This window comes from Gobio gobio, assembly GCF_949357685.1.
Source record: "Gobio gobio genome assembly, chromosome: 8".
NCBI classification, from domain to species: Eukaryota; Metazoa; Chordata; class Actinopteri; order Cypriniformes; family Gobionidae; genus Gobio; species Gobio gobio.
Genome location: NC_137114.1, coordinates 39,324,706 through 39,468,884, shown reverse-complemented (window position 1 = coordinate 39,468,884; position 144,179 = coordinate 39,324,706). Strand labels below are relative to the sequence as shown.

At 38.4% G+C, this 144,179-nt stretch overlaps 2 protein-coding genes across 3 annotated transcripts; both read right to left on the bottom strand.

Moving 5' to 3' along the window:
* Nucleotides 1-58,527: 58,527 nt before the first annotated feature.
* traf4a (tnf receptor-associated factor 4a) lies at nucleotides 58,528-112,607 on the bottom strand. Its single transcript, XM_079823576.1, has 7 exons — nucleotides 112,091-112,607; nucleotides 74,576-74,627; nucleotides 68,812-68,916; nucleotides 67,313-67,474; nucleotides 64,259-64,420; nucleotides 62,250-62,405; nucleotides 58,528-60,864 (listed from the first exon to the last, which is right to left on the bottom strand). Exons 1-7 carry the CDS (start codon nucleotides 112,231-112,233, stop codon nucleotides 60,232-60,234), a joined length of 1,413 nt encoding a protein of 470 aa, XP_079679702.1. The 5' UTR covers nucleotides 112,234-112,607; the 3' UTR covers nucleotides 58,528-60,231.
* Nucleotides 112,608-113,990: 1,383 nt separating this feature from the next.
* On the bottom strand, nucleotides 113,991-138,108 carry nek8 (NIMA-related kinase 8). Of its 2 annotated transcripts, none has more exons than XM_079823946.1 (15): nucleotides 138,007-138,108; nucleotides 135,350-135,555; nucleotides 133,873-134,105; nucleotides 133,651-133,782; nucleotides 130,660-130,868; nucleotides 129,626-129,693; nucleotides 129,245-129,432; nucleotides 129,007-129,154; nucleotides 125,908-125,984; nucleotides 124,076-124,193; nucleotides 123,746-123,896; nucleotides 117,262-117,425; nucleotides 117,018-117,170; nucleotides 115,179-115,337; nucleotides 113,991-115,015 (listed from the first exon to the last, which is right to left on the bottom strand). In XM_079823946.1, the coding sequence occupies exons 1-15, from the start codon at nucleotides 138,051-138,053 to the stop codon at nucleotides 114,987-114,989; spliced, it is 2,082 nt and encodes a 693-aa protein (XP_079680072.1). In that variant the 5' UTR covers nucleotides 138,054-138,108; the 3' UTR covers nucleotides 113,991-114,986. The 2 variants fall into 2 exon arrangements, with proteins under 2 accessions (XP_079680072.1, XP_079680071.1); XM_079823945.1 differs by having other exon boundaries at nucleotides 114,861-115,051; nucleotides 138,007-138,061.
* Nucleotides 138,109-144,179: the final 6,071 nt, after the last annotated feature.

Genomic DNA, 144,179 nt, shown 5'->3' with positions numbered 1-144,179 from the left:
TGTATTAAAAATCATTTCAAACCTATGGATCATTTTAGCCTCAGGTGTGCTATTTTTACTCTGCAAAGTTAAAGTTTTTTTTACTTTCTTTACTATTTGTTGATTCTCAAGGACAGCCAAAAGAAATTTACACCAATATTTAATTCATGGAAAAAGTTTGACAGTAGGGGTGTGACGAGACACTTAGCTCACGAGACGAGACAAGATTTTTGCACAGTATTTTTAAGAAATCCACAATGACAAACTTCATGAAAAATACAATAGTCTGCAGGTGCATTTTGAAATGCTTTCACTAATCATCTTGTAATGAATGTCAATGCAGTTCTACTTTCTGAGCATTAATTATCAAATGCATTGAAAGACAACAATATACAAGCACTGTAACAAACAAACTCAACTGACTGGCTTCTCTCCGGTATGATTTCACTCTCTTCAAAGTCAAAGGGCCCTATTTTAACGATCTGAAACGCAAGTGTCAAAGCGCGAAGCGCAAGTAACTTTGTGGGCGGGTCTCGGCGCTGTTGCTATTTTCCCGGCGGGATAAATGGCTCTTGCGCCCGGCGCAAATCTAAAATGGGTTGGTCTGAAGTAGCTTCATTATTCATAGGTGTGGTTTGGGTGTAACGTGAATAAACCAATCCGAGCGTCATCCAACATTCCCTTTAAAAGCAGGTGCGCAAGTTCCATTATGGATTGCTATTATTATGGCGTATTTACCAGGCGCATGCCAGGAGCGGTTCACAGCCGAGGAGACTGCTTGTAAGAGCAGTGAAAGACAGAGAAGTTGTGTTGTATGGGGATGGGAGAAACCCACCCAAAATAGCGTCGGTTAAACAGGCGTGGGAGGAAATAGCCACAATTGTTTCATCAGCTGGCATCCCCAGGACGTCGCACCAGTGCCGCAAGCGCTACAATGACATCAGAAGACGGGGAAAGTCCAAGCTTGCCAGCATCAATCAGGCACGCCGTGTAACGGGAGGTGGATCTGCCTCTACTCAGGACCTGACGCCAGCAGAGGACATCGCTGCGTCCACCCTCACCGATTTTTTTTCCTGGTTCTTGACGGACAAACCAATTTGTTAGATGTCCTTATATACATATATGTCTTGCCAGAAGTTGCCACTATTGGGCAAACAGGTCTTATCCTTAATTATTAGACTACAATTAGCCTGAATCATTTGTAAGCTAGATTTATGCCTATTTTTTCACATCTTCGTGGCACACCACAATGATTTCCGTCATCTCATGTGTTAATATTTTTTAGTGTAACAATTTATGATTTGCAAAAATAACTGTTGCATCTGTGTAGATTACATGAGCAAAGTGTATGCGCGTTGTGCACGCTATACATTATGGTCAAGCATGCGCCCTTAAAATAGCATAATGAACAACGCGCAACGCGCCACTGACTTTAGACTAGGTTTTTTCTGGTCAGTGGCGCAATTGTTTAATGGAACAGCAAAATAGCACCAGGGATTGTTTGCGCCGGAACACGCCTCCTTTTTTGCGCTGAACCGCCCATGTAGCGCAAGTTCATTCACTAGTTTAGCGACGTGCTTCTGTGGAGGGAAAAGCGCGCTTTGCGCGGGTGCAAAATAGGAATGACACATGCGTCGGTGTACAAAGTCAATTGCGCTGGGTGCAAGATAGGGCCCAAAGTCTCTTCAGACCTTAAAGGGTTAGTTCACCCCAAAATGAAAATTAGCCCATGATTTACTCACCCTCAAGTCATCCTAGGTGTATATGACATTCTTCTTTAAGACGAACACAATTGGAGTTATATTAAAAACGTCCTGGCTCTTCCAAGCTTTGTAATGGCAGTGACTGTTTTTGAACAGTGCATCCATAAAAGTGCATCCATAAGTTGAATACAGTTGAATGCATGTTGAATACAGAAGGTGATTCGCCGGGAGCTAGATGATTTATTTTATAAAGTTTTAGATATCGATTCCCTTCTGAAGACCTTTATTAACCCCTCAGAGCCGTGTGGAGCAGTTATAGGATGGATAGACGCACTTTTATTGAGCAACACTCACTGCCATTATAAAGCTTGGAAGAGCCAGGGCATTTTTAATATAACTCTGATTTTATTCGTCTTAAAGAAGAATGTCATGCTAATAAATGACTTGACGATATAGTTAACGCCACATCAGCTACATAAATTCATCAACTAACCATTCAGGAACATCTTGCATTCTACATGTTGTCACTTCTTCTTGAGTCTCTCCATCATTGTCCGACTCCGGTTTGAACATAAAAGGCTGAACAGTTTCATTGCCTATCTGCATGAGGTAATCAGAGCTGCTAACTAGAGTTCTTGAAGCTCCGCGCTGTGTGCAGAAGCTCATTTGCATTTAAAGGGACACACAAAAACATCAGGTTTTTGCTCACTCTTATAAAGTGAACATTTTAACATGCCATTAAAATGATCTGTGGGGTATTTTGAGCTAAAACTTCACATACACACTCTGGGGACATCAGAGACTTGTTGTAAAAAGGGGTAATCAACCACCCCTTTAAGTTTCAAGGTTCTTTTAATTAATCTGTGTTCCTCTGTCACACAAAAAAGTACACTTTAGTACTTTTGTGTGTGTACTAAATGTATATTTTTTCAGACACTAAATTGCATGTTAATTGCAATTAAATAAAAATTTATTCTAGTTTATGTTAAATGCACTTTAAAGTGCTTTTTTGGCCGACTTAATACGAATAATATATTTAACTTCAGAATCATTTCTTAATCTCAACAAATTCTCAAACTGTACTCAGATACCAAATTCTGCAATTAAATGCCATTTTCTCAATATAAACTCAAGCATTACTCAAATACTGCCACAACAACCTGACATGCTATTCACTTTCTTAACGCTACTCGAAATGTCAACAATTGTCTTGTTTTGTGTCTAGTTTTATTTCTCATAAGGAATTTTAGGAGAAACATCTAAAATAAAGTTGATATTATATGTGAGAACATTAAGTCTCCTGAGATATTAAAGAGCAATACTTTATTTCGATGGTCCACTGTAGACATTCTACCAACTATAAGTAGCTTTGCAACTACATGTCAACAGACTTATATCTGATAACACTTTATTTTGATGGTTCCCCCAACAGACATTATACTGACTAAGTAACTTTGCAACTACATGTCAAATTATCTACTACTTACCAAAACCCTGATACCTAACCCTAACCTAACAGTCTACTAATACTCTAATGAGAGTTAGTTGACATGTACTTGCAAAGGTACTTATAGTTAGTAGAATGTCTAAAGTGGACCATCGAAATAAAGTGTAACCTAAAATTGTCTTCTGGTAGAGGTGAACTGAGCTGACTGCATGATAGCGATTTGTCATCCAGTGTTCTTCTGTGGAAATTAGTAGCTAATAGTGATTGATCAGGGCCATTTCTGATTGCAGGTTTGTGTGTGTGTGTGTGTGTGTGTTGAAAAGGTTTGTTGTGATGTCCTTTGAGGGGAATAAAAGAGAGTGTGTTGGATTAGGAAGCTGTAGACTGGAAATTGATTTGAACTTTATGTCACAACACAGTGAGGACAGACACACATTATGTGCCTCAAGCTTTTATATGTCGAAATAACTGCAAATAAAGGTGTTGAATGGAATAAAAGTATCCAGGAAATAAGATGTTAAGTGGCGGTGCAACAAAATAGATCATGGTGTAGACGTTGAGTGACATAGTCTAGCCTCGTGCTTCATTCATTTGCATTCAAACGCAGGAGAACACACAAAAAAGTTTTGTGTTCCTCAACTTTGCTGAACCTACGAATTTGAATAGTGAAACAACATTTCTGTCATGACAACCCGGTAATGTTAGGTATTCTGAAATGGAGGACCCAGATGCTGAGTGAACGAGGACAACTTATTGATAGGACAGTTTAACAAGGCACAAGAAGGCAGTGGAGGAGTGACAGTCCAAATAGAAGGGCCAACAGGGAACAAGGACAGGACAGATGAGGGTGACTGCTGGAACCAGCTCCAGGATACAGCAGGTCGAAGAACCGCTGAGGACTTAACCAGGGCAGGTAGATGGTAGTGGTGAAGACAGGGCAGGGCGCAATGAAGCAGAGATCAGGTACTTGCTGCTCACAGACTCAGAACCAGTCTGGCTGCCAGGCAGAAGAAACCAGCAGGAACCAACACGAGACAACACTCAAGATAACGAAAGTAAACAAAACACAAATTAAAAACTAGGACACCAGAAAACAAATGAGAAACTAAATATAACTAGCTTCTGGCAGACGGCCTTTGCAAGTCGACTTGCGCTAAAAGAGTAACCCCTGACGCAATGTATTATGTAGGATGTAGGAGTAGCGTAAGCTTTGACGCCTCTCACGGTTCAAACAAATATGGCTTGGCAACTCTTTAAATATTCTTGTTTTAGACTTCTAATTCGTGACCGGTGTTTTGTTTTGCTCCATCCTCTGCGCTTCTGCGTTCGTCAATATGTCGTGCGTCAGGTCAAGGGTTTCCGCCGTAAATCCATACGTACGGCCGTCTGTTGGAAGCTAGACATTTGAGTTTATAAAGTTTTAAATATGGATTTTTTTCTCACAAATCCATCGCTTCGCTTCAGAAGGCCTTTATTAACCCCCCCCCCCGGAGTCGTATGGATATCTTTTATGATGGATAGAGGCACTTCACCCCTGAACAGCAAGCTAAATACGCATACTCTTTTACTCTAATCATTTGTAAGTGTGAATGTGAATTGAGTGAGTCTAGGTGCTCATCAGTTATGAGGTGAGCCAGCTGTGTTACCTCATAGGCTACTGAAACTCTCGGACACATGATGCATGCAATCATGGAAACTGGAAAACACAATAGTTAATTTATGGCAATGGTGACAAGGTCCAACAGGCAGCAGGTGTGCTGTGTAACATGCAGCCAGCAATTTTCCATTTATGAGTCTCTCTGCCTATATTTCATAACCAAGCGCTGAAGGTAAAGGGGCCTAGACTGATGTTGACTGAAGGGAGGAGGTCCCTCCTACACACACATGTTGAATCTATAAGGTTATTTTGGAATGATATATTGCAGTGGTTTTAATGTTAATTCGCAGGCTTTACAAAGTCACTGAAATGCGATCCGTTTGATGCCTAAAGAATAAATGACCATCCGGAAATATCATTGTGCATGTCCATGAGCCTCACGTTGCAGTTTTCTCTAAATTAAGAGCTGTCGCCTGAAAGGGCTAACCTGTTGAATTTCAAGTAAATGATTCATATAAGCCAAGTCCCCATTGGGACTTAACCGTGTCCGCAATACAGTAATGAAAACACAAGTTGTGTGTGGTTGTAGAGTTGTGTTTCACGCGTCGTGACAATGAAACAAAATCTAGACCGTTTAATCAGCCAGAACATTTTCACCATGGCACTGAATCACATGCAGAGAAGAGGCCAGCTATATCAGCACTGCTGCAGCTGTGTGTCCACGTGTGTGTGTGTGAGTGTGTGTGTGTGTGTCCCACTGAGTGGCTAGACAGCAAATCCCGCACTTGTCTGGGCTGTAAGTACTCTTTAATCCAATGCTACAAGTGGGAACATGATACAATAGACAGAAAAGTTTAATAAAAGTCCTACTTATAGGAGGGAAAAACCCTCAAATGATATATCTTAATATCTTGTTCGTTCTCCTAGTCCGAAATTATATTAAATGAGAGAAAAGTCTTCTGCTTAGATGTGTCTCCTGAGAAAAAGGTAAATCTCAAATGAGCCTCCTCTAGAGTTTCAGTAGAGGTCTTATTAATGTCTCAAACTGTGCTGTCCTGTATGAAAGAAAAATCTCAAATGAGAAAATTAGTTTCTTTGTAATTTCACATATAAGCTTCCTGATTGATTTAATAGCATTTCAATGTCTAAAACGTACAAACATGGACATGTTGACAGCATTTTAAACATTCAGCATTATATACATTCACTACAATTAAAAACTTTTGATTTTTTAATGTTTCTGAAAGAAGTCTGCTCATCAAAGCTGCATTTATTTAATCAAAAATACAACACTTATTTGAATATATTTTGAAATAGAATTTATTCCGGTGATGCAAAGCTGAATTTTCAGCATCATTACCAGTCAGTGTCACATGATCCTCCAGAAATCATTCTAATTTGCTGATTTAGAAAAAAAACATTTCTGATTATCAATGTTGAAAACTTTATTTTTTTTCAGGATTCTTAGTAAATAGACAGTTCAAATGAACAACATTTATTTGAAACAGAAATCTTGTGTAACAAAGATAACTATTATCTTGTGTAATTATATATCTGTCACTTTTGATTAAATTAATGCATCCTTGCTAAATAAATTTATTTCGGTGGCATATACCACAGCAATCCATTATGTTTAAATTACAAATATATTTGTTTAGTAACATTCTACTATTATATTTTAAACTATTTTGTTCTTGTCATTGTCATGCGTTTACACTGCAAGTCTTAATGTACAGATCCGATCTTTTGACCATATCCGATTTTTTGACCCGTGTGTTTACATTCACTGTAGACACGACTGGTATCCAAAATCTGTTCACATTTATTCCCGCCCAAAATGATTGTCGAAGATCGCTTAACTATTGTCATGTGTGAGCAGGGATGAAGCTGAGTGTGAATCCAAATGCAGCATGAATGATTTAATAACAAACAACTTACAGTAAATCCAAGAACGAGGGTATAAAAACAGGCAGGAGTGCAACGACAGGAACACCTATACAGGAACAACAACCAACAAACAACAACTGAACCACTGGGGTATATATACACAAAGAAACAAGGTTAACAAGATAACAAGAGGGAGTGGCTAAATGAGAGACACATGGGGAAACTAATCAACATGAAAAACTACAAAGAACTACAAAACATGACACAAGACAGGAAATAACAAAAGTCCTCACAAGACAGGGAAACACAGGCTTCGATCCCGACAACTATGCACATGGCAGACCCTCTGGTTTTGAATGGCCGTGCTATTAAATTATTTTATATAATTCATGTCGGGTGGCCATGATTATTTGCCACCATGGACAAGATAAGAGCGGTCATGGATGTTTCGCAGTGCAAAATCTGACCAAACGCATATAGACCGGAAAATTACAGTAATTTTCCTTTCTAGATCTAGAATTCTGAAGTGAAATAAAGTAGCTTTAGATATGAATTCGAATGAATTAATGAGAGAGAGAGAGAGAGAGAGAGAGAGAGAGAGAGAGAGAGAGAGAGAGAGAGAGAGAGAGAGAGAGAGAAAACATGTAGCCTAGTGAAGCTTGTTTGTTTAATTACAGCGAAGTTATCACCTCATTGCTGAGAAATGTAATGTAGCTTTCAGTGAAGCGGTTTCATTTAAAAAAACTCACTGGGCAGAGATAAAAAGCTGTGAGCGAGCGCATATGCATATGCTTCATAATACAACAAAAGCTATCTTTGTGGGCAAACGTGTCGCTTGGAATTCAAAGGTGAATCGGATAATCGTGTTTAGATGTAGGTTGGATGTTCAGATCTCGGATATATATCTGATTTAAAACCATATTTGTAAGTGGCTCAGATCAGACGCAAAAAAAAAATCGGATCTTGTGCAGATTTTTGTGTTTACACGTGTGCAAATTCCGAGCTGTGTCAGATGTGAATGAAAAATATAATTCTTTTGTCTGTGGAGGGGATTTGTTGGGGGTCCCCCTCGGTAGAAATCAGAAATCGCGTTCTGGGGCACTGCGGGACGATCGAAAAGGGCACTTTCACGATTACAAGCCTTCGAAACGAGTTGAATATGACACACAAAAATTAGGTACATGTGATAGATACATGGAAAGGCTTTGAACAAATGTATTTAATGTCACTGATTAAATAAAACGGAATCAGTAATCATCTCTAAAGCTGTTCATATGTTAAATGTTGTCAGTATGTGCTCTAGAACCATGCTTTACATATGAACACATCTATAATATATCTCATTTGTGTCTATTTTATTTCTCTGAAAAGTCAAATTTGAAACTATCTTGTTATGGGAGTAGTAATGAGATCTTTAGTCAGTAAAGCATTCTGGGTAATACTTAATCCACAAAGTAAGAGTGAATCCAAAAGTAAAATAGTTTATCTTTTGAAAATGTCCAGGGACACGTGCTCTTCTCGTCTCTTCTGCCAGTGACTCACTCATCCTAATAATGTTGCTTGACATTCTGGTTTCTCTAAGTCTATAAATACCACCTCAGCTGTGACATCATCGTCGTGACAGGGCACATCCACCGCAACCAACAGGCCAAAAGCTGCAGTCCATTTCGAAGCTGCGCCTAAGGTGAATGCTAACATGGTTAATGAGGGGATCAGAGATGGCAGCAGTGGCCCATGTGCTCCGCACGCCCCAAAGACGGGTGCAAAGGACACCAGTAGCCTGCGCGCTTGCACATGAGGTGTTAGAGCGACAGCCCAGACCCTCCGCATGCTCTTCCAGTGTTTAATTGGGTGAATTGTAACTGGCTTATCTCTCTGTAGCAGAGAGCTCATTACCAGCATGCTGCAGTTGCTAGCATTCGCCTCAGCGCCGTGACAGGCAGAGTGCCACCTCCGCCCACTAGACTGACCCTTATGTAAATTAATTAACTCCTGAAGTAATTATGAATGCTTCTGCACACTCTGCCACGATGCAACACATCAGCAGCAGCAGCGGATTGGCTGTGTGCGTGTGTTTAGTGAGGCCTGTTTTCTGGCTGACACGAAGGATAAAGCTAGTCGAAGTCACTGGTTAAATGAGCTTAGCGTATGGTCGTCAGTCAGATCAGTGGCTGTAATGAGCTTGTCTAAGACGTGGCATGCTGTCTGTGGAGGTGCTAAACCATGCATTACTTAAGTCTTTACATGATTTTCTAATACATTTATGACCCAGAAATGTCTTTCCTTAAAACATGAGTCATATGGTTTCTTTAATATTGGCGCTATAGAATTAAATTCATGAAGAAAATGCATGAATATTCATTTCTTTCTATGCATCATCAAACAGCTGTTATTTATACCACATCCCAAGTCATTGATTGTGGTGGAAATGATGGTGATGGAAATGACATTTTTAACATCTTTGGGGTCAAATGAACAACTTTGTCTTGCTAAGGCTTATTTCATAGCTAGATGTTTAAGTATCCTAAATAAACCAAATTAAATAATATTTTCGCACTTTTTGCACAATTTGACAAATTACAGCTTGGTATTTTTTTATTATTTTTTATTCTTTTATTCTTTCACATCTCATATTTCATCTTAAGCTCTTCATTGAAAATGCTGTCTCCTTGGTAACACAATTTACTTTTCATAAAACTTTATTAGTGGGACAATAGTTGGTTGTGTTGGAAACTATTTCAGAACTTTGTTTGAAGTGTTTGAAGTTGTACCATCCAGATTGGATGATTGAAGTTGTACCACCACAAATCAATTATCTCAACAGCTTTAAAACTACTGATATACAATTTGATTATATTAAAGGTTTCAACCCTAAATGATGCCATAGTATTATTTACTAAGACACCATTTTTTAAATCGTTTTCTTAAGTCTGTTCATTTGTTCAGTAGTTACACCACTTGACATTTTGGGGGTTTAAGATACACAAAGCACAAAATACCATGTACTATTTAAATGTACTAAAAATTAACTCAAACTAAATTATAGAATATGTTTATTTATGTCAGGATTACAACTTCCTGTTTTCTATTTCAGAACTTGCACAAAAATGTACACTACTGGTGTACTGGTTTTTTTTTTTGGAAAGAAAATAATTACTTTTTAGTAGTAGGATGCATCAAATTGATCAAAAGTGTTTTTTCAAATAAATGCTGTTCTTTTGAACTTTCTATTCTTTAACTAATCCTGAAAAAATTGCATCATGGTTTGCACATAAAATAAAAAAGCAGCACAATCTTTTCAATATTGATGATAAGAGTTTCTTGAGCAGCAAATCTGTATATTAGAATGATTTCTGAAGGATCATGTTACACTGAAGACTGAAGTAATGATGCTGAAAATTCAGCTTTTAAAATATATTCAAATAGGAAACGCTTATTTTAAATTGTAATAAAATTTCACATCTTAGTTTTTACTGTATCTGATCAAATAAACGGGTCATTGACAAATAATTAAAAAAAAGTTTTCAAAACTGACGTATTGCATATTGTTGAGTCATGAATAATGTGTTTTAACAAGTTTCAGATGTTAAATAACATTTCAATGTTTTTAAATTCATTTTTGACTGTTTTTATGTCAGGCGGCACAACCAAATAGTTGTATGTATACAGTAGTTGTACCACCTGACATGGAAAGTGTACCACAATACTTGAAATTAGCAGTTTTTACTAGTATTTGAGAGAGATATACAAACCTGTTCCTCAGGATGATGCATTATAATGTTTACTGTTATTATCAATTCATAATAAAAGAGCCATGTTTGAAAAGTTGTACCACCCTGACATAAAAAAAAAATGTATTCAACATCTTTAAAACTACTGATATTTATAACATTTGTTTATATTAGGGCTGACAAAAGATTAATTGCGATTAATCGCATCCAAAATAAAAGTTTGTGTTTACATAATATATGTGTGTGTACTCTGTTAATTATTATTTATATATAAATACACACACAAGCATGTATATATTTAAGAAAAAAATATTATTTTTATATATAAAACATTTATATATATATATATATTATATATTATATAAATGTATATACAGTATATACATGCAAATATTTCTTAAATATATACATGAATGTGTGTGTATTTATATATAAATAATAATTAACAGAGTACACACACATATATATTATGCAAACACAAACTTTTATTTTGGATGCGATTAATCGCGATTAATCTTTTGACAGCCCTAGTTTATATTAAAGGTTTCAAACCTAAATGATGCCTTTGTATTTTTTATTTATTTTTATTATTATTAAGACACCATTTTAAACCATTTCACAATTTTCTTAAGTCTGTTCATTTGTTCAGTACGGTTACAACACCTGACATTTTTGGGGTTTAAGATAACAAAGCACAAAATAACATGTATTATTTGAATGTACAAAAAATGTATTCAAACTAGGTTTTATAGAATATGTTTATGTCATGAATTTATCAAATTATTTGATTTGAAAGGAAATAATGCACTTGGACACAAAAATATGCATGTCATGTCATTGACCCATGCAGCTTTGGTGAGCATAAGCAAAAAAAAATGTTTTAATGGTTTATATTTATTTCAATCTTTCTATTTATTATAGTTAAAATATAAAATCACATTTATTATAAAAATCATATTTATTATAATGGTAATACAATGGCTATTTAAGTCTGGCACAAAAGGTAGCATAAAAGGCATTTGAAAAAGTATTGCAAAAAAAATACGAGTGCATGATAAAATGTTTTAATATGACCTTCATACTGCAAAAAAAAAAATCTCTATGAAAGTGCCTGTTGTTAAGAAACAACCAGTTACATACAATTGTCCATAATTGACTTATGTGCTGGATGCTAGATAGTGTAATGAACAACCATTCCATTGATGTCACTCACTCTGTTACTCTCCATTTGTCATTTAACCCTCTGTCTGTCAGTTCACCATTCAGATTCTACTCTGGCAATTTTGTGATCTAGGATTACAACTTCCTGCCCTATTCATATCCTGCTAGTGGAGCGGAAAGAGTCTCCTGGCCCCCAAACCTGCTGCAGGTTTACAGCCGAGCGGGACAGTTTCCCTGTCAGCAGCAGATGCAGAGTCCTGAGCTATCGCTAACAGCACCTGTCTTTGCTGAGCTACACAAGTGCCTGTGATCTACAGACCACCATGAGCTGGGAAACCGCACTGATCTCTGAGATTTCACTGACTCAGTGTCATTCCATTACACCAAAGCAAGTCCATCCAATCTGATCTTCAGAGAGGAGAAGGATTGCTTAAGCTTCGTCTTACTTAGGCACTTCTTACTGACATGGGTAATAAAGCTTCAAAAGTTGTCCACTCAGCTTTCCTGTGTATTCACAGTGGCCCCCACAGTTCTCTGAAGTGCAGGATGTGTGCCGCGGCGAATGAGTGTTTATTAGATTCTCTCCACGTTAAAGCGCACTTCATCAATCACTCACTTCCTGTGCTCAGTTTCTGCAGCCCCACCGGACCTCGAGAGACTTCCTGAATGGTCCTGATTGCAGGAAGGCGCATTAACTTCACTCAGCACATACAGATGTAATGTGAGGATATACTCAGATGTGTATCTGATAATTCATATTGGAATACGAAACAATACTTCATATTGTCTCAAACAAGTTCGCCCCTGTGGGTAGAAACTGTAACTACACTGTTATGGGGGAACAAGGCATCTTTCTCCATTGTTGGCCAGACTGTAAAACCGAACAGTGAAATTAACAAAATGTGGACCAAAAATATATATATATATATATCATGGCCATGAATTAAGCGCACAATATGTAATTTTCGCAGCTAGAGGTCGCTTATTCAAAACTAAGGCGTAGCTTGATCAATCTGACGGGACTCGGGCAGAAATCATATTCATGGATGAACTAATGTATTAAAGATTCATTAACGTTACAGTAGTATGAAGCAGGGTGGGGCTGGTAAAACCTTAGACTGTAAAAAAAGATGGAAGACGCGCCTTCACTTAGGCCTGTAATGATAACAAATTTTGCTGGACAATAAATTGGCCAAGAAATTATTGCGATAAACGATAATATTGTCGTTCTGAGACCATTTTCATCTAAAATAATGATAATGGCATAATAATGCAGGTACACCTTTTCAAAGATAAATAAACTTTTATTTCTAAAGACTATTTAACACTGAAAACGGAAAGCATTTTAAATATCCACAATAAATGAACAACCAAAACAAAAAAAGGACTCTCAGTCTGTTAACAAAAAAATGCACTTGAATAAACAGCTGGGAAACTGCAGCGGATAATTGTGTTTTAGGTAGTGCTGGGAATTGATTAAAAAAAATTAACTACGAACATGATGCGGATCTCACGCGCTGTCCCGCGCATCTCATTTCCTCACAACTCTAAGTTAATTTAAGATGTTATTTAATTAATTTAATACTCCTAATATGAGAATACTCAAAATTATCAGTGTTGTTGTTTGTTCATGAGCAAAAGAGAACTCGATGTGAGCAGGAGACTGACGTGAGTCTGTCTGTGTGTCGTGTGTGGGTGTGTGTGTGTGTGTGTGTCAGAGTGTCCCTCGATTAGCTGACATGAGACGCAGCCACACAGACAGGACATTGACATACAGCGCATTCTCTTGTTAGAAGCATTTACATGTATAAGAGCGTGATCATATAATGTAACGTTCTGCAAAAATTGATATAAAAACGGACGCTGGAAATTATAGCTCTTTTTTTAAAATTGTGCGATTAATTTATTTATTGACTATCGCGACAGGCCTACCTTCACTTTCTTCCGTTGACGTAAGTGAAGCTGCCAGTGTTCAAATATGCCGCTGACATCTTGGGTCTCGAGTCTGTGCAGTAGTGAGCGCGAAGTTGAGCGGCGATATCAAGGTCCCGCCCACACTCTTGCCTAATCAACAACTTTTTGTGAAATAAACAGTTATGAAAGTGTATAGATTAAAGTTCTACTTCGCTCAAAGAAGCTGTCAATCTCAGCTGTCAATCATAACGTCACACTCCCATTTTTATAGCATCAAATAACATACTAAAACTTAAAACTTATTTAAAGAACGAACACTTGAACTAACATCAGCATGATTTAAAAAGCCTAAAATGACAGAAACCACCTTTGGAAAAAAACTATTTGAAATGTAATTTGATTGTTTAGTTTGTCTATGTCCCATTAGAATACATGGAGAAGGCGGGGTTTATGACCTATCCTGCTTCCAGTCACCTGGGGGCGATCGAGACGTGTCATTGATAGGCGCCGCACGGACACGGTCCGTGTCCTGGTAAAAATTGCTTATTACTCTGGATTTAAACATCTTGGAAACATTGGGGATAATGCAAGTACACAAGTCAACAACATACATAACATTGTTATAGTGTTTTTTTTGGACATTTTAATCCAAAAATCATACATATTGTGCCTTTACGAATTCATTCCCATTTTCCATGAATTAAGAATGTGTCATCTCATTTTAGTAAATGATGGCCATGAGTTACTAATTTATCTACTCGTTTTAGTTAAATCTTGGCCACGAATTAAGAATTTGTTCCCACAATTTATTAATCTGTTCCCTTGTTTTGTAAATCATGGCCATTTAAACTAACTTATTCCTTGTTTTTATTTAACTAAAATACGGGGAACAAATTATTACAACATGGCTGCAATTTAGTAAAGCGAGGGAACTAATTAGTAAAACATGCTGACGAAAAGAAAATTTTAAGTGTTACTACAAACTAAAACGTTTTAGGGTTTACAGTGCATTAAAAATGCTAACAGACATGTATTATGGACCTCCTTGGTCTCAAATGACAATAACGATCATGTGTCTTCACCTCCATTCTAATGGGCCATTATAACGTTTATAGGATTAAAGGGTGATCAAGTTCACTTTCTCTCTGAGTGGACAAAGACTATAGGGAACATACAAACACACACACACAATATACACACTCACACACACACACTATGACTCACTTGTCAGCTCATGATAACTCTCCTACCTCACATCCACCTTCACTTTGTTATTTGCACTACCGACTGTTTATCACAGTAACAACTGTTTACATATGCATCTTACACTGCCATATCTTAACTGGATTATGCTCATTTGCACTGCTGACTGTATTTATAGTACCAATGTTTACATTTGCATTTTTGCACTGTACTTCTAAAAATGTAATATGCAACCACTTTCCACTGCACTTTACACTTTTTTTTCCGGATAGCTCTGTCCATAATTTATTGCACTACCCTAATCCACTGCTATTCCTCATATTAGCCTAACATATTATTGTATACCTCTATCTGTAAAATTCTGATTATAGTAATAGCCATCTGTATATTGTATTCATAGTACATATTCACCTGTAAATTCTTTTTATAGTAATAGCCATCTGTATATTTATTCACTGTACATATTCACCTGTAAATTCAGTTCTGTTTATAGTAATAACGTCTCTCTATTTATACATATTTATACATATTCAGTACATATCCATGTCCTGCACTTACGCATCCATTGTATATCCTGCACTTGCTGCTATTGCACTTCTGGTTAGACCTAAACTGCATTTCGTTGCCTTGTACTTGTACTTGTGTAATGACAATAAAGTTGAATCTAATCTAATATTAAGGCGCACAGATTTTCTGCCTAGTAATGAGTGAGTAACATGCAACATTCACACTCCAGCCTCACTGACCCTGAGGGGCGTCTGAACAGTTGAGATCACAATGCTTAAACTCAAATCAGTTTCAAGCACGCAAACCTATCTCTCGCTGCATTTCTAACTTGTATTTTCAACGAGGGAGGTTCTCAACCTTCAGAAAATGTTGATCATCAGGAGGTCATCAGATTTATTTTACATTTATTTTTATACGGTCTGCACTTTTTGCTAAAATTTTATTTTCTTAAATTAAATATTACATAAGCAACAAAATTAAATAGACATCAATTAAGAAGTAACAGGGTTGAAAGAAATCAGAGTTCATTTGGATCATGAAACACTGAAGACTGGACTAAGGGGTCGTTAACACAGAAAATTTATGGAAAAACTTGTTCTATTAAACACAGGCAAGATGGACATGTTTGACCATTGTGCTCGCGTCTTTTGCAGTGTCTTACGCATGACAGCATTCTAAAATCATGCCGCTCAAAAAGTTAAAACTTGCACTTTTTTTCCCCATTCCACTTGACCTGCATCAATACAAATATTAAAGCCAAAAAATATGTATCAATGCAACTTTCATGAAGTAAAATCACTAAAAGCCTTCCTTCCAGTGGAAAAAATTAGCCCTGACCGTGAACAGCAAGTCTTTATGAGTGAGTCAGTCAGTAGAGGACACTTTTATATTGAAATGACTGAAACTTGTGAACACGGGAACAAGAAGCAACTGACAAATGCTTTGACTAGCGCTGTCAGTGTCGGGGCACGGAAAAACCCTTTTACTGGTCAAAGGACAAGATATCGCAACGGACATTCAGGTTTTTTATTATGAACATAGGGCTGACCTGAAGGAAAATGCTAAATCTGAATGCAGGTAATGCACTTGGTCACTCAATATCTCTCTCTCACACAATACTCTTCTACATAATACAGTAAGCTTCAATAAACAATATCAATGAGAACAAACGTGTTTACGTTGCTAAGGGTTTTTTGCAGTGAAATACATAACCATTGGGTGAAACGGTCATAGCCATGTTTTATCGTGAAAATAACCTTACTTTGACATGTACCACCTACCTAAGCATTGTTACAGACCATGTACACCCTTTCATAGAAACGGTATTTCCTGGTGGCTGTGGCCTCTTGTCAGCAGGATAATGTGCCCTGCCACAAAGCAAAAACGGTTCAGGAATAGTTTGAGGAGCACAACGAGTTTGAGGTGTTGACATGGCCTCCAATTTCCCCAGATCTCAATCCAATCGAGGATATGTGGGATGTGCTAAATAAACAAGCCCCACCTCGCAACTTACAGGACTTAAAGGATCTGCTGCTAACATCTTGGTGCCAGATACCACAGCACACCTTCATGGTTCTAGTGGAGTCTATGCCTCGACAGGTCAGGGGTGTTTTAGCAGCAAGACGCCTTGGGGGACCAACACAATATTAGGAAGGTGGTCATAATGTTATGCCTGATTGGTGTATATGTATATACATGAATATATCCACCACTAAAATCCCTTTTAGAAACAGTTTATAGTGCAGAGCCCTGAAAGTCTAAGCCTTAATCAATTATCTATGGCAGAAAGTTTTGCAAGCAGACTATGAGTTTTTGCCAAGTGCTGTTGGCGCAGACCTGAAGGATCTGACTGAATGCACTGGCCCGACTGGCAGCAAAGGCCACCTCCTTGAGCACATACCAAATGCTCATGAGGCAGAGAGCCAAGGGCCAAGAGAGCCAAGAGACGGATAGAGCGTCTCATCACATCATCAATGCATAGATCCCTAGACTATATGGATTAAAATGCAAAGCAACCATTTTATTTTTTTTAAATTCCCCCCCGCCATAGGAAAATACAGCACTGATAAGAATTATCAACACTGGAGAGCAATATCTGTGCAGTTCCATCTCTAAATGCAACTCCTCTCCCCCCATGCAGTCTCTCTCACAGCACTCTAATTCATCAGCATTGTCTCTGGAGCACAGCCAAGTCCTTCGGGTAATGCTGTTGCAAGCTTCACTACACATCATTTTTTATCTGTATTTTAGTTTTTCAGAAGAAGCACGGGGAAAGAAAGAAAAATAATGTGTGGAAAATTGCTATACATGGGGGAGGGAGGGGGTTTAGTGCTGAGATTGCAGTTGACATGAATGTTTCCAATAGGCTCTGGGATGTATGGCCATTATTAAGAGTAATAAATGATGTAGTTTTTGGTGGATTGCAGATTTATTTTAGAGAAATTGGCCTGAAGCTTGAAAAACAGAACTGCCAAAAAATGGGTGTTTGGTATATTGAAGTCAATGCCTTTGGGGGCTTTAATGTTTCTGTATTTTATTCATGAAGCAGTTCAAAGACAAATCTTCATCTCACCCCCAGCACTTATCGAGTGCGCTACACAACTGATTGATGAATGCTTGACTAAATACAGCAGATGTCAGAAACTGCAGTAGAAAAACAACACTGTACGGTGTGAATATCATTTCTACTACTGTTATTCAAATGTACATGGCTTTACATGAAGTGGTGTGATGGAGAGATTCACTATCATCAATTAATCTTCTACATGTAGGCTATTCATTCTGAGTGCAAGATAAATCTCAAAGCATTCAAATGCTGAGTCATAGACTTGCAGGGTGTGAAGATGCATGTAAATGTGAGGAGAGGACAGAAACGTTCAAACGGGTAGGCCTTCATTAAACCGGGTGGGCAAATAGTATAATCGAATCGAAAACCAAATTATCAGAAGAAAAAAAAAACGCATTACAAGTTCAAAGTTAAAAACAGAAAATAAGAAAAAAACGACACGAATGAATGAATTTATATATGGCCAGACACTTGCACATGTCACTATATTAATAACATTTGACCAAAATCAAGCAGAAATTGAGTTTTTGACCAGCAAATTTCGGAGAATGTCAGAGATGTGTTGTCCGTCATTACGTTTTCATCAACTCACAGGATATAAAGTTTACTGTAGCTGTGCAGGTTTTTTTCTGACATTTGGCCAAAATCTCATGTTACTAAAGATGAAGTGCTTTACATTTAGGGGGGGGGGGGGGGGGGGGGGTTATATCCCTTTAAGAGAGTATTGGCTATGACTTTGACAAATGCTACACTAAAGACACTCTTCTCTGCTCCTCAAACACATAAAGCATTAATTTCTCTATATAGTGTAAAGAAAGCTCTGTACTTAAACAAACAGTTCTTTATTAACCTTAATATTGTAAATGAGCAGGGATCACTTTACGTGTGGCACTTCATTCACGATAGAGGCGTTTGGAGTTATGAGCTTTGACTGACAGTTTGAAGAGCCAATGGGGTTACGAGGTTTAGACACAAGCTCTTTGTAATACTTTTCATTGGTTAAATATTTCAAAACCCACAGAAAGACGTAACGGGTGACCAATAGTAATGATTTATGAAATAAATAAAAATGATTTTGGAGATACAAGGTGCACGGCAGTGATGATATGAATTATTGTTTAGAATGAATTCTAAACTATAACTATACACTATAAAGGATAATATAATATAATAATAGTATAAATGTTTGTACTTACCTTTGCATGTCCTTCTGGAATACTCTGAGACAACAGGGCTTCTGGTTTAATCACTGGGGTATGTTATGGGAATTGCGCAGTTTCATGGCTTGGTTTCTTGCAGCAGTACATATCCAAATTTATATCCAAATTCGGCTCAAAATAGAGTAAATTAAAGTATATCGACTGATTGATATTTGCTTCACAATTTTCAAATTCAACTCCACATTCCACAAATGAGCACATCTTACCATTACAGCCTGGGCGGGACTAACCAACCCGATCTCACGGCAATTCGTACATATTTTACGAGGTGGCTAATTCGTACGAATTTGTACGACCTCACTCGTACGAATGTGTACGATTTTTGCTAATTCGTACATATTTGACGAGTTGACAAATTCGTATGAATTCTTACGAATGACCTACCTCAAACCCCGCCCCTAAACCTACCCGTCACTGGGGTTTAGACAAAACGTACAAATTCGTACGAGTGAGGTCGTACAAATTCGTACGAATTAGCCACCTCGTAAAATATGTACGAATTGGTCGTGAGATAGCGTTGGACTAACAGAAACTGACGAATCAAACTTTTCATTTTGAGAAGCGAGTGAAATGCACTAATAGGAGGAAGAAGGGAAACTACAAAACCACCTTCATTTAACCATGAAAAACTGCATTTGATCATTCTTTTAACGAAATAAATAAAGTTATAGGGCCCTATTTTAACGATCTGAAACGCAAGTGTCAAAGCGCGAAGCGCAAGTAACTTTGTGGGCGGGTCTCGGCGCTGTTGCTATTTTCCCGGCGGGATAAATGGCTCTTGCGCCCGGCGCAAATCTAAAATGGGTTGGTCTGAAGTAGCTTCATTATTCATAGGTGTGGTTTGGGCGTAACGTGAATAAACCAATCCGAGCGTCATCCAACATTCCCTTTAAAAGCAGGTGCGCAAGTTCCATTATGGATTGCTATTATTATGGCGTATTTACCAGGCGCACGCCAGGAGCGGTTCACAGCCGAGGAGACTGATGTGCTTGTAAGAGCAGTGAAAGACAGAGAAGTGAAGTTGTAATGTTGTACATTATGGTAAAGGTGATTTCACAGTCTTTTTTTTTTCAGTCTTTCAGTTTTTCAGTCGATTTTTTTTCCTGGTTCTTGACGGACAAACCAATTTATCAGATGTCCTTATATACATATATGTCTTGCCACTATTGGGCAAACAGGTCTTATCCTTAATTATTACAATTAGCCTGAATCATTTGTAAGCTAGATTTATGCCTATTTTTTCACATCTTCGTGGCACACCACAATGATTTCCGTCATCTCATGTGTTAATATTTTTTTAGTGTAACAATTTATGATTTGCAAAAATAACTGTTGCATCTGTGTAGATTACATGAGCAAAGTGTATGCGCGTTGTGCACGCTATACATTATGGTCAAGCATGCGCCCTTAAAATAGCATAATGAACAACGCGCAACGCGCCACTGACTTTAGACTAGGTTTTTTCTGGTCAGTGGCGCAATTGTTTAATGGAACAGCAAAATAGCACCAGGGATTGTTTGCGCCGGAACACGCCTCCTTTTTTGCGCTGAACCGCCCAGGGAGCGCAAGTTCATTCACTAGTTTAGCGACGTGCTTCTGTGGAGGGAAAAGCGTGCTTTGCGCGGGTGCAAAATAGGAATGACACATGCGTCGGTGTACAAAGTCAATTGCGCTGGGTGCAAGATAGGGCCCATAGTGTAATAAGACATTATCACTTATTAAATTAAATGATTTCATACATCTTTCTGGAAAATGACCCACTATTTATTGGGTAGCCACAATTCAAAGTGGGTGGGCCCAGGCTTCGCCACTGATATAAATATGCCGGTAAATGTCCAGCCTCTCTTCAGCATCAATCAGTTCACCACAGTGGCTCATTTCACTTTCAATAAGTAGATTTACTCATCAGTTGACTAGAGAGGGACAGGTAAATCTCCAACTGTCACTTACTGTCCATCATCCCATTTCTCTGTCATTTCCTTCTATTTGGGAGTCGGACACACACATACATATACACTTAAATGTACTGAGAACAGTGTTTTGATGGCCTGAAAACTCGAACATTTGAAAACGGGATTCAAAGTGCACATTCTGAAAATTATACCATTATTGTCTCCGTATAAACTACAAGAACGCAAGAATTTGAGAAAACGGTGACGTCATTGCACTTGCATATGTGACCCTGGACCACAAAACCAGCCATAAGGGTATTTTTTTTTAATTGAGATTTATACATCATCTGAAAGTTGAATAAATAAGCTTTCCATTGATGCATGTTTTTGGCTGAGACACAAGTATTTACAAATCTGAAATCTGAGGGTGCAAAAAAACTAAATATTGAGAAAATCTCAAAAGTCCAAATGAAGTCCTTAGCAATGCATATTACTACTAGTAATACATTTTTGATATACACCGATCAGGCATAACAATATGACCAGTGACAGGTAAAGTGAATAACACTGATTATCTCTTCATCACGGCACCTGTTAGTGGGTGAGATATATTAGGCAGCAAGTGAAATTTTTTTCTTCAAAGTTAATGTGTTAGAAGCAGGAAAAAATGTAGCCTGGCTCCGCCCTCCTACGTACTTCCGCTCAATTTTCATTTTCCTACAGTACTACGTCTGGGACTGCTGTATATGCTTAGGTTTTCTCCCGAACAGGTTGTTGAGTTGTAGTTCAGTAATGGCGGCGGAGAAAGATGCGAGTGTGTGGCACCGCTGACGAATGTCCAGAAGTTAAAGCCGGAGTGTGGCGAGGTGGACGAGCGAGCGAGATCGGTGTGCGTGATTGAGAATGAGACACACCAGTCTCGAGTCCTCTCATGAGGGAGCACGGAGGCATATAAGGACGAGCGACACTGGTGAAGGACGAGAGAGGACCAGGCCTGGATTTTAAGTTGTGTTTTGTTTACGTTTTGTTATGTATGTGCGCAGCAGTTGTCCGTAAGGGGCTGCCGCTTGTACTTTCATTTTGTGTTTATTATTTGATTAAAAGTTGTTCAACGTTTGCCGGTCCCGCCTCCTTCTTCCCTGAACAAACAAACTCCTGTTACACGGAGCAAGAACAATCACGGCTGAGTTTTGTTGGTGGCCATGATGTTGTGGTCCAGGTAAAGTATTTTTCAGCTCGCTCCGTTACTGAAGCCGTCCGTCTCCCACCACCCGCGAAAACCCCCCAGGCTGAATTACCGACTGCTTTTGACAAACACCAAGGTCGTGTGGTAATGTAATTGCTCTCCGAATCAATCAAGTTTTCAAGAATATATAATTAAAAAATTCACTGTTTATATCCTTTTTAGACCCCTGCAGAGCACCGTGCGGTTGCGTGAGCTGTAATTTGGATGCATTTCTAGACTTGTATTTCTTTAAATGCTGGCAAGTGTTTACAAGAGCAAAATATTTCATCACCGCTCAAAAAATAAAAGAAAAGCATGTAAACATGTGAATTGGGCTGATATTTACGGCAGCATTTATTCTTATCATACCAAGCATATGATATTTTATTTACAGTATGTTATGGACCACGAGAGCAGCGCGTTCTGATCATAGACTGGTTCCGATCACAAAACTCTCCTCTCCACCGTGAATAAATCACAATCCGAATGCACAAGGTTTTATCACTGACACTGAGGTGGTGTGCACAGTTAATGTGAGAATCAAAGGCGAACGGCGCACGACATACGTCACGACCAAACGTTAGCGATTGGTTATGGCAGATCCAGAGTGACTCTTGGCAGTTCCAATAGTTTTAAACTTCAACTGAGTTCCCGCCATCAAGAAAGTAAATGCTTGTCAATGGAGAATGGCCAGACTCTATGTACAAATGAAATGTACGAGAGTCTGGTAAGACCAGGCTAGGAAAAATGGGCATGTGTAAGGATTTGAGCAAGTTTGACAAGGGCAAATTGTGACGCTATTTTGCTCTTGGTTGCGTTGGTCATTATGGAAATGATCCAGCTGCATCTGAGTTCTTTAATTTGAGCGTCGTCAGTAGATCACACACAGAAGTTTCCACTCCCATCTCGCTTTTTTGGAATTGCGCTCTCACGCCAACTTGCTCTGTTTAGTAAATCTGGCCCTAAATGTCCACTCTCTAGGTGTGTTTTTGTAAAGTGAGGGACTCGATAATGTCAGATAGCACATCGTTAAAACAACATTCGCAATATTAACGTAGACGATATATCTCACACACCCCTATTGTTTGGCACCTCGAACACACAACAATGCAGAAGCAATTTCACTTGTGTAATTTCAGACACAATGTGTAATGGTAACACTCACAGAGAGGGTAGTCCACTGCGGTGGAGACCATATCGAGAGTGGACTGAGCTACTTCCGTCACTCTGCGGGCAACTAGTGTCCGGGGTTCCATACAGGCCACTGCAAGGGAGAGAATGTATTGTCTCAGCTCAGCAAAACAGTCAACATCCCACACTGAGGCCATTCAAAAGTGTTTTGGAAAATGCAACACTCAGTCAACTGAACTCAATAACCCTGTGAGAATATTCTTTTGACAAGGCAAAATATTCTCTGCAGACTGCACAATGCATAAGATAAGTAAGCACACAGAGAAAACAAAAACAATAGCATAATTTTGTATTTATCCCATATTTAAAAAAGTCTCATTGTATGTACCACACAGCTATGCTGCAAACACTTTGGCAATTTAAATGTGCAGTTTTTTCCCCATGTAAATAAATCACACTCAATTGAATTCAAATTAAAATTGATTAAAAGGTACACTATGTAACTGCTATCTTTTCCATTTTTAGTACATCGTTGTCGTGTAAACGTACCCTTAGGCCATGTGTCCACCAAAGCATTTTAGCCAGCTGAAAACGCTAGGCACTCTGCTGAAAACGCCTAGCTGTGGGCGCTTGCGAGCAGAGTTTTTTTTTCAGTTGAGACTCTTTGCTTGCTATGTCTGGAATATCCGCGGCACTGTTACTAGTATCTCATTTCAGATAGTTGTTTTTTGTATTGCTTCTATATAAAAGTGCAGATACAGTGCTCTGGGTCTTGTTTTAAATAATTGTGTTCAGTTATTATAGCTTGTTGTCATCTGTTGACATTGCACAAGCAAAATGTGGCGGGTTGTCGGTATTGTATTTTCCCGACCCTCCTCCACTGTGATTGGTCGGCTGGGCAAAAAGTGACAGTGATGAGCGCTGCTTTTTATTCAAAGTTGAACATTCTTCAACTCTCGGCAACTGGTAAAAACCGCAGCACTGCAAAAAATGCTTTTCTTACTTAGTATTTTTGTCTTGTTTTCAGTCCAAATATCTAAAAAATCTTACATTAAGAAGCATTTACTAGACAAGCAAAAGTTTAATAACTTTAGAAAATAACTCAAAATTAAGAATAAGCTAAATAATCTGCCAATGGGGTGAGCAAAATAATCTTAATTCAAACAGAAAACAAGATTATTTTGCTTATTTTAAGCAAAAACTCTCTTAATTTTGAGTTATTTTCCCCCAAAACAAGAAAAAAACTTTTGCTTGTCTAGTAAATGCTTCTTAAAGGTCCCATGGCATGAAATTTTCATTTTATGAGGTTTTTCAACATTAATATGAGTTCCCCTAGCCTGAATATTGTCCCCAAGTGGATAGAAATGTTGATCGGTGTAAACCCGAGTTCTGGCTGTCTTTCTCTGCCTTTGAGAAAATGACAGGCCAGACGAGCCAATCCTGAAGTCTCCTGGTTTGACGTCCAAGCAGGAACGGTTACCTCCCTTTCCTCCGCCCAGAGAATCTGGCACGCCCATGCAAACGCTCGAGAGATCATTCCTTGTGAACGAGTGAATGCTGGCAGTTTCTCAGTGTTTGGATGTACAAATGAAAACAGAAGTCTTTTTTCAGTTCCTTCTGATCTGTGATCAGTAATTTCTGATGTGTAGCTAATTATTTATTATTCGTGCACACAATGCGGCTTCTCTCTCTCCAGACAGAACGGTGTTTTCGTGTTTTCTATCTTGTGAGTCAGTGTTTTTGTACGTCCTCGTCACGTCTATCGGTTCTAAAATGTGCATACAGTCATGAGTTTCTGCTCAACATCGGCCTCACACACGCCGAAGCTCGGGCTGCACTGGCCGTTGGCCTTCAACATCCCCGACCCCCAGTACTGCATCTGGCCCACAGCGGAGGCACCAAACGCGGCGTGAGATTAAGCAGAAGGGGGGTAAGCGTGAGCATATTCGGGCTAGCCAGCCTAGCCCCACAATAAACTGGATTACATTTGATTACTGCTGTTGTGTCTTTGTTTGCGCTGTGTAACTTACTCAACGCGCGTCACTGACGCTTTTATTTTATTTTAAAAATAATGCTATTATCAACACTTACTTTTAACTCGTTCATCTCGACAGCTGTAATGGTACTTTGCATGTGTTACAAAGTTGGTAATAATGATGAAGACGGACTCGGTGTGACTGGGACTCGTGTTTATTCAGAACTCTCAGATACAAACACAATAAACTTGCGCTGACTGACAGCACTCTCATAACTCAGTAGGTACTATAAATAACTTTGTTAGCGATCGCTGAGCTCCGTCTCTGGTACGTTAGTGATGTCCGGTTCGCGAACGATCTTTCTTTTGAACCTGTTCTTTTTAGTGAACCGAATCAGTTCACCAAATCGGACTGAATCGTTCTAAACGGTTCGCGTCTCCAGTCAGCGCTGATCCATAATTTACTAAAGTTACTAACTTTCTGACATGAGTGACAGTCCCTCCGACAAGAAATAGACTAATAACCTGAAGTATATGCTGTAACTAAAACAGTTCAGACATGCTGAGAACTGATGTGAAGTGAACTCAGGTCCATCTGTCTCTCTGGCAGCAGCTCGTGCCTGCTCGTGCCTCGTAGACCAAGTTAAACCACGCCCCCTCCGCTCATTTAAAATACAAAGATGTCAGCCAATCACAACAGTGGGCGTTTTTACTGAAGTCTCACAGCAGACACGCCTCTTGAAGCAGGGCATTCAGCCACAGGGCAAACAGCAGTATTGAAAAAATGCCTTTTATTTCTAAATTATGACATTTTATGATGTAAAAGTCATACTAACAATATAAGTACACCTCAGGAAACATTATAAAATAATAGAAAAATGCCATGCCATGGGACCTTTAAAGGGTTAGTTCACCCAAAAATGAAAATTCTGTCATTAATTACTCACCCTTATGTCGTTCGACACCCGTAAGACCTCCGTTCATATTCGGAACACAAATGAAGATATTTTTGTTGAAAGCTGATGGCTGAGAAAGGCTTCAGATAGGCCTCCATTGGCATTCAGTACACTTATACTCCCAAGACCGATAAAAGGCACTTAAAACGTCGTTACAAAGTCCATCTCACCACAGTGACTCTACAATAATCTTACGATGCGACGACAATAGTTTTTGTCCGCAAAAAAAAAATCAAAATAACACCTTTATCCAGCTTGTTATTGCCTTCCGTGTGTGCCTCCACGACGCATGCGCGAGAATATGACGTAGTGCGGGGGTTCGGGAATCCATGAAATGCACACTTAAGCCCCATTTTGAGAACTACGCCGAGACCTAAAGCACGATCAATGTAGAATCCAACAGCTTAGACACGCGCGTCTTCCTCTGATTGTAAACAAATCGCTTCTGGGTCATCTGTCCGAACGCCGGATCTGCGTCATATTCTCGCGCATGCGTCGTGGAGGCACACACGGAAGGCAGTAACAAGTTGGATAAAGGTGTTATTTTGATTTTTTTTTGCGCACAAAAACTAGTCGTCGCATCGTAAGATTATTGTAGAGTCACTGTGGTGAGATGGACTTTGTAACGACGTTTTAAGTGCCTTTTATCGGTCTTGGGAGTATAAGTGTACTGAATGCCAATGGAGGCCTATCTGAAGCCTTTCTCAGCCATCAGCTTTCAACAAAAATATCTTCATTTGTGTTCCGAATATGAACGGAGGTCTTACGAGTCTCGAACGACATGAGGGTGAGTAATTAATGACAGAATTTTCATTTTTGGGTGAACCAACCCTTTAATGTAAGATTTTTTAGATATTTGGACTGAAAATAAGACATAAATACTAAGTAAGAAAAGCATTTTTTGCAGTGAGAGCGCTCAGTGCTTGAGTGTGAAATAGACACTCAGTGCCTCGTTACGCTCATGGCGTTCTAAAAACGTGGCGCTCCCATTGAAAACAATTGGATATGCCAGTCAGCTGCGTGAAAAAACGCTTTGGTGGACACACAGCCTTAGTGTGCTCCATGTCAACCTTTCTCACTCGTTGTGATAACTAACCCAATCCCACACCATACATGTGTCAAAGTTGCCGGAGCAACTTTTCTCTATTTACTATCTATCAGCCTATATATACACACACACACACACACACACACACACAATGTTGGACCATGTTAGGTCTAAATGTAGTGGTTTAATATGTCAAATGTTTGTAAAGTCATTAAACCTACACCCATGAACCTTTTATGCTTAAAGCTTTACCTGATTGGATTATGTTTTTATTTTTCATTTTTAACTGCTGCCACAATCTTTTTTTGCCTTTTGGATACAATGAAAATTAAACTTAATTAAACTAATTAAGAATTAAACTTGTGTATTGACCCGGAATTATGCAAACGTCTTTTGTTGGGTCCTGTTGCCATGGTGAATCATAATTTCGGAGCTCCATTGATCATGGCTTTCATAGTTGGAGTGCATGTGCTTAACTCGGAGTCAGTCTACTCAGAGTTGATTGAACTACCTCAATTCAGCTGTTCTGAAACCCAAAACTCACAGTTTCCCATCCCAGGGTAAGTCAACTCTGAGTTCAAGTTTAAACTCAGAGTTGGTTGAACCTCCTTATTGAAACGGACCCCAGGCCTGGATTTTATGTTGTGTTTTATTTTCGTTTTGTTATGTGTATGCGTGGCAGTCGTCTGTGAGACTTTCAGTTTATTTGTTTATTTATTAAAGTCTTTTTGAATGTTCGCCGGTTCCCGCCTCCTTCTTCCCATAACAACGAACCTCATTTCGGTTTTCTTTACAATAGCACACTTACTATTTTAGTCATAAGATCAATTGTTGCCTTAATATTTTAAAAAGAGGGTCCCTTTGAAAGAGAATCATCATATTTGGGGGTCCTTGGCAATAGTTTGAAAACCACTGCAACAGGGTAGCCTACTATTCTTCAGAGATACACCCCCACATCCATTCCAGCTGGGTTAGGAAGTTCGTAGCAGACCTAATAAGTTAATCAGAACTTAGAAATTTAGCCAGACAATAAGGCTTTATTTATTTCTAATAAAGAGATAGCCTTTTTTAAGTTTGTGTGTATGTGTGCCCCTTCTCTAAGGCAAAGGCAGGGTGCATGTGCCCCCCAGGAAGAGTGTCCTTGCTGGGGGTGAGGGGTCAGCGGCAGCCAGCTGGATGGAAGGCCTTTCATTGATGGAGCACTTTGTCCATCTGCAGGCTGAAATCAATCTGCCTGCATGCTGGCGAACAGCAGATCAGGTTACGTCACACTCTCCTGCCCTGTGGCTCCCAACACCTTCTGCTTATTGTGAGAGCTCTGTGGGTGGCGAGAACTACTGGAACTGGGTCGAATCTGTAAACAGTTCTGTTTGAGCAGACAAACTTTATTGGCCCGGAAGAAGAGGACGGTATTGTGGAGCTCGTGTGCTCAAGGCCTGCTGTTGGATGGGCCTATTTGTCTCTGGGGTCATGTAAATATGTCACCTTCGACCCCTCCGAGAGGAATATGGGTAATGGCTGATTAAAGGGAGAGGTTTGTCACCTCTACCACCCTTATTCTCAAATCATTCAATTTCTACATAGAGCAAACCAAACTACAACCTCAGCAGCTCATTACAAGCCCAGACCCCCCTTTCCATCAAGCTGAAATTTACACCCCCTCAGGGCCATTAGAGTCTTATGGTGCCATTTCTCACTGGTCCTTGACATATCACTTATTGGGTGCATCAAGTATCTCACAGATAAGATCAGCTGACACAGGTCATGTAAGCAGAGATGCAATGAACGGCAATCAGGCACATTTCTTTTGTTTCACTCTTTTCTTGCTTTGAAACGTGATATCAGAAGAGTTGTGCTTCGTTTGTGTTCCTCTGTCAAATGTACACTCACATTCAAACATTTTTTTTTATTTTTTTTAAAGAAGTTAATACTTTTATTTTGCAAAAACAATTGATCAAAAGTGACAGTAAAGACATTTATAAATGTTACAAAAGATTTCCATTTCGAAAAAATGCTGTTCTTTTTAACTTTTCATAAAGCAGCACAACTGTTCATGCTTGTTCGGCAGAAAAACAAGCCGCATTTACTGCAACCACTTTCTTTTATAATCAGATTATACGGGTTGTGTCACATAATATTAGGCATAAAACAAACTCATTACAGCTTTTTTATGTACATTGCTTTTTTTTGTTGCTTAATGTACAGTAAATGGGCTTGAACATTTTAGAAATTATCCGTTTATTGGATCTTCTTATTTACCCAGTAGAAAATGCTTATGATTATCAAGACCGAGAGCTTGTGTTTATTTATTTATAAAATAAAGATATTAATTCTCCAGTTGCTAAAGCCAGTGGTGTCATGCACTCCACTGGCTTGAGGAGGAGGAGGGGGGTTGGTTGGGTTTCACTATAAAACTATTACTTCTTATAATGTTAATAGTTTTTATAGTGAAATAGTTTTTAATAGGGATCATTTATAATACAACTTTACTTAAGCTTTCACTGCAATAATTACTGTAATCATCATCTTATTCGATAGCCTACTTATGAATTATTATATACATTATTAATGCACTGTCACTATTCTACAATAGCCTACTCGATTACTATCGATTCAGTCCTCCAAGTGTCGAACGCCGAGATAAGGTGCAGTTTGCCTTGCGGTGTAAGTGCTTAAATGCTTTAACATTTTAAAAAGCATTTAAGCACTTACACCGCAAGGCAAACTACACCTTATCTCAGGGTTTGACAGTGCATTTTGTGAATCAGAAGCTGTTCTTTGAAATTCAGGTCGTTCGGTAAAAGTCAATTTAACAGAAGGCAAAAAATGTATATTTCGTAAAATTTTGGATGGATTCCTCCAACCACCCGAACGTGAAAACTAGATGGTTCTGCACGAATCACCTAGGCCATGTGACAAACTTTAGCTTCAAAACGAAGAAATTCATCAAAAGTCACCATTTTGTACCTACGCAATGTGTAGACTAGGCTTTTGGATAAAAACACGTCCTTCCATATATATGTGAAAGGATTATTGCCGCTTCCATAGACAATAGACATCAATGTAGCCTATATTTTACAGGCGCCAGCCAAACAGCAGATTTGAATTTAGCAGTTGATAACGTGACTCATTGAATGTTCTAATCACACAGGTGTGATCGTGCGCTTTCAATGGTTAATTATCAAATGTGACATTTTCTTTTGGAAGCTGCATTAAAATCCATCTGGCTCAAAATCCTCAGTTTGAATGGGCATAACGCCTCTGGCTAAAGCAGCTATTATTCCAAATTCAGTGTTATCCTCCCTCAGGAATATTCCAAACTCTTGATTTTTTCTTTCTTTCACTGTACATGATTGCAAAAATAAAACATCATATGCTACTTGCCATTTTTACACTTGAACAGTATTTGTGAGAATTTTGTGTGTGGGTGAAAGACTTTCCCAAGCAAATTTCGCAACAAGTTCAAGTTGGTCACACGACTTTGCCAAAGCTGCTTTCTTTGAAAGAAAGTGACGTCTGAGCTGAGCTCATACATCGACAATAGAATTTAGCTGTGAATGCAAATTAACCATAAATATTACAATAAATATTGAATCATTTTCATTTGCATTGCAAAGGTTAAGAAGGAACAGTAATAAAAAAAAGGACAGCTCGTTGTTAGCAATTTGTTTAATATTGTTGTTCTGCAAGCACAGTGACCTTTCTGATCCCAGTATATTGCTATGTGGGGGTGGTCATTAAATATCAAAAAGAAGATCGTAAAATCTGCAAGTCCTTACACATAGTAAGGTGATCCCCATTACTGCACACCATCATATCGTTTACAGTGGATTTCTCTCCAACAACACATAACGGCAGTAAAACAACTTAGTAAAATTGGTCATGCTAGCTTATTTTTCAGTGAGCTCCACTGTCAATGGTAGCCAGTCTAAACACACTTACGCCCATGCATTTAAACTCTATAGTGAAAAGGCCATATAAGTTTCACAGTGGAAAAGAAAATGTCCCTTTTTAAACTGGGTGGAGGGGTGATGTATAGAGCAACGTCGTCCATATAATGTTATGTAAACAGGTGATCTGCACATAATATCTATATGAAACAATAATTTATTTTGCTACTTTTCAAATGCATTTTATATATAGATGCAATTGTTAACCTTGCCTAAGAGGGTAAAAGTGAAATAGTGATTAGCCATTTTAATTATATACATATATAAAATTATAAATTATTACATATATAAATTTGTACAAAAATCTATCCATCTACCTACCTACTGTCTGTCTGTGGTAAAATAAATTAAGAGGTTTTTTTTTTATGGTCCATGAAAAGTAATGAAATTATAAATTATAAATATTACAATCAAAAAAATTACTTTAATACTCTGATAACGGGCATATTTAACCGAATTCTTAAAACTGAGTCTTAAAACTTCAAATAATGGCTTTTAACATAAATAGTCTCTCTGCATATTATTCATGCATTTCATATGTTGCTGGATTTTATGGATGTTAACATATGCATGACTCCTTCCTTGTGTCAGTACATCATATATGATCAAAGCGTATTCCCTCTGAGTCTTCCGGAGGTGGGGAACTATAGAAAACAGGATACAGGGCTTAGATGTATAGCAGAAGGAAACAGCTTGAAAAAAAAAAAAAATCCTTCACTCACAGGTGAGTGTCTTTCCGCTTTTTCTCTAAATGATTGTTTTTGTCAATGGCAGTAATTGCAGGAGTTTGGCATGAGCAGGCTGCTGGTATAATTACACGCTTCATGAGCAGATGACGTCCATCACTTTTGTATCCTCATCATTTTGTCTCTGCGTTCCGGCCACCCCCTGCCTTCATTAAAGATGGCACCCGGATTGTTTTGCACTTCACTCAAGAGTGAGAGTCCTGGCAGCATTCACCGTGCTGTTCACTCCCACTGTGTCACCTACAGTAGACTGGGTTCTGTGCTGCACTGATTACATCATGAAACACGACACCGCTTATTACACAGAGAGAGGTGAAGGAGAAAAATGTTCCCACAGGGCCTGCGTGACCCTCAGCCCACATACAGGTGTTGTGGTGTCTGTCTGTCTGTCTGTCTGTCTTATTTTCCTTTCCATCAGCACCATAGACTGTCAAAATATATGGACGTAGTGTCCGTGACGTCACCCATAGGATTCTGATGAGCAGTTTTGAAGCGCAAAGTATGGAAGAGATGGCTGTTGCCATCTTGGCAGCGCGTCACTCGCGGATAACAGAAAATTGGGCAAAAAGGCGGGACGTGGTTGGAGCTGAAGTGACGCGATGACTAACGGACAGCAGATAAATGGCTATCCACCTGTCACTCAAAGTGGTCATGCCCTTAATTATGCAGAACTTTAATGCTTTATATAATGTAAACGAATGAGTTATAAAAAAATTCACCCCCCTCACAGTTGTCATGAAGGGCAAAATTAGCCGTATAGACCAAAACCACAATTTGTACTAGGCTGTAAACATGTTTTAATCTGCTGTAAAGTTGGGCATTTTAACATGGGGCTCAATGAGATTCTGCTCCCTTCTGGAGCCTGTCCCTAGTGGCCAGTCGATGAATTGCAGTTTATGTCACTTCCGTATTGGCTTCAAGAGAAACTGCGGGAGGTTGCCGCTTGATCAGCACATATTCCCCTTGCAGTGATCTATCTATCTATCTATCTATCTATCTATCTGTCTGTCTGTCTGTCTGTCTGTCTGTCTATCTATCTATCTAATTTTTCTGTCTATCCATGTAAACATTGTTCTGCAAGTTGTAGCATAAAAACTGATACATTAAAACTTCCTCATTTGGGAATGGGACTATCCAACCAGTAGTAGATGAGGTCTGCTCAGAAAAAAACTGGTTTGAAAACATTATTTTTGTAATTCTGTTTTGCTGACACTAGGGGCACAGAAATTACACACATCCCCTTTAAAGAATCCGGGTTACACAAAGTTTTACATTTGAATCTCTAGTGGGAGTAACAAAGGTGTAGAGTTACTGAGATCCCAAACCTCTTCTGTTGAGTTTTGAGTTAACCCATAGGTTCCTATTACTGTCATCCTGTTACTGTTATAATATACTGTATACATTGCTATGGACAAGTGTCCTGAGATTGAGATTGTTAGAACTGTATCATATGCAACACATTTGTGCTAGTTTTCAGCTTTATTGTTACATTAATATTTCTTTGCTTACATTCTTTAAGACTAAATGGTCTGATGCTTAGGGGGTCCTCACACCACTTCCGAGAGGGCTGCAAGATTATTCAAATAATTTTATTTTAACTAATATAAAACTTTAATTCATATATAAAAAAAACATAAAAATACAGATGTACCGCATGTAGACTAATATATGATAAAATAAAATGTATTTTATACACGCTATTTTATGTATTTGAAGAACACGAAATTTTTCAAAAACTTCTTGAATCATAAAAAAGTAATTATGTTTAATTATTAAATCAAAAACAAGAAGTTGTAATGATTACAGCAGAAGTATCAGAATAAATAACTTTTTTTAATTAAATATTGTATTGAACAAAGGGGGGAGTCTAGGACTCAAAAAGGAGAACCACTGTATTAAGACATTTAGTTTTTGCTTGCGCACATTTTGAGAGAGTCCCAGTGCTGTGACACTTGAAACAAGATACTCCCTTTTAGCAGTTGGAATTCCCATTATTGCAAATTATCGTCTCGGCCAGTCTGTTGACCAACTTCACTGTCTACAACTACTGTCTGTCACCAGTAAACCTTTGCCCTTTCCTTCCACTCAAAACATTCAATTTACTCTTTGTTTGCACAGAAAACAATGAAAAGCCCCATATGACACAAAAAGGGTTGGTGGGGCATAACTGGGCATGGACGTTTGTGTCAGCGCAGGGGATAATGTGCTCCATGTGTTGAAATCCGACACTGTGCATTGAGGCACAGCAGTATGGAGAGGCACACTGGTGATGGAGGGCTTCCTCCTGAGACAAAACGTGGCGTAAACCCCTCTCCTCCACCCTAGCTTACTTAACTGCAACCCGCCTCCCTCCAAAAATCGCTATAACTGGACCTGAGAAGCACTAAAGGCCAGTAATTTAGAGCTGCCTGTCGGAGTTGAGCCAAGGAGCAGGCAGCTTAGTATAGCACGATGGTATTCCCCTTCATCGTGGCATTCCCAGTTGCCTCTTAAATTTGCTCATCCTGAGAGATGGCTGAAAGTTCAGGATGGCTCCACAATGTAATTTACTCTCCCCTTGTGGGTTTTTCTTCTTCACATTCCGACTATTTCCTCTTTGCCCCACTGAGCATTCAGTAACCTCCTCTGTTTTGGTTTTGCTGACTCAAAGCAGAGACAAATATGAGCCCAGTTGCTGGCACGGAGAATATGTGTGAGCTATAAGAAGAATGTGTGTCATACCAATGCAGAAATACTTTTTAACTTTTCATCATTTCTTCTCTACATGGAAATCTTGGCCAAGTTTTTCATATCAATGATTACAGTTCCTCACATGATAGCATTATGTCTGTGCAGCAAGGCAAACTAACTGTAATCATAGCTCCCAAAGCAAAAGGAGGAGGTTTCAACTCAAGACAATAGTGTGGGCTTGGCCGTCCTTGGATTTCTTGCAGATCCAACTAATTCGTCTGAAACACGTGGATGGGTTTTAATTAGAAACAGACAGACTGGATCTGTTCCCAAAACTCAGTCAGAATTGGTTTACAAAGTTGTGAACAATTAGCAGGCATGTGCGCCTGCCTGAAAGTAAATGTTTGAGCTTTGTCAAATATTAGAGAAATGGTTTACTTTCTTTCCATGTTTGATATGAAAACTGTATTTATATTGGTTTCAGGTTGCTCTGAAAAAACATTATTTTCAAGATAAGTTTACATTTAATGACTCTAACAATGTCACATGGTGAAACCATGAAGCAAAATGTAAACACATATTTTCCTTTAAAACTTGAATACATGTGCATGTACACATCTATTTAATTATTTCAAAACATAATATATTTTTTAGGGTAAAAACATGGTCGCACCATATGACATCAGAAAAAATATGTATAAGCAGTTTTGTGAAAACTTTTGTTTTAAGAAATAAATAATAATAAAATGTTATGCCAAACTATTTAGTAAAGTTTTATTTTCAGTAACAACATTCTTTTAGTGAGTTATGCAGCCCTTGCTTTCCTTATGCAGCCTTATGGAAGCCTGTTGTTGCCACATAAGGAGAACAATTTACATAAAAGTGAAAATTGTGACATACCAAGTCATAATTATAATGGTTAAAATTGACAAAGTCGAAATAAGACTTATGAAAAAGTCATAATTATGAAAAAAAAATTGAATGCCATAATTATGTCAGTGTCATAAATATAACTTAGGCCCCGATCACACAGAACGCGTTTTTCAGGTTCGAAAACGCGAGGCGCACCGCACTGCCTTTTTTGGTTGATGTTTTTTCATTTAGAAAATAGCAGTGCACTGTGGTTTTTTTAATGTTGCAAGGAAACCCCCGAATCAGCTGTCCTGTCAGTCTAATCAAGGTAACAGTTGCCACAACGGAAGACCTCTCTATTCATTCGATTGGACAAAAAAAAAAAAAACGCGACTTTTCCGCTCCGAGTTGATTTTTGTTAAACTTCATGCGCTCAGAGCGCTCCTTCTAAAATGCAAGGCGCAGCAGGCGGTTAAAACACGAGGAGCAGCGCGCATAACGCTCTCTGCCAACAGAAATCTATTCAAAAGAGTCGCCTCTCGCTGCAAAAACGCGTTCTGTGTGATCGGGGCCTTAGTATGTCATAATTTTGACATTTTATGTCATAATTATGATTCACCAAAGCAAAGTTGTCGTTTTTTTACGTAGTGGAAATAGGCTTCAATACAGAACAATTGTATAACCTGTCTAAAAATAAAAGATTGTAGGAACTGACTAAGACTATGGGCCCTATTTTAACGATCTATGTGCATGGTCTAAAGCACACGGCGCAAGTGCACTTAGGGCGTGTCTGTTTACTATATTCTATATTCCCTAGTTTAACTATGGGGAAAATGGTCGGCGCGCCCGGCGCATGGTCTAAAAGGGTTGTGCCTATTCTCTTAATGAGTCATGGGTGTGTTTTGGGCTTAATGTGCAATAAACCAATCAGAGTCTCATCTCCCATTCCCTTTAAAAGCCAGTTTCACTCGCGCCATGGCATTTTTTCATTTTTAAAAATGTTTGTGTGCTGCTGTGTGTGTAATAAGCAGAGTGTACGCGCGTTGTGGACCCACCTATAGGCGCATATTACTAAATCGCTCTCAAAAAAAAAATATTTTGCCATTGACTTTAGACCAGGTTGTTGTTGGTCAATGGTGCAGTTTATTTCAGTTGCCTCAAAATAGCAACGCGCCAACAATGCGCCTGAACACACCTCATTTGCAGACCAGCACGCCCATGGGCGCGAGTGCATTTGCTATTTAAACAATGTGGCACTGGACGAGAAAATTATACCTGCGTCTGGCTGAAATTAGCAAAAAACACTTGCGTCGTGTCTGATAGGGCCCTATAGTTCTCTGTGGACATTCCCAGCCCTTTCAAAAGTGACATTACCATATCAAACGGCATAACCTGAAATATGTTTCACACACTCATTTCAAGCCTCATGAGGGATTTGGGTTATTGCATGGAAACAGCACGCGTGTCACAGGCAGCCCTGCATGTGCAAGCATATGTGAGGCAAGGAAACAGACAGAGGGAAGGGCAGATGGATAGGAGCTCTGGCGCCTGGCTCCGCTATGTGGCCACAACTCCAGATGTACTCCGTCTTTGGATCTACCGATCCCACCCACACAAAAACACACACACAGACAATGGTCCCAAAACAGAGGCTGGCCTGCTAACTCAATCCACAAACGCCACCCAGCCTCCACGTGACTCGTGCACACGAGCAGCTCATTCAGATGACTGAATTTACAACAGCAGAGTCTCATAAAACCATCAGACCCTCCAAGAATGAGCTGATATATGACAGCATATTGGTTCAAACGCTGATGACCTGCCTTGATAAGACCTTCCCTATTACTGAATATGACACGCTGCCTGCAGATTGGATTAATTGGAGGTCTGCCTTTATAACTTTAATTCTGCTGCCTAATTATAGGCCAACGTTTCTGATTTAGGTGTAATTATAAATGTGGGGAATCCCATTTCCATCTCCCCGTCCCCCCATTCATTGTTGTCACAGGCAACGGATTAATGCAATTAAAATCTATTGTTTCAAATTTTTCCCCCATTCAATTACTCATGCCCAACTGGCAGCTTCTGTCTGGTAGCCCTAGGCATGTGTGTGGGTGACATTTAGATACACTGTCATGTCACATTAGACCAAGATTACTGTTTATTAATTCATTACAATATGAATGCTTGTTTACCGATTGTCAATTTTAGTTCCTGGAAGGTTTCTTTTCCATTGAGTGATCCGCATAGACCACGGTTTACGTTTGATTCGAGACGTGCTGCATAGTTGTGGGTGCTTTATCTCAACATCATGTAATCTTAGTTGTCGTTGTCTCTGAGCGAGAGAGCGGCCAGGGGGCTAAAATGACAGCCAGACAAATGCAGTCAGTGTTGGTTTATTTTGACGCTACAATGCTGTCTGCTATCATCCGTCTGCACAGTGACACAATGAAATAGCTGTACACTTCAACGTCGTCTACGTGGATTGACAACATATGGCACTGAAACAGGGGAGGGCCGAGGTTAATGCAAAATATAACCATGTAAGGATTGTTCTCATTAGATTCTCATTACTGCATGACATGATAGTCGTCTTATCCTATAACACAATGATCATTTAAAAAATGTATAGCAAATACTACAAGTACAATGATCATATGATATATACTATATTTAAATAATATATACAAACTGTAATATATCATTATATATATATATATATAGAAGTGTTTGGTGGTCTCCCTCAAGAAATACGGTAAAAGTTGTGCTACGATTAAGAAAAATGGCAAACGGGATGTTGGGGGTCAGCCAACAAAAGGCCTTGTAAAACGCATTGTTCTTCATCAGCATGGCTGTCTAACCACAGCAGCCCAGACGACAGCACAAGAGTCTGTCAACAAGCAATACATAGCAGCCAGAGAAAGAGTCATGTGACATCAAACACTAACCCAAAGGAGACTATTATTCATGCTCGGTTTTTTAAATGAGGAAGGGTTTGTCTGTCATGTGGCTCCAGTTCAATAAAATATGTAAACAGAGCCAATATTCCTCACTTGTAACCATGCGGTTTACTCACCCCTTTACTTAAGTTTGAAGTATAACTTTTAACAAGCAATAACTACATTTAGATTTTAATAAAACAGCATTAATTGTGCTGAAGCTGAATGTCCCAATAAATATTTCATGCCAGTTTTATTGTATTTAATATAGGCCTACTGTATATCCAAGTTAAAATATGATTAATAACAACTAAAATCCTGTAATATGAACAGTAGGGCCTCAGAAAGATTTAATATGACAAGATATGGAGCTGAAACATATTAACTCTTTATATTCAGAGTTGCAAGCTCTGTATAACTGAAGACTTAGAACTAGTCTGTCAGAAAGGGCCAAACTTGGCAAAAACAAACAAACAGATATTTAAATACATGACTTTCTGCAGTAAAAGAGCTGCTGTATTCCAAAAGTGTCCTAGACTCTTGTAGGTTTCCTACTGGAAAAGTAATTCAGCTAATAAGCTGAAGAGTCTGAGTGTATTCGTTTTAAACCTATGGGGCAAACCCTTTGCCAATAAATGTCAGCTTTGTGGAATGGCTTAGACCCAGCAACAAAACATTGATTGTTTCCAATTGGCAGGATTCCTTTCCCTCAGACAGGGAGCCGGCCAATCAGAAGCAAGCTTGATGGAAAAGAGTCTCCTCACCCTGGCAACCGCTTCTCTCTACCTTTCCCTGTTGGCAGGTTCTCTCACAGGCAGACAGTCATAACAGCACGTGCTCTCAACTGTGACTCGTCATTTCTTTAACATGAGGCGGTAACTGGTTTCTCTGCCTCTGAAAGAAAAGATTTTCCATGGATTTTTCAGGCAAAGTAAAACCATGCTAATTTGTTGAGTAGGACATTATCTAACTTTATGAGCCCAATCTCCACATGTATTCAATTCAGAATGTATGCAGGCTAACAGCAGGTATAGATTACCTGTGCAGTTGCCTCTGTTTTAACTGCATTGTTCCTTAACCTTTCTTTTATTTAGGGGTGAATTCAGGTTGATTGGGACACTTTTTCCAATTCATCTCAATAGCAAAAAGTGTCCCAATCTCCCTGAATTCCCCTATTTATTTATCTGGATTTGTATAGTTTTTTTTACATAGTAGCATTCACTTTTTATTGTTTTATAAAAAATATTACTATATTTTACGGACCTTATTTTTTTTTCCACAGACAATCATTTGACAACAGAGAGAGGTGCTGAATATTCCCACACAGACATCTGGGTTAAAAACCGTCAGTGCTGTAATAAACATACAGAAAATACAGTGCAAGCTCAGCAGTTTCACCCATTTCAATCCCTAAACTCAGAGAATGTGTTGACTGTCATGTTAAAACTACTCTCCGATATGTTGTGTGAGCGGCGTGGAGAGGTCAGCTGTGAAGTGTTCATGCATAATCTTCCACTGACCATCTGCTGCAGATTTTCCACTCTCACTGTTTGCTTTGCCTCCTTTTAATAACCAAATCTGTGAGCTTTTATGAGAGAACAGACAAATGGCATTCATACAAACCCCCAGGTGCCAACACCACCCCCACCCAATATAGATTATATTATATTATATTATATTTATTATATTATACTATATTATATTGGTACTTAAAAATGATGTTTCTGGGCGTTTTTTTGGATGTTAAAATACTTTCTTTCTCAGCTTAATATGCAGAGACAAATTAAAGTAAGCTACTTCCATTTTAGAGACAGTTCATAGATGTGTGATTTGAATAACCCAACCAGCTTTGGCTAAACCAATGGCATGATTTTGATGAAACCTGTTTGAAACCTTTTTTTTTTCAAGATAATTTGAACAAATCATTGTTGTGATGACAAAAAATGTAATAGGAAAATATATTGCTAATATTTATTGTAAAATATTTATATTTTAGTTATTTATTTTACCATATATTAATATTTTAAAAAAATTTAAATTCAAAATATTGTCTAAAACATATTTAAAAAATATAATATTTTTATCTGAAGATTTAAACAAAATATACTGTTTGGAAAATATATTTCTTTCAACCATGTTGTTTACAATTACAAGAGATATTTAAAGTATGTATCTTTACGTTAATGTCGCAGAAATGACACTTCACAATTAAATAGATATTTCTACAATAAAACAAAGTAAAGAGTTTTCAAGTGTCTAAAGAAATACCTGAAAACGTTCCCAACATCTGCACAAGCATCAAAAAAAAAGTTTTACGGATATCCCTCATCTGACGGCTTGAGAGGGCAAATCTCTTTTGTTGGCAGGGAGGAAAGGTGCTATAAAAGAGAGATCTAATGGAGATGTTTGGGTTATGATGAAAGTGTGTGTAATAGGATTAGCACAGCTTAGCAGTCGAGCTATGATGTGGTTACAACAGCGAATCACAGTCCTGGAGTGAGCGCTTCAGAGCTTGACCTTTGACCTTGACAAATTATGATGGTCGAATCTGACTGAGCAAGATGAAATGGGGAGAAAATAAGTAACACTTTAAAACAAAAATGATCATCAGCGACACCTGACCCGACTTCAGAATCTTGACGGCAGCATTTATGAAGTCATTGGTGGAATTTAGACAGACAAATGAGAAACTGTTTCATTAATCCTGCTTGATCTAATTTAGTCAATAACAGCATCATCTCTTCTGAGACTGAAAATAAATAAACTCCTACTCCAACAGTTTTCTCAATACTGTACGCGGCTATTTCCCTGAGAAATGTCACATTATGAAAGTAACACATGTTGAAAATATTTACACGAACGTCACACATGGTAGGCAGCTACAGATAAAGCTTTCTATCGGTCCAGAGCTAAAATGTGCGGATCTTTTTCTGAAGTTTTCCATCCTCTCAAGTTTGCATGTCCTTTCCTGTCGGGCTAGATTAAAAGCCTCTCATTCACATCAACAGTGCACTCGAAATCTAAATTCCCACGATTAACTTCCAGGACATTCCACTATAAGAAGTTTAATGTCAAATGGAATACTGTAGTATGAGGGTTATGGCCTGGAAACTGCAGTTTCGACAACATTCCGAGGTGTAAACACTGTAAATAACAACTAGTTGTTTGAGTAGGTACTACATTTAAATTTGAACTTCGCAACCGTTAAAAAATTATGTTCTATATAGTATGAATAAAATACAGACATATTATATCTACCATGTTGTTATCGTCACGTGACCTACCAGCATCAGTTGCGCTGCTTCAGTTCCATTCATAAATCCTCTCCTGTGGCTTCATGGGATAGTAAAGTGTCCATCGAATCCGCACTTCAGACTCTCGCCGGAAGTAGTAGGTCATCCGGGGACTTATTATAATATATTTAAACATACTATATTGGTGTACTGTTTTCGCAAACTAGTATTCAATTTCGGACGCAGCGCTGGAGATCTACCTACCTGCAAAGTTCAGATCCAACCCTGATCCAACAGACCTGTCTGTAATTACCAAGTACTCCTGAAGATCTTATCAGCTGGTTCAGTTGTTCGAGGGTTGGAGCAAAACGTTGCAGGAAGTATCGATTATACCATGCACGAGTATAATGGATCTGTGCAGTCCGTCTGAAAGTGACAGCGTCCAAATTTGTCATTATTAAAGGGTTAGTTCACCCAAAAATGATAATTCTGTCATTAATAACTCACCCTCATGTCTTTCGCCACCTGTAAGACCTCTGTTCATCTTCGGAACACAAATGAAGATATTTTAGTTGAAATCCGATGGCTCAGAAAGGCCTCCATTGGCACAATGCACTTTACACTCTCAAGACCCATAAAGACGTCGTTGCAAAGTCCATCTCACTACAGTGGTTCTACAATAACTTTATGAGGCGACGAAAATAGTTTTTGTGCGCCAAAAAAAAACCGAAATAACGACTTCAATAGTGATGACCGATTTCAAAACAATGCATCATGAAGCTTCGAAGCGTTATGAATCAGCGAGTCAAATCATGATTCGGATCGCGTGTCAAACCGCCAAACTGCTGAAATCACGTGACTTTGGCGATTCAAACCGCTGAATAGTTCATCCAAAATTAAAATTATCCCATAATTTTCTCACCCTCAAGTCATCCTAGGTGTATATGACATTCTTATCAGACGAATACAATCAAGAGTTATATTAAAAATATGTCCAGGCTAATCCAAGCTTTATTATTGCAGTGAATGGCAGCCCAAAATTTGAAGTCCAAAAAAAGTGCATCCATCCATTATAAAAGTAATCCACACGGCTCCGGGGGTAAATAAAGGCCTCCCGTATTCAATTTACGAAAAAAGTGTAATTGGCGTGACAATGATGCCGGACGTAGCGCAAGCATTTTGAACTACGCAAGGCGCTTTCTTCGTCAGTTGAATACGAAAGGCGGTCTGGCGGACCACAAACCCATTGATTCACTTCAGAAGGCCTTTATTAACCCCTGGAGCCGTGTGGAGTACTTTTATAATGGATGGACGCACTTTTTTGGGCTTCAAATTTTGGGCTGCCATTCACTGCAATTATAATGCTTGGATTAGCCTGGACATATTTTTAATATAACTCTGATTGTATTCGTCTGAAAGAAGAATGTCATATACACCTAGGATGACTTGAGTGTGAGTAAATCATGGAGTAATTTACATTTTTGGGTGAACTATCCCTTTAATGCACTACTCCTCATCCAGGTGGATGAAGAAAACGGTGCAGGGTTTAGAGTTAGTGTATGATGATTGACATCACAGGGTTTGCTGATATTTTGACACTGATGTGTGAATGGTATTTTTACTATTTGCCAGAAATCTGGTAATTTTACAGTAATATACTGGGTTTAATGTGTGAAAGGGATTATTCACACAAATTTGCACAGAATTTGTGTGTGAATGGGACAGTGTGAGTTACACCTGTTATAAAATACTGTTGTAAGTCCCAAACAGGGACTTCAGTTTTCTTTGAACACTTTGAACAACCTGTCCTTCATCTCTCACCTCCACATCATAACTCTTTCCATCTCCTTAAAACTCTAAGAGCAACACTAACCTTACACAGCATCTGACCAACAGTTTCCTGGCTCAGGAGAAACAGCTCCTAGTTTAGCATGAAAAGACACATTCATCAGTGAGTCAGTAAGGCACATTTTCCATGAATTACAGTTCATTTACAGAAAAGGTAGGATGGATACACACTTTAGCTGAGAGGAGTTCAGAAATTATGAGCTGAAGTACTGCAATTCAATTTATTCCATAATCTAAAATGAGAGCTCAATGATGCATCTCACCCATCTCCAGCATTCAGCTTTTGTGAGGATGAAACTCATGCCCACAGGCTGTGATAATGCCATCCTGTCTCTCATACCCAAATAAAGCGCCCTCCATTAAGAGCAGAGAGCATGACTGACGCAAACTTACTGAAAAAGACATTATGTCTGCTCTCAGAAAGCCTATGCATGTATTCAGCATCACAAAAGCTGCGTCGCTGTAAACCAGTGCGTAATCGTGCTGTTGTTTGTGGATAAAACGTCAAGTTTATGTCTATTCTTATCTGAGTGAGGGGTAGAGACAGAGAAAGTGAGTCATGCTCATGGGAATAAGTGGATATTGTAGTTCTACTCGTTTGTCAGGACTTTTACGTCAAACATGTTGTAAGAATGGTACATTTATGCATGCTCTCATGGTGAACAGTGTTGACTCTCCTCTCTGCACTGTTTGGTAAAACCCAACAAAATGTCATTATTAAGAGAGTACATCAAATAAAATTGAAATGAAAAAATTGAAAACTCAAAACATACAATATATTGCCTCAAAACATACAATCGTCACGTTTCCATTACAGATTTGCACAAAACTTGCGATATTTTCTAAATGTCGATAATAAACTATTGCAAAATGATGCCGTTTTATGTTATGCGACAAAAACTGAATTTTTCCCTCTTGCGATAAATCATTCCAAAAATCGTGGCAATGGATGTTTATCTTATGTTTATCGCATCAACTAGCCATTGATTTTGATCGAAGGAGACGTAGGCATGTTATCCGAGGATTAAAGGGTTAGTTCACCCAAAAATGAAAATTAGCCCATGTTTTACTCACCCTCAAGTCATCCTAGGTGTATATGACATTCTTCTTTCAGACGAACAGAGTTATAGTAAAAAAGTCCTGCTAATCCAAGCATTATAATGGCATTATAATTGTTGTCTTGTTTATGAAGGCCATAAAAGTGCATCTATCCATCATATAACTGCTCCACACGGCTCCCGGGGGTTAATAAAGGCCTTCTGAAGCAAAGTGACGCGTTTGTGTAAGACAAATATCCATATTTAAAACTTTATAGACTAAGGGCGTTTTCACACCTGAAAGTCCGCACCAAGGTCCGAACCGAAGTTCATGTTTTGATACATTTTATAGATTTGGTTAGTTTTGGTTTGGTTTCACATTGCAATTATGCGAGCGGACTAAAGAACTTTACATGACACACTTGCGTCCACTTGTCATCATCTATGTGGGCGGCATCTGGACATTGATTGGTTTGTAAACGGACGTATGTCTGACGTCAGCGTCTTCGACAAGAATGAATGAACGGACGCATTAAAATAACTAACTTCCGGCGGATTGCCATGTGGTTTGTGCTGTTCACACTGTCATGAGAAAAACAGATCTGAGTCACTTGTGAGCAGAAAACTAAATCGGATTTGGGCCACATTTGTCTGCAGTCTGAACATAGTCCCACATTGCATTCAAGGACAAGGTATTGTATCAGTTTTTGCTTTCCCTGGAAATCAAACCCATAACCTTGCCAATGCTAGCGCCGTGCCCTACTGTTTGAGCTGCAGAATGGCATAAAAAGGCATTGAGAATTCATGCTCAAAAATTATGTTATTAATTAATTTACTGAATCTTTTTTTAGGAACTTGCATAGCAAAGACATTAAGTGCCATCATTTTAAACAGATGCAAATAGACCTCAACAACGGCGACAGCTGACAATCATCAAGTAAAAAGATAAGCACTTAAAGGGATAGTTCATCTAAAAATGAAAATTCTGCCACCATTTGCTCTTTTATCTATCCTGACGTCGTCATACTCAATTCTAGTCAGAATATGAGTCTGCTCCTGCTCCATTGGGCTGTGATTATGGGGCGTTTCAACCGAACCAGGAAAGAAAATGCCTCTGCACTCAATTGGATAGACCTACAACCAATCAGAGCAATGGAGCGACGCGTCGTTGTAAACAGAACTCAACTGCACGCACGCTAGTAGAAGTAGTAGAAGAAGAAGATGAGTGTAAACGATCTTTGCCGGTGTTGTAAAAAGAATTTAAGGATACACAGAGTACTTACCAACACGATCATCATTTTTTATAGAAATAGTAAAGGTGAATGCATATACGAACAAGTTTTCCGTTTAGGATTAGAACGAATTCAACCCAAGCGCTCTTTGGTGACGTGCATGATTACGTTACTGTTGATCATCTGTCCATCATCGTATAAAGCCTGCCATGACAATTTGATTGGTCCGAAGAGCTCTGGTTCGAGCATAGTTGCTCCACAACGGATCAAGTCCAGACCGAACTTCCCGACCTCAAATGTTCTGGGTGGGCCTAAGTTTGGCTGGCATCAGGGCTCTGAACCGGTTCAAGGAACGAAAACGAAAACCGGAAACGAACGAAATTTTAAGAGGAACGAAAACGAAATCAAAATTAATTTGAATTGTTCTGTACAGAAACGTTAATTTGAAATGACCATTAACCGGTTAATAACGTTATTTTATCGTTCTCTTTAATATTTTAATTTGGCAGTGACCAATAATGAATACAGTACAGCATGTGACGTTGACGGATCAAGCGTGAGTGAAATGCCCGCGCACCACGCACCAGTCATCTATGAATCTATCGGTAACGCAAGTCAGTATAGATCGCGCATTTTCATGCCTCAAGTACATTTCTTTCCCCACTGAGGTCTACAATGAAAGCGCAGGTATTGGAGGACATTCTTTTCGTACGTTTAAATAAGTAGTACGGACTTTAAGCTCAAATAGTCTGATTTAGGCTAGTTTGTGGATTTCGTTTAAGCCTATCCAAGTAGGTTACTAGCATCTATCAAACATTTTTCCTATAGAGACAGAGCAACACGCGTCATAATCTGAAGGCCACGCCCACCGGGGGGGAAAACAATCAAACCGTCTCCATTGACTTTGCATTGCGGGAGGCTGCCTCCTTGTCATTTCGGACTTATTACAAAAAACTGAACAATGTATAAAAGCTGATATGTGACAAAGTGTACTGCAAACAAGCTAAACAAAACCCAGAAGCAAAAACCCAGACGTTTTTATAAGCTGTTGACCCAAAAAACGAGCGTTTAAGGACAAAAAAGTGGATTCAGGCCATTGAGACAGAGCGTGCGGGCCATATTACACTGAGAACTACGGCGACTAGAGGGGAACGTCATCAGCGACAGTAAATATAATATATAAAACGGACATTTGGATATTTGACTTAACAGTGACAAAATGTTTACTGCACACATACACATACTGAGACATACTGAGTGTCAGGATCCCAAAATTGACCCATTCTTCCTGCTGAAGCGTCACTTCGTATTGCCTGTATCCACTTTTATCTTCTTAAACGCTCGTTTTTTTGGGTCGACAGCTTATAAAAACGTATTTCTGTGTTTTTTAGCTTGTTTGCTGTACACCTTGTCACATATCAGCTTTTAGACATTGTTCTGTTTTTTGTTATAAGTCCGAAATGACAATGAGGCAGCCTCCCGCAATGCAAAGTCAATGGAGAGCGTTGGATTGTTTTCCCCCCCGGTGTGGGCGTGGCCTAAATACGCTCTGTCTCTATAGTCTTTCAGATTGCCAATACAGGTCAATGTTTTCTATATAGACAGTTGATGCTTCGTATTAAATGGTATGTTATATTGCATTAAATGATCAAGCTTTATTAGCTGACTGAATTTGATTATGTGATGCAAGGACGTGTTGCGCAGTGTTTGCTTTGAAATTACCAGTTGACGGTGCATTAAAAGAGCAATGGTTATCCAGTTTATTTATTCTTTATTCATGCAATTTTTAAAACAAGTCGTGTTGAAAAAAAAGTTATGTACAAAGAATGTTATCACGCTTCTGAAAAGAATAGGCATATAGAGGGCCACTTTCCGCTCCATTAAAACAGGTCAATATTTGTCCCGCTGTTTATGCTTTGTAATTAATGCATGTATTTCTGTTGTGGTTTTAAAAATGTTATGAAATAAATATTCAAGTTTAATTATCATGCGTTATATTATTATTGAGTGAAAATAAGTCTTTATTTATACATATTTGTTTAAAGTATAGGCTAAATTAAAATAACGTTATTAACCGTTATTTTTTCAAATCAAACCGTTTTCGGAACAGTAATGTTTAATTAGGAACGCAAAAACGGAAACGTTAAAATATCAATTCTGCTCGGAGTGAACCGATTGATATTTTTTTTCCGTTTTTAAGCCCTGGCTGGCATCCAGGCTATCTTTTACCCTGAAGTTGTTCCAAACCTGTACGAGTTTCTTTCTTCTGTTCAACACAAAAGATGATATTTTGAAGAATGTTGATAACCAGACTGTTAACGGTAGCCATTGACTTCCATAGTATTTTTTTTCCCTACTATGGAAGTCAATGGCTACCGTCATCTGTCTGGTTACCAACATTCTTCAAAATATCATCTTTTGTGTTCAACAGAAGAAAGAAACTCAGATTTGGAACAACTTGGGGGTGAGTAAATGATGACAATTTTCATTTTTGGGTGAACTATCCCTTTCAACACACAACAAATTAACATGACAAAACAACAACAGCATAAATAAAGCAAAACAACAATCCTATTATAGTAACAGCGTCAATCATTCATACTGTAATGCATTTAACAAATCAGCAACATTCTATAATATGAAATTGTTTGACGTCAAAAGACATTGAGAGTTGAACTGTTCTGTCTAGAAACACACCTCCAGACCGCATTTATATGCGAGGTAGTGGAAACTCTCACATGAACGTTAAATACTGGCACCTTTGGTGTAAGAGAAAAAAATTATAAATTGGGCGAGGGAGAGAGAAAGAGATGGAGAAAGGGAAACTGAAACAGAAAGAGATCTTGACCCCCTGTTACTGTCACACTACAGGACGTCAACTTTGATTTGAACATCCTTTGAACTTCTATTTCAAAGCGTTTTAGCATCCAAGGACAGCGGCAAACCCAGACCCTTCTGAAAACATGTCTTTTTGGAAGCAGATGAAACTCCAATTATACGCTTAATTTACATATTACACAGTCGGCCCAATGAAAACATTTCTGTTACAGAGATGAATGGAGTGCCATCAGATCAACCTCCCATCAACCATCTAGCAACCATACAGAACACCCTTGGAACCACTTAGCAACCCCTTAGCAACAACCCAGAACAGCCTATAGCAACTGCAACGCCCCAGCAACTATGCAGAACCCATGCACCTTCAAAAATGTCAAAATGTAGTTGCATCTTTTGCTTTCCAGTGATTGTAGGTAAGTGAAAAGAGCCTGTAATTTGGCTCTGTGAAAAGGAGAAAAAATATCAATATGACAGCTTCCTAAACATAGCAAAATAATACACAACCATATGGCCAGGAGGACGACATTAACAGAGTGATAAATAATGTTAGGAAGTCTGTTTCTCCCTCAAAGAATTGTACTGACTTCAAATGCATGCATTTATATACTATTATAGTACTTATTCATATTTTATTCACATTTATTTTTATATTTTACTCTGTTTAAGTCATTTTGTTCTGTTAACATCATTTATGAGTTTTAAACAAAAAAAAAAGTTTAAAAAAAAGAAAATATTTTCTGAAGAACATTGTTTTGGTTGTGCTTCGGCTCTGCATGACTGACTGTGCGGATGAACATTGTTCTTTCTCATAACTAAAAAGAGAGATAATCTCATAAAACATACACTAAATTACTAGGCTTAAGAGATATAACCCGTTTAGATGGAAATTATCTCAAGGCGACTAACTGAAGATGTTATGGTCACTATACCCATTAATAGACCAAATAAATAAAAATAAATTCAAGTAACTTACAGCACTATATGCTACAACAACCATAATGAAATGAGCCTTTACAATGCTTTACAATGAACTCTGTTACATATGGCAATTTATGTGTTCATTAAAATACCTTTACTCACCTGTTTAGTTATATAAACGTCATCTCCGCGTCGTTTTGACTCCGACGAAAAGCTAAAACAGTGTTGATTCCCGTTTTACTACGAACTCTGTCGTGTTATTTTACCAGCAGTCCTCTTCTGTTCGACGGATTTTTTTTTTTTTTTTTTTTTTTTTTTTTAAATGGTGATTCCCCGAAGGCCGGGAGGCGGAGGTTCACGATTTAGAGCTGCTCCATGTTAAGCTTTCTCGCTCCTTGCAACGGTTCTCTATCTACGGATTATGAAGTGACACGTCACGCATGTGCGAGTGACGTGCGTATGCAATTTCCCGCGAAAACCATCCCTTCACGTCAAAAATATAAATAGCCTACTTATAACAGGCTTACCATAATCAAGGTAAGACAAAAACATGCTTTGAAAGAATGATTTATGATTCATATATCAAAATGATTTAAATTTTGATAATTTTAAACGCAATACATATTAGTGTATAGATTAACTTGTTATATTTCAGTTACTAAGACAAAATGTCACGTTTTTCAAAATGTCAAAGAAAAAAAGTTTTTCATCCAGGCTAGAGAAAACCATTTTTAATAGTCTTAGATTTAGACTGCTAGTTTTAGTTCACAATATCAACAGTAGCCTAACATTGGTAACTTGCAATGTGACTTTAGGCCTATTTCTCCTTTTAAACTTTATCTCACAATCACTTTTTACATAAAAAAGGGCTTCTATGAATGATGTGCAGATAATGGACACACAAGCCGTTGATTGAACAGCCAATGAATCTTTTTGTTATATAACCGACAATAAATAAGAATATATTTGGAACATTTGCGTTGTGTGGGAAAAAAAAACAAGTTATTTGGGTTTTCCTAGATGTTCTCATGGTGTCTCTCAAAATAAGCGAATAAAATAATTAGCTACTCAAATCAATATTTCATTTATATTTGATCTGTAGCCTTAAATAAACACTATTTATATAGGATTCTCACTGCAACAAATTTGAACACAGAACACTCAGCTATTAGCTTATATGCTAAATATATATATTTAATATTCTTTAGAATATTTGTCATTATAAATACCCATCAGCAGTGAGTCAGAAAACACATGCCATCCCTCTCCACACAGGGCTCACGGGACTCAAGCTAGCACAGATCACTCATTGACATTTTCTGATAGTTTGCTGAGAGCCTCACCTACGGTAGGAAAACATAAACAGGGTTTAGTCCTTGAATATGAGAGAGAGGCTTTATTGAGACACACAGAGAGAGTGCTGAACAGCCTGTAGCTGGGCTCTGTGCCACACGTGACTGTTCCACTCCGAATGGGAAACATGTATGAGCTAATGTGTAATTAGACGTTACTATTTTCACTGAACTCTGCCCTAGATGAGTGCAGGGCTGCTGTTTGAACTCCCTGTGCCAGGAAACTTATAGGGGCCATCAGTACGGCTTTGGGTTATTGCAGTTAACTTTAAATAACTCTGTATTCAGCGTGGCTGTGGAAAACGATACGGCTGGAGGAATTTACTCAGAACAATCACTTTCAGTCAGTATAAAGTCATGAAAAATGTAAATATGCTTTCCTAAAACATAAACTTTTTTTTTTAAAGAGTTCCAGTTTCTTAACATGTGCAAGTCACCTAAATTATATTATAAATATACATTTATTTTTTATATACAGTATAAATAGACAAAATAATTATAAATATAAATAAGCATAAATATATACACTGATCAGACATAACATTATGATCACCTTCCTAATATTGTGTTGGTCCCCCTTTTGCTGCCAAAGCCCTGACCTGTCGAGGCATGTACCCCAGAAGGTATGCTGCGGTATCTAGCACCAAGATGTTAGCAGCAGATCCTTTATGTCCTGTAAATTGCGAGGTGGGGCCCCCTATGGATCGGACTTGTTTGTTCAGCACATCCCATAGATGTTCGATTGACCAGGCAACCTTCATCCATTGCCCCGTGGTCCAGTTCTGATGCTCACATGCCTACTGATGGCGCTTTCGTTAGTGGACAGGGGTCAGCATGGGCACCCTGACTGGTCTGCATCCCACAAGGGCTGCAGTTTTGGAGATGCTCTGACCCAGTCGTCTAGCCATTACAATTTGGCCCTTGTCAAACTCGCTCAGATCCTTACTCTCGCCCATTTTTCCTGCTTCTAACACAACAAAATGTTCACTTGCTGCTTAATATATCCCACCCATTAACAGGTGCCGTGATGAAGAGATAATCAGTGTTATTAACTTCATCTGTCATATATATAATTCCCATCATTCTCAATGATTTTCATTTGATCCTAATTGCTGTAATGCTGTAATTTAATTTCTTTATACAAAGTGTAATTTCTAATTGTTTCACATTCTGGGGTAAAATATGACCTGGACGGTTCAAAAGATTGGGTTCAGTAAGATTTTTAAAGATTTTAAATCTTTTATTTGGAAGAAAAATGCTGTAAAAACGGTTATATTCTGAAATAGTATTACATGTCATATATTTAAAAAAAAAAAAAAGAATATATTATTATGTTATGAATATCTTTAATAAAATCTTACTGACGCCAAACTTTTAAATGGTAGTGTACATGACCCCTTCCACAAATTTCAAACTAACTTTTAGGCCTCAACATAAAGTTTTAAAGTGATGTTTCAGGGTTGGCCTGTCTTAACTGCACAGCTTTTCTCCTCTGAGGGACTTACGAGTCTCAAAAAAAGAATGAAGGAAAACCCTCCCATACACCCGTACAGAGTCCAGAGAAAACCTCTGGCACAACATCAAAGTTGAGCACGTGTCTGCTTCACTTCCTCCCCCTTCATCTCTGGAGGAGATCAGCACATGGAGCGGCGATGTGAGTGTAATGAGATACAGCCCCCTTTCACTTATTGTTAAAACAAAGCAATAAAAAAAAAAAACTGTGCAGACTTGGCACCCATCATGACTGCTTGGAAATGGAGTGAATGAAATAAAAGCTGTGACATTGTAAGCCATTTCAACCAAACTGTAGCTGTAAAGACCTTTGAGGGTTTCCACACCTTTTCGGCAATGCATTTCCATAACTTTTCCAGCGGTTTGTGATCACTGAATAAAGTTTTTTGTAATCATTTCATAGAGATTGCACTCCACAAGAGCAGCTGATGCAATATTTTTAGAGCTAAGCGCAACTAGAAAATGTATATTCACAAAAGAAGTTTCCATTTTATAACTTTTCTAGACCCCCTGTTATTCCCAAATCCCAACCATGGGAACTTTGGCTGTACATCATTTTATCTTATTGTGAACACTGTCAGTTCAAATCAGATTATTTGTGTATCCGATTGCAATCTGATCTAAATTATTGTGTCCCCACTGCATCACAACTGTTCAGATCCAATTTGTGTGTCCTGTGCTTTTTTGTTTTTTTGGAATATCTGCATTGGTTTCTATGGCAATGACGGTTTCTATTTAAAATGCTTTCAGAAACGATCTCTGTCCACGCTACATGACCGAAAACACGTCACATGACCATTCATGCACACTGGGCATGCGCGTACAAGTGTAAACAGTTGCCATTTGCGCATGTAGACAGTTGCAGTATTCTACAATACAGCGTTTAACTGCACAACGGCTGCTAAAAAAGGACCACAAAGTCAGCAAAGCAGGCTGTTCTGTCTCTGTGTTATTGTTTACACGGTCATCGACTCAAGGCTGGTGTGTTACAGAGCCATTGAGAAAGACGGCTCTGGGCTGTGTTTCCCAAATGCATTGTAACCACCAACGGTTTCTAGGATCTACTTCAATGTTCAGTGTTTTTGGGAAACGCAGCCCTGGTCTGTTATTGTCCGAAAGCGCAATGTGGGCAGCCACACCATCTTTTTTTTTAAAGTCTCCGTTTTGGTCTGTTTACACTGAAACGCGACCCTGGAGTTTTCACACTAAAACGAGGTCTGCAGCGTTTTGGAAAGCGTCTTTGTTTTTGAGGTTCGAAAACACTGGTGAATGGTAGACGACAGGCGTAACCGTAGCAAAAGTTATGCGTTTTAAAACGAAAACGGGGCCTTATTCTGTGCTGTTTTTTTTTGCCATTTACAATAGCTAAATCTGATTGGATTCATCAACATCAAGTGTGAACGGCAAAAAAAATCACATGAAATGCAAAATCCGTACCGAGCTACATTCAAATGTGGTTTGAAATCCTATTCAAAATCGCATTTCTGGAAATTTGTTTCAGTCCAACGTCTCTGCTCGGATTTCGCATGGTTTATGTGACTTTCTCACAGTTTCTCGCAGTTTCTCACAGTTTGTCCAGAAGACGCAGCACGGTGTCTACGACTCGTCATGTTGTAAATAAGACAATATCTGTGTACAAACCCCTCAGACTCCAATCGGATACACAAATAATCAGATTTGGACTGACAGTGTGAACGTAGCCATAAATCACACAAAATCCAATTAGGCATTCAGACTGTCAGTCCAAATCTGATTTTTGTGCATATCCGATTGAAATCCGATTAGATTTAGCAAGTCTGAAAGGCCAAAATTAGGATTTTTACAAATTCATTTCTAGCTACATTCATATGTGGTTTGAAATCCTATTCAAATCGCATTTCTGTATACATGTTTCAGTGTGACTGTTCTGTTTTTTGTGGATTTTGCGTGGACTTTCTTACTCCATGTAAAACATAAACATCAGATGTTCTTATAGGAAACATGCTGAAAGTTGCTGCAGAAACAAGGTTGTGTTGTTGTAGAAGTCGAGAACGAGTTCAGAAAGGGTTGAGTCCGAGTCGAGAACGAGTTCAGAAAGGGTTGAGTCTGAGTCGAGACCGAGTTCAGAAAGGGTTGAGTACGAGTCGAGACCGAGTTCAGAAAGGGTTGAGTCCGAGTCGAGACCGAGTTCAGAAAGGGTTGAGTCCGAGTCGAGACCGAGTTCAGAGAGGGTTTAATCCGAGTCGAGACCGAGTTCAGAGAGGGTTGAGTCTGAGTCGAGACCGAGTTCAGAGAGGGTTTAATCCGAGTCGAGACCGAGTTCAGAGAGGGTTGAGTCTGAGTCGAGACTGAGTTCAGAAAGGGTTGAGTCCGAGTCGAGACCGAGTTCAGAAAGGGTTGAGTCCGAGTCGAGACCGAGTTCAGAAAGGGTTGAGTCCGAGTCGAGACCGAGTTCAGAAAGGGTTGAGTCAGAGTCGAGACCGAGTTCAGAAAGGGTTGAGTCCGAGTCGAGAACAAGTTCAGAAAGGGTTGAGTACGAGTCGAGACCGAGTTCAGAAAGGGTTGAGTCCGAGTCGAGACCGAGTTCAGAAAGGGTTGAGTCCGAGTCGAGACCGAGTTCAGAGAGGGTTTAATCCGAGTCGAGACCGAGTTCAGAGAGGGTTGAGTCTGAGTCGAGACCGAGTTCAGAGAGGGTTTAATCCGAGTCGAGACCGAGTTCAGAGAGGGTTGAGTCTGAGTCGAGACTGAGTTCAGAAAGGGTTGAGTCCGAGTCGAGACCGAGTTCAGAAAGGGTTGAGTCCGAGTCGAGACCGAGTTCAGAAAGGGTTGAGTCCGAGTCGAGACCGAGTTCAGAAAGGGTTGAGTCAGAGTCGAGACCGAGTTCAGAAAGGGTTGAGTCCGAGTCGAGAACAAGTTCAGAAAGGGTTGAGTCCGAGTCGAGACCGAGTTCAGAAAGGGTTGAGTCAGAGTCGAGACCGAGTTCAGAAAGGGTTGAGTCCGAGTCGAGAACGAGTTCAGAAAGGGTTGAGTCCGAGTCGAGACCGAGTTCAGAAAGGGTTGAGTCCGAGTCGAGAACGAGTTCAGAGAGGGTTTAGTCCGAGTCGAGACCGAGTTCAGAGAGGGTTGAGTCTGAGTCGAGACTGAGTTCAGAAAGGGTTGAGTCCGAGTCGAGACCGAGTTCAGAAAGGGTTGAGTACGAGTCGAGACTGAGTTCAGAAAGGGTTGAGTCCGAGTCGAGACTGAGTTCAGAAAGGGTTGAGTCCGAGTCGAGACTGAGTTCAGAAAGGGTTGAGTCTGAGTCGAGACTGAGTTCAGAGAGGGTTTAATCCGAGTCGAGACCGAGTTCAGAGAGGGTTGAGTCTGAGTCGAGACCGAGTTCAGAGAGGGTTTAATCCGAGTCGAGACCGAGTTCAGAGAGGGTTGAGTCTGAGTCGAGACTGAGTTCAGAAAGGGTTGAGTCCGAGTCGAGACCGAGTTCAGAAAGGGTTGAGTCCGAGTCGAGACCGAGTTCAGAAAGGGTTGAGTCAGAGTCGAGACCGAGTTCAGAAAGGGTTGAGTCCGAGTCGAGACCGAGTTCAGAAAGGGTTGAGTCCGAGTCGAGACCGAGTTCAGAAAGGGTTGAGTCAGAGTCGAGACCGAGTTCAGAAAGGGTTGAGTCCGAGTCGAGAACGAGTTCAGAAAGGGTTGAGTCCGAGTCGAGACCGAGTTCAGAAAGGGTTGAGTCCGAGTCGAGACCGAGTTCAGAGAGGGTTGAGTCTGAGTCGAGACTGAGTTCAGAAAGGGTTGAGTCCGAGTCGAGACCGAGTTCAGAAAGGGTTGAGTACGAGTCGAGACTGAGTTCAGAAAGGGTTGAGTCCGAGTCGAGACCGAGTTCAGAAAGGGTTGAGTACGAGTCGAGACTGAGTTCAGAAAGGGTTGAGTCTGAGTCGAGACTGAGTTCAGAAAGGGTTGAGTCCGAGTCGAGACCGAGTTCAGAAAGGGTTGAGTCTGAGTCGAGACTGAGTTCAGAAAGGGTTGAGTCCGAGTCGAGACCGAGTTCAGAAAGGGTTGAGTACGAGTCGAGACTGAGTTCAGAGAGGGTTTAATCCGAGTCGAGACCGAGTTCAGAGAGGGTTGAGTCCGAGTCGAGACCGAGTTCAGAAAGGGTTGAGTCCGAGTCGAGACTGAGTTCAGAGAGGGTTGGGTCTGAGTCGAGACCGAGTTCAGAGAGGGTTGAGTCCGAGTCAAGACCGAGTTCAGAGAGGGTTGAGTCCGAGTCAAGACCGAGTTCAGAGAGGGTTGGGTCTGAGTCGAGACCGAGTTCAGAGAGGGTTGAGTCCGAGTCGAGACCGAGTTCAGAAAGGGTTGAGTCCGAGTCAAGACCGAGTTCAGAGAGGGTTTAATCCGAGTCGAGACCGAGTTCAGAGAGGGTTTAATCCGAGTCGAGACCGAGTTCAGAGAGGGTTGAGTCTGAGTCGAGACTGAGTTCAGAAAGGGTTGAGTCCGAGTCGAGACCGAGTTCAGAGAGGGTTGAGTCCGAGTCGAGACCGAGTTCAGAAAGGGTTGAGTACGAGTCGAGACTGAGTTCAGAGAGGGTTTGGTCCGAGTCGAGACCGAGTTCAGAGAGGGTTGAGTCCGAGTCGAGACCGAGTTCAGAAAGGGTTGAGTCCGAGTCGAGACTGAGTTCAGAGAGGGTTGGGTCTGAGTCGAGACCGAGTTCAGAGAGGGTTGAGTCCGAGTCAAGACCGAGTTCAGAGAGGGTTGAGTCCGAGTCAAGACCGAGTTCAGAGAGGGTTGGGTCTGAGTCGAGACCGAGTTCAGAGAGGGTTGAGTCCGAGTCGAGACCGAGTTCAGAAAGGGTTGAGTCCGAGTCAAGACCGAGTTCAGAGAGGGTTTAATCCGAGTCGAGACCGAGTTCAGAGAGGGTTTAATCCGAGTCGAGACCGAGTTCAGAGAGGGTTGAGTCTGAGTCGAGACTGAGTTCAGAGAGGGTTGAGTACGAGTTGAGACCGAGTTCAGAAAGGGTAGAGTACGAGTCGAGAGTGAGTTCAGAGAGGGTTGAGTCCGAGTCAAGACCGAGTTCAGAGAGGGTTGAGTCCGAGTCAAGACCGAGTTCAGAGAGGGTTGGGTCTGAGTCGAGACCGAGTTCAGAGAGGGTTGAGTCCGAGTCGAGACCGAGTTCAGAAAGGGTTGAGTCCGAGTCAAGACCGAGTTCAGAGAGGGTTTAATCCGAGTCGAGACCGAGTTCAGAGAGGGTTGAGTCTGAGTCGAGACTGAGTTCAGAAAGGGTTGAGTCCGAGTCGAGACCGAGTTCAGAGAGGGTTGAGTACGAGTCGAGACCGAGTTCAGAAAGGGTTGAGTACGAGTCTTGAACGAGACCAGTGAAAATCCACAAACAACATTAGAACTCAATTTAATTAACATTTTAGTTACTGAGGGCATGCACTGCAGAAAAATTGCTGTCTTTTTAATGCAAAAGGGTGAATGTGCAGGAGGGGCGGTTGGCCTTCTGTTTCACATTTTTGGGGGAAGATGTTCAGTGTTGAGACTGTCAGTAGTCATCGTTTTCTCTGTGACACTTTTGTCCCACTTTGTAAAAAGAAAATATATAAAATAACACAGTTGAGAAATAATGTAGTGTACCACCATGCTTTTGACCATAGTTGGAACTGTACTCCTCTCTATGTTTTTTTTTTTCCCCCAATGTAATTTCTACAGTTATTATTTATCTAATGGTGTTGTTGTTTTATTTTGTTTTTATTTATTTTATTTTATTTTCATACTATGTTAAATACCAAAACCAATAAAAAGACAATAGAAGAGAAATAATGTAGCAATGTGACATTCTGGAAAGCGGGATCACTACAGGTTGATGGCAGGTGGACACAGTGTAAAATAGAATCGAGAGCGGGCAGGTCATGGGTGTGGGAGAGAACCTGGCGGGAGTCTTTGCACTAACGTCTCAAGTCATGCACAGTTGCGCATAAGAAAATCACCAATCATTGGACGTGTCAATCAAACATCAATTTAAAGAAATATTACCGTACAGTAATAATCATGAAATATTTTGAATGGGACTCGAGTGGACTCGGGAATAAGTCCAACTCCTAATATGTTTGAGTACGAATCAATACCGATTCCAAATGGACACGAGTCCATGACAAGACCAAGACCATTAAAATATGGTCTCGAGACCGAGTCCGAGTACTACAACACTGGCGGGCCATGTAAACTTTGAGATGTCGACTGTCACGTGAGACAAACCGAAAGCTCAGCAACATTTAAGAGACGACACCTGATCAGAGCACACCTTGTAGACATTGTTTTATTTCAAGTGATATTTGACAAGCAATCATCAAATCAACATATAAAAACATCTGCACCATTTTTTGTCAAGCTTATGTCATGGCGCTTTAAAATAAATACTTCTCAAGAGGAAATAATACAGACATAGTATGCAAAATCCAAACCAGACAAAACAAAATGATCGAGCAAATGCCACAGAGGTGAAACATAAAAAGGGTCCATAAAACGTCAACGTACAGCCCCCGGAACTCATCGTCAAAAAGAGTTGTAGAAAACATCTGAATACTTTGTAAAATACAGAATCTTTGCAAAAATGTCTTTTGTTTTGTTTTTTTCCAGGTTTTCTCAAAATCATTGCAAAATATTAGCTGGTATCATAGCAAGATTAAATGTGAAGAAGAATGTGCTTTTGCATGTTTTTTTATTAGTATTCACATATAATATATAATAACTATCGACAAAGTCCCCCACTGGTCTGTATGGAGCAATGGCAGCCATATTGCACAAGGCTCATCTTCCTCAGGCACATGGAAGAACTCTCCTCTCGTTCACATGCTGCTTTAACAGGCACGGGTAACCATGGCTACCAGCGCCACTCGAATATGACGCCCTCGCACTCGACGCGCTTTTGGGCGGCCGTCGCGAGTGCCCGCACCTTTCTATTCATCATCTGCCAGCGACCGACAGAGTAAGACAAAGAACAGAAAGAGTCAACTGAGCATGTGAGACCAGAGTTCACATTCGAAATCCCCCTCCGTTTATGACACCAACGCAACAGGTTGCTCACATTTACTTTTTTTTTCACATATTAGAAAAAATTTGGTTCCTTTTGCTCGTCTGTCCGCCGCAAGCCCTCACACGCTGGTTAAGAATACAGGTATACAGTACAAAAAAAACTGGTCCGCGTCATAGAACATGTGACCTGTGAATGCAACCCTCACAAACACCTACAGACTGAATGTAAACAATCTCTCGCATGGCTTTCGATCCGAAACGGAGTGCGTGAGCTTGAAAAATGTGTCGTTTTTCACCGTACAGTAAGGAGAAAAAAGCTTGCCACCATGCTTTAGCACCTCGGAATCTGTCCCAAATGTCATCTAGTATTGAAAAACATAACGTATCATCAAGTACTACTATGCACCGTTGCGTCGAACAAGTCTCGAACCGCTAGAGCGAGTTAAGCTACATTTAGTTCACAGCTGTTGTTAGTTTACGTAAAATGAGTCGTTTCCGTCGAGTTTCTTATCAAGGACCCGGTGCTGGACGAAAGCGTGCACACATAAAGGTAAAAAGAGGGTTAGTGTGTGTACGCCGAATGCCTGCCAACGAGCTCCGTCGCCTCGCCTCCGAAAGAACATTCTCAAAGTGCAAAGGTTACGAATAGCCTTTCACAGTCCTCTTCAATCGTTCACTTGACATTTGTGAGAGAAACAACATAATTCACGCTTTAAAAATAACATTTAACTTAAAATAAATGTTCTAGGCACTACTGAATGTCCAAAGGCGTTGCTGTAAATTGAGGAAGAGAGTGTTCGAAAGCAAATCCAAAACGTTTTAAAGTGATGATTTTGCGAAACACTTCTACATGTAGATACCTCAAAACCAGCCAAATAACCAGATAGACGAGCTCCGAGTCTTTCGGTAGAGTTTCTGCGAGGAAGAAGGGTCCATAAAGACAATACGCCCCAATAAACGTCCTCAGGCCATGATTTTTTGCGGGATCTCTATGGAAGCTTTGAGGAAGATGGAGTTGTCACGGATGTAGTTTCTCTTCTTGATCTCGTCGTGCGAGATGAACTTGGGGTAGCCGAAACCCAGCGTGCTCTCGTCCAGCGAGTTCCGGGTGCTGCACGGTTTCTGGAAGTTCTTCCAGTTGGGATCAGGGTTGAAGGTCTCCGTGATATGCTGAGGTTTGGACAGCGACGGGTCACTCTGGTCCAAAATCGAGAAGGTCACCTTGTAGGAGAAGGGCCATTCCAGCAGGTTGTCGTACTCGCCGGGCAGCACGCGGATGTAGATGGACAGATGCGAGCCCTCTCCGCTGCCGTTGCCGTTCAAGAACGCGGACACCTGCAGCTTGTAGCCGTAACGGTGCGTGTAGAAGGGCGGGCTGAAGAACTCGTGGTTGTTGCGGAGTTTGGCCTCCTGCAGCTTGCGCGAGTAGTCGGTCAGTTTCCAGATGAGAACGCCGTCGTGACTCACCGACAGCTCCTCCATTTCGCGTCTCAGCTCCATGATTTCCTGCCGCTGCCGCCCCACCAGATTACACATCATGGTCAGGTGGGATTTCGTGCTCTCCTCCAGGTGTCGTCCAATTGCCATCTTTGGGCACTATAAACCAGAGCATAGAACATTTGCATAAGCATAATGTGAATTTGAGTGCTGACTAAAATGTGCTGTTCTTGTTTTGATCTGCACGATGCTATTAGCATCACTATAGACCTTGATCATCATTGTGAACCTCGTGTTTAATTTGACAGTGCATTAATTCAAAAATATAAAATGTAAATAAATAATGTTTTCAAGCTGACAAAACTAAACTGACATGTTTCAAAATGCTTATATAATTGATGTCTAAAAAAACTGTAGCTAAATAATAAATAAATGGATAATTAATGCAACATTTAAAAATATAAAATATTTAAAAATATTTTACACCTTTCTGATTAATTGAATAAACAGTTTAAAATATCAACTTATTTGTCAATTTGAAATGTGATTGTTTAAATGTTACATCTAAGTAAAATTTGGAACATGAACTATATAAACAGATGTAATTTGTCCATTAAAAGTCATTTATTTATTCATTATTATCTACATTTACCTACAATTTTCAATGTATTAATGAACAAAAAATTAAAATATACCCCTTTTCAAACTGATAAATAAACAGACACATTTAAACTTATTTATTTAATTAATTAATTAATTAATTAATTAATTAATTAATTAATCATTTTTAATGTAACATTTAAGAATATAAAGTATTTACAAATTACGTTTTTTGATTATTTGTCAATATGAAAAGTGATTTATTAAAAAATTATTTCCTGTTACATTTAAACTAATTCAAGTACTTAAACTTTAACTAAATAAACCATTTGGAATACGTTTATTTATTTGTACATTTTAAATGTGATTATTTATTTATTTTTTTTATACTTTTACTACTTTTCAAAGTATTTATAAAAAATAAACATGTAAATAAATAATTTATTATTTTACTGTTATGTTTAAAAAATCTATAAGCATAATGAATTAAACAAATAGGTTTTAAATGTATTTTATATATATATATATATATATATATATATATATATATATATATATATATGTGTTTTTTTCATTTAAAAATAGATTTATTTATATTTGTAAAAGTATATACTTTTTTTTCAATTAACAATTAACTTTTTAACTAGCAGCTACGCTAGTCCTCCCTTTTTTTAGGTCAAAAGACAGGTAAAGACAGGAGAACATGCCACAGTAAAGTTGACAAAAGTTGCGATGCCTGCAAAGTGCATTAAAAACTTATTTCCCCAAACTCTCTTGATCTCAAAAACTAGCAAATATGATATCTCACAGCAGACAGCCCATCCTTAAAAACAGGTACCTACTAAAGGCTTCAAAGAGTTTTTTACTGACACAGAGAGTTGTAGAGGAAGGAAAACTGCATAGGGCAGCACATGAATGCAGTGAAGTTACAGCGCAGGACTCACTCTGTGTTTGCAGCCGGCCTCCTTGAAGGGGCAAAGGATCAGCGCGCTGCCACAGCTCTCCTTCACGTGGTTCGCCAGATCCTCGCGTGCAATGTTTGGTGTGCCGCATTGATTAGGGCACTGCACAGGAAAGCGAGGGCAGTGATACTGGTGGTTCTGGGGGATGAAAGGCAACAGTCAGCATTGACGTGAATCTGTAGGTTGTGCTGTGATTTCTTGAGCGATAACAGCTTGAGCACTGAGGCGTGAGAACTAAAATATGCATGGATTCATGAAATCATCATGAGATCATCTATAAGAGTCGCTGCACTCGTGTTCCTGTAGCGTGACACTAGGAACACCAAAGCCATGGGTTCAGTTCACATACTGATAAATGTTTAAGGCTTTGGATCGTTTAGGCTTTGTGACTAACATTGGCCAAATGTTAGTCATAAAGTAAGAAATGATGCACCAAGAACACGATATACGAATCCTCCACTGTATAAGAAAATTAAAAGATCAGTTTTTTTGTTCCAAAACCTACGTGTGCCTACAGAGACAGTATTTTAAGGCATCATAGGCATTCACAACATGAAGCGCTGTGCAAAAAGGTAGGCGACTTAATTACGCCGCCTCCTAATATCCCTCATTTGAACAAATTCGGAGGCAGCACTAAATGTATCCATTTAAATGCAATGTGCTCAGTGAAATCCAAGATGGAGGACAAACCTAACCCCACACAAGAGAAATGTAAACATAAAAAATGACGAATGCAAACAAAAATATACATATTATTCCTTCAATACTGAAAAGTATCAAATTGTGATTTTTCTGACAAAAATGGTCATTACTAAAATGTGATTTTAAAGAAAGCTCCAGGTTTGATGTGCTTGTTTGTAGGGCCTAAAATTGTATGGTTTTGTATCAATATGACTATACTAATAATTATTATTTTTAAATTATCACAAAACTATTACTGAATGACTGTAATATTTAGCAATAAAATAAATTGAGTATTTAAGAAAAATATAATAATAATAATAATACTTTTATTTTACTATTTTAATCTAAAATTACAATACTAATATTTCTTGCTGTCTTCATTTTCAAAAGTCATTGAGCTTTTATTTTGCCAGAAAACCACAGGAAGTCCTTAAAGCTTCTCTTTTGTTGACAGTGGCTGGTTTATTAATGATTCTTCTCATTCACGTATAAGTATTTTGCATCAAAAAAGCACTTGCGTTGCTTTATATATAAAATTGAGGCTAAACTCACATGGATTACTTTAATGCTTGAAAGTGGTATTTGCGTAGGCTGTCAATGGAGGGAGAGAAAGCTCTCACATTTCATTAAAAAGATTGTCATTTGTGTTCTGAAGATGAACAAAGGTCTTACGGGTTTGGAACGGCGTGAGGGTGAGGAATTAATGACTAAATTGGGTAAACTAACCCTTTAATATGCTTAGTAGGCTATCATTCTTTTAGCTTAGCAACATGCTAACATCAAAATCCAGAAAATCACTGCAAAGCACTATTTGTTTGATTTGCTTCTTATGTAGAGAACTCCATTTTGGTCACTTATGAAGTTCCATGACAGATGTAGCGAGGCAGTGCACTAGGTTTTGGAACAGAGCTAGTTTGTGTGTTAGCCTAGCTGCTGAATCTCACAGTGTTTTCAGGATGTATATCTCTATGTGTGTGAACGCAGGTGTTATGAAAAGAAGCAAGGCCAGTCCAAGCTGTGGTTGGCACCAAACCTAGAATCTAGAATGAAAGCCAGTATTTATGTAGTCACAGGCCCACTGCCATCCCACCCTGCGGAGCCTCAAAACCCCTTTAATTCACCACTGAGCGGCTACTGTTCCATTAGCACCCTGCGTTGGACGCGCACACAGAAAAGTCAACAAGCAAACACTATTTGTATCCATTTTTCTGTCATACAGATGCAAGACCACAGCTGAAGGCCGTCACAGTCTAAGTCAAAGCACTGAATGATTTGGGTGTTGAGGTTTGCTGTGGCGTGTCACTCACCTGGATGGTGTCGAAAACAAACTCTTTTCCGCAGTACTTGCAGGGCTGCGTGCGTTTGGGGCATTCGGTCATGGTGTGCTGGGATAATAGTCTCCTCATCATTCTCGCGCCACACTTGTTCTCGCAGTACACGCTCTCCTGCGGACAGATGCCCTGGTGGTTCTGAGGGATGAGAAAGGAGATGTGAGAGGAAGAAAAGAGAAACTAGAAGTGCTTGCAAAGTAAACCAGTGTTGAAGATTTAGGTTCTGGATAAATGAAATGATCTGCTTTGTCGCTGTCGTCAACCATCAACACCCATCCCAACACAGTCTTTACAGGGCCCATAGATGGTACATCAATGGTTCCATGAAGAACCTTTAACATCCATAGAACATTTCCATTGCACAAAAGGTTGTTTATAGTGGAATTCTTCAGATTATTACAAAGTTCTTCACACAATACTCTTAAAAATAAAGGTTCCATAAGTGTTTTTTGCAGTGATGCCATAGAGGAACCAAAATAACCTTTACATGAACAGATCTTTAAAGAACCATTTTGTTCTTAGTGTGAAGAACATTTGAATAATCTTAAGGAATCCACTAAAAAGAACCTTTTGTGCAATGGAAATGTTCTATGGATGTTAAAGGTTCTTCATGGAACAATAAAAGCCAATAAAGAACCTTTATTTTTAAGAGTGAAGAAAAAAAAAATATTTTAAGAACTGTTCCATGAAGGTTCTTTGTGGAACCCAAATTGTTACTTAATGGCACATCTATTGAACCTTTATTTTTTAGAGTATATAATCAAATGCCAAAAAAGTAAGAACTCGAGGAATCATGCACGTATTGTTGGGCCTCATAATGAAACTTTCGTAGTAATTGGCGCATAAAATGGACCTTTACAAAAACTCTCCTCCAGATTCACAAACGCTTCGTATACCACGGATTCGGTAGTTAAACGTGTGTATATTAATGAATTCCAAACATTCGGACATGCATGCACGCTCATTCATAATTAGCATAATCCCACCCATGAGTTACAACTGCAAATGACGTGGCCAGGAACGCTGTGGAATCTTCTTGAATTCTTTCTCAGGTTTGGCTCCAGTATTCTGCATAAATGCTAAAGAGACTAACTGACCATATGCCTAGCAATAAATATTTATACAAAGCATTTTTAGCCAGCTAAAAAACGCCTGCTGCTCTTCTGAAAACGGTGGTGGCGCTTGAAAGCGCTTTTCAAGGGCAGCGTTTTTCCAGCTGAGATACTTTGGTTGCTATGATACAGAATATCCATGGCAGTAATGTGTTACTACTACCTGATTATATTACTGAATATTAAAAATGCAGTAAAAAGCAGTATTAACTTCTCCATTATTGTTGTTCAGTCGGTGTGCAAGTGGGATGATTTGTCGGTGTAGTTTTTGTCCCGCCCCTCCTCCACTGTGATTGGACAGCCTGGTAAAAAGTGACAGTGACGAGCGCTGCCTATTACCCAACATTGAACAGTAAAAAAATAAACTCTTTAAATATTATTATGGTACATAGTGCATCAAAATGCAATGTCATCAGTTTGCCTAAATTTGAACATATAAATGTTCAAATGTTTTACGCACCATTTACACGTGGTAGGGAGCAGGTGTAAATTTCTTTAGTACCAACTAACATTTTGAAAATACGAACATTTTCATGACTCCGAAAATTTACGAACGATTTACACACACATTCGTTCTGCTCGTGTTTCATGAATGAGGCCCACTGACTTTGCAAACGCTCACAGAGAAAAATTGAGCATTATACAGTACATTACACGCCACACTAACAAACTTTCAAGTTGTTCCAAACACAAACTCACGCAGAATCATGCAATTCCTTGCTAGGAGATGAATGACAGATGTTAACAATATGTGTTCTAAAATCGGCTTCAAATAACAAACATGTTTGAAATCTTCTGACTGGATGGAGTCTGAAGCAAAAAACATTGGAGTCTGTGCCAATCATACATTATACGATACTCTGTGAAACTTCAGGCAACTATGACTGCCCAAAATCTGCAGACTGGCTGTGACGTTAGACAACTAGTGTAGACTCTCCCAAAAGTCATGTAGTGTATTATAGCCTTAACTATAATGTTTGTGTAATATCATATCCGTCTTGCAAACAATTTAATGGCGCAAAGAGACAAAATATCACCACTGGCTATAAAGTGGCAAATCCCAAATAAAATGGTTCTTTAATCATAAACGGTCACAATTTAGTGCAATTTTGCAGCCTACCCACGGCACACAATAGAAAGATCCCCATAAAATGTAATTAAAAGGCTTAAATTCCTCTTTTATACATTGTGAGGTTTGTATTACATGTATAAAAATAGGAGTGGCACTATATTAGCAAACAACCCCAGTCCTTGTGCTACTACGATAGCAAGCTGCCAATTTTCTAATTACGAATTCTTAGAGTTCACACATTGCGAAATTACACCATGGTGAGAACCACACAATCCATATGATAGAGCACACACTCACAGTAATCAAATAAGAAAGCTAATACGCTAATGCATCCAAAAGGCTAATATTCCAAACAGGGATGAAGTTAGCGTGATATCACCCTGGTTCCCTCAACAAAAGCCAATAGGATTTTTCCATTGACATTTGGATAATTGTAGAAAATTAGCTCTGTGACCGACAAAGGTTTATAATTTTTTTACACATTTTGTTCATCAAGATAATCTTCGCAAATTAACATAAGTCTAAATGCAGTTGGCAGAAGTAAAGAACTATTCCAATCTTCCAAAAAAAGTATGAGTTAGAATAGAGCGCGAGTATGAATGTGACAACCTCTGTAGTCCCATTTAGCCACTTGATAGTTAGTATGTTTTTTTCTTAAATTGCTAATGCATTCTGCCATAGTATAAAATGTGAAAATATTTTGAGCTTGTGTTAACCTCAAAAACTTTAGACTTCAGAACGACAGAACCGGATGTGCTAAAATGCTTGTTTACAGGTTTAAGGACTCTACAACTGGCCTGCGACACTCTATAACAATCTGTCTTGGACGTGGTTTTGACGTGGTACCTCATAGGCCTCTCCTGTGAACTCGCTCCCGCAGAACTCGCACTTGACCTTGCGCTTGGGGCAGTCGTGCTGCAGGTGTTCGGGTAGGTCTCTGCGCGTCAGCTTGACGGAGCAGCGGTTGGGACAGGGGATCACGTTGAAGGCGCAGGTCGTGAAGTGGCTCTGGGAAAGAAACAGACAAGTATGATTTATAGTGATTTAATTTATGATGACATAATTTTTCATTTAGGGTGAAACATCCCTTTAACACAGCAACACATTCAAATAAATCAACGCTAGCTAGCAGACAATAGAGGGTATGCATTGACCTCACTTTCCCGTCGGAACACGCCCCTTCAGCCGGGACTGAGTGACAGAAGAGCTGCTGCAGGGCTGGATTTAATAGGGGAAAACGTGAGTAAAACAAACATTTATCAGTTTAAACTAAAGGTTGGACTCGATATGGTGTTCCTTACAAATTACCAAAGATCCGGTGATCTATAGATATTGACATGCAGCCAGGAATCGTGTTTTCCTGACATTTATATGAGCCTGATTTCGATACGTAAATATTTATCACAATTTCGAGAGTGAATCCCGCATTTATAAACGGATGGGCCTATGTATTGAAGCGTGTATGTGGCTGCTTGTCAACAATGGAAAACAAAAGTTTATTTCTCATTCTAAATATACTGTATTATAGGCCTATTCATTCTTTTTTTAAATCGCCTAGACAGCAGCAAAGAGTGCTCCCTTTATAATCACTCAAATCTGTGATTCATACAATGAACTCAATCTCACAAAGTTCCGTTATATTAATCAGTGAAGCTCACTACACAATGAATCTTCTATTTACATAATGTCTACACTTTGTTAGAAAGGATTAGCGCGCATGCAGAACTCAACAATGGACAAAAACTCGAGCATTGAGTGGATTCTAACTTAAACACATGTGATTGGCCCTTGCGTTCAAGAAATCAACAAACATATCTGTGATTAGCTACATTATTCCGAAGCGAAAACACATTGGAAATTGATGAGCGCAAATACAGATACACGCCGGATCTTTTGCCAACTCTTTTTCTCTAATAATATGCTATTATTATGAAGAAAACAGATCTTAGACCAGCAGTTATGGGCAACTTTTCCCTCTAAAAGTGATCAGTAGGAGAAGCAGCAGGCAGCAAGTGGTTTGAGAGAGAAGATTACATGCTATCAAGTCCGTCTCCCTCGGTACAGAGGGGGGCACAGGGATGTCCATGGGGGGGCAAGACTCCCCGACTTCCCCTCTGGCGCCGGGCCTGGTTTTGTGTGTTTTTTGCAACATTCACGCTGGAAACCTCTCAGTCTTTTTGCCACTCAGTGGGTGTAGGCGCAGTCACTCCGGCTGGCAGTGATAGTCACGTGCATACCCTCTATACTGCCATTGCAAGCAGATGCTATGTTAGGGGACTACTATTTTTACAAAGCATCAGAAAAAACGACTGGACAAAGAGAATGTGTCATAAAAGCATCATTACCTGTAGCTGTTTCATCTGGCCGGTCCAGCGGCAGCCCTCTTCACTGTGAATACAGCGGATGGCCAGCGCCAGTATCTGCTGCTCCAGCTCAGGGTCAGGATAGATCTATAACACACCATTACACCAAGGACACATTAATCAACGCTGCCTCCTCTCTTAAAACACACTCATATATTAACCACTCAAGGACAGGACAGAGGTCTGGATTTAAACGCTCACTTATTAACTATGGCACAGTATACGCCTGTGGCTTCTCCCACACTAAAAGGGATTGTCTGTTGATATAATTTCAGTTATAGTAACGTCATTCATAAGGATGGGTGTGAATGCTTGAGTACTCGGAAATGACAGCAATGTTTGACCATAAAACACAATAACTGTGCGAGTTTTTAACATTCCACACCAATGAAATCATGTTTATCACATTGGGCAAATTACAATCAGATGTGAGCATCCCTATACTCAAGCCCTGTCCCAAATGGCACCCTAAACCCTTTCGATCTTCCTACTAGTCCGAATTTGTGAGACATAACACCGCTTTGACTGTCGGGAAGAAGCCTGCAGTGCACATCGAGGGAGCATATCAACTGCAAAGGGAGCGTTCGCGAGCACCCTTCTGAATCCTAAAATGACAAATGGGACATCCTACGGTCTCATGGACTTTATGGACACGTGCACATGGCAGCCTTTGTAACTCCACAAGACCAAAAGTGCATATGAAGTGTGCCATTTGGGACAGGGCCTCACTCCGAAGGGCAGAGCACTTGAGGGGACTTTGGAGGGAGCGGGGCACTTGTGTGTCATAAGCCGTTGGAATGCATTAGGTAAAGGGAGCAATGAAAGAGCCAGCAATTTCCTGAATGGATGTTACCACTACAAAGCTAGGAAGCAACAATAGGACTTTCTTATTACTCTACACTAATACAAATAAAAACAAAAAAATATGCTTTATATGTGAGTCTGTGTGTATGTTCCCAATCTGCAGTCAACTTTATAAGTTAATCTTTAAACAAAGCATTAAGCATTTCTTACCTATGGCTATGACACTTTTTAAAACTTCATATGAACAAACCAACTGGAATCATTCTGTTTATATGTTAACTCCAACTCTCCCACCATATCTAGATTTAAAATGAATTGTGAGAATTTGCAACCCTGGGTCACAAGACCATAAACAATTAAATTACGTCCTTGAAGTGACCATTGCATGTTGCCTTCGCTAACGGACTTGTGGAAGGGATTTAGTTGTTCTTTCGTTTGGAACACCCCTACCAATGGCGTCCCCTTCCCGAAGTGCCCTTCAAGGGTGCAAAAACGGCATTTGGAATTTGCCCATTATTTTCAGTGGTATCTTGCAATTCTGACAGATAATTTGAGTCATTACTCAAATGGGTTATGTTAGTTTAGTTGTGTTTTGGTTTTGTTTTCATTGTTCCCGGTCACTTTTTGCTTGAGTTCTTGTTACTAGTTTATCTCCATGGTTTCTGATTGAGTTTCGCACCTGTCTTGTTCTGTTCATTATACCTGTGCGCTTTTAGACCCTCTGTTCTTCCTGTTCATTGTACAATGTTGTCTATGTTATTCTCCTGAGTTTTCGTCTAGTTAAATTAAAGACTGTTGCTTCGTATCTCTTGTGTCGTGCGTTTGGAAAGCCACACCGACTCGTGACAACTTGTCAATGCTAAGGTTCCAAATTCACATATTTTTATGCAGATTTTATCAGATAGAAATTCTGCAAGGAAACTATATAAATAACTAATAATTAAAAATAAGTATAACAACACTAAATAATAAAATACAACAAAAATAAAATAAGTAATCAATAAAATTAGCTTAGAACTTAGATTTGCATTTCTATTTTACATAAATTTTCCTGGAAGTCACAATATTGTTCACTTGGGATAGAAACGGATTATTAAATTCATAACCAGTTTTTGTAATTCCGACACAATTTGAGTCAGCGTGGGGGAAATTCCCTAATATTTAATTGTTTATTGTTCCCGTTGTTTTAGCGCTTTATTTAGTAATTAAATTATTCAAATAAGGTAAAGAAATTAAGCAAATATACCCACAAAATTTGTGAAGTGTTGGATTGCAATCCACATACCGGAATTGGTCTGGTATAAGATATACGTCTGGTTATAATGCTCTTCTCCATCGGTAATCACAATGAATTTGCTGAATTACTGTGGCCATAATCAAAGGAAAATGTACACAAACATCTCTTTTAAGTTAAATTTCATCTACAATCATCTTTAATGAGCATAATTTCTAAAGAAAGATGACCATGTTCTTTTGTAGCCGTTCATAGTCTATGCAAGTTGATGCTTTTATATTGTTTTTCTACATAAATAACAATGATGCAACATCATGAAAAAAAAAATGCAAAGAGTAAAACGTATTTTGAGAGGGACAAAGAATGTTTTGTCAAAAACACAAATGCGCTGCCCCACGATCAAATTCAATTTTCCGGAGATGGATGGCCTCAACTAGAGCCTCGTGAAACGAGTGTGTACACGTGCGGCTGTGTGTGTACGTCGCATCCAGCGGCTATTGCATCTTCCCTTCAGCCATAAAGTCGATGAAGGATGAGACGGCACTCCATCCAATCAGCCCAAATCCGCTGCCGGCAGGATTTACATACACACACAGATCTGCTGTGTTACAGCAGCACGTGAGGCAGCACTGAAGACGTGGCCGTTTGCCACCCATGTCATCCCATACGGAGCCCCCCCCCCTCCCTCACGCTCCCAACCAAACACACACACAAATTAATTTCCATTGACAGATTTTCTGGCATACCAAGATAAAATCTTGCAACCGTGCCATCCTGTCATACGCACTATGAGTCGACGACAGAATAACTAAATATATATAAATGCATATAAAGGCAAATTGTCTCTGCAAAAATAGTTAGTGGCAAGTCTGCATCCTCAATTGCTTTATCAAACTATATCAAGTAGTGGATCAATGTCTGCACTCCAATTGGTTGTTACAGAACCGTGTTGCAACTAATTTGCATAAGTTGGTTAACTTTAGGGCGCTCCATTATCAAATCCCCCAAATTTATTTGTATGCAAATTCTAGGATATTGCATATCAATTCTGCATAGAAACACCAAAATGCAAATCAAATATTAATAAATAAATATTTTCTGTTCTATTTTGCGCCGCTTTTCCCAGAAGTGGGAATTATTCAAAAGTGTGGAGTTGGTAAGATTTCTTAAGATGTTTTTGAAAGAAGTAATTTATTCTCACCAAGGCTGCGTTTATTGGATCAAAACAACAGTAAAAAACAGTCATACTGTGAAATGTTATTACATAAAAAATATCACATAAAATGTAATGTTTTCCTGTGACGCAAAGCTGAATTTTCAGCATCATCAATCACATGATCCTTCAGACATCTGTCTGATTTGCTGCAAGAAATGTTTCTTGAATGTTGAAAACAGTTGTGCTGCTTAATAATTTTGTTATTTCAACTGATGAACAGCAAGTTCCAAAGAACAGCCTTTATTTGAAACCAAAATCTTTTGTAACCTTAAATGTTTTGATCAATTTAATGCAACTTTGCTGAATAAAAGTATTCAATTAATTCAGAAAATCGACTGACCCCACACTTTTCAATGGTAGTGTACTTATTAACTTTATAGTTTTGACAGAGTAGGTATACCAAATGAGACCTGAGACGTGGGGTGAACCCAACCTCAAACACACACACACAGACAGGCACTAAACAAAAGCCCTGCGGAGGTGGATGTGTAATCTGTGGGCGACTGGGCGGCTGTCAGGTCTTTAAAAATTACTGCTTGTGCAATAATTGTGTGTGTTCAGGCCTCATGAGCATCAGACACCCCTCCTGCAGCACTCCAGGCTTTCCAGGATGAGTAGAGTTATCCCCTGACTTCGTGCAAATCACAGTTTCAACGGATTAGTGCGCTAAAGCTCTTTCCAACACAGAACAGGTTTAACTTCGTGCATGTGCCCTTCCAAAAGCGTGTCAAACGCACTGCATGAGAAATTACTCCGATGTTAGAAGAGTTTGCGCAAAAAAACCCCCACAGTAATAGGGCTGAAAGTTGGATAAGTGGGAGATGAAATTATGCCAAAAAATATCAAAAGACTAGTGTTTTGACATCAGCAACAAAAGATTTGGGAAGCATTTTGTGTAATATTGTGCATTTTATCACTGGCAGACAATTTTTAGCTCTCAACCGATCAAATGAAAATCCCTGATTTAGAGTAGCTTTAAAATCACTGTTGTCAAATTCAAGGTACAGTATGTTTATAGAACTCGTAATCTCACTCTCTGAGGCACCACATGAGAAAAATGACTCTTTAAAGAATGCAGACTCTTCTCAGCTCAACTGGACTAATTAACTAAAGAGTAAAATGAAAAATTAGCCAATAGTTTAATTAAAGATTTGCTGAAATTCCTTCTTTAATGTGGCATGTTGTAGATGAACTAAACTGCAGAAGAAAATGATCTAACTGAAATATTGTGCGAAAGGAAATGCTTACAGCGTGGGCTACTGTATTAATATTTAACACCTTCATGAAGAGATTAACCCTTAATCACTTTTTAATGCTCTTTTGTAAACAATTTTGTTAAAAAAATTAACACAATGCACAGCATCCGTTTTTTTACCCTTCCTCTCATTCTTTGGCTAGTGTTACATTATATGATCATGCTACTTTTTTATTTTTAGATCTTTTTTCCCCCATTCTAGTTCTAGAAAGAAAACATATTTTATGGACAATTTTATTTTGGACTATGCACATTTGATGTCCCATTAATCATGATATTCACTGATGCTCCAGAAGGAAACACGAAGCATTAAGAACCGGGGGGTGAAAACTTTTTGAATTTGAAGATCAAGGTAAATTTACTTCATTTGTCTTCCGGGAAACGTGTAAGTATCTTCTGTTGCTTCTGAAGGGCACTAAATGAAAAAATATTGATGACCCCCCGGGATCTTAATGCATCGTGTTTTCTTGTGGAGCATCAACGAATGCTTGAACCGGTTTTTGTGTTTGAGTCCCTCAATTCTCCTCAGTGTGAAAAGATGGATCTTAAAATCATACAGTCACTGCTGGAGAGGGTTCAAAAACAGCAAAAAAGATGCTGGAAAACTGAACAATTTGTTGGACCTGGAGTATTTTTCTGTGTAAACTTTATAGTCTTGTGGACTATATGTATATATACAACTTTTATGTAAAATATCTTATTCAGGGCAGCACTAAATAAAAAAAATAACATGCATTTTTGTATGAGCCCTCTTATTTTGTTGCAATTATTCACATTTCCACAGATTCTGCAAGGGGTGTGTAAACTTGAGCAATATATATATTGCAATTCCATGCAGAAAACCCAAACTGCGCATCAAAGCATCATAAAATCTATTCTGTCATATTCCAAGCCAATCTATGTGTCATCTGCATTTCTTCATTCCTTTCTTTCCTTTCCACATTCCCAGGGAAATGAGTGGCCTGTGGTAGTTCATTAGTGTGATTACTCGGGTGGTTTGAGAAGCGTGGACGAGGGGTGAGCGCCTGGGGCAGTCACTGACTCACAAACAATAGCAGGCTATGTTGACGCATAAGCATTTCGTACACTCTTGCAGAGCCACTGGTGGAAAGTTGTACAGCACGAGGCCCCTGGAACTCCACTGTATAGTGCAGGGATGTAAACGACTGTGAGAGATTGAACTGTAATCTGTTCTACAGCAGAATGCATGAGAGATTAGCGCTGAGTGCATTACTACCTTGGCGTAATCCAGTGGAAGCTGGTCCTCTGGGCACTTGAAGACCCCCTCACTGCAAACAGAAGAAAAGGAGGATATATTTTTAACTTCACTGAACAAATCAGACACAAATAGTTGATTCAGTTCAGGGTTGATACAGTGTAAAAGCAGCTGAAATTAAATAGCGAGGGGAAACTAGATTTTCAGAAGAAAACAGTGGTGAAGCATCAAGTAAAAAGTATAACATATTTGCACATCTTAAACAGCCTTTTCAAAAAGATTTTAATATGTTCTTCCAATGTTTTTTTTTTTTTTTTTACTACAACTATCACGAATAATTAATGCATGTTTTTGGGGGACATTTCACATCCTGAACTAACAGGTCAAATGATCTGATATTTTAAGAGACTTATTGACCTTGACACAGTCATGACAGTCTGCAGGGGTCCCTCTGTGATGTCATTTATGTCTCTGTGAGACATAATAATAAAAGATTGTTAAACTTCATTTTCAAAAATTGTATTCTATTCTTTTTTTCATTGTGAAATCAGGATAGGTGAATCATCCTGATTTCTTTTTATTTATGCCTAAAAAAATACCAGAATTAATACAGAAAAAAATATTTAAAAAACCATGCTCATCACAGAAAATGTACATTTTGGCTTTTAGTATGAATATGTTAGCCTTAAAGGGTTAGTTCACCCAAAAATGAAAATTCTGTCATTAATTACTTACCCTCATGTCGTTCGACACCCGTAAGACCTCCGTTCATCTTCGGAACAGAAATGAAGATATTTTAGTTGAAATCTGATGGCTCTGAAAGGCCTCCATTGACACAATGGCACGGTTCACTCTCAAGACCCTTAAAAAGTACTAAAGACGTCGTTACAAAGTCCATCTCACTACAGTGGTTCACTCACTACAGTGGTTACAGTTGCTATTGTCGCCGATTCATAAAGTTATTGTAGAACCACTGTAGTGAGATGGACTATGTAACGACGTCTTTAGTACCTTTTAAGGGTCTTGAGAGTGAACCGTGCCATTGTGTCAATGGAGGCCTTTCAGAGCCATCAGATTTCAACTAAAATATCTTCATTTCTGTTCCGAAGATGAACGGAGGTCTGACGGGTGTCGAACGACATGAGGGTAAGTAATTAATGACAGAATTTTCATTTTTGGGTGAACTAACCCTTTAAAGGATTAGTTCACTTTTAAATAAACTTTTGCTGATAATTTACTCACCCCCATGTCATCCAAGATGTCAATGTCTCTCTTTCTGCAGTCGAAAAGAAATTAAGGTTTTTGATGAAAACATTCCAGGATTTTTCTCCATATAATGGACTTCAATGGGCTCCAAACCGTTCAAGGTCCAAATGACAGTTTCAGTGCAGCTTCAAAGGGCTTTAAATGATACCAAACGATACCAAACGATGAATAAGGGTCTTATCTAGCGAAGCGATCCGTTTCTGCGAGAAACCGAGCAGTATTTATGCTATTGTTTTACCTCTTATCAGACGAACCTGATTATCTCTGAGCTCAGCCATAACTTCCGCTAAGTGAGGTCAAAATACGAGCGTGGTCATAGATATATCGATAGTAGATGCCTCATTCTATTGATCTGTGTCGGCGCTAATGAGGCATCTACGTATACATCTATGACCACGCTCGTATTTTGACCTCACTTAGCGGAAGTTATGGCGGAGACTGATCGTTTCGCTAGATAAGACCCCTATTCATCGTCTGGTATCGTTTGGTATCGTTTAAAGCCCTTTGTTGCTGTACTGAAACTGTAATTTGGACCTTGAACCGTTTGGAGCCCATTGAAGTCCATTATGTGGAGAAAAATCCTGGAATGTTGTGCAGAAAGAAAGACATGGACATCTTGGATGACATGGGGGTGAGTAAATTATCAGCAAAAGTTTATTTCAAAGTGAACTAATCCTTTAAGGTTATCTATAAAGGTAGTGTGCTCCAAAACAAAACGCATTTGGAAGATATACGCATTCAAAACTTACATCCTTTCAAAACTTAAAAGCTTCTCATCAGATTTTCTGTCCAATCGAATTGCTCTCTAGAATCTAAAGCGTCCCGCCCACTACACTATACAGTAAATAGACGCTGAAGCTGCGGCTGAAATCGGTCACTTGTTCATGCAATTACCATTTTCTACATGGTGAATGGCACTATATAGGGGATAGGGAACGATTCAGACAGTGTATATTGTTTCCATTGGGGCAAATGAAGTCTGGTTTCGCTTTAGTGTCATTCGAACCTCAGCAGCGTCGCACAGTCTGCTCCGTTCCAGAGACGCGATAGCACAGAGCGGATCATATGCACGAGTTGGCGCAGACCACAAATCATATCAGACCCATTTGAATTCTGCACAGAATGCTGTATTTTAAAGCGAGACCGGAGGAGAGACAGTTAGACAGACTCGTCATTAGAAACAGCACTAACAAGTAGAAGAGATAACACCAACATAAATTACACACTTTTCAAACTACACATCCTCAGCATGATTATGATCACTGTTTTACTATCATATAAAATCTAAAGGAGGAATCTATTAAACTGTAGCTGTAATAAGCTGTCAAATGCGGCTCGGGCGAGCTCAACGGCCTAATAAACTAAACGCGTTTGGCTATTTAAAAAAAAAAACGAGGAGGAGCTGCTCGATATGTCCCGCCCTGTCTTCCTGTTTCAGTGGAAATTCCGTCAACACATTGAATAACGCTGTGTGTTTCAAGGCACTTCAGCGGGACTTTAAGATATTGTATGCATGAATTGCATTTTAAAGTATATTTGAATAAATTAATAGACGAGACAAAAAATGAGCGCTATTATGCCGGACAAACGGTGCAAGAGGATTTACACTTAGGACTAGGGGTTTGTTCAAATCACTTACTTTAAGTATCCGCACCAGTAATAGTGAGTCATGCCTTGGCAAGCACCACTAAACATTGCCTTTCAGTCTGACTGGAGGAGTGCCCTAATCTGGGCTCTTCGCCCCCTCCCCTTTTTTTTTTTTACTAGGATGAAGGTTAATTATGTACCCTAGTTGTGAACCGCTTACAACAACGCCAAAAGGAGCCGAGAGAAAGACGCTGTGGTGGGACATGAAGAAGAAAAAGGAAGACATGAGATTTAGCCCGGCTGTAAGGCGACCAGCTGAGAGGGGCGTCGTGCCTCATTAGCGGGGCCCCTCTGGCAGCATGGGCCGTCCAGAACACTGATGTCACCATGAAATATTCACATGGTAAATAATGAAAGTGACTGCAGATAGCACTGAGGGGCGCAGGGGGAGGGTGTGCGTTTGTGTGTGTGTGTCATTGTGTCCTACTGTACAGCACTGTTATTTACATAAAACGAATCCAAAAGGACCATCTGTGGAAGCGGTCCCGAGAGATGTGTTAATACGGCCCCTCAACTGCCTGTTACTGCCTACAGACAGTATATAGAGGCCATTTAACAGTGCTTATGAATGTGCCATTTTATTATTTACACTGATCAGGCATAATATAATGGCCTAATAATGTGTTGGTCCCCCTTTTGCTCCGTGGTCCAGTTCTGATGTGCCCACTGTTGGCGCTTTCGGCGGTGGACAGGGGTCAGCATGGGCACCCTGACTGGTCTGCGGCTATGTAGCCCCATTCACAATAAACTGCGATACACTGTGTATTCTGACACCTTTCTATCAGAACCAGCATTAACTTCTTGGGCAATTTGAGCTACAGTAGCTCGTCTGTTTGATCGGACCACACGGGCCAGCCTTCACTCCCCACGTGCATCAATGAGCCTTGGCCGCCCATGACCCTGACGCCAGTTCACCACTGTTCCTTCCTTGGACCACTTTTGATAGATACTGACCACTGCAGACCGGGAACATCCCACAAGAGCTGCAGTTTTGGAGATGCTCTTATTCAGTCGTCTAGCCAACACAATTTGGCCCTTGTCAAACTCGCTCAAATCCTTACTCTTGCCCATTTTTCCTGCTTCTAACACATTAACTTTGAGGACAAAATGTTCACTTGCTGCCTAATATATCCCACCCACTAACAGGTGCCGTGATGAAGAGATAATCAGTGTTATTCACTTCACCGGTCATAATGTTATGCCTGATCTGTGTGTATACTTTTATAGTATTTAATAGTATTTTAAATTAACTTGAAATTATTATATTTTCAGTCATTTCGATTTTAGTTTAAAGCTAGGGTAGCAATTTCACAGATATTAGCAATAGCAAGCTAGACAGCTACAACATCTCCATTGATGGTTCACCTCAAATAATAAGAATATGTCACATGGCGTGGACTGTCCCGGGCTGATTGGGGGCCAGATGGAAAGGGTTTAACGCCTGAGGTGACGGCAGCCACATCCATTAAGGTCAGTGTGTCAGTAGGTCTGCAATTAATACAACAGGCTTCAACAAAAAAGTCAATCAATTACCCACCAGAGGCAGACCTACTAATGCAAATGCATGCTGGACTATATTACTAGAGCATCAACGCGGTTCCATTGGGACTGTTCAGCCTTTCAGATGCGCTCTGATTTACAGCGGAGTACTGCCCCTTGACTGGTGAACAAATATGAGACAGAGAGAGAGGTGGGGAAGGTAAACTGGATGCTCTCATTCTTACCATGTAAATGAATGACTTGAGAGGAAGAGAAACCCAGCAGGTATACATTCATCTGCTGAACGCCTCTAATTCGGATTGACTGAGGCACTGACTCATTTGTTAAGACTCATCACTCTGCATCAGCGCTGTATTAGTGTTAGCGTGAGGAGGACGACGTCAGCAAATGCATTTCATCTTCAATGCTAAGGCAAGTATGAAAGAAACCCTTCAAAATCCTTGATGCTTGGCCCCTTCTCTTTGCTTTGAAAGCCTTGCATGAAGGAACCTCTCACATGGCTTTCTCTTAACTTTACAAAGAGTGCCGAGTTGACAGATTTGAGTTGAAGGGATAGTTCACGTAAACATGAAAATGCCATCATTTAGTCACCCTAATTTTACTCCAGACCCAACAATTATTCACACTTGCACATATACAAACTTGCCACATCGAAATACAAAGGGTAATATTTTCAAGTAAATAAATTGCACACCTTTACATTTCAATGCTCCTCGTACAAAAAACTTACATTTAGGACTGTCAAAGTTAATGTATAATGTAATAATTAAATATGTTTAACACAATATTATAAGATATTTATTATAATAGTACTGGTTCATTTTGCTTTCTAAATACAGCCCTAGTTTTAAATTGTAAGTAGTAAAAACGAATCTACACACACTGTGTGTGTGTGTGTGTGTGTGTGTGTGTGTGTGTGTGTGTGTGTGTGTGTGTGTGTGTGTGTGTGTGTGTGTGTGTGTGTGTGTGTGTGTGTGTGTGTGTGTGTGTTTTTGTGATTTATGAGGACACAAATTTGTATAAATGACACAGGTATTACACTGGTATTACGACGTAAACATTTAATATGTCCTCATATTTAAAATAGCTTTAAAAACATACTAAACAATGCTTTATTAAAATGCAGAATGTTTCCTGTGATGGGTAGGTTTAGGGGTAGGGGTGTAGAATGTACAGTTTGTACAGTATAAAAACCATTACGCCTATGGAATGTCCTCATAATGTAGTTGCACCAACGTGTGTGTGTGTGTGTGTGTGTGTGTGTGTGTGTGTGTGTGTGTGTGTGTGTGTGTGTGTGTGTGTGTGTGTGTGTGTGTGTGTGTGTGTGTGTGTGTGTGTGTGTGTGTGTGTGTATTTAATACCAGTTAGGGTCAGTTATTTTTCTTCTATTGAAAGTTAATATTTTGTCGGCGGCATATTTTGCTTCGGGCATCCTGAGTTCAAGTCCCGACTCGTGGAACTTTCCTGTTCCTGTTCCCGTCCCCCTCTTTCTCTCTGTCTCTCCAACTTTGCTTCCTGTCATCTAACTGTCCTGTCATAAAGTAAAAAACGGCACACAAAAAAAAAAAAGGCAAATAAAATAAAATAAATAAATGATATATATGAAAGCAAGGATTTGTTAACTCGTTTAAGCAGCACAACCGTTTTTATCATTGATAATATAATATAAAGAAATGTTTTTTGAGCAACAAATCAGCATATTAAAATTATTTCAAAAGGATCATGCGACTAGTAGTACTGGAGTAATGATGCTGAAAATTCAGCTTTTCCTATTCAAATAGAAAATATTTGTTTCAATTACAATACTATTTCACAATATTACTGATTTTACTATATTTTTGACCAAATAAATGCAGCCCTGGTGAGCATTAAAGACTTCTTTCAAAAACACTTATCAACTCCAAACCTTTGAACGGTAGTGTATATAATATAATTAATATAATATACTATAATACACACAGTGTGCTTCTAAGTTGTGAGCAATGGGGCAAATAAGTGAAAGCTCAGTTTCCTCCAGCACACAGGCCGGCCTGACAGATGCTCCGCTAGAAAGACGACCAATCGAGACGAAGGCCCATGTGCTGTAACAGCAGGACAGACGAGACTGCCTGCAGGCTAGTTACATATTCATGTCTGTCCCCCTTCACCTAACACAGAGCTACAGTCCTCTGATCTCTCCTTGAACGTCATCTTCTGCATCCCGTGGGCACATTAGGGTCAGATATGCAGTATTCACGGAGCTGTTCACTTCTCATCAATGATTCTTGATTGCCTCCCAAGCTCCTTAAAATCACTGCCATGACCTGCAGGTCAGATTAGTAAGCCGTGCTAAAGTGATATAAATGAGGACAGGCGTCACAACACTGCGCTCGCACCTTCTACATAGCCTTTGACAGGCAGGCCACCGGGAAGTGACCAATCGCTGTGGAGAAAGCTCAACAAAGGGAACCTTAGAAAGGCGGAGAGCGAATCGGATTGCCTTCTTTATGAAGAAATATCTCTCTCGTTCTGTAACAGAATTGTATGGAGGTCTAGTCATCGATTCAACAGACATGAATAGTAAGTGCACTTGAATATGGCTAAATGAATCCCTGCCCTTGAGAAGTGCACTCTATGTTCATTTGGACAGAGGAAACCAGAATTGTGCTGTCTTAAATCTTACAAAAGATTTTTTTGTTGTTCATTTCACTACTAACTTTTCTATGAATGCCATTTTCCATCTCAGTCCAAAAATAGAAAAAAGGATAGACTATTTCTCATACTTTCATCATATCTCACAATAACTTTATATCTCACAGTAGCTTTTTTCCTCATAATTATGACCCTCTTATTTCTTAGTTTGCTTTATTTCAGACATTTGTTACTTCTTGCATTTGCATTTTTCTCCTAATTGCGACTATTTCTCATGATCATAACTTTATTTCTCATAATTCTTAGCCTGACGTCGTCATACTCAGATTCTAGTCATAATATGAGTCTGCTCCTGCTCCATTGGGCTGTGATTATGAAGCGTTTCAACCGAACCAGGAAAGAAAATGCCTCTTCACTCAATTGGATAGACCTACAACCAATCAGAGCAATGGAGTAAGTGGACCTCAAATTGAGCAATGGACCTCAAATGTTGTGGACGGGCCTAAGTTCGGCTGGCATCCAGGCTACATAATTCTCACTTTATACATCACAATTGGGACTTTCTTTCTTATTGCCTCTGTATATCTCACAACTGCGACTTTCTTAGATTTGCAACTATTTCTTGTAATTGCACATTTATTTCGTTTTCACTTTATTTGTCAGATTTGCGACAATTTCATTTCTCATACACTGAAAAAAATGATTCGTTGAATTTACTAAATGTTTTAATCGTAAGTGGTCGCTATCAATTTATTATCTCAATTTAAACAAAAACACAAGCAATTCCCATAAAACTAATTAATTTTTTTAAATTAAAAACAAAAAACAAAATTTAAATTATTTAAACGAGCACAAATTAATTATGCTTAATTTAATCGGCCATAATAATTTTTTTCAGTGTACTTTTTTCGTAATTGTCAGTTTAGATCTCACAATCGCAACTATATTTCATGTAAATATAATTGACTATTTTTTTGTAATTCCGACATTTTTTATCACACAATGTGACATCTCACAACTACAACAATCTCACATTTATGACTTTATTTCTCATAATTCCCACTTTATTTCTCATTTTTACTTTATTTGCTCACATTTGCGTCTTTCTCGTAATTGTGTCATTTTATATCTCGTAATTATCACTTGATTTCTTGTAATTGTATCTTTATATCTCGGAATGTGACTAGCCTACATCTCATAATTGCGGCTTTCACAAATGTATGACTTTTTCCATAATTGCACATTTATTTCTCAATAAATTCACATAATTGCGACTTTATTTTTTAGCAATTATCACTTTATCTGTCACTTCAGATCTTACAACAGCAACTTTTTTTTATGTAACTGCGACTTTATATCTCACAATTTGTGACTTTCTTTATTTCTTGTAATTGCAGCTTTATGTTCCACCCTCATTCCTGCTCTCTCTTCCCAATTATCTACCGTTCATGCTTTACTTTCTCCATTAACACAGTGAAAAGGCACAGAAAAGCACTTTTTTAACCTACGAAGGCAGTAAAGTTTCCATCTTGACATTTAGGATGGACAATGGTGTATCAGATCACTCCACCCACCTGACTGTGAAGATCGCAAACCTCTGCAGGTCAGCACAACACCGTGACTGCTTTTAGATTGTGAGGGCTTGACCATCATAAATCTGCCATGCCGGTTGGCTTCACAACACTGCAGGAGCTGAGCACTTAACACCAGTACTTAACTGTTACTTACTCACTGCTGCCTACCGTTTTCATTGAATGTCCTAGCCATTATTCATGTAATTTTCCATAACCGCGTCAAATAATCTTGACCTTAATACAAAACATTGCAGATATGCTTTAATATGCACTTATAATGCAAAGGAGAAGCTGAATCAACTGTAAATTTCTGATGACGCACTCAGAGGAAGTGTGTGGTGGTGTCTGGCACAACTCTGAAAACGCAATGGTGGGCAACAACCTGTCAAATTCTGTGCTGCTATGTGACACAAGTTGCATCATGGGTCACACGGGTTCATGCTTACGCAAAACCCTTCAGTTTTTCTCCTCACTTTTCGCATCACTCTCGCCGCTGACATTGTTGAGACAATCTGTGATTCACACAATCCCCCGTATTCAAAGGTTAGCAAAATATCAGTCTTTTTTAGAAATGTTATATTACTACCATAATCTACATTATAAATAATAAAAAAAAATTAAAATGAGATAACCAGTGTTATTCACTTTACCTTATTATTGGTCATAATGTTATGCCTGATCGGCATATATGCTGTGCTACTGTAATAATAATAATGATCATATTTCTATTTTTATAAAGACAGTATGGAATGTTTCACTGCTTTCTTTCCCTGTGTTCCTGATATTAATCATATTGATGCAGACAACTTCTGAATATATCGTATGTACAAAAATGATCTACAAAAAGAAATGTGCTAAATGTTCTTATTCATACGGATGGCAAGTGTACTTTAAAAAATGCGTGACAGAATGAGGAGAGTGGAAGTCAGAATATTTAATGGGAACGTTTTTTGATGTTCAGAGCTTAATATACTTCATCCATCAGCAATGATGAGGATGCCTAGAGGAGACAGGCATCATTAAACAGTAAAGGTATAGAGCCGCTGTGAAAGAGCAGCAATCTCATAAAAGTACTCCAAACCTCCATATTCTGCTAAAGTCACAACTATTTTTTACTAGACTCGACCTGTGTCCATCAATAAGTTCATCAGCAGGCTTTTAGCATGTCTGTGCCACTAGATGAGCGACTGAACATTTGAAGAACCTCTAATCCTCATACACTATAATGGCCGAAGAGAGATTTTCTGCTTTGCTGACAGTAATGGAAACTGCAGTCAATTGCGATACTGATACAGTGTGACCTCAATGACAATCCATACTTAAATCTATACTCACAATTACTGGAATGACAACAACAGTATTCAGGTAGCAGGAGCTCAGGTACATTTGGACTGAATGTGATTGATTCAAATGAATTTTGAAGGTATGAATTCCTTTTTAGGGAGCACCCAAGTGTATAGAGGCCACTCTATGGGGCAGCCTAACCTTGATTTCAACATCTGAACGGAGCTGTAAGAGGTTTCAAGAGCAAAAGCTCACTCAGGGAGTCTCTTTGTGTAATTGGTTAGAGTACAGATGCATGAGAGAGGCACAGGAAAATCAATTCCATCTCATTAAATGATCTGCACCGGGCCGAGCGGCTCCTATTAGTCCTGATGGAGGAGCCACGCGTTTACCCTCCCCGCCATCATCTCATCCCAGCTCAGTCCAGCAGAACCAACATGTCCAGCTCTGCAGGATTCGGTACTATTTGAAGGTTCAAATACACACATTTGTGGCATTCAAAAAGCAAAAGATGTAAAGCAAAAGAACATCCTCAAAATATTTAAACATTATGAAAGTAAAATGAAATATTCACTCAAATTTGAATTCTGAAAATGTAAAATTATATATATTTTACATAATATATGTGCATATACTCTGTATAATATATTTATATATATATATCTATATATATATATATATATATATACACATACATACATTATATATATATAAATATATATATATATATATATATATATATATATATATATAAATAAATATATACAGACACAAGCATGTATATGTTTAAGAAAAATGTATTACATATATATATAAAATATTTATATTTATACACAATATAAATTGTATAAATACAGTATGCAAATATTTCTTAAACATATACATGAATGTGTGTGTATTTATATATATACATAATAATTATACAGAGTACATGCACATATATTATGTAAACACAAACTTTTATTTTGGATGTGATTAATCGCGATTAATCTTTTGACAGCCCTAATATATATAATATATATATATATATATTTATTTATTTATTTATTTATTACTATATATTAACTATATTATAATATTTTAATAATATAATCCAATAATATAATATTTAATATATATATTTAAAATATATAATTAATAATATCATATATAATTGTTAAATATTCACTCAAATTGTAATTCTGAAAATGTATTTTTAATGAATTTTTTTAATAATCTAATACTTTGATAATATAATACAATGTAAAGTAAAATATAATTTGTAAAGAAAAAAATATAAAAATCTAATCTAATATTTTAATAATATAATATAATAGTTACATTTTGAATCAATCCTGAAAATTTTAAATATTATTTTTATAAAGAAAAATAATCTAATGAAATATTTTAATAATATAACATTTGGACAAATTCTAATCCTGAACATTTTAAATATTTTTTTTTTTATAATGAAAAACAATCTAATGTAATATTTTAATACAATACAATATAATTTTCTTAGATTCACTCAAATTGTAATTCTGAAAATTTTAAATACGATTTGTAATGGAAAAATATGAAAATCTAAATCAAATCTAATATTTTGATAATATAATACAACGTAATTCTTGAATGTTCACTCACACTGTAATGCTGAAAATCTAAAATAGAAGTTGTAATGATATGATTATAATATTTATATATTATTATGATATCTATTTATTATAATATAGATTATAATATCTCATTATATATATATAAATAAATAAATAAATAAATAATGATAATATAATATATAATGATATTATATAATATTTTAATATACATTTTCAAAATTTTCACTCAAATTGTAATTCTAAACATTTTAAATATAAATAAGAAAATAAAATAATTAGTTTAAACCTAATCTATATTTGATATTTTTCACAATTCAATAGGTGTGACTAGTTTTTTTGGCACAGTTATAGGCACTAGCTATCAACAAGGACAATCCTTCAAGGACACACTGGTGTAACAGTGCACACTATAAAATGTGATGGTCCTAAACATCTCCTATAAAGTGTCTCACAAAACACATCCGAGCTAGTGCTGTCCTCCTGATCAGATCCCCGAGAGAGACAGACAGATGTTAAGTAAATGGGGCCTGGCATTAGACCTGGAAGTGGAGAGCCTGGAATGAAAGGTGTCAATCGCGTATAATGCTTCCTGGTGTGCTTTGATGGCGACTTGAAAGAGCAGAAGGGAGAGCCTGATCTCATATGTGAACGTTCAAAGTGGTTAAGGAGCGTTTCTCCATTAGACTTTGCACACATGTGAGAAGGAGACACCGGCCCGTGTAGAGGTGCTAAAAGCTGAAGTCAAGTGCAGATGTGAAATAGCCACAGCCTTTGCTTTTGATGTTCACTCAAAATGTCATCTCCTTTTCTATAGCTTTCTCCCACTTGTTTCACTGTCACTTCCTTTGTTTGCATCTCTCTTTCTCCCTCCTACATAACCACGCATGCATACGTACACGCTGGCGCACACTCATGAAAAATGGCATGAATGGCAAACAAAGTTCCTCCGACGGGCTGCTTTTGCTGTTTAATTACAGACGGCATGGTCTAATTTTAGCGTCCTCAGTAAAGGGCAGATGTTTGCAGAACTTCATCCATGAGAAGGCAAATGCTTTGAGGGGAGGCCGCGACGCTATAGATTCCTGAAGAACGCAAGCACATGACTTCTGTGCTGACAGCTTTATTAAAACAGACACTGTCCATACGCACCAAAGCACTTTGATGTGCCTCCGTGATCCCCCTTTTTAACGCTGTCAAAGGGCATCGCTAACTATCACGATCGGGTAAGACGGGGCACAAGGAAGGCTTTGATGGGGTCAGAGGAATCCGTCTCTAAAAATAACAGAAGATATTAAAGAAGTGTCACACTAATCCCAGATACTGAGAGGACGGATAACCAGCACATCTGATGGATGACTCAGTTTTATGTTAATCCTTAGATTTAAGACACTAGAAAACAGCAGTTCTCCTGAGGATAAATGATGGAGTCTTAAAGGAACAGTTCACCCACAAATGAGAATTCATGTCATAACAAACCCGTTTGACTTTCTTTCTTCCGTGGAACACAAAAGGTGATTTTGACATGAACAATGTACTGGTCAAAATAATGAACGTAAATGAGGACTGGAAAAAAAAAAAAAAATCAAAGTAGCTTTTTATGACTCATGCATTATATCTAAAGGGATAGTTAGAAATGACATCAAACCTGTATGACTTTCTTTCTTCTGTAGAACACAAAGGACGACATATACAGTAATTGTATATACAATGGAAGTCATTGGGGTCCAAAACAACACGGGACGTTTATTGTATGATTTCTCCTTTTATGTTCCACTGAAGAAAGAAAGTCAAACATTTGTGGGTGAACTGTTCCTTTAAATTTTGTTTGAAGAACAGACCAAAATAAGTTGTTTAGTAAGTTTTTCAGGCATTCACCCTTGTTATTCTAGTATTATTTACTAAAAATTTTATTACATTATTAAAAATGTTTAATTATTTTTTTTGATTCGATTTTATTTTTACATTTTAATTGTGTGCTTTTTTTATTATTCATTTTTGTTTTTTGTAAATATTATACTTTTTAAGTTAAATTTTTTTTATTTATGTGCTTCTGTTATTTATTTTATACATTTTTGTTTTTGTAAATATTACTTTAAGTAAAAAAAATCAGCTTTATTTTTTATTTATTTATGTGCTTTTATTATTTTTAATTCATTTTTGCTTTTTGTAAATATTACTTTTTAAGTTAATTTATTTTCAGTTTTATTTTTTATTTATTTATGTGCTTTTATTATTTTTTATACATTTTTGCTTTTTGTAAATATTACTTTTTAAGTGAATTTATTTTCAGTTATATTTATTATTTATTTATGTGTCTATTATTTTTTTATACATTTTTGCTTTTTGTAAATATTACTTTTTAAGTAAAAAAAAGTAAGTTTTTTTTTTATTTATTTATGTGTTTTTTTAAATACATTTTGGGTTTTGTAAATATACATTTTTAAGTTTAATTGATGTTTTTTTATTATTATTTTCAGTTAGTAATTTTAGTGCTTCAATTTAAACTTATTTCAGTTAGTTGCAAAAAAAACAAAACAACAACAATTTTTTTAATTTATTTAGTTTACGTTTCTAATATCTACATTTGAGTTTTTTCAACTTTATTTCAATGAACAAAAATGGTTTAATGCTTTTAGTTTTAGTTAACAACAATAAACCTGATCTGGCCTGATGAGAAAAAGTAGCGATTTCCAATTTGTGAAAGAATCATTCTCTTGAGTTTTGACTTTCGAGTCTTGAGTTGGATCTTTTCAATGATTCAAAAGAGTCGGTCTGAATGATTCATTCATGTTTTGTAGTCTCTGGCTTCACATAGTTTAAAACAATAAGACTGTGTGACTATGAGGAATTTTCACCGTAAATTGCAACATTTTTATAATGTCTCTTGCCTTTATCGCTGTATGTCTTGATTTTGTTAGTGCCGAAGATATGGCATCCATTCGGTCTCTGAGGTAAAGTGGCTTGAAAGCTGTCAAGCCAAGTCTTATAAGCCCTGAATGTGATAAATGCTTAATTACAAAGCATTTAATTCATGAAAATGACATTTAGGGCGAATTCACACGTCGCTTCTGTAGCTTTTGAGGAGTTGATTAAAGTTTCAAACTGACATAATGCAGACGATAAAGACAAAGCCGGTCTGAATTAAAAAGCTCCTTAACAGTTCGAAAGGATTGTGAATTCAATGATGTGGAAATTAGTGGGGAAAGTATAAGCATAAAGGACTGCAGGATTAGCCGTTTCTTAGCTTATCTTCCAGCTGCGAGCCCTTCCTGCCCTTCTCAGTCGGTGGGAAGGCGCGATGCTGGAAAAGGTCTGGGTTTTTCATATGGCTATGGGGCTAGATGCTCTCGCAGCTCATTCTGGGATGAATACATAATTCATTAAAATGAGAAGATCTACGAACAAGCTGAGAATGTCTGTTGGATAATCTCACAGCAGCTTGATAAATTCAAAGGGTTTATTTTGGAAGAAAAGTAAGTTTGAGAGCCAAGTTCAGAGCTCTGGATGTAAGATATGAAGCTTGTGGGCAGCTCTTAATGTTCTCGACTTTGTTGTCGGGTCCAAAAGATAAAGGAGCTAATGCAATTGGACATATGATCTTATAGAGACACCAGTTTCATATATCAAATATCTGCATGTTTGTTCCTGATCGATTCCTTTTAGTCTACAGTGAAGCAGCACTTTAAAATATTGTGCGTACCATAAAACATAAGTAATGAGATTTGACACAGTTTCCATTATCTTACCATCGCCTCACACTCCAGGCTGGCTTCTGTACTGAAAAATGAAAAACGACTTGGGGGACACAAAACAGGATCCACAACCTCGGGCTTCGCTAGAGGAAAATTAGCTGCATGCTAATCCTTAGCGCTGGTGACTGAGGATGGGTGGATTACCTTCCTGAATGTCATGCGCTGTTCTACCATGACAGCAGGTGGAACGGGACAGATAATCCCGGCCAACAAACATTTATCAGGCAGAAATGTCTGTCATTAGCCTGCAAAAGACAGACTTTTCTCTCCTCTCTAAAATACTTGATTCTGACTGGTCAGTCACATCATTCTGTGGTCAAATATTGTTGCATAATGACCACTAAACTGTATAGTTGACCTTTGCACCAGGCAACTGATTTCCAATAACTGCATTAGTTTCATGTCTTACACATCACACATATTTTTATTGATTTATTAATTTATTTCAGTAACCCATTTGTTTATTTAGTCCATTTAAATGTATTTAAAAAGTCCACACACACACACACACACACACACACACACACACACACACACACACACACACACACACACACACACACACACACACACACACACACACACACACACACACACACACACACACACACACACACACACACACACACACACACACACACATATATATATATGTATATATATATATATATATATATATATATATATATATATGTATATATATATACATATATATATATATATATATATATATATATATATATTTATTTATATATTTCAATAACCCCATTCATTTATTTATTTCTCCATTTATTTCTTGTATTTATATAGTCCATTAAATTATTTATTTATCTATTCATTTTCATAATATATTTATCTGTTTATTTTTTCAACGCCTGTATATTCAATTTATTTATTTCTCCATTTATTTCTTGTATTTACATAGTCCATTAAATTATTTATTTATCTATTCATTTTTATAATATATTGATCTGTTTATTTTTTCAAAGCCTGTATATTTAATTTATTTATTTCAATAATCCTTTTATTTATTTTCCATTTATTTATACAATCCATTACATTATTTATTTATTTATCTATTTAAATAGTCCATTTCTCTTTTTTTTCTTCAGTAGTCCCTTTATTTATTTATTTTTAATAAAATATTTATTTATTTGTATCCTGTATATTTAAATGTATTTATTTCAATAATCCATTTATTTTTGTTTAATCCGTTTGTTTATTTATTTAGATTTATTTGTCAGATTATTTATACAATCCATTAATTTATTTTAATAGCCCATTTATCTATTTATCTCTTCAATAATTAATAACTTGTTACATTTATATAGCAATTTTCTAGGCACTCAAAGCGCTTTACATATGGAAGGGGGGAAACTGAGAGGAGAGGAGACAGAGTGATGAAGCCAATCGTATAGTATGTATATATATATAAAAATACATACTATACGATTGGCTTATATATATATATATATATATATGGGGATGATTAGGAGACCATGATGGACAGGGGCCAAGAGGGAAAATTTGGCCAGGGTGCCGGGGTTACACCCCTACTCTTTATCGAAGGAAATCCTGGGATTTTTAATGACCACAGAGAGTCAGGACCTCTGTTTAACATCTCAGCCAAAGAACGGTCCTTTAGTACCATTAGTCCCTTTATTTAGGCCTATTTATTTATTTCCCATTCTCAATATATCTTTCCAGTAATATCCTGTTACTGCGTAAGAGGCAAAAATAAAAAAATCAGTGATAACGGCTTAACTTGTTAACTTAAATGTAACCCCTTTATGAGTGAACTAAAAAAAATCATGTCATGTGATTTTTTGTATACCCATGAGCCCAGAATCTATTTTCACCATACATACTCCACTTATCATCAGCTCTTCATAATGCTGTGTTTTCCCTCATTTAGAGAGTGAATAAAAAACAAACAGCTTCCTTGTCATCCAGTGAGTGAATGTATTAAGCATCAACACAAAAGCTTCTTGTCAGTGAGTCCAGTGGTATTGAGCCTCACAAAAGATGGCTTGAAAACTCCAAATTATCTATTATCTATTAGGCAAGACTTGAGCGTGACACGCCAGACTGACAGAGCTCTGTATTGTGCGTCTGCATGAGACGGTGTACAGTACCAGGTGCTGAAAGAACAAAAATGAATGTACGTGTTGTGTGGGAGGCTTGATTTAGCTCAACTCCATAGACGCTCCAGGGAAAACCTCCACCACACCCCAATAGCACAGTTCCACCGTCTAATTATACCATCTATTTCCTCATGTGACCAAGAACCGTTCTGAAAGAGTGGGTGAGAATATACACTTGCGGCTATACAGATACGGACAGCGTCGTGCTGCATTAAAGTTCATAATGCGGTTGAGTCAACGAGGTAAAAGTAACTGGAAAGTGAGTGAAACGCTATGTGAAAGCAACAGAATTCACCCTCGTTATCGGCTGTCTGAGTCACCACATGCTGGTGGAAACAAACTACGCACCTAACACACCATGAGTCACCTCCAGCGTCCCGAGACAACACCACCCGAGTGTACTCTGCCTGTCTCCGGAGTTCCTGACTTCAAAAAGTTTTAAAACCAATGTTAAACCCAGTGTGTCCCTATGTAGGAGGATTATGTAATTATAATGCGATTTCTCTTTGAGTTCATTGATTAAAGGGAGACCGTCAGAGAAAGCAGAAAGGGCGGCTCGTCAGCACCTCATCAGGGATGCTGTGTGTGTGCGCCTCACTTGTCAGCGGTGCCACCGATTGGCTAGGCCCGGAACTTCAGTGGCCATGGTAACGGGGTGAAGGTGAGGCTCTTAATGCCGGAGAGAGAGGTGTGTGTGTGTGTGCGCGTGTGTGTAAGGGAGTCTGTTAGGAAGCTAGATGTGCACTCATGTAGCTGATAAGAACATGCTAGAACTCCTGTGCTCGCCATCATCCCACAGCACAGGCAGTGTACCCTCACATGGAGCGGAAACACAATCCTCTCGTTTTCTCTCTCACATAGGCTCTGCTGTTCTTTTTGCACATATATAAGAGTCAATGACACAACACTTTTTTTTGTGCCTGGACCAATGTATTTACATACATACATACACATGTACAACATACATAGTATACACATACGTGCGTAGTACATGCATACATAGATACATAGTATAAACATACATACACATACATACATACGTACATACATAACATACATAGTATACATGTACATACAAACGTACATACATACATACATACGTACATACATACATAGTATACACATACATACATACATACATACATACATACATAGTATACACATACATACATACATACATACATACATACATACATACATACATAGTATACACATACATACATACATACATACATACATACATACATACATACATACATACATACATACATACATACATACATACATACATACATACATACATACATACATACATACATAGTATACACATACATACATACATACATACATACATACATACATAGTATACACATACATACATACATACATACATACATACATACATAGTATACACATACATACATACATACATACATAGTATACACATACATACATACATAGTATACACATACATACATACATACATACATACATACATACATACATACATGCATACATACATACATACATACATACGTACATACATACGTACATACGTACATACGTACATACATACGTACATACATACGTACATACGTACATACATACATAGTATACACGTACATACATACATACATACATACATACATACATACATACATACATACATACATACATACATACATACATACATACATACATACATACATACATACATACATACATACATACATACATACATACATACATACATACATACATTTAGGGCTGTGGTCCTGGTCAAGACAATCTCCTGAACTCCAAACTGAATGTCAGAATGGGAAAGAAAGGTGATTTAAGCAATTTTGAGGGTGGCTTGGTTGTTGGTGCCAGACGGGCCGGTCTGAGTATTTCACAATCTGCTCAGTTACTGGGATTTTCACGCACAACCATTTCTAGGATTTACAAAGAATGGTGTGAAGGGAAAAACATCCAGTATGCGGCAGTCCTGTGGGCGAAAATGCCTTGTTGATGCTAGAGGTCAGAGGAGAATGGGCCGACTGATTCAAGCTGATAGAAGAGCAACTTTGACTGAAATAACCACTCGTTACAACCGAGGTATGCAGCAAAGCATTTGTGAAGCCACAACACGCACAACCTTGAGGCGGATGGGCTACAACAGCAGAAGACCCCACCGGGTACCACTCATCTTCACTACAAATAGGAAAAAGAGGCTACAATTTGCACAAGCTCACCAAAATTGGACAGTTGAAGACTGGAAAAATGTTGCCTGGTCTCGATTTCTGTTGAGACATTCAGATGGTAGAGTCAACAGCGTAAACAGAATGAGAACATGGATCCATCATGCCTTGTTACCACTGTGCAGGCTGGTGGTGGTGGTGGTTTAATGGTGTGAGGGATGTTTTCTTGGCAAACTTTAGGCCCCTTAGTGCCAATTGGGCATTGTTTAAATGCCACGGCCTACCTGAGCATTGTTTCTGACCATGTCCATCCCTTTATGACCACCGTGTGTCCCCATCCTCTGATGGCTACTTCCAGCAGGATAATGCACCATGTCACAAAGCTCCAATCATTTCAAATTGGTTTCTTGAACATGACAATGAGTTCACTGTACTAAAATGGCCCCCACAGTCACCAGATTTTAAATATTTAAATATTTATATTTAAATAATCTTTTTTATTACATGATATATATTTTACAATAGTCAGGAGTTTTAAATTCATATTAAAATTCATATTAATATAATTAAAACGATTAAGACATTAAAAATGTATTTATTAGAATAGTAAAATATTTTTAAATATTAAAATATGACACTTTATAATCATTAACTATTGTTATATTATATTATATTTTAACATGTGACAACAAAATAATATACCAGAAAAGATATGACAAGGTAATTTCAGACTGTCACATGGTATAATTTCAATAAATCTTTGAAAATACAACAATATAATAAATAAAATAAATAGCGTATTGAAAAAATAAATTAACTGACAACTGAAATAAAACAAACAAACAAACAAACAAACAAACAAACAAACAAACAAACAAACAAACAAACAAATATTGATTTGAGTTTAAATTATATTATGCAAGAAAGTGATATGCAAGACATGATACTAGCAAAACTATGTAGAATATTGGTTGTGTGGGACGGTCATTATACGGTTATACAACGGCCATTATGCAACAATATTTTACCACAAAATTATGTGATTGATCAGTCAGAATCAAGTATTGAGTTGTGTTAAATAAATCCCATTTTTTGAAACGTTTATTTTTATAATAATGAATGAAAATAAAGATGTCTACACCATCAAATTACCATTGTTGGTTCTTTCAAAAAACAAAAAAAATAGATGAAAGGACATGCAATTCTCCAAAAATGAGTCCAAACAGGAAGCTCTTTAACATCTCTCTCATCTCCAGTTGAAAGAACGGCCAACGCGGCCTGGCCTTGAAGATGAGGAAGTGGTTCTCCATCCTCTTTCATAGGATCAGTGTCACTTTTGAGCCGGGTTAGGATGTGGGAGCGCGAGTTTGTGTCGCGCTGACACATTTGAGAGTAAGCCAGGGGAGCGAGATGAGGGTAACGGAACTGAAAGGGCGTCTTTGAGCTGTTATATAGAGCGGATCTTCGCAGGGTAGGGCAGGAAGGAAGCGATCACAGAGCCTCTTTCACGAAGGGGAACCAATGGCTGTGACCTTCAATCCGGCCGGCCTCCGGAATTGACAGTCAATAACAGCGAATGAGTGTCCGCTTTAACCGAAGAGCTCTGCCAACACCTGTTGCGCTCTATAAGAGAGCCTTTCACTGAGACAGGTGCCCTCGGAGCGAGAGACACCTCCTTCCTCAAGATCAGGCCACCCCAGCTGCTCCCCTCACCAGCAGATTCTTCACATGCCTGCCTGTCAGCCACACAACAGATAGTATTCTCACACCAGTGGTCTCTCAGCTGTCTGAGCCCCCATTCAGAGCCCAGGCAAATGCATTCGTTTTTGATTAAATCATGTTACATGTTGGATAAGGAATGATGGAGTTATGGCAAAATGAAAAACACACAAGCTGCGTGCGTGGAACAGGATGCGACTGGGATTTAGAGGTTTACATTAGCACAGAATAATTCAGCCGAGAGAAACTAAATGCATCTGGATGACCTTCGACCGCGGGGACATTCCACAAAGCATTTCACTGAATTATTCACATGTAAAATACATATAAAAGAACTAAATTGATCTTAAAATAGATTTGTACATGTGAAACAAGATGTAGAATGTACAATCTGCTTAAAGGAACACACCGACTTTTTGGGACTTTAGCTTATTCACCATATCCCACAGAGTTAGATAAGTCCATACATAGCGCCTGAAAATAGGCTAACTTCCGTCAACATAACCAACGTGACAACCTGCTTGCACAGAGAGCGTGCTGGGGACTATTTTCAGGCACTGTGTAATATCATTGCACCTGTTGAACCCAAGGTACGGCAGCAAAGTTCCTTGATTATTACGCAGGAATGAGAGTATAGTTCCTAGCCATATCGGCCTAGAAAATCACAACTTTTTCATTTTCCGTCGGTCTTAGTGCACGATGTAACTATACACATCACAACATGTAAATAGGAAAATGTTGGCGTTATTTTGTCACTTATTGTGTAGTAGGCTAGCTGGAGCCATTTACTTCCAGTCTTTGTGCTACGCTAGGCTAGCTGTGGGTGCGTTATGGCATGCACGGAGATGAGAATGGTATGTGGTGAATAAGCTAAAGTCCCAAAAAGTTGGCGTGTTCCTTTAAAACTAGATCTTTTCATTGTTGAAAGCCCTGCTGAAAAAAAACCTGCTTAAACCAGCCTAAGATAGTTAGCTGGTCTTACATGGTTTAAGCTGGTCTAAATTAATAGTTCACCGCAAAAAATGAAAATTCTGTTTTCGTCCATACAAATGTAAGCCAAGGGACTCCGAAAAGTGTTATTTTAGTATTATTTATATAACTACTGACTGTACTATTAGAGTATTTATTATTATTTTTTAAAATAGCTTTTATTTTTATATTTTCAGTTTTCATATAATCATCTAATACAATAACAACACTGGTGCAAAACAACACTGACTTTCATTGTAAAGACCAAAAAAAAAAAAAGGTTACTTTATTTTTAAGGTGACATTGTTACAATGTATTTGCTCAAATAAGTAGTGAGTAATATTAATTAACTACACTCTAAAAAATGCTGGGTTGTTTTAACCCAATTTTGAGTCAAATATGGACAGACCAATGTCTGGATATCACGAGACCAAGCTCAATCTTTTAAGATTGAACATTAGTCTGGCGAGTTCAAATGACTCTGTACGAAATTGGATAGTCCTTCAACCAATCAGACCAACGATCCATCGCTTCTGTATCTGTCATCGTGTTAAACCCGCCAATAGGGCGCCAGGTGGATAAGCCGGTTTGTGATTGGTCCCTGCAGATTTGTAACGGAAGCAGGATAGAAAAATGGTTCCCAGCCTGAAAATCCAGCCCAAAATCAAATCGCTGCCGGATCGGGCTGGGTTTACCCAGTCTAGACAGACCCAACTGTTGAGTTAAAAATTTAATTTAAAAAATGTAACCCAATGGCTGGGTTTGTCCATATTTGACCCAAATTTGTGTTGAAACAACCCAGCATTTTTAGAGCGTACATGTACTTACTATAGAGTTATGGTCAGAGTTTAGTCTAGGGTTATTTACTTGTAATTATGCATAATTTAATGTTATAACTATTGTAAGTACATGTAGTAACTACGACACCTTAAGATAAAGTGTTACCAGAAAAAAATCCCTCTCTACCCTGCTTAGTCAACTTGGTCAAAGTGGTCTTCAGTCTGGGCCAACTGAAACATGCCAAAAATCCATCTAAACCCAGCCAGACCCGGCTAGGAGACCAGTTAAGACCAGCAAACCAGTTTAGCCTGGATTCAAAATGTTTTGCCAACAGGGAATATTTGCCAGGGCATTGCTAAGGTATTTTGGATGCATTTTAGACCATTTCTATGTGGTTTCTAGGGATTTATGGGTAGTTGCCAATAGACCTGTCACGATTATAAAATAATCGTTTGATCGCGATTAATTGGTCTAATCGCGGTTATTACAGGTGATCGTTATTATTGCCCACTATTAGAAGACACAAGGGGGCCCTGTAGTTAGTAGCGGGAAGTTCGGATCATTTTACAGACTCGGATCTTTGAATCTCGTTCAGCAAAATGAAAAAAAAAAAAATTTGAGTCATTTCAGCATAACAGGAAGAACGAAAGACTCGGACCCGGCGGAACCTGAACCTCGAAAGATGAACGAATCATTTCTCTTTCCGGTTCTGACAGCATAGTCTACTACTATAGGACTTACAGGAAGAACGAAAGACTCAAACCCGAACTCGAGACTCGAGGGATGAACTAATATTTTCTATTTCATGTACAGAACCTATGGGATTTTGCGCACACGCGCGGCCAACAAAATGAACGGATCACTCTCTGAGACAACTCGGTAGTCCCGAGTCATATTAAAGAATCATTTGTTCATGAACGACGTACCTGCAGCACTCTACTTCTACCGGTCTCCCTCTGAATTCATTACGCTGAGCATTACGTTCAAATTATATTGCCCTGTTGATTTCTCCATCCTGAGTTAGAGCAGCCCAGTTATTCAACAAAGATGGATTTAGTTTCAAAGCCGAAAACGACAACGCCAATCAACATGACATCATGACTTTGCTTAAACATACACGCCACTTTCTAAAGCCAAATGGCGTGTTATCTGTACGCATTTTGAGCTATCCGCGTGTATGTCTACGCCGTGTGATTCCGCGTGTATGTGTACGCCGAAACGAACCATCATCTCCGCGTGTATGTCTACGCACGCAGTGTGATTACGCTTGTATGTGTACGCCGAAACGAACCATAATCTCCGCGTGTATTTCTACGCCGTGTGATTCCGCGTGAATGTAAATGGATTTATAAACATACTAAATTATGTTTTTTTTTTTAAATGTAAAAATGCAGAATGTTTCTTGTGATGGGTAGGTTTAGGGGCAGTGTGTGTGTGTGTGTGTGTGTGTGTGTGTGTGTGTGTGTGTGTGTGTGTGTGTGTGTGTGTGTGTGTGTGTGTGTGTGATGGGTAGGGGCAGTGTAGGGGGATAGAATGAAACGGCGTTGATAAACACGCTAAAAAGCGATTATGCGTCTTGATAGCACTCCAAAATGGCATAGCGAATTGGCGTGTCATAGGTTTCCTTTAATTTCCAAGTTGGCGAGAAAGTAGCCTACATGTGCATATGTGCAACAAGTACTGCTTCTGAAAGAATGTTCAGTACAGCTGGCAACATTGTCACCCCAGTAAGCCAGAAAAAGTCAACATGCTAGTGTTTCTTTCCCGTAATCTACCAAGCCATTAAAGAGCATGATTGTTTTTATTTCAGAATTTGATTTTTATGGCCTGTTCTGTTATGGTCATAGTTTATATTTGTGATTCATTGTTTCTGTTATTTAAAGAATTTTCAAATTTGTAAAATATATTTATATTTTACTTTAGTTTGGAATGAGATATTGACAGTCCTTTTTGTGTTATGGTAACTTTATGGTGATTGTTTCTATTATTTATACTTTCATATACATTTACTTTGTTTCTTTAAATGTACACATTTCTGAAAGATACATATTTTTCATTGATTAAATTACTTTAATATTTAAAGGCTTTAAGTGTATTAATGTGTTATTGCAAGTGACAACTTACAAGGGATTCAATTAAATAATCACAACAATTTGTATGACAATTAATCGACAAAGCCCTAAAACAGGCAATCAATCGCCAAAGCCCTAAAACAGACAATTAATCATCATAATCGCAATTATTTATTGGCCAATTAATCGTCAGCCAAATTTCATAATCGTGACAGCCCTAGTTGCCAAGTCAAACGAGCCCACCGTCAAGTTTCTACAATATTCTAGATATCTCAGATCCCTCCTTCAATGCATTTCATCATCTAGTCTACAGCACACCTTTTCTCAACAAGCCACACAATTTGATGTATCAGTCACACCCATGTCATAGTGCAACCTGATCTCACAGAATTCCGTGAAATGAACACGGGTCCCTTAACTCAAAATCCGTGGCAGTTTCACGGAATAGCCGAAAATTCCGTGATGGGACCACGGAAGTGATTCCTATGCAAGTCAATGACAGTAAAAAACAGACATGATTTTATGAATATTTATAAGCTACTTATATATTTTGGAGCAACTAACTCCACTCCTACCCTAAACCTACCCACTCTCAACAATATAAAACACATAACAGGCAAATACAAGTACAGTCACAGGTATTTATTGCAAAAACTGACCAAAAACAGTATAAAAGTATTAACTCATGTTGCATTCCAAGTCTTTTGAAGTCACACGATGTCTTCATGTAAAGAACAGAGTTGATCTTAATGTTTTATTCGCTAAAATGATGATCCCGCCGCTCCGTAAACGCACTCATTCATATCTGATTCAAATAATACACACGACTCTTCAGCATGACGCAATCTGTCACGAGACACACACGAGAGCCAATGCCATTTTACAATCGAAGCTGACGTAATGACGCAATTGGTCACGAGACATACGACAGCCAATGCTGTCAAAGCTGACGTAACGTTTCTCCCGGCGGCAAATTTGAAATGTATTTTTGATCTTTGGCGGATGGACTCGACGCTGCTGATCGCTTTTGGGGATTTTCTTCACACAAATTAATCGTTTGGCCTCGGAACACTTGGAATTTTTGTACTTTTGGAATAAATTGTGCCTGCAGTCGTATCTGCCTGTTATATCCTGTTTTTTATAATACACAAATGGGTAGGTTTAGGGAAGGGATTGGGTTACGTGTTCAAAATGTGTCTAAATACAGTAAAAATAAATAAAATTATGCTGGCTGATTAAATCGAGAATCACACTCCATGTCATAATGGCAAAAATCATAGTTTCATGACGATAACCATGCCCAACACGTCTGTTTACGGTCATTGACTTATATAGGAATCACTTCCGTGGACCCGTCACGGAATTTTCGGCGATTCCGTGAAACTGCCGCGGATTTTGAGTTAAGGGACCCGTGTTCATTTCACGGAATTCTGTGAGATCAGGTTGCATAGTAATAAGGTGAATTCAGGGTGATTGGCAGTGTCAAAAAAGTAGTAACCTAATCCCCCTGAAATCCCCCTACTTAGTGTTAGGGATCTGTGCATTCCCCAAGTATAAGCAATAGCAATAGTGATGTTTGTCTTAGCAAGTATCACAAATTAGCTATTGTTTGAAGCCTGCCAGCTTCTGGCAGTTCTAGGTTAAAGCGACCTGGCCTCAGCATGTAAGGCGTGAGTGACAAACTGATGTACAGCATAACTGAAATAGTTCCCTGCGTATCTGCACTCAAGGGGAGTAAAAGGTATGATTATTTGATTTCTCTTTAAATTTAAGCATGCCCGGGCAAGTCCTGGATCCCCACGAACCCTTCTATGCACTTATTACCCCTCGCTAATATCACCGAGCGTCCCAGGTCGTCAAGCACCACGGGTTTTCACAAAGGAATGTTGTCTATGCGCTCGCAGACGATGGACATCTGAATGGGGCAGAAAATCCAGTCAGGAATGTTAAGAGCTCGCCCACTTTTTGTGTCGCCCTCATTGAACCTCCTTTAGCTCCTAATAACACCCTCTACCATGATAATTAACACAGAACCCTTACGGCACTTCAAACCAAAGAAGCGCTGATGCAAAACATTTAGATGAAATGCATCGTAGAGCTTCTCAATAACAGCCTCAACCCCACGCCAGCTTGCAGCTGTGTGGAAGGGATGGAGACATTTTACTCCAGAATGTCCCGTTTACAGCTGGAGCTGAGGTCCACAACACTCATAACCACCTCCCTAAAGCCTATGACATCACTCAGCCAAGACCTGATCTCAGTTCATTCACACCAAAACAAAGACTTGCAGCTGAGAAAACAATGTAGACGCTTAAAAATAAAGGTTCTTTATTGGCATCAGTGGTTCCATGAAGAAACTGTAACATCCATGGAATCTTTCCATTACAAAAAAGTGGGAAAAGTTTATTTTCTTTACATTAAAAAATGGTTCTTTTAAGAACCGTTCACTGAAAGGTTCTTTAGGGAACCAAAAAAGTTCTTCTGTAGCAATGCAATATATATTTTTAAGAGAATATGAAGGTATTTCCTCACCAAGATATTGTGGTAAACTTCACAGGTTCACGGGTCATCCCACGCACAGTCATTTCAAAGACGCGTTTATGTAATTCTTGTTTTCTTCATCTACATGAATTGATCTGAATGTACATGACAGGGCTAATGAACATTCCCAGTTGTTTTTTTTCCCTCTCAGCAGAAGTTGCGGAAACATATTTATGGATATGGACAGTGTAGCACCCGAGGCAGTTTCAGTTTGTTAGAATTTCTGAAGCAGCAACTCGCTGACAGTTTATTTCAGGAAGACAAATCAATATTACGCTGTTGCTAACTTTCTCTACACCATGTATTAGCAAACATACAACTGCGTGATATAGATCTCTTTCAGGGTTGGGGTAATGGCATGATGCTGCTGTCCTATTTATTAATTTATTAAAAAATAAAATGAATTAAAAATACTATTCATTTTGTGCCTGAAAATGATATGAAAATATTTTTAGGGGAGGCATAAAGTCAAAATATCATGGTGTCCTGTAACTGTCCTGATATTATAATGAAGAAAAATTATTGAAGAAAACATTGAGTTGTTTGGCATAATCTTATTATTTCTTAGTAAATATTTTTAAAAGAAATGCTTATTAATATTTGAAAAACTTTTGTCTACCAAATCAGTCACATGGGGCAACTAGCATACAGAAACATACAGAAAAAAATACAACAGGGTATGATATAATAGATAATAAAAATACAATTCATGCACACAATGGTTTGAATACACCCTTGCAGACTCTCATGACCATGTGACATGGTTAACAATTCTCTTAAAATTTCATATAATTTGACCTTTTTATGAAAAGACATGGTAAGTTCTGGCAGTACAATGTCATGTGGCATGACTCGCAAAAAACCTAATGATATTTATGAATGAATAATCTCATATTTATTGATGGCAGTAAGTCAAAAAAGTGTGCTTATACAACTTTCCTGATATCATAACTAAGAAAAAAGTAGTTTGGCATAGTATTTTCTAATAAAATATATTTTAACAAAACTGCTACAATACTCATTAATATTGAGAAACTGTCCGACAAGATCATGTGGTGCAACCAGCATAAAAAAAAAAACGAAGCAGGAAATTATATCAAAGAGAGAACCCCAGCAGAACCTCAAGACTGTGTGTTAAGGTCAATAAGTCTGTTAAAATATTAGATCATTTGTCATGTGGCATGTCTCCAAAAAATAATGACATTTATGAATTTTTCCAAGATTCATGGTGAAAATGAATGGTTACACAACATGAGATTTTTGCCACCCTGTCTCTTATCTTATATGTAATGGACCGGCTAACAGATGAGCTTGTACGGATGACTTATATGACCAGTGGCACCTGTGAGAGGATGTGAGGGTCTTTGATGAGGCCGGGCAGGAAGTGAGAGAGGATGCCCAGTCACTATTCATCTGCCTCAATGGCATGAATCGAGAAGGGGGGGGGGGGTGAGGATGCAGACTCCCAGCTGTCATACCCAGTCTGGCTTCCTCTCAGTAGTGGGCACCAATGCTTCCTCTAAATCTTCCATTCCTCAAAGAACCTCTCACTATCTGAGACAGGCCAAAGAGGCTCCTTTCTGCATCTCAATGGACAAAGGGCAATTCATTTGAGCTTTAATGTAAAAAAGATGTTGTTCACACAGATGGCCCTGGCTGGAAAGAAGTCAATCTTTTATTTCCCACTTTGCCCGTCACCAGTTACCCCGTTCTACCCCGATTAAAGCCACCCTTCCGTTGCGAGGCTTTAGTTCGCACATGTTGCAGACCATCAGCTCTCAAGAGAACGCAGGAGGACTGACTTGAGTTCAATAGAAGACACAGAGAACTCTATTCAGACTCTCTATGAAAAAAGACATTCTGTTTGAGACAATTAGGCTGTGAAAACTAAAGCTTAATAGAAAAGCTAAGGTTGTATGCTCCATATACCAGGATATTCACCCTTTGTACTTTCTTCGGATACAAGTAGGTTCTGAATGGCGGCCTTGTCACACATTCCTTTATATAAGGCAAGACACCACAGGTGAATATGATAAAAATATGAACTTATAGCCATCACCATACTTCCCCAGTTGATTAATCACAGTAGCACATTAAGAAAAATGTTTTTTTTATATTACAAGGTTTCCTTGAAATGTTACGTTTAAATTTACATATAAGGCTAATTCAATTCTAATTAAATGCACACTAATTTGCATACATTTCCAGAACAGAAATCTAAACATTGGATAAATATATTCTTAATTTTGTTGACATATTATATTAAAGATTTTTACATTGGGAATATATCTTATTTTATATCAGGAAAAAGATGCCAGATTATGTCTCCATATATCAGAAGAATCATTTTCACCATGTTTTTAGGAATAAAATGTTATTTAAATCCGCTGAATATATATGAACAAAAAACCCTACTGTAACAAGTAAGTGCTCCTGAAGTGGAGATTTCATTAACACTTTAATATGGATTTTGGATGACCTTAGAGCGCCAACCGAAGTTTTGCGAAGAAGCAAGAGAAGCAAATAGTAGATGGAAAACTTCTTAGGGCCAGATTTACTAAACCGGGCAAATTGGCGTGAGAGCGCAATTTCATAAACGCACCAATGGGTGTGGACAGCTCTGCGCATGATCTACTGACGACGTGCAAATTAAAGCAAACAGATGCAGCCGGATCATTTCCATAATGACCAACGCAATCTACCCGTTAACGTTTAAGACTTGCTTTTTTTGGGGCGGTAAATAATGGCGCAAACACCAGTAAATTTACGAGCGCAAACCTTTGTAAATCCACTTGCGTGATTGATTTAAACACTCTCCCTCCATAAATGTTGTGCCTGAAAGGGAAACTCCTACAAATACATATGCAATAAGGTCAGCCGCAAAAATAACCCTGTCCACGGCTAATTTATCACTGGGCGTCTTTAGTAAAAGAGAGTTTGCGCTGGCGCAAGCTGTTAGTAAATCTGGCCCTTAAATGTTCTATAACCTAGTGAGCTGCCTACCTAGACAACGTATTTAGGCTTCATAGGCTGTTACAAAAGGTATTGTTATGGCCAAATTCTAAATCACCATCATGTTTATCCACAGCAGAGAAGGAATAAAAAAATCTATCCAAGATGGCAGACAGTGCTGAAATAAATGCTGCCTAGAAATATATTTCGTTCATTAATGGTCTGCTGATAGACGCCTACTTGTGCTATCAAAGCACTTTCAAACACTTCCGCGTGCTTTCAAATGCTCCCGTGCGTTGATCATTGTAGCCAATCACAGACTTATCCGATGAGCACGTCACAATAGACCCGTGTCACCTATTCGGGTTTCTCAGAGCGGAAGTCGTCATAGTTGGGTTAAATCTTATAGCTGTATGATAGAATACATTAAATCTATTTTTTGTGTGCCCATTTGCTCAAATAGCAAAAGAAAAACGCCACAATAGTGATTTCACAACTTTCAAAAAGAGGGGGAAAAATAGAGTGAGATTGATAACGACAGTCAAAAGAGAGAAAGATATTAATTTTTGCCATCACTCCCATAGACTGTATTAGAAACACCCTCACAGCAGCGGTAACTTGTTTTTTGTAATTTGATGCTAAAGTAATAAAATACAAAAGTATTAGTGTTAAAAATGTACATACGTTTTTTTTTTTTAATGAAAAGACAAAAATCGTTGCAGGATTTTCCGTTAAAACACCTCATCACAGTCTGTGAAAAGGGTCCATGGCCAATCAGAAGTGTTTGCGATTCCCCTCAACAGTGCTCAAATTTTTGACATTTCAGTACCGACTTGGTCCCGAAGTCTGTACTTTTGACAACACTAGCTGTGTCCCAAATGATATACGCGCTTACGCACTGGAATTTTCAGTGTAAAAACACTACTCGTACTATTTATAGTACAATACAGCAGAAAAATGCATAAGTGTGCGGATTGGGACACACCTAATGTGTACTGTGAGCAGAATACACACACAAAAAGTTCAGACACAAAACAAACAAAGCTAAAGCTTGAACAAAAGCCTACAAACCAATAACCGTTATCTCACAAAGCACCAAATGAAAACATTCAGGAGTTTATTTGACTTGACTCGTCTAACTAGTCTAAACCATTGCTTTAAGACATTAAGGGTGCCCTTGTATGTGCATTCAGAGATGTTAGCCCATATTATGAGAACTTCTTTTGTGTTATGCCGGTGAACCAAATGCCCTCAGTTCAAGGTTCATCTACTCTGCATTATCGTCACGGTCATGTGACTTGAGCTGATTGCCGGAGTGATAAACCCTGTGGGTCGGCCCCTCCTGACCCTCCCGGCGCTGATTAGGTCTTCTGAGACAACCACCTTCCTTACACATTCCTTCTTCAGCGGAAACACGCTCCATTTACAACGCAAATAACCAACAGTCAAAGCCTGTTGCCATGAATGAGGCATGTCCAAGAAAAAGGAGTTTGATTTGAGATTCTTTCAGATTCAGAGCTGAATCAAGTTTTACGGGTCAAGTCTATAGGTGCACATGTAGCGTGAGACTCAATCTGAAGCAGCTGGAGGCCCTTTTCCGATAATGGTTAAATGCAGCAGATAGTGAATCATAGCTGGGTTTTGTTGTGCAAGAGCGTAACCCTTGTAAATCCTTGAACATATGGCAAAGTTTCCCAAAGTGACAGGTCTGAACTGATCAGAGGCTGACTGAAATAACGGATGGAATGACTTTGAATGTGTACTGTACACAACAATGAAGAAGAGAATACACGGCTATCACGCAATGTCAACTAAGCACATACTTATCCTGACGCACTACTGAGTTTGTGATTCTGATCAACACAATTCTCATGCTTTAAACATTCACTTCAAACTAATTCCACAAGTTAGTAATGCTTTAATATTTTGTTTAAATCAGTGATTCTCAACCTTTTTGAGTGACTCAACCCAGTGACTTTTCAAGTTGTTCATGTTTACTCACAATGTTTCCCTCACAATTTCTACCCGATAAAATATTTTAAAGCTTGGCATAACTTGAATTTTTTTCATTCTTATAGCACTTTAATAATTGACATGACCTTTCCAGGTCTAGTAATCACGCATTTAAAATGAAGCTACATCCAGGTTTTCCACACATACTGGTCTTGTTTTGTCTTAAGCCGGGTTCACACTGTACAATTTTGGCCACGATTTTGCCGTCCGATACAATTGTTGAGAATCCTAAAAGATTCCTCTCATCCTAGGCCAAAATCTGAAGTCTCTAAGCACTAGTTTGACATGTTCGCCGACAGCCAATCAATGACCTTTTTCAATCAAATTTGACCTAAGACAAAATTCTGGTAGTTCTCCTATGATACCCATCAAATCAAAAAGCAATAGGAGTGCAGAACCCGATGACACAGTTAGTGAGACAACCACAAACCACCACTTGCACACACAGTCTTCGTTTTTTTCCATTTTTCTTTTCAAAATGATTGATCAAAATTAATGCTAGAGATTATTTTTGTCCGCTAGCCACCATTTAAGGGCGTGTTCACACTTGGCATGTTTGGTTTGATTCAAACTAAATATGGAGTAATTGCCCTGTTAGTCCGGTTCTTTTGAATAAGTGTGAACGCTGCTCTCTGAACCCTGGTGCGCACCAAACAAGCGGACCAAGACCGCTGAAAAGATACTCTGAACAAACTCTGGTGTGAATCGACTGAAATATGAACGCAAATGCCTTTAGGTTTTGTATCTTTAGATTTGGTGTTAAAATGCCAATGTGAACGCTAAGCGGACCAGGACTATTCCGTTTTTTTTTGGTTGGTCCGGGCCAAACGAACCAAGCGAATCGAACTAGAAGTGTGAACACACCCTAAATTGTAATGCAACTCGCACTCGCAGTGAAACTCAGAAAACTGAGTTTTCGTGCATGTGTGCATCCTTTTTAATGCGTCATAAACAGTGTGACATGGCTTACAGTGGGGATCATGTTCGTACATTCTGACAAGCCTCAATCGTAAAATACTATTATACATCGTAAAGTGTGCACCAGGCTTTATTTTAGGCCTCCTTGGATACTTGCTGAGGCCCCCTCTTGCTGTGAACCACTGGTTTAGATCAATTCCTTGTGTAGTGGAGGTTCAAATTAAAGAATTTTTCACTTTCAAATCAAGTTCACTTTCACTTTCAAGACCTACGATGAATTCATGAGTAGCATGTCAAGGAGAGAAAGTTTAGTAACACTTTATGGGGAACACATATTTACTATTGCCTCAAAAAACTCCTAATTTACTACTTATTAATAGTTAGTATGTTAGTAGTTTTGTAGCGTTTAAGTTTAGGTATTGGGTAGGATACAGATACGTTGAATATGGTCATGAAGAATAAGGCATTAATATGTGCGCATGCTTATGCGCCAGCGTTTTCCGAGACGTTTTTCGGCGCGTCTGTGTTCACACCCAAACGATTTTCACTGGCGATGCGGCGAGTGAACGTGCAGATTCAGTAGATGGCGCTCCCGGTACACAAGGTGGTGCTGCGCTACTTTACGCTTCTGACACTCGCTTGTCACACAGAAGAAGAAGAAGAGAGACGGTATTTACGTGCTTACAAAAAACATTCATACACTTTTTGCTAACTGGCAAGCAGCATTAGCAGCTCATCTTCTTCTTTGTATACTAACTTCCTCTTCGTCGTATCAATGTGTGCTTGTGTAACGGAGGCCAGCTAGTAGTTGCTGTGCGAGTAAACATCACTCCTTTGATCTCAAGAGACGCTCTAGCGATTGACGCTAGCGGTTGCAGCCTTTAGCCTCCTTGTTAGAGTGCCTGACTCATGCCGGCGGACCCGGGTTCGAATCTCACTTGGAGTTGGCAGTTCGAACAGGAGGGGTTACATTGGTGCCATGACCCGGATGGAAGTGAGGTTTAGGGGGGTGAGTGTAATGGAGGCCAGCTAGTAATCGCTGTGCGAGTAAACCTCACTCCTCTGATCTCAAGAGACGCTCTAGCGACTGACGCTAGTGGTTGCAGCCTTTAGCCTCCTTGTTAGAGCGCCCGACTCTCATCTAGGGCAGTTCGAACAGGAGGGGTTACACTCGGCAAGTCCGTTTTGTGCTTGAGCGACACCAAGTCGTGTTTTACTATAACTTCAGCAGCTCCAGGCACGTGAACAAAAGCTCTGATCTCATTGGTCGGCCAGTTTTTACTGCGTTTTGCGCGTCGGTGTGCACACTCACATTGGTGCCCTTTGTTTAGTCACGAGGCGTTAAACGTCGGCGATAAACGCGTGCGAAAATCGCGTGCAAAAATCGTCCCATGTGAACAGGCCTTTACACTAATAAACAGCCAATATCCTAGTAATATGCATGCTAATAAGCAACTAGTTAATAGCGAGAGTTGAACTCTAAAATAAAGTGTTACTGAAAGTTCTATAGTGAATATTCTAGCAATTGCATTTTGTGTCTCTAGTCCCTTTAAAAAATGCTTAATCGAGTAGCTTTAATTGTAACTTTAACTAGTGTTAAAAAGTCACTCTTTAGCTGGTGACAAACGTTGATAAAGAAAAAAAAAGTTATTTATAAAGAAAAGTAGATCAGATTTCTTCATGGTGACACACTAATGACCCAATGACTCATAAGCATTGTCTGCTTTCAGTTAGTCTTACATGAAACGTCTTTTATTTGTGTCATCTCAAGCAAGAATATAAAACTGAGCAAAGCTTCACGTTCAAGAAGAATCTTTCTCCTATGTAGGCGTGAGAGCAAAGAGGTTTACTGAGAATAGAACAAACATAAACACACAGAGCCTTAAGCAAAATGTATCATGTGCTTCCTTCTTCCTCCCCCTATCCAGAAACGTACATGACATTTCAGTTTCTATGAGTGTCTATAGTGGACCTTGGATTCACTGGAATCTGAGCGAGATGCAAACTTGACCTGAAACCTCTTATCTTTCACCGCAGCATCAGCACATGTTCTGTTTATACTCCACAACATGCAGACAGGAGGGAAACAAAACCTGTTTGGATATGTGGAAAAACTAGATTAGATCTTTGTGACTGGTATTGCGCCTTTGTTGCGATTGTTCAGTGTAGAATTGATCATGCATGTTCAAAAAAATCAATTCATGCTCTCATGTTTCCCTGCGGTGTCCGGATATCAGTGTTGGCATGATACAATAATCTGTCAACTTTCTAAATATAAATACGGCGATATTCTTTTAGTGTGCGGCATCTATTTGCACTAATGTAACATCCTATTCAACTGGCTTGGCTTCCCGCAGGCCCATGTAAGGCAGCCAGACAACTCACCTCGTTCAAAAGTTGGGATTTTCTAAAGAAATTAATACTTTTATTCAGCAAAGACACTTTAAATTGATCAAAAGTGACAGTAAAGACATTTACAATGCAATAAAAGATTCCTATTTCAAATAAATGATAAATCTGGCATGGTTTGCACAAAATATTAAGCAGCGCAACTGTTTTCAAAATTAATAATAATAATAAATGTTTATTGAGCACTAAATCAGCATATTAGAATGATTTCTGAAGGATCATGTGACACTGAAGACTGGAGTAATGATGCTGAAAATTCAGCTTTGCATCACAGAAATAAATTACATTTTAAAATGTATTTAAATAAAATGTGCAATTTTAAATTGCAAAATTTTTGAATTTTTTTTTTTAAACTCTAAAGTGTTTAATGACTTTGTATTTAGTACCAATACTGCCGTTTAATTCTCCCAGACTTCTTTCCGTACGGTGAAAAACATTTTTTTCATTTTTATTTATGCCTGAATAATGCTGTAAAACTAAAATGCCCCAGGTGAGAAGAACGAGCATCTCAGCTGTCAATCATTCGGTGTGTCATGTTTACAGTGTCATCATGTCATTCCCTGAGCAAATAAATTACTTTATGACACTTGCATAACATTATACACTTAATAGTGACGAGTCCTTTAAAGGGCACTCCTGTTTCATAACTGTCTGTTAACTGTAAATGTTCTTGTTTTGAATGTCCTGGTAGTTGAAACCGAAAGCAGTAAAACTGATGTTTAACAAACACTAAAACTGCTGCAATGTTATTTTGTTGGCCTGCATGCCTTAAAGAATTTTTCATTTTGACTTGTTATTAAATTTGAGCATGTCTGTTTTACGCATGTTTATTTCCTTCCTGCATGACCTAGCAAACAAACTACAAATAACAAAAATGAGTGCTGAGCGAACAATCCGCCAGTCTTCCAGCATGCTGATTCCAATAAAGGATTCTTCCTAATCCCACACGTGAGATTGCCCCCCCCCCCCCCCCCCCCCCCCCCCCCCTCAAAGAGCCTTGTAGTGCCTCGGGTCAAAATGACAGACAGGGCCAGAGCTGAGGGTCTCTACTGCCTGAATACACACACACACACACACACACACACACACACACACACACACACACACAGGTCTGTAAATATTTTTCTCCCAAGGTAGACCACAACTGGACAGGCTCAAGGAAAAATATTCAAAATATTTTCTCCACAAGTAGTTTTTTCTGAATGTTACTGGAATTGCTTTGCTCTCCATAATGTTGCAGGGCACATTTTTGATATTAGGATTTCATTCCCTTTTTGATAAACGGTTAATGTTGCATTTCCCTCCCATACACACCCATCTGTCAGTATTTGTCTCGTGACACTACAACAGCTAACTTCGTTTGCAAGACATTTTGCATACAGAACATCCCCAGTATCCCATTGGCTGCCAAATCAAACTCAAGGCCTACGGGCAGAAATAAACATGTCAACTGTACAGCAAATATGACTGACTCTCTGCCATGTGTTGACATGACGATTGACGAAACTAATTGGAATACCCTCCGCTGCTTAAAAGGTTGGTTGTGTGTATCCTATAGCTTACGTGCGCAAAATAGACGCGTTTCCTTACCTGAGAAATTCCTGAAGACAGGTATCGCAGAATCTGTGTCCACATGTGGAAACTTGGACGGGTTCCCTCATTGCTTTGCTACACAGAGGACACTGAAAGCGTCTCTTGGGCTTCTCCAGGAACTTGTAGTCGAACCCCGGCATTGCTGGTTTGTACACTAAGCGTCTATAGGAACCGTCGTTTGTTGTCCTCTGCAATAACGCTCGGAAAGGCGCTGACAAGAGCGCGTATGAAAACTGATATTCACTTGCCAACCAACCATACACAAGCTCGCGCTCCCAAACCGTCGGTATTGTTCCTTCTCAGCTTCCTCTTTCGAGCAACACGGCTCGATCCAACATCAGGATGACAGCTTAAACCCGACGATCTATCTGTATGCTGTGCGACGAGGCTGTCAATGCAGCGCTCGTGCTCGTTGATGAAGCGAGATGATGCGCGCGACGAGAAACATTCACAGCGCCTGTCGAGAATAACACTGACAGCCTGGAGACAAAGCTCGGATCCCATCTGTTTAGGTATATAACGCCCCACCCACTATTCATGAGGGAGGAGCCACATTTAAATCCCTCTCAGCCCCGCAGAAATCTGAAGGGCAGGCTTATTTACAGTTATTTACAGTAATACGTCTGCGAGCGTTATAATGTAGCCAAGTAAGGGATTATTTTCATTGAATTTATCATGTCAGTAAAGTCCGGGATTTCTCTTGAGGCCTTTCTCACTACAGAATGGTCAACTATCCTAGAAACTGCTTAAACAAAACGCTTTTTATGATATGCTTAGTGATGTATTATCAAGTCAAAATAGGCGAATACACTTTATGGTTACATTTATTCAAGGAAAAACACTAGTTTACGCCGGTTACGTCCATTCGGCCAGAGACGTGAATCTTTAAATAATATACATTTAAAAATAGTCTGGAGTTTTAGGCCTACATTAATATTTACATTTATATTAATGTAATTAAAATGATTAAGACGTTCAAATCTTGTATATTAGGATATTAAAATATTTTTTAAATATAAAAATATGACAATTTATAATCATTAACTTTATTATATATTGTTTTTGTCTGCTTTAGGGCAATTCAATTTCACTTATAGTTAGCAGAATGTCTAAAGTGGACCATCGAAATTGGTCTAATTTTCAGTGTAATTGTTTTTAAATATGCTATTAAAATGCCAAAAAAATATAATCATTCCTAATCTCATTCCCATTTTTTAAGCTTTTGCTTATTTTACACTGTTATAAATAAAAACCAAAGCCATATAAAGAGGTTATTATCACCCATGCTGGTTAAAATGTTGTACAAAGGTGTTGAATAAAGGTTTCAAAAGTGGAGTTTTGGAGGACAACGCCACAGAAAAAACATGTTTTGGTTCCTTAAAGAACCTTTCAGTGAAAAAAAAAAAAAAAAAAAAAAATTAATATATATATATATATATATATATATATATATATATATATATGTATATATATATATATATATATATATATATATATATATATATATATATATATATATATATATATATATATATATATATATATATATATATATATATGTGTGTGTGTGTGTGTGTGTGTGTGTGTGTGTGTGTGTGTGTGTGTGCATTAAGATCAGTTTAATAATCGAAATTTTCACTATTTTCCACGTTAAAAACCTTTTTCTGGAATGGAAAGGGTCCATGGATGTTAAAGGTTCTTCATGGAACCACTGATGACAATAAAAAACCTTTATTTTGTTAAGAGTGTATAAAAATGCTTTTAAAATTATGTAAAAATCCCCCTCCCCATTTTTCTCACCTTGAATACTCTATAATTATATAAAGTTGTAGGCTATTCCTGCCCATTATAACATGTGGAAAATATGAAATATACATAAATATACCACACGCAGTTTATAAAAAGTGAATAAAGATGAAAACGTCTTATTTAATAAATAACAGTCTCAAAAGTGTGCATACAGAGGCAATCTCTGGTAACAAAAGGTTTGCAGAAAGTTATTTGTAAGGCAAACGACTCCCTCTATCGGTGAGAAGCACACGACATTCAGGCAGACATTACGTCAACAGAACAACAACAGCAGAAATCATGGAATTAGAGTTAAGAGGTGAGTTCGACTATTTAATAAATCGGTTTCATTTAAACACATTAAACTCTCGTCAACGGTAGATATGTTTTGCATGGAAACACGCGCGCCACATTAATGACACGCTCTGTGCATCACATATTGCAGAAGAATTACATCATAGCATGATGGACGCACGAGCTCTCCATGGGATTCAACTGAGAATAAAACATGAGTATGCTTCTTAATATGCAATATACATAAATAGGCATTCATATTTATTGGAATTGTTCTAGCTAAAGAAACAACAATACTTTAAATAATTGTCAATGGCTATATTTATATTACATTATTAGCAATATAAAGAATATATTATTCTAAATTACAAATGTGTATTTGTTATTAAAGCTTTTATTTATTAAAGAATTTCTTTTTGGCCTCAAATAAGAACTCCCACATTATTACTGTCATACATTTATTAAGATACACTTCCAATTATGTGGAAACATAAGCAGCACTTTATTATCTTCACAAAAATGTCTGGCCTCAATGAGGAATTAGGCATTATTTACAATACTACACCTTTATTATTATTTTTAACCTTATTCAGTCAAATTTATGTACACAAAATATGTAATGCAAATCTGTTGTTATAAGTTAATAATTTACATTTGGTAAAAAAAAAACCTTTACATATCTGGAAATCATATCACGTAATAAACGCAACTTCATGGCTTATAATTCTCAATGAACCGTCCAATCCTTCAATCCTTATGCACAGGACCCGAACGCCTCTTCTGCGTAGTGTGTGCAGTGATTTGGGCGCTATCACTTTGAAACAGACTCTTCAAAAAATGCTGAGGAGAGAAGTGATGAGTAAGAATATAGCCACTCTGATGAGAGAACAATGACAACAACCTTTGTAATGCCAAATCAACAATAGATAATTACAACAAATACGTTGCAGTAAATGTCGCGATTCTGCTAACATTTGTAAAAGTAATAATAGCTGCACATTACGTTTCACTGCCAACAGTGTGTTTCCATGGCAACAAGCCACTGACGTGACAGTGAAAGGGTGGCTCTCGTCGAGCTGCACTGTCTTTGGTATCCCAGAATCCTCTTCCTTCCTTCCAAGTCGACCGCGTGCCCCTTTACCCCAGGTGTACACTTCCCCCTCTGCCGAAAAAAGAAGAGGCGGAACATTTGCTCGCAATTCTGAACACCATTTGTCTGAATAACATCTTTGTCGGTCTATTGCTCTGCATGTCAGATCCTGTGAGAATCATGAATGAACAAAGACAACATGAAACAATAAAGGTCTTCAGAGTCTTCTAAGCCTTTGGGACACAGTCGGGGTTACATGCTGACCTTTAGCCACATGTCACATTAATTAACCTACCTGCCCCCACCAGAGCACATTCTGTGACTGAAGAAATGAATGGCTTGATAGCAGCCTCGTCTGGGATGCATTGCCATTATTTTGAGCTGATATAGTTCAGTTGTCCGGGTCAAATTTGATCCCAGTATCAAAAAACAACAACAACAACTAAATATTATATTATATAGGGCTGGGTATCTAGTTCAAATCGAATATATTTTTTAAGCACAGACCGAATTGCCTCAATGCCATCAAGTATCAACAACTGTCTTGTCGTTTGGCCTCTCTTAATCTTAATAATCTTTTTTTTAGATAATATATATTTAAAAATAGTCAGGAGTTTTAAGTTAATATTTAAATTCATATTAATATAATTAAAACGATTAAGGCATTAAAAATGTATTAGGATATTAAAATGTTTTAAAATATAAAAATATGACCATTTATAATCATTAAGCATTATATAATATATTTTTTTCTGCTTTAGGACCATTACATTTTACTTATAGTTAGCAGAATGTCTAAAGTGAAATAAAGTGTAACCAAAAAAATTGTCTAATTTTCAGTGTAATTGTTTTTTAAGTATGATATTAAAATGTCATCTAAAGTAAACTAATCATTCCCAATCTTATTTTCCCCCACAATCATGACAGATATACTGAAATAGATCATATTAAATAGCCTCATTTTTCATAGTTTCATTTTTTAGGCCTTTACTTAATTTATTCTGTTATAAATCCTCAATAAACCCGTCTCCGGCATGTTGCCTCCGATCTTTTGAATATTCTGATCTAATATGACCCCTGACCTATAAAGTTGCCAGAATAATTATCATACGCTGTTTGTTAATTGGCCAAAGGAAAACTGGCACCCCGACTGAGCCTGGTTTCTCCCAAGGTTTATTTTTCTCCATTATGCCACCTGATGGAGTTTTGGTTTCCTTGCCACTGTCGCCTTTGGCTTGGCTTGCTCAGTTGGGGACAATACATTTTCAACTAAATATCCAAATAAATCTAATTAAGTAAACTAAATTAACCATATCAACTAAATTACTGATTTCTCCAGAGCGGTTGTACGGCCGAATCAAATTCTGTTGCATTATTTTCCTGTTTAACACTGTGAAGCTGCTTTGAAACAATCTGCATTGTAAAAAGCGCTATATAAATAAAGTTGACTTGACTTGATAAATAAAAACAAAAGCCATATAAAGAGGTGATTATCACCCATGCAGGTTTGGATGTAACACCATGTTATACCATTAAACATTAAACCTGAATGGTTTCAAATAGCTTTTAAAGATTAGAGGCACTGTGATCTGTTAAATTACTGTATTACAATAATTACAATAAACACATGAATCATGGGTGAAAAATCAGGATCATCATGTCTGGATTCTTTACAGTAATGAAAATTGGGGCAAAAATATTTTGTGTATGTATATATATACAGTATATATAACTAGTATATGTCTTGTTTACCTGCACCAATAGCCAAAGTAAACGCATCACCACACGCGGCCATGGAGATTCCCTGCAGTCCTGAGACTTGATAGGGCACTCGACCGGTTCTGCGGGAACTGCAGCCAAGCTGCCCATGCTGGTTACTGCCGAAGGTGAAACACTGACCTTTCTCTGCATTTAGGGCACATATTCGTAGTCTGTGAGTCGGTCAGTCTAAATCAGGACAGCACATTGAGTCATAATGTGAATGAAGTGCTCTGACCTGTGACTGCAACAGAATGTGCTGTGCCAATGTCTATATAAACGATCTTCTCAACATTTAGAGGAGCAGACTGGACGGGCTGGAACGCGTGGACCTCCTCCACCTGACAGTGAGACGAGGGCTCCTCTGCGTCTGAGACCTTATCCAAACCCAGCTTGTTAAATCTGCATTTAATATGGTTATTTATTCATTTAAATATCACTTTAGCAGCCCTCTGTGAAAAAAAGTGGACTTAATTGTATTGAATGAGCACTTATAGTGTACTTCAGTATAATAAAAAATGTAAATAATCAAATAAAAGGCCATTTAAGTGTACTTAAATAGAGTGCACTTTGGCCTGGTTTCACAGACAGGGCTCAGATTAAGCCAGGATTAGGCCTTCAATTAGGACATTTAAGTAGCTTTTATAAATGTGCCATTACTGGTGTGTATCTTGAGACAAAACAATGCCAGTGACATATTTTAAGATACGTCAGTGCAAGTTGCTTTCAGTTAAGACAGATCAAACATGCATTTTAGTCTGGGACTAGGTTTAAGCCTGTGAAACCAGGCATTGATTTAAGTACACTTTTTAAAAGTGCCCTTTGTAATCATGTTTACTTATTTGATATTACATTTAAAGTTGATATATTTCAAATGTAATAAACTGCAACTTCATCATTACAAATGTATAATGCAAATACATTACAAATATATTTAAATACATTACTTACAGTACAAGTTTCAATAGAAATTACATTAAAGTATATTTTAGTTTTCCAAAAATGCCTGTCGGTACGTTTGTCAGTACGCTATATATTAAAGACAATGGAAGTAAATAATTATGAAATGACAAAAAAAAGATGTACTTAAAGGGATAGTTCACCCAAAAATGAACATTCTGTCATCATTTACTCACCCTCACGTTGTTCCAAAACTGTATGAGTTTCTTTGTTCTGCTGAAGATATTTTGAAGAATGTTTGTAACCAAGCAGATAGAGCAACCATTGACTACCATAGTAGGGGGAAAATACTAATGGTTGCTCTATCTGCTTTGTTACAAACATTCTTCAAAATATCTTCTTTTGTGCTCAGCAGAACAAAGAAACTCATACAGGTTTGGAACAATGTGAGGGTGAGTAAATGATGACAGAATTTTCATTTTTTGGGTGAACTATCCCTTTAAGTCCCACTTAAGTGGGTCAAAAAAGCACTCTAAAGTTCAGCTAATTGCATTATAATTTAAACTATAATACATATTTGTTTAATTTCTATTAACATGCAAGTGACAGAAAACATTACATTCATCTGGCACATACTTTTTTAAAAGTATGATATAGACTCTTAAGCATTTGCCTATTGTGCTCCAAAAAGCTTTGGTACTGACAATTCTTTAATTGTCATTATCTTAGAAAAAGAGGACTCACAGAAAACCCAGATTTCCCATTAGTAATGATGACATCATGTTCGCTCATCTCATAAAGACGGACATTCCAACATGACGTGAAAGCAGCATAATTGACCGAAGCTTCAGCTGGCATGTGGTTGGTAGAGGTGTTGACTGTCATGGGTTCCCAAATGTGTCTCCATTTTGACATGTTGCTGGATAATGAGCCTCAAAGTGGATTTTTATAACACCTGGTATGAGTCTAATTGCAACATTTTAAAAAATCTCCATGAATGTCTTGCTTAGCTGTTTTGCTTATGTTAGACAGTTTTTCACAGATTGCCAAACCAGTTTAGGGAGTTAACACTCCTCATTCCTGCTTTAACATTTGAAAAGACTGTGAATTATGAAGACATTTCATCATAGGAAATGACCAACACAATGACCATATTTTAAATAACAGTCACACCCTGTCAGCCACACCATCAAAGGTCAGTGCTTGAGTGCTAAAAATCGTAGTTTATGACTAGATTTTCAGAATAAACCCACTGCCCTGTGAAAAAGAAGTACACTATATGATTGGATCATTATTGCAGTGATTATTACGTTTCTAGCATGTTATATGCACCTCTTGATGGAAATAAATGTTGTGATGTTATTTCCATTAAAAGGTGCGTACATTTTTGGTCAAAATATTGTATTGACAATGCAAGAGTCCAGCACTCTGTAAAGTCTCCTCCAGCACATCCCAAAGACTTTCATGAATTTAAGGTCTGGAATCAGAGGTGCCAATTCATGTGTGAAAATGATTCTTCATGCTCCCTCCCAAGCATTCTTTCACAATTTGAGCCTGATGAATCTTGACATTGTCATGCTGGAATATGGCCATGATGTGTCTTCCTACATGGTTGTTTAAGAAATGAGAAGCTACACACTCCATCAATTAGGGTTATCAATTATGCCAAACATATAACATGCTAAAAAACATAATAATCACCGACACCAATCACAGACTCATAAGCATTGGCTTATTTAAATCCAAACAGCAACTTTTTTGGCTGGGAAGTGTTTATATATATATACACACATTATTGTTCAAAAGTTTGGGGTCAGTAAGATTTTTACATTTTTTATTAATAGTTTTATTCAGCAAAGACACAATAAATTGATCAAAAATGATAGTTGTGATAAGCAGCGCGAGCAAGAGCCGCAAGAGAGCGACGCGAGGCCAGTGAGTAATTGGATGATGAGCTCCAGCTACACGTCACACCGGTCTCGGATCTCTCACGGAGGAGTGACGGGAACATAAAAGGAGGAGCGACGACAGTGAAGGACGAGAGAGGACCAGATCTGGATTTTACGTTGGGTATTGTTTACGTTTTGTTATGTGTGTGCGCGGCAGTCATCCGTGAGGGGCTGCCGCTTTTACTTTCAGCAAAAAAAAAAAAAAAAAAGAAAGTAAAAGCAGCAGCCCCTCACGGACGACTGCCGCGCACACACACTACAAAACGTAAGATCCGGGACCTGTGTGACGCGCAGCTGGCGCTCATCATCCAATTACTCACTGGCCTCTCGTCGCTCTCTCACGGCTCTCGCTCGCCCTGCTCGTCACAATAGTAAAGACATTTATAATGTTACAAAAGATTTAAAGGTTTCTATTTTAAATAAATGCTGTTCATTTGAGCGCTCTATTCATCAAAGAATAATGATAAAAAATGTTTCAACATTGATAATAATAAGAAAGTTTCTAATTCAGCATAATATAATTATTTCTGAAGGATCATGTGACACTGGAGACTGGAGTAATAATGCTGAAAAGTCAGCTTTGCATCGCAGGAAATAATTCAATTTTAAAACATATTCAAATAGGAAACATTTATTTTACATTGCAATAATATTTTTAAACATTTTTATTTAAGTTTTGCTCTATTTATGATTAAATAAAAGCAGCATTGGTAAAAATAAGAGACTTCTTTCAAAAACATTTAAAAAAATTACTGACCACAAACTTTTGAAGGGTAGAGTATAATATAGTGAAATAAATAAAATATAATAAGGCAGCAGCTATTTGCACAAATCAACTAGATTCTATTTACACTAAGTGAAAATAAAATATTTTCTTAGCGATAGATGATATTTACACTAAGTGCAAATAGCTGTAGATGCTATTTACTGGGTGAAAATAGTGATATATTCTATTTACACCATGTAAAAATAGCAGTTCTTTGCAACAAGTGTAAATAATAATTACATGCAATTTATACTTTAGATACATACTATTTTGCACGTCAGTATTGTTGTACATTAACAGGAAGCAATAATAACATATAGTGTAAATGATTATATACAGTGAGGAAAATAAGTATTTGAACACCCTGCTATTTTGCAAGTTCTCCCACTTAGAAATCATGGAGGGGTCTGAAATTGTCATCGTAGGTGAATGTCCACTGTGAGAGACATAATCTAAAAAAAAAAATCCAGAAATCACAATGTATGATTTTTTAACTATTTATTTGTATGATACAGCTGCAAATAAGTATTTGAACACCTGTCTATCAGCTAGAATTCTGACCCTCAAAGAGCTGTTAGTCTGCCTTTAAAATGTCCACCTCCACTCCATTTATTATCCTAAATTAGATGCACCTGTTTGAGGTCGTTAGCTGCATAAAGACACCTGTCCACCCCATACAATCAGTAAGAATCCAACTACTAACATGGCCAAGACCAAAGAGCTGTCCAAAGACACTAGAGACAAAATTGTACACCTCCACAAGGCTGGAAAGGGCTACGGGGAAATTGCCAAGCAGCTTGGTGAAAAAAGGTCCACTGTTGGAGCAATCATTAGAAAATGGAAGAAGCTACACATGACTGTCAATCTCCCACGGACTGGGGCTCCATGCAAGATCTCCCCTCGTGGGGTCTCAATGATCCTAAGAAAAGTGAGAAATCAGCCCAGAACTACACAGGAGGAGCTGGTCAATGACCTGAAAAGAGCTGGGACCACCGTTTCCAAGGTTACTGTTGGTAATACACTAACTGTGCGTTCACACTGCCGCCGGCGAGAGCGTCAAAGTGGCCGGAAGTCATTCATTTTCAATGGGAGCCCGGCGGCGAGCTCCGGCGAGAGCGGCGTGGCGCGCTTTGGACGATTTGGGCGTCGAGGAAAGTTGAAATCAGGTCAACTTTATGGTAATGAGCTATGATGCGGTTCAGCGGCACCCGGCGGCAACCAATGGGAATGTAGTAGTGCTCCGCTTGAGAGGATTCCAGAACGCAGTGCTGTAAACTTTGGTTCCGACCACATTAGTTCCCAAGCAAAATAGAGGAGAGGTTGATCACTGCTGGTGCGGCGGGTTTGATAAGAAGACGTGCAAGATTATTCATACACCACACAAATGGCTTTTAATTGGTTTATTTCGTTAGCAAACATGTAACTATAATTGTTAAGTTCTTTCCATCGATCTGCTTCTTTTTAACTTTCACATTTAAATGATTTCATTAGGTTATATTATACGGTTATACCCTACCTGTGGTTAGTCTGCACAAACGCTTATCAACATGATTGTTTGCTTTGCAGCCCCTTTAAATGCCGTTTTTAAAAAAGACCAAGCATTCGATCTACGTCAGAGCGGCAGCGCGTCCACAAATCTTTCTACAGCGTCGATGGCAGAGCGGCCAGAGCGAAGTTTGACGCTCTCGCCGGCGGCGGTGTGAACGCACAGTAAGACGTCATGGTTTGAAATCATGCATGGCACAGAAGGTTCCCCTGCTTAAACCAGCACATGTCCAGGCCTGTCTTAAGTTTGCCAATGACCATTTGGATGATCCAGAGGAGTCATGGGAGAAAGTCATGTGGTCAGATGAGACCAAAATATAACTTTTTGGTCATAATTCCACTAAACGTGTTTGGAGGAAGAAGAATGATGAGTACCATACCAAGAACACCATCCCTACTGTGAAGCATGGGGGTGGTAGCATCATGCTTTGGGGGTGTTTTTCTGCACATGGGACAGGGCGACTGCACTGTATTAAGGAGAGGATGACCGGGGCCATGTATTGCGATATTTTGGGGAACAACCTCCTTACCTCAGTTAGAGCATTGAAGATGGGTCGAGGCTGGGTCTTCCAACATGACAATGACCCGAAGCACACAGCCAGGATAACCAAGGAATGGCTCTGTAAGAAGCATATCAAGGTTCTGGCATGGCCTAGCCAGTCTCCAGACCTAAACCCAATAGAGAATCTTTGGAGGGAGCTCAAACTCCATGTTTCTCAGCGACAGGCCAGAAACCTGACTGATCTAGAGAAGATCTGTTTGGAGGAGTGGGCCAAAATCCCTCCTGCAGTTTGTGCAAACCTGGTGAAAAACTACAGGAAACGTTTGACCTCTGTAATTGCAAACAAAGGCTACTGTACCAAATTTTAACATTGATTTTCTCAGGTGTTCAAATACTTATTTGCAGCTGTATCATTCAAATAAATAGTTAAAAAATCATACATTGTGATTTCTGGATTTTTTTTTTAGATTATGTCTCTCGCAGTGGACATGCACCTACGATGACAATTTCAGACCCCTCCATGATTTCTAAGTGGGAGAACTTGCAAAATAGCAGGGTGTTCAAATACTTATTTTCCTCACTGTATATTAAAATTATTAAATGTATGCCGCCTTAATGGGACAATAAAAGCCCTCCCTACATCTACCCCTAACCCTACCCAATAAATGCTTTTTTTATTATTAAACATTTCGGGAAAAGAGTGAAGAGCGAGCTCGGCAAAAGGTGGATTCGAACCAGAGTCGATAGCGTCAAAACCTAGATCCTTGAGCCTTACACTTTACTGACTACACCACTGAAAAAGCTAAAATGCACACGTCTTTTTTAAATCTTGTTTGGCCCAAACAGGCATTGTTAGGCGGAGCTAGTGCAAATAGCACTTGCCAACAAGGCACGCTAATTGCACTTGGTGTGAATAGACACTCTGATAAAGGCAAACCATCCAACCAAAATCACTTGAACACACATTACATCATAACATAATATGTGTTTTGCTAAAGTAATATGATATTTTTCATACTGTTTTTTATACATAATGAACTGTGAGAAGAATATTGAGTACCTGTTGTTCCCACAGGCCAGGATCTGTTGCTGTGTGCTGATGATCATGGAGCAGTCCACCCCACACAGCACACGCTGCGCTTCAAAATCAGCTGGCAAACTCACCTGCTGCGGAGAGTTGTGGCAGTCTTGAGTGGCCAAACCAAGCCGGCCTGTCAAACAGAGAGATAATACAGAATGAGTGTGACAGAGAGAGAGAACGAGAGGGAGAAGAGAACGATTGCGCACAAAATGCCAGGACTGCCTGGAGGCGCTGCTGCTGTCTGCAAGAATACAAAGAGAAACCAAAAGAAACACAGTATTCAAGTGACAAGTGATGTTGCTCATTTACCGTTGTCTCCTCGCCCCCAGGAGAAAACCTCTCGCTCATTGGTCACTGCCAGAACGTGGGATGCTCCACAAGACACTTGGACCAACTCATAACCCAGAAGAGCCTCTACTATCTTGGGCTGAATACAATGACAGGAACATGAAGAACTATGAGTATGATTAACACTGGAGTTTCACATTTTGTGAAGAAAATGCAAGAGGTGTTTGTTAGACGTTTTCCTGGGTTGACATATTTTGTTGATCCTGGAACACCATTCCTGTCTGAAAATATAGTCCTAACCATATCCCTTACCCTAAACCTAACTCTAACAATAACTTATTCCTAAAATCAGAGGGAAATTTTAGGTGAATAATACTGATGTAGAAGCACCTAACCCTGGTTTTAAGCCTAAACTTGACAAACTGTTAACGTGTCCCTTAAATCTGATTGGAATGTTGTTCCAAGATCAACAAAGATGTTGATCCAGGAACATGCTGCATGTTCTCCTTGGTGAAATCAGGTTCTGCATGCAGCACGCCATCATGTTGCTAGAGTATATGTGGGTGGTTTCCAAGGTGTTGCTATGCAGTTACTAAGGTGTTTTTTTAGAGCATTGCTATGCAGTTGCTAGGGTGTTCTGGTTGGTTGCTAGGGTATTGCTAGGTGGTTGCTTACTGGCCCAAATCTCCATCACAACCCGAGGCAGGATTTCTTTCTGATGGCAGTTTTGGGCCAGGAGGTCTCTGCCATTGTTTTCACATAAATGTATTTTATATTTACATTTATTATTTTAAATTTCGATTTAGTATACTTTTAACATTAATTATTATTTATTTTAATTTCATACTAATATGTAATTTGTTTGTTTATTTATTTGTATCCATTTTTACACATATAAATGACAATTTCATCAAAAGATGAGCTTTCTTTACTAAAACAAATTTGCGAATAATAGCTGTAAATTATACAGTTATTATAACTTATTAGCTTTTTTAAGTATTATATACTATTATAGCATTTATTAATATTTTATTTTTTATTTTTCATTTTAATTTTAGGTTTTAGTAATTTGTATTACATTATGTGATTTTGGTTGTTGTTGTTGTTCTTTAAATATTTCTATTAGCTTAAATTTAGTTTTACTTTTATTTTTTCATCTAATATTCATATTTTTATTTCAGCTTAATTTCAATTAACACATTTTTTTTTTAAAGTTTGATTTTTACCTGAGGTCAAAACTTAAAGGAACACTCCACTGTTTTTGAAAATAGGCTCATTTTCCAACTCCCCTAGATTTAAACAGTTGAGTTTTACCGTTTTCGAATCCATTCAGCCGATCTCTGGGTTTGGCAGTAGCACTTTTAGCATAGCTTAGCATAGATCATTGAATCTGATTAGACCGTTAGCATCTCGCTCAAAAAAATTAAGAGTGTTTCGATATTTTTCCAATTTAAAACTAGACTCTTCTGTAGTTACATCGTGTACTAAGACCGACGGAAAATGAAAAGTTACGATTTTCTAGGCCGATATGGCTAGGAACTATACTCTCATTCCTGCGTAATAATCAAAGAACGTTGCTGCCGTACCATGGGTGCAGCGGCGCAATGATATTACACAGCGCCTGAAAATAGTCCCCAGCACACTCTCTGTGCAAGCAGGTTGTCACGTTGGTTATGTTGATGGAAGTTAGCCTATTTTCAGGCACTGCGTAATATCATTGTGCCTGCTGCCCTCATGGTACAGCAGCAAAGTTCCTTGTTTGTTTAAATCCTTAGCTTGCCTGAGAAAGCATCTCAAAATATACCATTGCAACAACAACAAAAAAACTAAAAAAACTGATAATCTAAATCTACCTGTGTCACATCGTTGAAGTTCCCATGTCCAAGACAACCATTGCTTCCACTTCCAAACGTCATGATTATACCTCTGTCTGCAAAGCCGAAAGCAGATTGAGCAGATTATAGTCGCTCTTGCAGATAAACAAAGAATTAAACAACAATTGTTTCTCTGTCAGTGCAAACCACTGCACAAGAAGAGCAACTGAGCTGGAAGTCAGACCCTTTAATCCTCTATATCTGCTGAGGACTAATGATTCCCCTGCAGAGACGAATGGTTAGGCTGCAGCATATCCTTTACTCTAGAGCAGACAAAACACCTGTGCTACAATGCCAGAGATCAAGAGATTAGCTTTTGCAGTGTGAACAAATGCCGCTTAATGAGCTCTGTAGGAAGTATACTAAAAAGGGGTAAATAAAATCCCCCTTTCTTCATTGTATCTTAAACATTTAAATTACTTTGTGCTTAATTTTGCAGACACAGACTTAAAGTCATGTCCACTTAGCAGCTTCAGGACATGTAAAGTGACTAAAATGTTTTGGTGGTATGTGTCGTTAAGGGTGGATGATTCTGAAATCGATGATGCCACAACCCAGAGCTGCACGATTAATCATTAGAAGATCGCAATCTCGATTCAAACACAAACGTGATCTCATTCCTAAATGACAGAGATTCAGGTATGTCTATAGACCTTATTCACAGCAGCGCCATCTTTGATATTTAACGTGAATAAAGACGAGGCAGTGAAGGATAGACGTACATCTCTTCAGTGGGTTGTACTATTATTTAATGTGTTTTTGGATTGTTCTGCTGATGAAAATATTTCAGTAGACAAAAAACTACAGGCAACATGAGCTGTGGAAAATGATAAGTGATCTTAGAGCTTTATACAGCTTTTTACAGTGCATTAGTTTAACGATCTGGTCTGAAGCGCATGCTACAGGTCCACTTAAAGGAGAACTCCGGTGAATTTTTAAGTTAATCTTGATCGTTATACCTTTGTGAGTACTGTCTACAGAAAAAAAAAAAACGAACCGGATTGGTGCTTGCAACACGGAGCTGTTACAGTTAATGCCCAGAGCTCCCACTCAGCTAACACGGCAGCTATGGGGGCATATACATAAAGAGTGTCTTTGTGCCTCTTAACAGACACAAAATACAATTAAAATGTCTGTCCAACATGAATAGGGCCCTTACAAGACAACGAGATGTGTTTAGCCACTTAGTCATTGTTTAAACTCACCTAAATAGTGTTTTAGACGGCTAGCAGTAGTCTCGTGCTGAAGTCCCGTGGGAACTCAGTTGTAGCCGGGAAAAGGTAAATAGTCCAGGTGGGAGGACCTGTGGAATCTCGAGGTCATGAAAAGGAAGACGATGAAAATGTAAATTCTTGTATTTTCGCATTCTGTTGCCACAATACGGAACGGCACAAACGCGAACCATTTCTTCTTCACTTGTGAGCCGATCATCACTCTTCACACACACGACGCTCCTCCCACCTGGACTATTTACCTTTTTCCGGCTACAACTGAGTTCCCACGGGACTTCAGCGTGAGACTACTGCTAGCCGTCTAAAACTCTATTTAGGTGAGTTTAAACAATGGCTAAGTGGCTAAACGCATCTCGTTGTTATTTAAGGGCCCTGTTAATGCTGGACAGACATTTTAATTGCATTTTGTGTCTGTTAAGAGGCACAAAGACACTCTTTATGTATATGCCCCCATAGCTGCCGTGTTAGCAAAGTGGGAGCTCTGGGCATTAACTGTAACAGCTTCGTGTTGCAAGCACCAATCCGGTTCGGTTTTTTTTCTATAGACAGTACTCACAAAGGTATAACGATCAAGATTAATTTAAAAATTTACCGGAGTTCTCCTTTAAGGCATGTCCGAATCCACTTTTGCTAAATGAAAAAATGGCCGGTGCACCAGGCTCATGGTCCAAAAGAGTTGTACCTAGTCTCTTAATGAGTAATAGGTGTGTTCTGGGCGTAACATGCAATAAACCAAGCATAGTCTCATCTCCCATTCCCTTTAGAAGCCAGTTGCACTTGCACCATGGCGGATTGGCTATTTGCGGGGGGAAAGACTGAACGCTTCTCCAGAGTGGAATCCTTTTATTTTTTATATTTAATAATGTTTGTGTGCTGCTGGGTGTCCCTGTGTGTGTAATAAGCAGAGTGTACACGCGTTGTGGACCCGCCTATAGGTGCATATTACTAATGCGCCCTTTAAATAGCACAACAAAAATACTGCGCCATTGACTTTAGACCAGGTTTTTGTTGATCAATGGCGCAGTCTAGGGATGTCACGGTACCAAAATTCCAGTAGTCGGTACCAATACCATAAAAATTTACCACAGCTAAATGTTTTTTTATTACATTTTTTTATTTAACTATTTAAAAGTATTACGTATTGACAGAAGTATTTCTGTCAATTTCTTCACGTTAAACAGAACTTTTATTTTGACGGGTTGCCGTGAAGACCTTTCTGTGTTCATGATATGACGTTAAATTTTCATGAAGTGCGTTCGTGTCCTCATATAGTGTCACACGGCAGAGACTACAAAGACAGAGAACGAGTGTCAGGTGCGTGTGTGTGTCTATGATGTGTGTGCGCGCATGCGCGCGCGCGCTCGCCTAGCATCTGTGTCCGACAACCCGTCCACCTGTCATTAACACAGAGACTCAGAACATGCAGGAGTAATATTTAAATAGTATTTTGCGGTTTAATATTCACAGACAGTGTTATATATTTGGCTACAGTCTGGAGTCCTGCGCTTAGATAAACACGGAAGCGACTGAACGCAGCTGCAGGTACCGAATATACTCGGGAGTCGCTACTACCGGTACTACAGAAATGCTGGTATCGTCACATTTTTATAATTTCAATACCGACTTGGTACCGAAGTACCGGTGCTTGTGACATCCCTAGCGCAGTCTATTTCAGTTGCCTCAAAATAGCAACGTTTAGTTTAGTTGTCTCTTGTCTGTTCAAAATTGTGGGATAATCATGATCTCTATTTGAAACAAAAAAAGAGATTCTCAATTTATTCAGAATCGTGCAGCTCTACCACAACAAAGAAGAAGCATAAGAAGAAGATTGTAAGAAGAAGCATACCTGTTAGGCAGGTGGTGAAGAGATCACCACATGAGACAGATTTGATCGTGACACCAGACTGTCCCTCTAGGAAGCGGGAGATAAACTGGGGCTGCATCTGCTCAACAGCACCGGGCAGAGTGGGCTCACCGGATCCAACTGACGGGGCCTGGCATAGAGTCAAGCCGAAATACAAATTGAAAACCGAAATAAAATATGATTGATTCTCAATTAAGACGAAGAAAATTGATCATCTCACCTCCCATGTGATGAGCCTCCCAGATTTGGTGACGCCCATCCTCTGTGTGCGGCCCAGGGACACTTGTATAACCTCTGTGTTTAACATGGGCAGACGCAGAGGAGAGGAAATGCCACTGCCCCATGTGTACACTGAAGATAAAGGCAATGGGTGCATCATCTTTGTTGAAGTTAGACTGGACAGTCCTCCTAGTAGATGAAATGGAACAAATGGCACCAGAAAATCCTCATGGAGACAGCCAAACCAACAGCGCTAAATGAAAGCTTACTATGAACTCCTGATGTTTAATCAGCAAGCCCCAGGTTGGATTAATAATCTTCAATGATGCTTTAAAACATAACAGTAGTAAATAATAGAATATTTAAGAAAATAACATCCCACCTCTGCTTCTGGTCACACGTCCACCAGGTCTTCCATGAGTCTGTAGAGTAGAAAGTGGCTTTTCTATTCTAAAAAGAGAATCATTTAATTAAATAAGAAAGTGCAGCAAACCTATAAAAATATATAGTACAACTTATCCATTCAGTAGCCAAACTAAGTGCAGTAGTGCATTTACTTAACATGTACAATTAAATGCGGTATACAAATTATAAAATAAAATTAGTGGACAAACAAAATGCATTTACAAAACTTAACAAAAAAAATTTAACATAAAAAAGTGAAATAAAATAAATTGAAAATAAATCAAATAAAAAGTTATACATTTAAATTAAATAAAAATAATAAATAAATACAATTTGTGGACAAATAAAATGCATTTACAATACTTAACACAAGTCAAAAATAGTTATATTAAAATTATTTACAAAAATAAATAAACAAATAATAAAAATAAAACAAAATAATAAAATTAGTGGACAAACAAAATGCATTTACAATACTTAACACAAGTACTATTAAATTCTGTAAAAAAATAAAGAAATAAAAACAATAATAAAATGAAATAATAAACTTAGTGGAAAAACAAAATGCATTTACAATACTTAACACGAGTGCTATTAAAATTTAGTAAAAGATCATTTAAAATAAAACTAATTAAATTATAAAATAATAACATTTCGTGGACAAACAAAATGCATTTACAATACTTAACACAATACAAAACAGTTTAAAAAAAATTAAAGGTGAAATAAAATAAATTGAAAATAAATCAAATAAAAAAGTTATAAAATAGAATTAAATAATAAAAAATAAAAATAAATAACATTTGTGGACAAATGAAATGCATTTACAATATTTAACACAAGTCAAAAATAGTTCTATTAAAATTATGTACAAAAATAAAAAAACAAATAATAAAAATAAAATAATAAAATTAGTGGACAAACAAAATGCATTTACAGTACTATTAAATGCAGTACAATAGAAAAAATAAACGAATAAGATAAAATAAAAAATGAAATAAAATACTCTACCTGCGCATTTTGACGTTGCCTATGTCAGTGTAAAGATTGAGCAATGGCCTAATGCAGATGGGATGAGCCATTATCTCATTGAGCTGGGGCCTTTTGGATGGGTCCAGATTCAGCATGTTGAGAATTAGTTGTCTCAACTCTGGGCTGTAACGATCTGAAATGGGGGCAAATGTGCCGCTCATGATCTTCAGCACCAAGGCTGGCAGGTTCTGGAAACAGAGAAGTTGCTTAGATTGTCATTCAACATTATTGTAATTTGGTCTTCAGGGCTGGATTTCCCGATAACGTCTCTTAGCGTCTTCTCATTTTGAAATGATTCCGCAAACCTACAACCTGCATCAACCCACTACACTAAATTAATATTATCATAATATATTTTGCCATAGTCTTCATTTACTCCACAAGCAGGGTTAATTGCCTGCATCGCATTATTGGTGTAAATCACTCATTTCTGTTATTGGATGATCTACTCAATAAAAGAGCAACACGCAAAACATATAATCAACAGCTACTATAGTGGAGAAAAAAGAAAGAAAGAGGAGAGGAGCTGCCATAGTTTGACCAAACTCCCCTCCACAATCATTCCCTTTAAATAGACTCCATAATGGTTTGCATTATTATCAGCCTACCTTTGGATAATAGAATTAAAAAGCTAACAAACATCAGTGTAATGACAATTGTATTATTTGCATGAAAACAGTTTGATTAGCAGAATTATATTGCTATAGACTGAGATGTAAAGAAACAGTGGTGGCCACTAGTGTTGTAGTCAAGACCACCTAATCCGAGACCAAGACCAATGTGTGTTGAGACCAAGACAAGACCAAGACTTTGAAGGGTTGAGACCAAGACAAGACCAAGACTTTGAGGGGTTGATACCAAGACAAGACCAAGACTTTGAGGGGTTGATACCAAGACAAGACCAAGACTTTGAGGGGTTGAGACCAAGACAAGACTAAGACTTTGAAGGGTTGAGACCAAGACAAGACCAAGACTTTGAGGGGTTGATACCAAGACAAGACCAAGACTTTGAGGGGTTGATACCAAGACAAGACCAAGACTTTGAGGGGTTGAGACCAAGACAAGACCAAGACTTTGAGGGGTTGAGACCCAGACAAGACTAAGACTTTGAAGGGTTGATACCAAGACAAGACCAAGACTTTGAGGGGTTGATACCAAGACAAGACCAAGACTTTGAGGGGTTGAGACCAAGACAAGACCAAGACGTTGAGGGGTTGAGACCAAGACAAGACCAAGACGTTGAGGGGTTGAGACCAAGACAAGACCAAGACTTTGAGGGGTTGAGACCAAGACAAGACCAAGACTTTGAGGGGTTGAGACCAAGACAAGACCAAGACGTTGAGGGGTTGATACCAAGACAAGACCAAGACTTTGAGGGGTTGAGACCAAGACAAGACCAAGACGTTGAGGGGTTGAGACCAAGACAAGACCAAGACTTTGAGGGGTTGAGACCAAGACAAGACCAAGACTTTGAGGGGTTGATACCAAGACAAGACCAAGACTTTGAGGGGTTGAGACCAAGACAAGACCAAGACTTTGAGGGATTGACACCAAGACAAGACAAGACCAAGACTTTGAGGGATTGACACCAAAACAAGACCAATACTTTGAGGGGTTGTTACCAAGACAAGACCAAGACTTTGAGGGGTTGAGACCAAGACAAGACCAAGATTTTGAAGGGTTGAGACCAAGACAAGACAAAGGCTTTGAGGGGTTGAGACCAAGACAAGACCAAGACTTTGAGGGGTTGATACCAAGACAAGACCAATACTTTGAGGGGTTGAGACCAAGACAAGACCAAGACTTTGAGGGATTGACACCAAGACAAGACCAATACTTTGAGGGGTTGAGACCAAGACAAGACCAAGACTTTGAGGGGTTGAGACCAAGACAAGACCAAGACTTTGAGGGATTGACACCAAGACAAGACCAAGACTTTGAGGGGTTGATACCAAGACAAGACCAAGATCAAGACTTTGAGGGGTTGAGACCAAGATAAGACCAAGATTTTGAAGGGTTGAGACCAAGACAAGACCAAGACTTTGAGGGGTTGAGACCAAGACAAGACCAAGACATTGAGGGGTTGAGACCAAGACGAGACCAAGACCAAGGCAGGGGCGAGACCCTTAAGCACTCCTTAAATTCATAAAGATCCACATTACTGCCTGAGAAATTACTTATTTTTAATCAATAAATATAATTAGAATAAGACACTATATAGAGTTGTTACCAATCAAATGAAATATTAATGATGTTAACAAATAAATCAGACAATGCACTGGCAATTTATTAATATTCCAGCAGTTGTGGTCTTGACTGGTCTTGAAACAAATTTGAGTCCTCTAAGTCTGAGACTGAGACAAGACCGAGTAAAAAATGGTCTTAAGACCGGTCTCAAGACCCAGACTGGTCTTGAGTACTACAACACTAGTGACCACTATCGGAATGAACTGTCAGCAGTGATAAGGTATAGCTAAGAGTGGTCGAAAGAATGAAAGAATGACTTATAGGAGGTATTCTTAACTAAGATCGTTTCGGGAAACATGTATTAACGTTAAGATACACCTTAAGGTATAACTTAAAGGGGCTATATGCGTTTTTCTGAAATTTAAACTCGCGACTGACACCTGTGGCCAAAAAATAGAACTGCTCTTATTTTCTGCTCGCTCTCGCAGCGGTGGTGACGTCACATCCGCAGACAGCGCGGGAAAAACCTACCCGCCAGAAAATAGGAAAAATAGGATACAGGCTTACAGGTGCACCCACTGTGAGCGGACAAGGTGTCAGTATGCTCATCAGGAGATGTTTGAGTCATAAATGGTAAAATAAAAAGGCTATTGTTACGTTTATTTTGGGGGAAAAGTTGCATATAGCCCCTTTAAGAATGACGTAGTGTTAAGAAGGTTTCTGGAAATCCAGCCCAGATTCTTCAAAATCAAGACAACCAGAAAATAAGAAAATATATCTTACTGCTGCCTCAAAAGCTCTCTTGAGACTAGCAAGCTCGTAAAGCACACAGCCCAGGGCCCAAATGTCACTCTTTTGGTTGTATGGCTTTCCTTCACAAAGTTCTGGAGAGATATAACACGGTGTCCCCACAACCTGTCACGAGAGGGACAATCTGGACTGTAACGAAATCGCATACTGTCAAACTCAAACCAGTGCCGAGGTACAGACAATATTGGTACTTACAGTATAAGCTTTGCTCTTGCTGACAAGAATTTTCGAGATTCCAAAGTCTCCTATTTTGACTATCATCTGGTGCTTGTCTAGGAGTATGTTCTGGGTTTTGAGGTCCCGGTGTAGGATGAGTTTATTGTGCACATGATAAAGGGCCAGTAAGATCTGAACGAAGAAATGTAATATTGTGTCCTCATCTAACAAGGAGTTGCAGCGTTTCTGGATGTAATCAGCCAGGGTTCCACCTAGGATAATCATAAAGAGACAAATGATTACAGATCCTAAGGTTATTGAACCATAATTCAAAATGCTTATTACCTATTTTATTATATTTTGCATAAAGAAAATGATTGTCCATCATATTTTTCTTAATTGTAACATTACTGTCATGATTACACTTTTTTTTGTAAGGAATACAGATACCATAGCCTATACTTTAAATCATTTGTAATTATTTTTGCATTACAGTAATACATATTATGAATTTTGTTGTGGCCATCACCAGACCAAGCTCAATCTTTTAAGATTGAACATTGGTCTGGGGAGTCTGCTATGTATTTTCTACAGCACAAGAGACGTGATCAAAAATGACTCTGTACGCAATTGTATAGTCCTTCAACCAATCAGACCACAAGAGGCGTGATCAAAGGGCATAATTCAAATGACTCTGTACGCAATTGGATAGTCCGTCAACCAATCAGACCACAAGAGGCGTGACCAATGGGCATCGATCCATCGCTTCTCTATCCATCATTGGCCCTGTCCCAAATGGCACCCTAAACCCTCGCGGTCTTCCTCTTAGTCCGCACTTTCACGGCGTAGGCCCTGTCCCAAATGGCACACTTCATGTGCACTTTCGGTCTTGTGGACTTACAATGGCTGCCGCGTGTCCGTTAAGTCCACGAGACTGCAGGGTGTCCCATTTGTCATTTTAGGTCTCAGAAGGGTGCTCGCGAGCGCCCCCTTTGAGGTCGATATGCGCCCTCGATGCGCACTTCTGCCGAGCCCGCACTGGTGCGGGTTACGCAGCGGACTTCTTCCCGGCAGTCAAAGCGGCATTACGTTGTGAAAGTGCAGACTCAGAGGAAGACCGCGAGGGTTTAGGGTGCCATTTGGGACAGGGCCATGCACCAGTGCGGGCTCGGCGGAAGTGCGCATCGAGGGCGCATATCGACCTCAAAGGGGGGTGCTCGCGAGCACCCTTCTGAGACCTAAAATGACAAATGGGACACCTGCGGTCTCGTAGACTTAACTTAACACTTATTTGGGACAGGGCCATTGCGTTAAACCTGCCAATAGCGCGCCAGGTGGATAAGCCAGTCTGTGACTGGTTCCCGCAAATGTGTAACAGACGCATGATAAATTACTGTACAGGTTTCCAGCCTGAGCTGGAGGGCGAAAACAAATCGCCGGCAGATCAGGCTGGGTTTACCCAAACTATAGGAACACATTAAGTGACTATCAAAAAGTGAGTGAAGTAAGTGTTTGCCTGGAGCGTATTCCATTGCGATCATTAGCGCCTTGTCCTCGAGGAAGTTTTCATAATACTCAATTATGTTGGGGTGGCTGAGTAACTTGAGGACTTGGCATTCATTCTGGGCCGCGAGACGTTCATCACGGGTCATCTGCTCAACGGGGATTTCCTTCAAGATCACCAGTGCGCCATCAGTGCGTCTGCGGCAAAGGTGCACTATCCTGCATTAGATCAAAAGTCAGATACAGGTCAACGTGTGGATCTGTTACATTCACAGAACAATTTCAAGTTTAACAGCTGAAAGTTGAGCAATCTTAGGTTTCAGGATACAGGTTGAAATATGGTTCAAGTGTACTGAAGAATGCACTGACAAGCATTTAAACTACAATATACAAACAAACAAACAAATAAATAAAATAATATTAGTGGACAACCAAAAAGCATTTACAATACTTAACACAAGTTCTAAACAATACTATTAAATACAGTACAAAAAATACTGTATCACAAACAAAGTGAAATAAAATAAAGTGAAAATAAATATAAAATACTGAAGAATGAAGAATGCACTGACAAGCATTTTTTGGAAAACTAATATTCTTTAATGTCATTTCTATTGAAACTTGAGTTGTGCATTTAAATATATTTGTCATTACACGGCCCCACTTTATATTAGGTGGCCTTAACTACTATATACTTACATCAAAAAAATAAGTACAATGTACTTAATGTGTTCATATTGTATTACAAAACACTTTTGCTGATATTGAGGTGGGATACGGGTAAAGTTAGGGGCAGGTGTGGTGGTATGGGTAAGTTTAAGGGAAAGGTTATTATGTGTAAGGGAAGTGTTAACAGTGTAATTATAAATGTAACTACAGAAATTAATTATAGATGTAATTACATGCAGGGAATTTAAAAAATGTAAGTACAATGTAAAAACATATATGTACACAATAAGTGCATTTTATCAAATTATTAATTAAAATGTTAGTACATAGTAGTTAAGGCCACCTAATATAAAGTGGGTCCAATTACACTTTTGTAATGATGAATTTAGAACTTAGGGTTACACTTTATTTTACATTGACCTTGTTACAGTGTAATTACACAAATAAGTACTGAGTAATATGAATTAACTGCATGTAATTACTATATGGTTACGGTAAGGGTTAAGGTTTGGTTTAGGTGTAGTTGCTTGTAATCATGCATCATTTGCTGTTATTATGTAGGTGCATGTAACTTCAATAACTATGTCACCTTAAAATAAAGTAAAATAAAAATGTTAATATTGAAACACAGTTAAAGATGCAGTCAAGTCATTTACATGTGCTTTAGTAAACACATCAAATTAAGTGAACGTCTTTAAAGCATGACAAATGTTTATTTAAACATAATTATTTAAAATGTACTTTACAGTAAAACTGTAAAATATTACATTATTACAAAAGTGCACTTTTTAAAAAGTGTACTTACGTTTGTTAAGAAACATGAATGTGTACTCTGAGTACACGTAAGATGCATTTTATTTCATTTATATTATAGGCATATAATACCTACAAGTGAGTAGTTGGCAAATATGCAGTAAAAATTCTTTTTTTGTGAGGACATGGTTTTCACTGACAAAATGTATCAAGTTCCTACGCTTTTAGAAATATATAGATGAAAAAAATGACTGCCATTTACTAAAACAGACACTAAAAATTATGTTTTATCCTGTGCTTTTCGTCCAGTAGGTTCAAAATTAGGTATTTATTAACATTTGTATGCTTTTCTTTTTAACTTATAAAAGTTGTGATTTATTGAACCATGCACAATCTTGAGATTTGCCTCAAAAAATGTAAAAATGTAAAGACAAAGCAGTTTTTATATCAACAGGTCCATGTAAAACAAAGAAATACTAGGTTATATTAAAGACAATATTCATTTTTTATCTTGTGTGAGAGTGAAAATGCCATGTCACATCCAGTTTTTAAAAAAAAAGATTTAAAGTACACTACACGTATGCATTCAATACAATTAAGTGCACTACTTTTTCACAAGGGTTTGGCTTGATCAGTCAGTTTCAAAAGCTAATACAAACTTTACTTATTTACTTAAACATTTTTTTTAAAAAATCACTTCTCCAACATGTTTTTTTACCTTAGAAACTTTGAGTAGGCAACAATTTTCACACAGAACAGTACCCACACTTTAACTTTGCCTACAAGTGAAAAAGTGTAATTTCTCAGTAATATCTACATCGCTACCAAATTACAATAGTAACAATAGTAGAGCTGTGAACATTGCAGGAACATTTCAAACGAGTAGGGCGAGCTACTCCTTGCTCAACAGCTCTTTTTTCCTTTTGAAAGGGAAAGTGTCGACATCTTTTTCAAACTCTTAATGCCCCTGTAACTCGTTGAATAGAGTGATAATGGCTCTGTAACTGTACTGATGGAATGCGGAAACGCGAGAAAGTGATGCGCTGTATATTCCGCTAGCTCGCGCTCTGAGAGAGAGGTTCTGAGAGTAGCGCAGATTTAAAGTTCCTCACCGGAGTTTCTCAAGCAAAACTTCTACCGAGTTTACAGCGTAAAATAATAGTTTTGCAAAGCAACTAGTGCATACAGACGAGTACAAGTCACTAAAAGCATTTCGCGAACCAATATCGCGTTGGTTGTTTTATTTACCCGAATGCTCCTCTGCCGACCACTTTAATCTTCTCGTACTTCTCCATGTTTTCTGGATTCTAAGCGCCCCGTCACTATAGGCAACACTTCCTGTCCCCCTACAGAGTTCTAGAGGGGACAAAATACAGCAAATGAACAGGGGGAACTGACTCTGACACCCTCAGTATTTTGTCAAGGGTTGTGCTAATCAATGGATGTATCATGGGGACCTAATCATAATGATAAACAGCTACAGAAAATCCCATATTAAAGTTTGCTTTTCTACAGCTAACAAAGTAGACACTGTCAGAAAAAGTCATATTTGTGAAGTTTGTGTTCAGTTATCAGGCACCCAGCTAACAAAAAATTGTCCAAGAAAGGTTTTGCTAGTAGGGTATATGGGAACCTTACATTTAAAATGATCTGAAAATGTAAACATCAGACTGACATCCAACTAAAATCTTTCAGACAAACGTTCTATGAATGATATATAACATTTTTGCACTAGTGTTTTGATAATATTACTACATTTATAAGCGGACGCTCTTATCCTAAGCAAATTACTAGGAATACAATAACATCTTAAAGGGATAGTTCACCCAAAAATGACATTTCTATTTAGGCTACTCACCTTCAAGTTGTTCCAAACCTGTATGAGTTTCTTTCTTCTGTTGAACACAAAATAAGATATTTGAAGAATGTTGGTAACCAGACAGTTGATGGTAGCAATTGACTTCCACAGTAGCCTATAGAAAAATAATGGAACGTCAACTGTCTGGTTACCAACATTCTTCAAAGTATATTTGTGTTCAATAGAAAAAAGAATAGCTATAAGAAAACTTGAATCAAACTATTCAAGAGGCAATAAACATGAGAAGTGCTTGTAGTTTCAGCCATCACTCAGGGCTGCGTTTTCCAAAAGCATTGTTAGCTACGTTGATTTGTGGAAATGGTCTTCATGATCAACTTGGGCTTGTGATGCTTTTGGGAAATGTATAGCCCATAAGCTAGGATTAAGAAATAGTGAGACAAATGAATATTGTAAAGTAGATAGTGAAATAGATTTTTTTTTAGCAGGCTGCAGTTAAGTGCTCACGAAAAGATGAGTTTTCAGCTGGTTCTTGTAAATTGTTAGGGATTGGGCTGTCCGGATAGGGTTGGGAAGATCCTTCCACCAGCAAGGTACACTGAACGAAAACGTTCTTGAGAATGATTTTGTGCCTCTCTGTGATGGTACCACGAGGCGCAGCTGGTCTATTAAAGACCAGATAACTTTTAACAAATGTTATGTAAACATTGAGATAACTTTGAGAGAACATTGCCAGAACGTTAAGGAAGTGCTGAGAACATCCCTGTTAGCTGGGTAGCAATCAGGCTTTGATGCTGAAAAAACAATTCTGAAGACTGTGCTTAAAAGCTATTCACCAGATGTGACTGTTGTCGCAACACAAAGCGACCGTTGCAAATTAATTTTTTCTTCGTATCAGAAGTAGCGCAAGTGCTTGGAATATTTCAGATATAGAACGGTGCGAATTTGTAATCCTCGGGACAAGTTCTGTCAGTAACTTCTTCCCTCAGCATCTACACAATTAACTTTATGTTATTGACCTATTCAGACCAGATCTTTAAAGGGGGTTGAATCACACATTCTTTTCAACACCACATAATACAGGTAAAACCAGTCACTGTGACTGACCCGTGTACTGAAGTTTAGACTGCCTTACTATTATGGTGTCACTGGATTCTCAATAAGAAGATTGCTCACTGGTGATTTGATAGCCTGCAGCTGAGAAAGCGTGTTCTACGCTTATCTTTATGGTAACCTCATGACCTTTTTGGTCATAGGAAGTGGTTAAGATGAGTGGTTTTAAATCTCAGGAACACACACAGGGCAATTGTTTCGCAAAATAAATGTTTCCTCACAATATCATATATTGTTCTTTTGCAGAAACTTTTTAATTAATTTTGTAATATTTATTGGACATTTTTTATGGAGGAGAATTCAGCCAAACATTTCAATTCTGGTTACTAAATGTCATTGTAAGCCAATGAAAAGAGAGATATTTATAGATATTTATGTTTAGGCTGCTCTTTTTCCCATACATTGAAAGGGAATAGCAATATACAGTGTGTATATATATATATATATATATATATATATATATATATATATATATATATATATATATATATATATATATATATATATATATATATATATATATATATATATATATATATATATATATATATATATATATATATATATAAAACAGAAAAACACATATTAACCCAAGATTAAACTCTTTTATTTCAAAGGATATTTTGAAATGATCCAGAAGCATTTCAATACTGTAAAGAATTCTAATAGATATGAATATGTTAAAAAGAATCGAACAACGCCTGTGAGAATGAGTTTCGGCAGTGTCCTTTCGCCTCATATTGTTCTCTTTAATTACAAAGAGTTCCGGTGAGAACGCTGAACATTCCTGACCACTGACTGTCACATTCTGAGACATGAAACATTTCAAACTTGGATTACCGTATGCTTTATGGGATGAACCAAATATGCAATCAAGCTGGTTCTGGAAAAGTAAAAGCATAGTTTCAAAACAGCGAGGACGGCAATAAAATAGGTTTCAGCCTACGGTTCTTTTGTTTATAAAGTTCATAATTTTGCTGTATTATATGACTCAAATCTCCTTAAAATATCCATGTCATACAAATAATCTTAGGTTGCACATAACTGACCTGAAAACTGACCTGAATGATTGCATGGAGGAGGGCTAGAAAATACACAGACTGACCGCTGTGAAGCAACCGTGGAGGTTTAAACTGTCCTGTCATGGAAATTACTGGTTAGTTTTTCAGAGAATTTCTGCAGTATCAGCCCTGAGCAATTTCTCAGTTCTCACGCTTTAGTGAGAATATTACAAAATTCAAAGCATGTAAGTTTGCTTAAACAGTAACCATAAGTAATTTAATGCAAAGCTGAATACACTGAATTAACGCCATAGTTCTGAATACAATGTAAAATCTTTATTAAACATCTCAACTACAGAGAATTGGTCATATTAATTATTCATCTGAATAAATTAGCAAGTAGTGTGCAATTTCATCTTTGATGAAACAGATTTATTCATAAAGATGGCAGTGGTAAAACTAAACAGAGCAGACTGTGGTTTGAAGCAGAAACAGGTTTGAAAGGTGAAAAGTTCACAAAATGACCTTTTCAAATTCACTGAGGCCTGACACTGGATGTCTTTTAAATTTAAATATTAAATTATTCTTTAAATATCTCAGCTTCAGTCCTCCACACTCCGCACTAAAAACTGAACAGTAGAAACTGCACATGTAAGTGCCTGAATAATGAAATGGTTATGTTTGGAAGAAAAAGAGGAAATTAACCTGAAAGTTAACTGAAAAAGATCCATTACTGCCGAGTCATGATTAATAGCCTATTGCAACACAAACTCTGACCTGATATTTCATAACACAGACATCAAATCTCATAGGCTGAAGAAGGAACTAAGAGGTTACTGAGAATATTTCAAACTGATTTTTCGATAACTGAGTCTCCTCGTCAAATCAGCAGGTGTGAGAACAGATGGCTGGAATTTCCTCAAGTTCACTTTATGTTCTGAAGTATGATTACTCAACATTATCCTTTATTCAGCTCAAACTAACCTTGAGATGTGTTTAAAGACTAGGGTTTGGAACACCTACGCATACAGACTGCTGACAAAGAATCAAAGAATTACACGGAAAGGATATGATCATCACAATATATCAGACATCGGTAGGCCTACAGAGAACGTAATATATCCTTTCCCCACATTGTAACCGACTTACACTCTAAAAAAGGGTGCTATATGGCACTAAAAGTGTTTTTTGGCTCGTTATCATAGGGCAACCACTTTTGGTGCTATATAGTAGCCTACCATGTCTTAACAGGTTCTGTATGGTAGCGATGCTATAGCACCTCAGCCAAAGAACCGGCGAAGAACCACTGAAGCACCAAGATTTGGTGCTACACAGCACTTAAAGTGGTTCCCCAAAGATTACGAGCCAAATAACCACTTTTAGTGCTATATAGCACAATTTTTGTGTTATATAGCAAGTGTAAGTGTTGTCTATAAGATAACGAAGAGCCCTTACCATATTTTTGTCTGTGTGTGTGCTGCCCTCTAGTGGCTGATGGCAAAAAAAGTGGAATCAATTAATTTCATCGTGTGTTAACCTAACTCTACACAAGATTGCAGAATTATATTGATTGTTAAATTTAAATGAATGTTTATGCTAAACTTTTATTAAAAATTGTGTTGCTTTTTGCATTTCACTTAAACTCATTGGGCTGTTCTTGCACGTAATTGCATTTTGAAATTATGTAAATGAGTATGTTGACAACACAACGGGTTAAAGTTTATGTTGCCTGAGGGCAACACTGTGCAGTATAGGGGTTTTACATAATACCAAAAGCTGCGACTCTGGTGGGACTCGAACCCACAACCTTTGAATGGCCTCATACAACCTAGAAGTCCAATGCGCTATCCATTGCGCCACAGAGCCGGACTGCCCTTCCAGTTGGGCCACGTGACCATTTTTCTTCGGCCTTTAGCATGTCCAGCACTGAGTTTGCATGCTCTGTGAGCGGGAATGACAGGTCCTCGCTCCTCGGGTCTGCCTGGCTGCAATATCGGAAGCTGCACTTTTAGGACCGCCGCAGTTTCAGGACTGCATTTCTAGGACCCTACGTTTTTTGTGACAGCGCCATAGCCAACTGTAATCCAACAGAGGAGTTCTGATTCAAACTTTTTCCACCTTATTTTTTTTAACTTAACCGCAGGCACGGCCATTTTAAACACAATTGCTTAATACCAACCGGTATGTTTAGGGCTAGGGGTTGGTTAGGACAATATAAATTAAACTTAATCAATTAAACAACTAAATCATTGCTAGGGTCCTAACTGCGGTCCTGAAAACGCAGCCTCCCCTTGGACAATTGAAGCTCGGTTCAAAATGCAGAAATCCCTCAGTCTGAGGCCGGGAACACGGAATCCCCAGGAGAACTTTTAGCCTGTAATGGATTGCAACACGTAGCTTCCGTTTCGCGATCATTATTCGTTCTTAGAAAAGCGCATCATTTTTATAAGGCACCGCTGGGATTCGAACCCAGGATCTCCTGTTTACTAGACAGGCACTTTAACCAACTAAGCCACGGCGCCAACTCATGGACATGTTACAAGAGGGGAGCTGCTCAAAACCTTGAGAGGTGAATGTGGAAAAAGCGCTAGAGAGCTCGAGAGTGAAAAACAGGGACATGCAGGAGAGAAAAACGGCCCACTCGCATACAATGGGAGAAATCGCAACCATCAATAAGGCAGATAGGGATAGTTCACCCAAAAATGAAAAATACCCCACGATTTACTCACCCTCAAGTCGTATGACATTCTTCTTTCAGACGGATACTATCGGAGTTATTAAAAAATATAAAAAATGTCCTGGCTCTTCCAAGCTTTATAATGGCAGTGAATGGCTGTTTCTGTTTTGAAGTCCATAACAGTGCATCCATCCATCATAAAAGTGCTCCACACGGCTCCGAGGGGTTAGGCCTTCTGAAGCGAAGCGATGCGTTTGTGTCAGAAAAATGTCAATATTAAAATGGTAACACTTTACAATAAGGTTGTATTAGTTAACGTTAGTTAATGCATTAGTTAATCTTTGTTAACTGACAGCTCATGTTAGTTCACAGTGCATTTACTAATGTTAACAAGATTTTAATAATGCATTATTAAATGTTGAAATTAACATTAACAAAGATAAATAAATGCTTTATAAGTGCAGTTCATTATTAGTTTATGTTAACTAATGTAGTTAACTAATGAACCTTATTGTAAAGTGTTACCATTAAAACTTTACAAACTGTAATCTCTAACTGTCGTATGTGCGTTCAGCTGTTTTTATATTAGATACATTTGAGTCTGTTGAAAGTTATGTTATAACGGTACTCTGTGCGTTCGCTCGGTGGCTACGAGACACTTGATGCACACTGCAGTAAGCTAGATCGATATTAGGCATGGTAAAACATGGTACTCACGGCAAATCAAGAAAACCAGATTTAAACAATAAGACAAACTGTGTTGAGCTGTATAACAATGATTAGTTTTCTGCCGATTTCTGAGAACCAAGCACCA

What these genes read in the sequence shown, in the direction of transcription:
- traf4a (XM_079823576.1), bottom strand. Translation starts at nt 112,233, where the DNA reads ATGCCGGGGTTCGACTACAAGTTCCTGGAGAAGCCCAAGAGACGCTTT. An exon ending in GCCAGATGAAACAGCTACAG is followed by an intron (nt 67,475 to 68,811) that starts GTAATGATGCTT and finishes TTTCTTTCCCAG; the next exon opens with AGCCACTTCACGACCTGCGC. An exon ending in TTGTTTTCGACACCATCCAG is followed by an intron (nt 62,406 to 64,258) that starts GTGAGTGACACG and finishes TTCATCCCCCAG; the next exon opens with AACCACCAGTATCACTGCCC.
- nek8 (XM_079823945.1), bottom strand. Translation starts at nt 138,053, where the DNA reads ATGGAGAAGTACGAGAAGATTAAAGTGGTCGGCAGAGGAGCATTCGG. An exon ending in GTCGGCAGAGGAGCATTCGG is followed by an intron (nt 135,556 to 138,006) that starts GTAAATAAAACA and finishes GATCTAATGCAG; the next exon opens with GATAGTGCACCTTTGCCGCA. An exon ending in CTGGGGGCGAGGAGACAACG is followed by an intron (nt 123,897 to 124,075) that starts GTAAATGAGCAA and finishes TCTGTTTGACAG; the next exon opens with GCCGGCTTGGTTTGGCCACT.